Source organism: Coregonus lavaretus (assembly GCF_964263955.1).
Source record: "Coregonus lavaretus genome assembly, chromosome: 4".
NCBI lineage: Eukaryota > Metazoa > Chordata > Actinopteri > Salmoniformes > Salmonidae > Coregonus > Coregonus lavaretus.
Genome location: NC_139991.1, coordinates 16,829,738 through 16,965,997, shown reverse-complemented (window position 1 = coordinate 16,965,997; position 136,260 = coordinate 16,829,738). Strand labels below are relative to the sequence as shown.

The 136,260-nt window shown below is 44.5% G+C and overlaps 1 protein-coding gene across 2 annotated transcripts; it reads left to right on the top strand.

Annotated features, from left to right (window-relative positions):
* The first annotated feature begins 14,663 nt into the window (after window positions 1–14,663).
* Window positions 14,664–93,472, top strand: LOC311127278 (coiled-coil domain-containing protein 102A-like). 2 transcript variants are annotated; one of them, XM_084159085.1, is made up of 9 exons: window positions 14,664–14,799; window positions 53,793–54,531; window positions 56,670–56,887; window positions 57,720–57,828; window positions 59,957–60,073; window positions 60,867–61,076; window positions 85,157–85,327; window positions 86,507–86,610; window positions 93,207–93,472. In XM_084159085.1, exons 2-9 carry the CDS (start codon window positions 53,884–53,886, stop codon window positions 93,334–93,336), a joined length of 1,707 nt encoding a protein of 568 aa, XP_084015211.1. In that variant the 5' UTR covers window positions 14,664–14,799; window positions 53,793–53,883; the 3' UTR covers window positions 93,337–93,472. The 2 variants fall into 2 exon arrangements, with proteins under 2 accessions (XP_084015211.1, XP_084015212.1); XM_084159086.1 differs by lacking the exons at window positions 85,157–85,327; window positions 86,507–86,610; window positions 93,207–93,472 and adding an exon at window positions 61,673–61,821.
* The last annotated feature ends 42,788 nt before the right edge of the window (window positions 93,473–136,260 follow it).

Below are 136,260 nucleotides of genomic sequence, written 5' to 3'. Positions count from 1 at the left end.
CCGTCTTGAATGTCGAATCCATCCTTGCACAGCTGCGGCGTCGACTTGGTCACAGGCGTCCTCCATGGCCTGAATGAGGGGTACCTGAGCCTGAGGCTGGAGATCGTAAACCTTCCACCGCCATGCAGAGAAAAACTATTCGATAGGGTTTAGAAACAGAGAGTATGGTGGAAGGTATAGTACTGTCAACTGTGGATGGTGTTGAAACCAGTTCTGGACCAAAGCAGAGCGGTGGAATGACACATTGTCCCAGATGACAGTATATTGCATCTGGTGCATTTCATTACCTGCTGTGACGATGTGGTGCAATCGGTCCAAAAATGTGAGAATGTGAGGTGTGTTGTAAGGGCCCATTTTGGCATGACGGAGGAGAACCCCATGCTGTGAAATGGCAGCGCAAAGGGTGATGTTACCCCCACGTTGTCCTGGGACATTGATTATAGCCCTGTGGCCAATGATATTTCTGCCTCTCCTTCTTGCTTTTGTGCGGTTGAACCCTGCCTCATCAATATATATGAATTAATGCAGGATTTCCTCAGCATCCATCTGCAAAACTCTCTGAAATACAGTGAAAGACAAGATTGTGTAGTTCAGGATAGGTCTAGTATACAGTCAATGTAAAAAAGTCATGTGTGCAGTATGCAACATCACAGTGCTAAAGTGAACAATACAAACCTCCACATACTCATGCCGCAGCCGTTTGACCCTCTCTGAATTCCGCTCAAAAGGCACTCGATAAAGTTGTTTCATTTGAACCTGATGTCTTTTCAGGATGCGTGCCAGTGTTGACTGAGAGACCTGATGGACATTATTGAAAATGGCATGGTCACCGATAATGTTGGCTTGTAGTTCTTTAAGCCTGATAGCATTATTGGCCAAAACCATGTTTATTATCTCTCTCTCTTGTTCTTGCGTGAATATGGGCCCCCTTCCTCCTTGTCGTTCCCGACCCTCAATCCTATGTAGAGAATAATACATGTAACTTACTGTACAATGTCACAGGAAGGGGTATCACAAGTGCTGATATGGTGCATACAATAAGCGGCTGATTACTGTAACTGTAGACAGATCTTCTTTTACCTGTTTTCCTGTCAAAAAGTCCTTATGACAGATGCCACTGTATATCTGCTAAGATTTGGCTGAACTCTCAGTCTAGCCTCCCTCAGCGTCAATCCGTGGTTCACAACATGGTCCACTAGTGTTGCACGAATGTCATTTGATAAGTTTGGTCCTCTTCTTCTTTGTGCACGTTCTCCGCCTGCTTCAGGTCTTCCTCGACCTCTGGCTCGGCCTCTGCCTCTTCCTCTACCTCCTTCTCCTCCTCTGTGTACTCCTCCTCTCACCCTCACTCTTCTTCTGACTCCTTCCATTTTGGTTGAAGGCAGGTGAACCTACCTGCTGCATTTTTATAGTGCTTAAACCTGATTGGTGTGTCTACAATTTAGCAATCATGGGTTTGTGCACCTGATGGCTGTGTTTACAGTTTTTCTCAGTCGCTTTGGTGCATTTCTTAGATCAAAAGTGCAATTCTTGATACTACTTGTACAAATTCCAAATCATCTAGTCACTTGTGCACATCATTAAAGCAATTTCTTATTCCTTTGAACAAATTGCAATTGCTTTTGTACATATTGCAATTGATAATGTACAAGTGTCAGCTTTTTTCCACATTTTCAATTGCTCATGTCATGTTGATCAAAATATAGTAGATGGTTCTCTGTTGAATAGTCTTACCCCTCAAAACATCAAGGCATTAGTTCCTTGCATAAGCCATTACATGCAAAATTGTTGAACTATTTGTCATAAACTGTCAAGCATAGTTTTACACATTTCTATTAGACCTTTTGTACAAAAACGTAAATTGCTGAATCGTGCAGGTGAAATTAACCCTCACTCATGAAGGAATGTAAAGTGTTAGTTCAACCAACAATCAACCAGTTGTCTAAATTGCTCAAAGGTGCATCTCATGAAGAATCAATTGGCAAGCATATATAGACAGACCACAACACAGAGTTGCAATTTTCCAATAATGGATGGACCAGGAAACGAACAGGGTCAACAGCCAAGAGGAGGAAGAAGAGGAGCAAGGATGCGTGGTGGAAGGCAAAACAGAGGAAGAGGCAGAAGAGGACATAGGCGCATATCTGATGACATAAGGGCCACTATTGTAGACCATGTTGTCAATCATGGCCTTACAATGGCTGAGGCGGGTCGAAGGGTGCAGCCGAATATTGGGAGATCAACCGTGTCCTCAATAGTACAAACGTTTCGAAGAGAGAACAGGTATGTCCACCAATGTACAGTGCACTGTTACTGTATATAAGCAGTATACTGTATACTTCCTACAATGCTTCATATTACAGTAGTCCACTTGTATTTCACAGCATACAGAAATATACTCTATACAGATACATACTGCACCTTACATGCACCCACCTGTATGTTTTACAGTAAAATGTGTGTTCGCATAGTTTTTGTCTATGTGAAAGTGTGCGATGCATCACTGCATTTTTCCACACATAGGACTGCAAGATTACCTCAAACCGGTGGCAGAGGACGCCTTTTCACACCTCAACAGGAGGAGGCTATTTGCACCATGGTCCGAGCAAACAATGCCATGAGACTCAGGGAAATACAAAGGACCATTATAGAAGACAACGATGTCTTTGAAAACATCCATACGGTTAGCATCTCAACCATCGACAGGGTGCTGCATAGAAACCAGATGAGTATGAAACAGCTGTACCGTGTACCATTCCAAAGGAATGAGGACAGATTTAAGGAGCTACGGTACCAGTATGTACAGGTAAAACATATATCTATGTAACTACTTTACAGCAACATTTTATAGTGTTACATAGTACAGTAAGCATAAACTGCACACATTTCCATTGCTGTGGAAGGAACATGCAATATATGTACATTTTATGTCACTCTTCCTTACCAAAACAAATTCAACTGTGTGTTCTGGGATATAGCGTATAATGGAGTTGGAATCAAGTGAACCCTCTCACAACTTTGTATACGTGGATGAGGCTGGCTTCAACCTGACCAAATGCAGAAGGCGGGGTCGGAATATCATCGGTCACAGAGCTACTGTGGATTTGCCAGGCCAACGGGGAGGAAATATCACCATGTGTGCTGCTATTTCGGAGCATGGTGTCCTAACCCATATCCCCCTTTTAGGGCCATACAACACCCAGCATCTACTCAACTTTTTAGAGACTCTCTACAGGGCTCTCATCCCTGATGATGAGAGGGGTCTGTTTAGAGAGGATTTGCCAAAGTATGTGGTCATTTGTGATAATGTGAGTTTCCATCGATCAAACATCATAAGGCAATGGTTTGTGACCCACCCGAGGATGCTCATAGAATTCCTCCCACCTTATTCACCATTCCTTAACCCAATTGAGGAGTTCTTTTCAGCATGGAGGTGGAAGGTGTACGATCGTCAGCCACACACACAGATGACCCTGCTGGCTGCAATGGATGCAGCATGTGAGGACACCACAGTAGACGCCTGCAGAGGATGGATAAGGCATTCCAAAAGATTCTTTCCACGTTGCATTGGAAGGGAAAATATCCGGTGTGATGTGGATGAGAATATGTGGGCTGACAGACAGGAACGTCTGGATGTGTAGAGACAGCACTAGAACAGTGCTGTGGGCAAAGTTGTGCCTTAGGGGTGGTTTCCTGTGTTTCTTTCTAATTTAGTTTTTTTTCCTTTGTGCCCCTTGGGTTGTCCAGTCTCTTTCAATCAATAACCCACATACAGTAATATGTAAATAGTACTGTTGAAATTGATATATGCCATAGAAGTGCAGCCTTGTGCATTTTCAATACAGTAACTGTCATCCAAACTGTAGCCTAAGTTTACATCAGGTAATACTGTCAAAGTACACAGTTCCATTGACAACATGCCTAAACATTTTGACAACCTTGTTCGTGAACAATGACTCAATGACTTAACATTCTGATGACACTGACATGATCATTGGCATGAATATTTACTTTTGAGAGATGTACTAAGGATTTTTAGTGACTGACTAGCTTTAGAAACATATCTATTGTATATTGCAGTTTGTACAAATTGTTCTGAGAAATGCACTTATTATTTTGCACATGTTAGGGATGATGTGAAAAATGCACCAAAGCGACTGAGAAAAACTGTAATATGTTTGGCATCTCTGAGTTTACATGCCCTCAATGTCACCACAGCCCCAATCATGACTACACATGTATGTATTGTAGTTGTTATTCCAGGGTGGGGAACATTGAGACTGGCTGCCTGCCAATGAGGTGCCAGCAGACTTCTTAAAACCACCACCTGTATCCCTACTCCCACGCCTGTTTTGTCTAGCGCCTACTACCCACGGTGATAGAATCTGGGGGAAATCCAGGTGGTTGCCTCAAAGGAGAGATAATATCTGTTTAAGTGAGAGGCTCCACACACTTAAAGCTCATATTGTAGTGTTTCCCAGACTGTAGCCTATGTACTGATGATTGGGTGCTGTTTGTATAGTTCCTGGCAGGTGGAGTTAATCTAACAGTCAAATGCTGATAAGAATCTCCTATTTTAGATAGAATGCAAACACCTCCCCCCTAGTCTACATGACCTGTGTGTAATTTATGATATGTGTCTGGTATGATATAACATTTGAATAAAGAAAGACAATCCTAAATTCTGCTCCAACATGCTCCCAAGCACCGGTTTAAGAGTGTGGAATGTGCATATCACCCACACAATTTTCAATAATAGGTAATTTGATGTTTTCAGTGGGTAGCTTACATTTTTAAAAATCTCCCATTCTTCCTCCCCTGTTATCTTGTTTAAAAAGCAGAATAACAAATGTTCTTCCCCCCTCCCCACCATCTCCTGTTGAGACTTTCCTGTCCTGAGGCGATAGCTAGCATGTAATTTTCCCTGTCTCCCTATCCGTCCTCTCTCCATCCTCTGGATATCCCCTATCTTGCTCTTACTCTCTCTCTCTCTCTCTCTCTCTCTCTCTCTCTCTCTCTCTCTCTCTCTCTCTCTCTCTCTCTCTCTCTCTCTCTCTCTCTCTCTCTCTCTCTCTCTCTCTCTCTCTCTCTCTCTCTCTCTCTCTCTCTCTCTCTCTCTCTCTCTCTCTCTCTCTCTCTCTCTCTCTCTCTCTCTGTCTCCATCCATTCCTCTCTATCTCTCTCTCTCTCTATCCCCCCTCTCTCTTTCTCTATGTCTTTCCCCTTTCCCTAGGTTCGTCTGTGTCTGCCCACAGAGGGAAGTAACATTGCAGGTGACTGACTGTCTGGTGTGGTTTGCCTCATGTTGTGTGGTCAGTAGCATCTCTCACAATACAACCCACAGTAGACAGATGGCAGGGGTTTGGCTTGGGCTGACAAAGACTTCCACAGATGGACCTTGTCCCCTGCATTATTAAAACAATTTTAACTGAACATAGGGACTCACTAGGACACTGAACGACCCTGCGATTACGTAAGGTCCTCATCTGCTGTGTCCTGTCACCAAGGTGATGAGTGTGTGCCCAGGGACCAGCTGGTCAGCGTTGCTCCTCCCCTGCAGTCAGTCAGCCACTGAGCTGCCTCATTACAACCATTACCATATAGATAGAGCTTGTTTAGCCATTGAATGACTGTATCACTTATACTAGAGTACTGTATCATAAAAAACCAAATGTCACAAAATAGTCATATTGATAGTATTTTACTTTGGTCCTTATGATAAAGGAGTAATACATCCCAATGCTATGGTTTATGGCTACTGAGTAGTGTGTATATTTCAGAACCATCAGACCCGGGGAAGTTGTAAGAACGTGTGGAGACCAGCTCTGTTGCTAGTAAGAGAGTAAAGTGTACTGTACATGATTACAGAGTAAACATGCAAAGGTTTCCATTGTATCACTCCATACTTACTCACTCACTCATTTCCTCATCTTTCCCAGCTGCCTCTAGGTTATATGAAAAACATAAAATTCTGTGCTTAACTGATCAATTATCTGCTGTTAATTTCCCTGGCCTTACTTGATAAGGATCCTGACACCCCTTACAAAAAAACGTGTGAAATAAACGTGGTTTTCGTGTGAAGTTTCACGTTAATTTTTCATGTGTTTTTCGTCATGTGAAAAATAAATTCTCCACGTGATTTTTTTTCACACATGTATTTTTCTAATGATTATTTTTGACCATTTCCAACTACTTCTGGTGTCCCATCCAGGGACGACCCTGCTTAACTTCAGAGGCAAACCAGCAGTGGGATGCAGGGTGCTATGTTACTGGAATGAACGTGCCAGAACTTACACCTGGACAAAAGGCAGCGAAAGCAAAGGCAAGGGTAACATAACCAAAGATAGGAAAGCGGAAAGGGCTTTATTAAATTGCTTTTTCATAAAAAAAGCATTTTCTTTCTTTTTTGCATCCAAAATAAATTTGCTCTGGCATTTAAAAATGATTTACTTGCAATATTTTTTTCTTGCTATCAATACTTTTGGGTTTATCTTTATTTCTTTCAATATCATTATTTTTGTTTGCGATTCTAAGAATTTTGTTCTCGACTTCTGAAGTTCTGCTTGATATTAATGGCACAACATTTACTCAATCACTAGACGATTGCACCACTATTACTCTATTAATGGTGTTTAAAAAGACAATCCTTAATTGAAACATTAAGACAGTTTTGGTAAAAAGCTGAGGGATGGGGCTGGAGAAATACAACCACTCTCAAATCCATAGACAACGATATGGATGCAAGGACTAACCATCCATGATATCAAAATTATAGTATTGTGGAAAATCTCACTTTCACATGTGGAATTGCAAGTTTACAATCAGATGTTAAAATACAATTTGCAGTTTCATATGTGAAAAACTTTTCATATGTGAAAAAAGTTAACATGTGATTGATTGATTTTCACATGTGGAGTTGTTTTACATGTGAAATGGCAAATGTGATTTTCACATGTGCAACTATATCCTGGACTTCCTGACGGGCCGCCCCCTGGTGGGGAGAGTATCCAACAACACATCTGCCACGCTGACCCTCAACACGGGGGCCCCTCAGGGGTGCGTGCTTAGTCCTCTCCTGTACTCCCTGTTCACCCACGACTCTAACACCATCATTAAGTTTGCTGATGACACGATGGTGGTAGGCCTGATCACCGATGACAATGAGACAGCCTATAGGGAGAAGATACGTGACCTGGCAGTGTGGTGGCAGGGCAACAACCTCTTCCTCAACGTCAGCAAGACAAAGGAGCTGAAAACGGAGGGCCAGAGGGCTAAGCACACCCCCATTCAGGAAACGGAGGGCCGAGCACGCCCCCATTCACATAAACGGGGCTGTAGTGGAGTGGGTCGAGTGCTTCAAGTTCCTCGGTGTCCACATCACTAAGGATCTATCATGGTACACACACCAACACAGTCAGCTTAGCGGTTACAGCATTGGACCAGTAACTGAAAGGTCACTGGTTCGAATACCTGAGCTGACAAGGTGAAAATCTGTTGATGTGCCCTTGAGCAAGGCACTTAACCCTAACTTTCTCCAGGGTGCCATACTTCTATGGCTGACCCTGTAAAACAACACATTTCACTGCACGTATCTGGTGTATGTGACAATAAAAACCTCATTTTTTCAGGAAGCTGAAAAGATTGGCATGGGCCTTCTGAGTTCTACAGCTGCACCATTGAGAGCATCTTGACTGGCTGCATCACCTCTTGGTATGCCAACTGCTTGGCAGCCGACCGCAAGGTGCTACAGAGGGTAGTGCGTACAGCCCAGTACATTACTGGGGCCGAGCTCCCTGCCATCCAGGACCTCTATACCAGGCGGTGTCAGAGGAAGGCCCTAAAAATGGTCATAGACTCCAGCCACCCAAGTTATAGACTGTTTAGCGGTACCGATACACCAAGTCTGCAACCAACAGGACCCTGAACAGCTTCTACCCCCAAGCCATATGACTGCTAAATAGTTTGTTAAGTTGTTAACCAAATAGCTACTCAGACAATCTGCATTGACCCTTTTTTGACTCATCACATACGCTGCTGCTACTGTTGATTATCTATCCTGTTGCCTAGTCACTTTATTCCTAGTTATATGTACATACTGTATCTTCCTCAATTACCTCGTACCCCTGCACTTCGACTCGGTACTGGTACCCTGTGTATATAGCAAAGTTATTGTTACTCATTGTGTATTTATTATTACTTTTATTATTACATGTTATTACTTTTCTGTTATTTCTCTATTTTCTTTCTTTCTGCATTGTTGGGAAGGGCCCGTAAGTAAGCATTTCACTGTTAGTCTACACCTGTTGTTTACATGTGACGAATAACATTTTATTTTATTTGATAAAGATGTGATTTGAGGTGAAAATATGTTATTCTCCTCACGTGAAAAATGTAATGCATGTGAAAATATTGTTTCACATGTAAAATTTAAGCTCAACATGTGAAAACAGATATTTCAAATTTGAAAATGCAAATGTGACGTGTTTTTTTGTAAGGGACGTCTGTTTTACAGGAAGTCACATGGGGAAGAGGGGGATGGGGAGGCAGAATAATTTATCAAAATGTAAAGTCTTTGTGCCTTAATAAAAAGAGATGATATCTGACTCAGCTGTGATTTCATCTTTTTTTGGTCAATGTGTATCACCTCTGACATCCTCCCCTTGCATCCCCTCAGCATTTCCTCCCAATCATATCGGTGTGATCAGGCGTGTATCTGACTTTGATTATTTCTGTTCTCATATGATAGTGAAAAGGGTAAAGAATAGAAATGTGTTTAAGTCATCCTTAACAGTCAGATCAAAATGTATGTTTCAAGTTGAATATGTAATGGGAGTATTGTTCCTCATTACATATGCATCATTGTGACTCAGATGTTACTGTTTATCCCTCATCATACTAGGTAGGGGCGCTGAGCCATTTCATGGTTTTCTAATGTGAACACAGCACCATTGAGAATGTTTCAGTTCCAGATATGGCGTATTCTTGGCAGGTTTTCATACTTTCATACTTTATAGACTTTGAAAGATATTGCCTCAGATTAACCTCCAGCCCTAGAAACAGGATTGTGGTGTCGACTGTATGTCTGTCTACACAGTGAATGAAGCAATTGCACTGAGGCTACACTGAACTTTCTAAAAGAGAAAAGTGGATATATAGCGCCAGCTTTGGTCAAAATTTATATTGCATGCAATTAAGTAGGAAAAGCACAGAGGTCAAGATTCCATATAACACTTGTCTACTGTTATTTGATTTACATGTTTATATAGTCCCCCTCTGCAGTGTGTTTGTATGTAAAGCACAGCTGACAGATGTGGTGTCCAGTGATGCAGAGGAAGAGAGCAAAATCCCAGGTCCCACAGGATGGGAAAGAGTTAATTGTGCAGAAAGTGATTATCTTATTCTCAGCAAAACCATATTCCTCCAGTTTCTCACATAGCAAACATGGCCTACATAAGAGAGCTCAGTCTCTCTGCACATTCACCATCCTCTTTGACATTAAAGCTGAGAGAGAGAGTAAGAGAGAGAGATTTCAAACAGATTTTTCCCTGCAAGACAGAAGAAAGAGGGATGGTGTGGAAAATGGGAGAACAGAGTAATTGTTGTGAAAGCATGTGCACTCTGATACACTGACTCACAGTCAGATACTCTATAATGTGATGCTGCTTCACAAATATGAATTGTACCTGTGGTTCTGCAGGTATGTTGTAGATGTAAAGGTCATGACTACAGTGACTGGATGGGGATCGCCATAATATCCACAGAGCCTGATCCAAATCACTAGTCAGGAAAATGTATGATGCAATGATGTTTCCTGCACGAGAATGAGAAATAAATTATACGCCAATACTGACACACACACACACACACAGACACACACACACACACACACACACACACACACACACACACACACACACACACACACACACACACACACACACACACACACACTTTCCTGTGCTTTGCTTGTGCTCCCAGACATTCTCTCAGCTTCAGTGTTTTTCAAAGCCAATGTATTCGTCTTCACTTCTTCTATCTGTCTTTTCGTGTTTCCCACAAAATCTCTATATAAAGTTATCTCTTATCTGGTTATGCTATGATTGGTGCACTTCAACCATACAAATTGGACAGACAAATAAGTGACTTACTTTTTATTTTTTTCTCCCCAATTTCATCGCTGCAACTCACCAACGGGCTCGGGAGAGGCAAAGGTCAAGTCATGCATCCTCCGAAAAATGACCCGCCAAACCGCGCTGCCCTATTGGACTCCCGGTGATGGCCAGTTGTGACACAGCCTGGGATCAAACCCAGGTCTGTGGTCACACCTCAAGCTCTGCGATGCAGTGCCTTAGACCACTGCGCCACTGTGACTTCCATTTTTATGCCCCAATTCTGCAATACTGGTATAAAGTGAACTTGTGTAGCACTGGATGGGGAGCAGAATCTAAGTTTGTTAGCTAGCCCTGGAAAGTCCCTGTGCTCTGCTGTAGATCTGTGTGTATTATTGTGTGGTCTCTGTGAATCCTTGTTGAAGTGTACACCACCATCACGCTGATCCTAACAACTCAGAGGCTTGGCTTCTCTCTACGAGCTCTACTTTGAGATGCCCCCTCTACTTACTCTCTCTCACTCTCTCTCTATCTGCACCCTCTCTCTCCTTCTCTCCTCCGCCTGTCCCTCCTCCTCTTCTTGGATGCCTCCCTGCTGTGGCTGGGCAGAGCTTCAGTGAAAGCTTCCTGGCTTTGAAAACAACTCCAGGACTCCACAATGTGACATAGCATTAATATGTTTTATTTGGAAACGACCTGTGCATGACTTTTTGCATTGACTTATGTGTGCTTATTTGTGTGTGTGTACTCTATGTATGTTTGAGTAAGTAGGAGTGTGGGTGGAATATTCCCTCATATATACTTCTGTGGTTTGTATGACTTCTCATGAACCAGATATGCAGAATACATGCTGATCTTTCAACACAGCGAGCCCCAGACACTAGCTGCTAGACTGGGGAAGAACAGGAGGGGAACCCCCTGGCCCCATCTACCCTTCCCTCCCTCTCTGCCTAGCCCCATCCTTCTCCACACTGTATAAACTAGGCCTGTGAAGATGTGCTCAACTGAAAGTACATTTGTATTACACGCATTTTCCCAAACATCTGAGAGGGCTGCTGGCTGTGCCGCGGTAGGCAGGGGAGAACAAGAAATACTATTTATTCCTTTCTTGCTGTTCACAGGGTATACTAGGATCTCTGCCTGAAGAATCCCCTGCTTGAGTTCTGTGGATGGTCTCCCATCCCTGGTTCAAAGCTGATGACTGAATAAGAAGTGACAGTGCCGTTGTATGTCCTGTTATGTTTTACATGTAAATAAATAATGCACATACTTCCTGTACAGTCCAGCTGAGACTTGCAAAAATGAAAATCAGCCAGGCAAACAAAACATAGGTCAATTGAGTAGCAACGCAAACCAGTAGTAATAATGGGTTAGAAAAAGGAAGGACTCCCCCTTTCATAATTTCTATCAGTGTTTTACTATCAGAGCTTTGAACAATATGTTTCGCCTTGCCCATACCATCTCAAATTCAAATCCTCAGTCCCCCGGCACCCGGCACCCAGACCACAGTTATGCGAGTCTCCTGGCTGTGTGGAGACTGAGAGGAAACCCCAAGGGGAATGACCTCTTATTAGCTATACCAGTCATCCTGTAAGAGAGGCGTGCAGTCAGAGCGCCCCCCTGCAGGGCACATGTCATTCTGTCTTTGGCCTCCATATTGTTGCACATGTCTCTGAAGCATTCTTTGCCACCCCCTCTTCCCCCACAGGGTGAAGAAAAGCTGCAATTGTTATAACAGATAACAGTTAGACAGGATTATACATAACACAATGAAATCATTGATATGAAGGGATGTGCCTCTTTCCGTCACTCACCTTCTCACCTCCACCTCGTCCTTGACCTCCAACCTCAGGTACGCCCAATACCACACCTTATGGGTAGAGTCAGGAGTTTTTCCTGACCACTTGACCCAACCAGGAATACCTATAGGCACTAGTTAGTTAAAATTTCAAAATGTAGTTATAGCTAAACCCCATACCAAAACTATTACACTAATATTATATTATAGTGCAATAGAGGCGAGTATCCTCTTTGCCCCTACTCATGGAATAGATTTCTGCGAAACATTAAAAGCTCCTCTTATGAATACAATATTTTTCTGGCAGGGGTTTCATAGTCTCTCCTCAGTCCCTCTGGTTTTGTTTACCCCCTCTCTGGCTCCCTGGCTGTCTCCCTGGGAGGGGGTGCAGACTGCACCACACTGATGGACAGGCTCCCACAGACGATAATAGGCTAGGGAGAGAGAGTTACTTTGGCACCAGGCCCTCTCTCTGTACTGCAGAGTTTGTGCACAGAGTAATCCACGCCTGCCATCATCAATCAGCTGAAGCATTATTTGTGGATCTAGCACCCTGCTAAGTGTTATAGTCTCAATGGATACACCCCATTTTGTTGTAATTTAGATCTAACAGTTTGGTGGAGATATACACTGCTCAAAAAAATTAAGGGAACACTAAAATAACACATCCTAGATCTGAATGAATGAAATAATCTTATTAAATACTTTTTTCTTTACATAGTTGAATGTGCTGACAACAAAATCACACAAAAATTATCAATGGAAATCAAATTTATCAACGCATGGAGGTCTGGATTTGGAGTCACCCTCAAAATTAAAGTGGAAAACCACACTACAGGCTGATCCAACTTTGATGTAATGTCCTTAAAACAAGTCAAAATGAGGCTCAGTAGTGTGTGTGGCCTCCACGTGCCTGTATGACCTCCCTACAACGCCTGGGCATGCTCCTGATGAGGTGGCGGATGGTCTCCTGAGGGATCTCCTCCCAGACCTGGACTAAAGCATCCGCCAACTCCTGGACAGTCTGTGGTGCAACGTGGCGTTGGTGGATGGAGCGAGACATGATGTCCCAGATGTGCTCAATTGGATTCAGGTCTGGGGAACGGGCGGGCCAGTCCATAGCATCAATGCCTTCCTCTTGCAGGAACTGCTGACACACTCCAGCCACATGAGGTCTAGCATTGTCTTGCATTAGGAGGAACCCAGGGCCAACCGCACCAGCATATGGTCTCACAAGGGGTCTGAGGATCTCATCTCGGTACCTAATGGCAGTCAGGCTACCTCTGGTGAGCACATGGAGGGCTGTGCGGCCCCCCAAAGAAATGCCACCCCACACCATGACTGACCCACCGCCAAACCGGTCATGCTGGAGGATGTTGCAGGCAGCAGAACGTTCTCCACGGCGTCTCCAGACTCTGTCACGTCTGTCACATGTGCTCAGTGTGAACCTGCTTTCATCTGTGAAGAGCACAGGGCGCCAGTGGCGAATTTGCCAATCTTGGTGTTCTCTGGCAAATGCCAAAGTCCTGCACGGTGTTGGGCTGTAAGCACAACCCCCACCTGTGAATGTCGGGCCCTCATACCACCCTCATGGAGTCTGTTTCTTACCGTTTGAGCAGACACATGCACATTTGTGGCCTGCTGGAGGTCATTTTCCAGGGCTCTGGCAGTGCTCCTCCTGCTCCTCCTTGCACAAAGGCGGAGGTAGCAGTCCTGCTGCTGGGTTGTTGCCCTCCTACGGCCTCCTCCACGTCTCCTGATGTACTGGCCTGTCTCCTGGTAGCGCCTCCATGCTCTGGACACTACGCTGACAGACACAGCAAACCTTCTTGCCACAGCTCGCATTGATGTGCCATCCTGGATGAGCTGCACTACCTGAGCCACTTGTGTGGGTTGTAGACTCCGTCTCATGCTACCACTAGAGTGAAAGCACCGCCATCATTCAAAAGTGACCAAAACATCAGCCAGGAAGCATAGGAACTGAGAAGTGGTCTGTGGTCACCACCTGCAAAACCAGTCCTTTATTGGGGGTGTCTTGCTAATTGCCTATAATTTCCACCTGTTGTCTATTCCATTTGCACAACAGCATGTGGAATTTATTGTCAATCAGTGTTGCTTCATAAGTGGACAGTTTGATTTCACAGAAGTGTGATTGACTTGGAGTTACATTGTGTTGTTTAAGTGTTCCCTTTATTTTTTTGAGCAGTGTATGTTCAATCCATTGAGAAAGTGTATAATGTGTAGAAATGATAGCATCAGTTTATGTGTTTGCCACAAATGTTCTGGAGAACGGAGATCACATACATAATTTATCAAAGGAAGATGTATGAGTTTCAACAATGCAGCTGATGTAATGTACTGAAAAACCAATTACTGGTGAGAAAGCACACACACCATAGCGGTATCTAGGTTACACTCTCTGAGGTTGTAGCCTACAAAAGAGAGAAAGCTTGGGTCCTCTTCCTTAAAATGTTGAGAGAAAAACACTTTTAATCTACATTGTTTTCTTTGATATGTAATAGACATTTGGAATTCAGTAAAAAGAGTTACAGTTACTTACACTGGCTGTTTATTTAACCATGGATATGATTTTATAATCAAGGCTATTCTTCCCATACTTCCATACTACAAGGGATTGGCCTTTTCAACAATTTCTCAAACTGTCAGTAGGCTGGATGGAAGGTTTCAAAGCGCCGTCTTTGGTGCCGCCCTCATCTCCAAGTCCCACCCTTTTTCGCTTCCCCGCTCCGCTAGCCACACCTCCAATTCCCAAGGAAAAATTCCTTTAGGAAAAATGACGGGAAGACTATCGAAGAGAGAATAGCGACTGCTACTCAACAAATATCGCATCAAGTGGCATTTAGAGTAAACTGGAATTGTGCGATTATAAAGGTATGTGCATATATGTATTTTAGTCTGCAGTGGACAGCTAGTTTCACTTGAAAGCCACAGCTTGCTTGCAACACTGGGGTGTCAAATGACAGACAACACGGCAGAATCCATGCAGGAAAGCCCAGTCTGATCCCTTTCTGTCCTTGTGTGTGCATGGAGATTATTCAATATTCGTGAATAAATATAATACAGACGTTTGTCTGTATGTTGACTAACTTGACAATGTTGAAACATTGTTGCTTGATTTTACTACAGAATTACCACACCATGAAGTTGATATAATGGAATTATTTTTTCTTCACTCCACCTAGCTTGCTAGTAGTGTTGTAGCTGTCAGGAGTTAATTATTCTCTGTTTGAGTTGACCGACATTTCCCCTGTGAAATGGCATTGCTTATGAACTGCAATGGCGCACTTATAACTCGTTTATAACGAGGCGCGTGTGTTACAATCTCACAACAAAGTGCGAAGTTCACAAGTTTGATTGATACTGTACCTCTTATTGAAGAAACAATCATGTTACACTACAGTATTTGCTACGACAATTTTAGAGGACTGTTGAAGGAGACCGTTGAATGACACCGAATAACATAGGTTAGTGGATGACATATTTTTTACATTCAGTGGCATCATTCTTGGGGAATCCATCTGCTGAAAGTATTGTGCCATCATTGTTGTCACAGCACTAGCTCTACTGTGTTAAAATCAGCATGGAAGTTAGTTAGTTCTACAGGACTGGAAATCTCTGCATGATCTTTTTCTAAATACACATTTTTTTGTATAGGCCTACTTTATTGGAAATTCCATTGTTACATGGCTTGCATGCAACCTTTCCCTTCGTTTGAACGTTTCTTGTTTGTAATGAATGGGTGTTTCCCAGAAGATGATGCCAGCTCTATAGCCTATTATTCTGTAAAATCTTATTTTAGGGTACTGCATTACATGGTTTTTGTTGTTATATTTTCCATAATATTGTAAAAGTGACATTGAATCAATGGGACATGCTTATTATGGTTTATGCTCAAGTTAACCCTATTCCACTCTCTATCTCCTTGTATCACTCTTCCTCTCTCTTTCATCCAGCTCAGCTGTCGTTCCCTCATCTCCTTTCCCCTTCCCAAACATACTGATTGGTTCTGATTGAATAGACATAGCCTTCAGGTTTTAAAAAAACATAACATATTTTTTCCTCCAGGCTGGGTCTGGGCCATCTGCCTTTACACCCAGCTTTAAAAAAAAACACCCCTGGTCTTCCACTTCAAAACCGTGTTAATGTGTGGTCAGAAAAGTTTCACTAAGCCCAGGTCACTCTCACATTTTCCACATTTGTAATAGCAACTCCAAGGCCACAGCAAATATTCTTCCACGATAAATCCCACCATTCTAAATTATAATGGGAGGTTCCTCTTGGTTATTCACTGTCATCTTTGAATATTGGTTTCCGTTTAAAAAATAGTTACAATAGAGAGCAGTTAAATCAAATCTTGTGGAAAAGTGAAAATTGATTTATAGGACAGCCGGCCCTATAACTCTCAACATGTTCCCCTTTCTCCTCCAAAAAAAAATGTCTCTCCTCCTCGCCTTTATTCCGCTTCTTTTCTCAATGCTCCTGTCCTGACTAACCAGGCTTGGGGCTGAGTGAGGCATGCTCACTGAAACCCTGGCCACGCTGGCTATAGTCCACTCCTGTGATGTCCCTGTTTAGCCTGCTGTAGTCTGCCTACCTACTGGATGACTGTTGATGAAGATGACAAGAATGAGGATGATGGGGATGAGTCCAACTGATCTTTTCTTTACAACCTTACTCCCCAAATTCAGGCACATAACCCCCTGAATGAATGTCCAAACACTAACTGGGCTTGCTTTGGTAAGCTTCTTAATGGCTACCTGATGCATGGGTCAGCTAAACAGACAGACCCAAATACTGAGATAATTCACATCTCTAATAGACTTCTTCTCACAAACGCACACACACACACATACAGATGGACAACGCCACCGTGTGTGGTTGTCATGGCAACACCACATTTTTAGGATGGCACAGACCCATCTGCTTGCGTGCCACATGCAGCAGACTGTGTGTCTGTGAACTGACATTCTGAATCTGTCTGTGTGTGTGTAATAACAATAATACTACACAGGATTGATGTACCGCCTTTCTAAAAACCCAAAGACTCTACGCTACATGTAGAGTAGACTATGCCTTTGGCTTTGAAAATACTTCTCCTTTGTCTTACTTCCTGTGTGGAATATCAACATCCTCCAATACCTCTCCACCCCTCTCAACACTTACATAAACAATGTCAGAATATAACAATGGCGCATAGAGTACTGGTGGTTTAAGTGTAGCACAGCTACTCTTTTAGTGAATGTCCAGGATAAATACTGGAGGCTATACTGTGTTTATTTTGGTGCAATCAAGAGCAATTGGTATGTAGTCTGCATGCCAAATTGACAGTGTACCTACAATCATCCTCGCTAAATGCATTCCATTCCTCCACACCAAGCTCTTTACCCTCTCATAGTGTTTGCTCTCCCCTCAAACCCCCTTCTCCATTCCCCTTGCTCTCTCTCTCTCTCTCTCTCTCTCTCTCTCTCTCTCTCTCTCTCTCTCTCTCTCTCTCTCTCTCTCTCTCTCTCTCTCTCTCTCTCTCTCTCTCTCTCTCTCTCTCTCTCTCTCTCTCTCTCTCTCTCTCTCTCTCTTCCCCCCTCTACCCTCTCCCTCTCTAATCCAGTTATTTGACTGACATAAATATTGTTATTTATTCCTGACTGGAAGACATGTCCAGAAGAAAAACAAGTGAAGAATCAGAGCTGACATCAGTAGACCTCTGTGGCACTGGGTACAATAAGTAATGACCGTTAATACATGTTTAAGGAGCCATTTCCTCTATCAGCTCTGCGCTGGTAAGTTCATGGTCAGGGACAGAGACCCTATGACAGATTGATGTCTAGAAGCTCCTATTGCAGTGCTGTCTCAGCCCCATGACCATGCTTCAATTATTGTCAAATCATCAGTCATAGGATGGGTATACAGTCTGTGGCTTAGCTTAATGACTGATCCAGAAGCACACGTGTGTGATCATTCTACAGTGGTCCCTGCAGCGTACGCTCAAACTGGTGTGATTAGAACGGTTATTTAGAACTTCCAGTTTCGATTGACGCAACAGTCATTTTTTCCCCCAATTTTTTGTTGTTGCATGAACATAGTTCTTATAACATTATATCCTGAATGTGACCAGTTTATTTTTGGATGCAATGTTCAGACATTCACAGAAGTAGTGACATCATAACACAATCATCCAAACCGTAAAATGTGGGCTACATTAGTCCTAGCGCTAACTGAGGAAAGATTGATCTAACACAAGCGGTCATATTTAGCTAACTCTCGGCTGACAGAAACCATAATATGAATTAGCTAATAATAATTACTATTTACAATTCATCACACCACGGATGAGCTCACAATTGATCAAAATAATTGAGTAAAAAACTCTCTATAAATCTAAAGTAATCCGACGATGGGTAGTTTGTGCGCGCCGCCATATTTGTTTTTTCGCGCCAACCAAAGATAAGAAGAGGAGACTAGATGAGTTTGGTCTGTTTTCAGTATGCATGTTGAAGGGGGTGTGTCATCTACCATCATTCACCATCAGCCAGTTTTAGTTTGCTTGTTGGTGTCCTAATCGCTCAATTGAATTATCAGCCTTCTGCAGAGCTCACTTGTGACACACCACTGTGATGGTTGATATGGCTGACATCCAGAGGTCTGCATACTGTTCAGTATGGCACAGTCACACAAATGTTGATCTTATCTTGTATGTAGAGGACCATGTTTCCAAAACCAGCATCCATTACTATTTTACTTGATATCTTGAGACAGTTAGGGTTGGTTTGCGTAATTTGTTGTTGGCTGTCCAGTCAGTCCAGTCTGTCCTAGCAGGCCAAACCTGGGAGAACGGAGAGAAGAAAATACTCGTTATCAATGATGAGATGATCTAGGAGGAATTTGCTGGCCTTTGCATAGTAATATATTTGTCCTATTTCACACATGTACAAGTGTGTATTGTACGCATGTGTGAATTAGGAATGTGTTTTTTGCGTATCCCAAATCCCCCTAAGACACCCTCGGATACTGCATATTTCACTGGAACAAAGTGGAAGAATGACCTTGCTTGCCATGAATATGGCCTCAGGGGCACATGGCTCCTTTGAACGTTTTGATGACATAACGCCAGCTGTTACAGAGAGTAGTGGATTGTTGCAATGGCTACCCTTGCTAATATTGCTCCTTTCTGAGTTTAAGCATTAAAAAGAATAGAGCATCACATCAGTTTAGAAATAGCTCTGATTCAGTGGCTATTGATGTGAATTCAATACTGTCTGCAAGTCTTTCCATGTGAATGTGACAGAATATCTAACTTTAGCTTTATATAAGACAATGTAATTACTGTTTGGCAGTAATGTTACATTTGAGCAAGGCATGGAATGCCTTTGGTCTTGTCTGTCAATGGGGCATCACTATCGGGCAATCTTGCTGTGGTTGCAGTCGTTAAAGCAACTTTCTGTTTAATTCTAGAGTGTGTGTTGTGAGAGAGTGACTTTAACGTTGTTTTCAGAGATTGTTATGTTGTTGTCCAGAGACCACAGGAAGGAGATGTGGGTGGAGCAGACAGCAGAGTTGGGGAGTTGACTGACCACCACTGACAAACCCCCTCTTCCCTTCCCTCTCCTTCCAACCTGGAAACAAGTTTGGCTGCCCTCTCTCCAGGGAGTGACCGTAAGTCACCCTGTAGCCTTTTGGGTGGGACAAACAGACTGACATCATTGGACGGTCTGTGCTTCTCTAAGCAGTCTGCCAGATGCACTAGAAGCAGCTTCTAGTGGCTTTAGGTTGAGAGGGACTGTGGCATGCTATGTGCTTCATTATTAGAGAAAGAGGCCCCTATTTACGTCCACAGAGCGCAGACATCAGCCCTGGTTTGTTCCGTCAGTGGAACGAATGGTGAGGAGGACCAGGCCTCGGCTACATTAAAGAACCTAGGTCTGCTCTCCCTAATGTAATGCAGCCCAGATTCCATTGGGCGCTGTGTATTTATGAGTGTGTTTGGTGTGTATTAAAGACACAAGTGTGTCATGCAAACCAAATGTAGGTACATGTCTGTTATAGGCTAATAAAAGCACTGAAGTAAAACAAGTCATAGGCAATCTGTGTTTCTGGATAATTTATTGAAATGTAATTTCCTTTCTTTAACTTTTCATTGGTGGAGGCCAAGACTGCCATCAGCCTTGACCAGACAAAATTTGGCGCCGATGTAGCCAAAAATGATTGATATAATATGAGCTCATAAATGCTGGTATGCCTTCTTTTATTGTCGCCCTGTTTCCTCTGTGTGTGTTGATGAGAAGACCATGAGAGGGATTTATTTTGGGCTGGCGTCAGTTCTGCCTTTCATAGTGATGTGAGGGAGGACTATATTCCTATAGGTGCAATCACATGAAGGTCTCTGAAGCCTCCTCAGATTGCTGTGCAGTGGATTGGTTGATCTCAAAGCCAGTTACACAGAAATACCCACAGGTAGTCTGACGACACTGATTGAATGGGCTTTGTTGTGATGTGGGGGACTGCCAACACATCCCACCACCAACTGGGACAACATGTGAGTTATCATTTAAAGTGTCAGACAATAGCGTTGGTCAGCCTCTGTTAAGCTTCCTGGAGGTATTCTGTTTCCCTGTTTTGGCAGTTGGCGTCACAGTAAAACCTTTCCTTCTGGGAGAGCCTATCATAATGTCTGATCCGGTAGTTTCTCTCCGTCCGCCCATGTGCAGACAGATGTAGAGAGCTTTAATGCTCAATTACTTCTGCCTTACAGCCGCCACCACTTACCGTTGATGCCCGGCTAATGGGGGTGGGCCCCCTGTCAGGAAAAGACCCTCTATTTGATGAAAAGTAAGAACAAGTAACACTTCAAAAATCTCTGCACAGTTGCTATGCACAGCGCCAGCCATCTCTACCTATCCATCTGTCTGACAGAAAGCTGTGATACATGCCTAAATAAATTACAGTCAGATCAATAGAGGGAAGGTGCCTTCATCCATACTCTACAGCACAGCCTGTATCTTTTTACTGCAATTTAACACCTACTACTAACTGGACTGAGGATCTGTCCCCACCCCAGTGTTAGTGATTGACTTATTTTACCCCACCCCACTGTGTTATAGCACTAGTGTGGACTCGATCCTGTGGTGAGGGATTGGGCTTATTGCGCTTAGCGGCAAAACGTAGCCAGGAGCCTGCTTGATGTTACAGCCACAGTATTTACCACCCCATTTAATTTTTTCCTTACTCCTTGACACTTGCCTCTAGTTAAACGAGCTAACTGAGAGTATCTCTCTCTCTCTCTCTCTCTCTCACTCTCTCTTGCTCTCCCTAACACCTGTCTGCCTAAACAATTTATTGACTTAACCTTTAAGTTGTGTGTAAATAATGGCTTTTTAGAGGCAGCTTATACAGTCATCCACTTGGCTGATGTGTTCATGAGTGAAGAAACACTGAGACCCATCCTGGGAGGTAAAGTCATCCCATGACTAATAATATTGTCTGCTTCATACAGTGAGTTGGGGCTTTTATCCAATCATTCATAACAGCATGTGAGGTGGTACATTTCCAATTTAATTTAACCGTGCAAGCTGAAATTGGGTTATAACAAATAATTCCTGATTGTGCTGGCATGTTTATCGATACTGTTTTAATGGAAAGTAAATGCTGTTTTGGGGACAGGAATGATTAATGGAAGGGGAGCTGAGAGGCAGGGGGACAGATGGGAGGGTGTGGTGGACTGGTGGTGTTTTCCTCTGATTGAAACAGCAGGACTCCTCACTGAGCTGACAGGCCCTGCAGAGAGGAGCAGCTCTACTGAGGAGGAGAGGAGAAGCAGGATTCACTCTGTCACTCAGAATCTGGTCTAACCACTGTAGCCCCAGCAGAGAGTGTCACGCCCTGACCTATAGAACTCTTGTTTGTTGAGTCAGGGTGTGGAAATCTATGTTGTATATTCTATGTTTATGTTCTAGTTATTCTATTTCTATGTCTGGCCGGGTATGATTCCCAATCAGAGGCAGCTGTCGCTCATTGTCTATGATTGGGGATCATACTTAGGTAGCCCATTGCCTACTGTATATGGTGGGATCTTGTTCCTGTTAGGCTGGTATGTGTATAGCCCTTTGGACTTCACATTACGTTGTTTCTTGTTTTGTTGAATGTTTATTTAGTTAATAAACATGTGCGCTTTTCACGCTGCACCTTGGTCCGACCCGTCTCTCAACGTTCGTGACAGAAGATCCCACCAAACGAGGACCAAGCAGCGTGGCCAGGAGCAGACCTCCTGGACATGGGAGGAGATCCTGGATGGTAAGGGATCTTGGACATGGTAGGAGATCCAGGCTGGGATGGATCGCCGTCCTTGCGAACAGACAGAGGAAGCCCGGGTAGGAGAGGAGCAACGGCGACACCGCCGGCGCCGGCCGAGGAGGAAGCCCGAGAGGCAGACCCAATAAAAACATTTGGCGGGGCTAAAGGGGTGGTCGGGGATCGAGAGAGAAGAGCCCCGACCACTGCACCCGGTGGGGTTCCAGTTGGAGTCCCTACGACCATGGGAACAGGAATGGGAACAGTTTTACACTGAGTAGTCGGAGGATGACGATGAGTTTCTGTTCCCTAACTCGTGGGGGCTCCCGGAGGAGTCCTCACTGGAGGAGGATTGGGCGCGGAGAGTAAAGGACTGGTACAGTCGTAGCCAGTCCGGGTTCCCAGTCCGGGACGCCTCGTGCCTGCTCCTCGCACCAAGTCAGTGGTGCGTGCTCCCAGTCCGGTAAGGTCTGTGCCTGCTTCTCGCACCAAGCCAGTGGTGCGTGCTCCCAGTCTGGTAAGGTCCGTGCCTGCTCCTCGCACCAAGCCAGTGGTGCGTGCTCCCAGTCCGGTAAGGTCCGTACCTACTCCCCGCACCAAACCAGTGGTGCGTGTCGCTAGCCTGGTACGGCCCGTACCTGCTCCCCGCACCAAACCAGTGGTGTGTGTCTCCAGTCCGGCCCGGCCCGTTCCTGCTCCTCGCACCAGACCTGTGGTGCATGTCTCCAGCCCGGCCCGTTCCTGCTCCTCGCACCAGACCAGTGGTGCGTGTCCCCAGTCCGGCCCGGCCCGTTCCTGCTCCTCGCACCAGACCTGTGGTGCATGTCCCCAGTCCGGCCCGGCCCGTTCCTGCTCCTCGCACCAGACCTGTGGTGCGTGTCTCCAGTCCGGCCCGTTCCTGCTCCTCGCACCAGACCAGTGGTGCGTGTCCCCAGTCCGGCCCGGCCCGTTCCTGCTCCTCGCACCAGACCTGTGGTGCGTGTCCCCAGTCTGGCCCGGCCCGTTCCTGCTCCTCGCACCAGACCTGTGGTGCGTGTCTCCAGTCCGGCCCGGCCCGTTCCTGCTCCTCGCACCAGACCAGTGGTGCGTGTCCCTAGTCCGGCCCGGCCCGTTCCACCGGTGCCTGGTCCAGCACCGGTCAGCTGCTCCACTCCGGAGCCAGAGCAGTTCGCTCCACCGGTGCCCAGTCTAGCTCCGGTCAGCGGCTCCACTCCGGAGCCAGAGCAATCCGCTCCACCGGTGCCAGTCCAGCTCCGGTCAGCGGCTCCATTCCGGAGTCAGAGCATTCCGCTCCACCGGGGTCCAGTCCAGCGCCGGTCAGCGGCTCCACTCCTGGACTTCACGTTACGTTGTTTCTTGTTTTGTTGAATGTTTATTTAGTTAATAAACATGTACGCTTTTCACGCTGCACCTTGGTCCGACCCGTCTCTCAACGTTCGTGACAGAGAGGGAGGAGGAGGATGGGGAAGATAGTGGTAAGAATAGAGGAGAGGTACGAGTGGAAAAGGAGAGGGAATGAGGGGATGGTAGAAGAGGGGAGAAACTGACTAAACTGAGGGATAGTGGATATATTGGGGTGTTTCCTAGCCCTCCTGACAACATTTATTTGAACCTACCGTGACGGGTGTCTTCTCCCTACACCCCCAGCTTCGTTCAAACGTACACTTCCTAATCCTGCTGGGTCATTGCAGTGCATGTAGGAGATGCCTGTAAGGGGGGTTAAGTCGTCTCATCCCCCGGCCCACAGGATAGGTCTGAGCCTTGTGTCACTCTGCTCCAACAAGGAAACAACCTAACTATGGACCAGATGGCCATCTTTATGTGTGTTTCTGTTGGAGTTTGTATGGGTGATAAGCCCCTCCCTCTCTACCCCCTAATCCCAGACAGTTTGACCCCCCTAATGGGGAGAGATAAATTGGGGTTTGTACTGTGGCATAACCAGCCAGGTCAGTATTCGACATCCATCCATGTCTGAGGACGTCAGGAAATGATGTGGAAACTGCCACTAGGTGCAACAGTGAGCGCCGTTACCTTCAAGTACGTTTCAGTTTTGCTCGGGTGTTGTGGACAGGAATGGCAGATGGGCATAAGCAAAGGACCCTCTGATTCCAAATGTTCCAAGTTTGAATCCAGCAATATAATTTTATTTTTAACCTATCCCAAACCGTAACCCTTACCTTAACTATTCCGAGTTAATGCCTCTTAGCCCAAAGGGTGCAAGTTCGAATTCAGTGATAGAAAGTTGTTTTTGAGATTTTTGTTTTAAGCATATCCCAAACCTTAACCCTTACCTTAACCATTCAGAGTTAATGGCTAACCTTTGGGATAGGCTTAAAACAGAAATTCAGAGTTAATGCCTAAAGATTATGCGGAAATTTCCCATCAAAATGAATCAATTTGTTTCACGCTTTGAAGTTCATATCCTGCAGTCAGATTTGTTCTACTCTTGGCTTAGGAGGTTGAAAGATATATTCTCTCACCAAGCTGCAGAGAGCAGGCAGTGAAACAGGCAGTCAAACAGTATCTCTTCAGCCCTCCATCACTCCCTGGCCTGCCTGGGCTCTGGGCTGGCTGCTGAATAAATGATGGCTATTTGATACTGCACCACACTGTGATGCAGAGCTGCTCTGGACTCTGGACACTCAGCAATACACAGGTAGAGACAACTCTGAGGTAGCAAGGTCACTATGCTGAACACAGCACATCATTGCAACAACACAGGCGAAAGGTAGCCTAGCGGTTAGAGCGTTGGGCCAGTAACTGAAAGGTTGCTTCTTCAAATCCCGAGCCCCCAAGGTAAAAAATATATCGATGTGCCCTGGAGCAAGACACTTAACCCTACTTCCTCCAGGTTTTGGCTGGCCGTGACCCCACTCTTAGGGGGAGTTGGGATATGCAAAAAACACATTTCCAATGTGCATAATACACATGTATGAAATAGGACAAATATACAGTTGAAGTCGGAAGTTTACATACACCTTAGCCAAATACATTTAAATTCAGTTTTTCACAATTCCTGACATTTAATCCTAGTAAAAATTCACTGTCTTAGGTCAGTTAGGATCACCACTTTATTTTAAGAATGTGAAATGTCAGAATAATAGTAGAGCGAATGATTTATTTCAGCTTTTGTGGGTCAGAAGTTTACATACACTCAATTAGTATTTGGTAGCATTGCCTTTAAATTGTTTAACTTGGGTCAAACGTTTCGGGTAGCCTTCCACAAGCTTCCCACAATAAGTTGGTTGAATTTTGGCCCATTCCTCCTGACAGAGCTGGTGTAACTGAATCAGGTTTGTAGGCCTCCTTGCTCGCACATGCTTTTTCAGTTCTGCCCACACATTTTCTATAGGATTGAGGTCAGGGCTTTGTGATGGCCACTCCAATACCTTGACTTTGTTGTCCTTAAGCCATTTTGCCACAACTTTGGAAGTATGCTTGGGGTCATTGTCCATTTGGAAGACCCATTTGCAACCAAGCTTTAACTTCCTGACTGATGTCTTGAGATGTTGCTTCAATATATCCACATAATTTTCCTTCCTCATGATGCCATCTATTTTGTGAAGTGCACCAGTCCCTACTGCAGCAAAGCACCCCCACAGCATGATGCTGCCACCGCCGTGCTTCACGGTTGGGATGGTGTTCTTCGGCTTGCAAGCTGCCCCCTTTTTCCTCCAAACATAACGATGGTCATTATGGCCAAACAGTTCTATTTTTGTTTCATCAGACCAGAGGACATTTCTCCAAAAAGTACAATCTTTGTCCCAATGTGCGGTTGCAAATCGTAGTCTGGCGGTTTTGGAGCAGTGGCTTCTTCCTTGCTGAATGGCCTTTCAGGTTATGTCGATATAGGACTCATTTTACTGTGGATATAGATACTTTTGTACCTGTTTCCTCCAGCATCTTCACAAGGTCCTTTGCTGTTGTTCTGGGATTGATTTGCACTTTTCGCACCAAAGTACGTTCATCTTTAGGAGACAGAACACGTCTCCTTCCTGAGCGGTATGACGGCTGCGTGGTCCCATGGTGTTTATACTTGCGTACTATTGTTTGTACAGATGAACGTGGTACCTTCAGGCGTTTGGAAATTGCTCCCAAGGATGAACCAGACTTGTGGAGGTCTACAATTTTCTTCCTGAGGTCTTGGCTGATTTCTTTTGATTTTCCCATGATGTGAAACAAAGAGGCACTGGGTTTGAAGTTAGGCCTTGAAATACATCCACAGGTACACCTCCAATTGACTCAAATGATGTCAATTAGCCTATCAGAAGCTTCTAAAGCCATGACATCATTTTATGGAATTTTCCAAGCTGTTTAAAGGCACAGTCAACTTAGTATATGTAATCTTCTGACCCACTGGAATTGTGATACAGTCAATTATAAGTGAAATAATCTGTCTGTAAACAATAGTTGGAAAAATTACTTGTGTCATGCACAAAGTAGATGTCCTAACCGACTTGCCAAAACTATAGTTTGTTAACAAGACATTTGTGGAGTGGTTGAAAAACGAGTTTTAATGACTCCAACCTAAGTGTATGTAAACTTCCGACTTCAACTGTATGTCCAAATTATTATTATTTTGTTATTACATATCAGTGAAGCCTCTAAAATATGTCCAATTTGTTTCAATATGTGTGTCGTATTGTGTGCATTTGTTTATGCATACATGTATAGGTGTGTGGTAACCAATTCTCTAAACGAGTAGCCAATATGAATTGAATATAATGGATTGTATTCATATAGTAATTTTAAGGTGTCCAAAGCCCATTGCAATGCAATTACATCTCACCTCATCCACTACTGCTAACCCATTTCCAAGTCTGGAAAAAATCCCACACACTTTCCTCTGACTGCAGTTGTACTGTTTTAGTTAGACCTACTTTATATCCTGCTGTGAATTTAGCTGGAATTCTGCTCCTGTTCAGCTCTACTGCCTTTTGCTCTTTGATCACATCAATGAGACTTTTAATGTGGGCGACTGTCATAGGGGCTCATGTTAGTAGTTACAGGAACCTCTGTCTGTGAGTCATTATTTGGTATTTGTTTATTTGTGGATTCATGTATTTGCATGTGTAATGAGTGTTGGTTTGTGTTTGAAAAAAAAAAAAAAAAAGTATATTAAACCAGGGCTCAGAGTGTACTAACCAATTTTGTGTCTGGATGTGAATGACATATTCTCAATTGCTATGTCTGTCATTTGTTCATCGATTGCCATGGCACCACCACAGCTAGCACTAAAAATAAAGAATGGCTAGCTAGTCTATCGCGCTCTAGCGACTCCTTGTGGCGGGCCGGGCGCCTGCAAGCTGACTTTGGTCGCCAGCTGGACAGTGTTTCCTCCGACACATTGGTGCGGCTGGCTTCCGGGTTAAGCGAGCAGTGTGTCGAGAAGCAGTGCGGCTTGGCAGGGTCGTGTTTCGGAGGACGCATGGCTCTCGACCTTCGCCTCTCCCGAGTCCGTAGCGGAGTTGCAGCGATGGGACAAGACTGTAACTACCAATTGGATATCACGAAAAAGGGATAAAAGTACAACAACAACAACATTTCTTCCAAATGACCTCCCTCCACTAATATTTGTGCGTCGGTATTTCATATAGCTTTGTGATTCTGCTTTTATTCATTTTGTATGGCTGTCCAGTATACATTTTCTCTCCTTCAGAGCTTGTCCCTGAATGTGGTGTGAGTAAAGCATCTTTATTTTTTTTATATATTTTTTTTAATTGGGGGGGGATGGATCAGCTTAATATTGCAGATAGATTGTATCTTCTATCAATGTAATTGTCTGCATCACTTCCAATCCCCCATGTTTTTTATATATATACTCCCCTTTATTACTTTTCAACCCCGCCATCCTTTCCCTACTTGGAGTAAATTAGTGAACAACAATGCCCAGGCCTCTACTTCCGGTCTATACTTACTATCTACACCTTATGGACACAGTTAATTTTACAATAATTATATTATATATATATATATATATATATATATATATATATATATATTTTTTTTTTGCTCCTGAACTTCTTCTACTCTCAACCTCTCCGATCATTTTCATGATGTCCATCCGGTTTGCTTCTATATGCCATATCTTTCTAACTGTGCTCTTTCCCTAAAGCTCCCAACATACAACCTATATACTTATTATGGACACAGTATGCTTACATTATTAGCTATCTTTGTTATTATTTGTTGTTATTTGTTATTAGTCCCATCCTTCAACTCTATTCAATACCTCCCATCTATCTCTTAACACCATCCATATAGGATTTCTATTTGCCATATATATTTCAACCGTACTGTGATGTTTTACAAAAGTTCTGAACCTTTCTATTCTCATTGCTTCTACAGATTGTGAATTAAAAATAAACATTTTTGCTAAAAGTATTATTATATTATTGACCGATTGACTATGACTTTTCAGATCCCCCAGTAATGCTATCTGCAAGGTTAGCTCCAGGTAAATATTGCAATCCTTTAGCCATTCCTGGACCTGTGTCCAAAAACAAGCTACAAATGGACAGAACCAAAACAAATGATCTAATGATTCTGTCTCTTCACAGCAAAATCTGCAGAGCTGTGAAGATTGTATCCCCCATATAAATAACATTCTATTGGTAGCAAGAATTGTATATAATAATTTAAATTGAAAGATTCTAATTTTTGAATCCGGTGTCGTTTTGCGTGTCAGTTCATAAACACTATGCCACTATGTAAAGCATCTTTGTGGGGGCTGAGGTTCTGGTTATGTTTGAGGGAAAATGTTAAAAGAACATATCACACTTCCACCCCATCAGTTTAGCGATGGGGTTAGAATGTCAACATCGATTTCCAAATCTGCTGTCATCTTCTGCAATAACAGGGTGGAGAGAACTGTGAGGGCGTGGTTTATTGAGCGCACGTATGTGTGCGTGCCTGCATGTGCGTACGTGTCTGGTGTGTGTGTGTGATGCATGACGTGTATTGTTGCAAGCATATGTGTGGGTCTAAGTTTTTATGCATGAGGACAGGATGTTAGTGAGTCATGGTTCAGGAATGCAGTGTATTATACATGGTAGATCCAGATCCCACTGCAGCCACTACACCTACACTCTTAGAAAAAAAGGTTCCAAAAGGGTTCTTCGGTTGTCCCCATAGGTGAAACCTTTTTGGTTCCAGGTAGAACCCTTTTGGGTTCCATGTAGAACAACCCTCTGTGGAAAGTGTTCTACCTGGAACCAAAAGGGTTCTATCTGGAACCAAAAGGGGTTCTTCAAAGGGTTATTCTATGGGGACAGCCGAATAACCCTTCTAGGTTCTAGATCTTTTCTAAGAATGTAGGCCCACAGGGAACACAACTCTTCCTATTGTGCATAGTCAGACAGAGGGAAACAAGAATGAACTGTGTGGGTTTGGATGAGTCAGGCCCCATGGCATAGATGACGAGATACACATTGAGTTAGAGGTGTAACCATAGAAACAAGCTTCAGAAATGTTCTGTTCGGGTAAAGAAGACAAGACAGTTTTTTACTCTGTGTGACTAGGGTTTCCATTGGTGATGGACATTGCATATTAGACCAGGGCTCAGAGTGTACTAACCAATTTTGTGTCTTGATGTGAAGTACAGATTCTCATTTGCTATGTCTGTCATTATTTGTTCATCGATTGCCATGGCACCACCACAGCTAGCACTAGAAATAGGGAATGGCTAGCTAGTCTAAGATGTCTTTACCCTAGATTAAATCAGATCAAGCGTTAACGGATGTTTTGGCGGTGTCGGAAGTGGAACTGCATTGGTGCTTTCAAATCAGTAGGCAGCTGCTCTTGCATCATTGTCACCCGCCCCACTCGTGTTACAGCAGCGGTTCCCAAACTAGGGGTTGCGACCCCATATGGGGTCGCCTGGTATGAAAATGGGGTCGCGGTGGAATTTCAAAAATCCTGAAAAGAAATATACAGTACCAGTCAAAAGTTTGGACACACCTACTCATTCAAGGGTTTTTCTTTATTTTTTACTATTTTCTACATTGTAGAATAATAGTGAAGACATCAAAACGATGAAAGAACACATATGGAATCATGTAGTAACCAAAAAAGTGTTAAACAAATCAAAATATATTTGAGATTTGAGATTCTTCAAAGTAGCCACCCTTTGCCTTGATGACAGCTTTTCACACTCTTGGAATTCTCTCAATCAGCTTCACCTGGAATGCTTTTCCAACAGTCTTGAAGGAGTTCCCACATATGCTGAGCACTCGTTGGCTGCTTTTCCTTCACTCTGCGGTCCAACTCATCCCAAACCATCTCAATTGGGTTGAGGTTGGGTGATTGTGGAGACCAGGTCATCTGATGCAGCACTCCATCACTCTCCTTCTTGGTCAAATAGCCCTTACCCTTACACAGCCTGGAGGTGTGTTGGGTCATTGTCCTGTTGAAAAACAAAAAATGATAGTCCCACTAAGCGCAATCCAGATGGGATGGCGTATCGCTGCAGAATGCTGTGGTAGCCGTGCTGGTTAAGTGCAAAAGGACCCCCACACCAGAACACCTCCTCCTCCATGCTTTGCGGTGGGAACCACACATGCGGAGATCATCCGTTCAGCTACTCTGCGTCTCACAAAGACACGGCGGTTGGAACCAAAAATCTCAAATTTGGACTCATCAGAACAAAGAACAGATTTCCAGGTTTCTTTGCAGCAATTTTACCATGAAGGCCTGATTCACACAGTGCCCTCTGAACAGTTGATGTTGAGATGTGTCTGTTACTTGAACTCTGGGAAGCATTTATTTGGGCTGCAATCTGAGGTGCAGTTAACTCTAATGAACTTATCCTCTGCAGCAGAGGTAACGCTGGGTCTTCCTTTCCTGTGGCGGTCCTCATGAGAGCCAGTTTCATCATAGCGCTTGATGGGTTTTGCAACTGCACTTGAAGAAACTTTCAATTTTCCGGATTGACTGACCTTCATGTCTTAAAGTAATGATGGACTGTTGTTTCTCTTTGCTTATTTGAGCTTTTCTTGCCATAATATGGACTTGGTCTTTTACCAGAAAATAAATAGGGCTATCTTCTGTATACCACCCATACCTTGTCACAACACAACTGATTGGCTCAAATGCATTAAGAAGGAAAGACATTCCACAAATTAACTTTTAACAAGGCACACCTTTTAATTGAAATGCATTCCAGGTGACTACCTCATGAAGCTGGTTAAGAGAATGCCAAGAGTGTGCAAAGCTGTCATCAAGGAAAAGGGTGGCTATATTTTGATTTGTTTAACACTTTTTTGGTTACTACATGATTCCATATGTGTTATTTCATAGTTTTGATGTCTTCACTATTATTCTACAATGTATAAAATAAAATAAAGAATAACCCTGGAATGACTAGGTGTGTCCAAACTTTTGAGTGGTACTGTATATACAAACAAATAATTATTTATAATATTGTCTTTGTATCTCAAAATCATTGTAATGTGGTTAACCTTAAAAATCTCTAAATGAAAATTATTCAAATCTAAAAGATAAAATTCAACCAGAAAGCTCCCTTAGATCATTGGAAAAGGCGGCACTGAGGAAACTCTGACTGAATGACTGAATTAGCTGTGAGGGCCGAGATCCTCATTGTATGATACACAGAGAGCAACTGGCGGCAAAAGAGCTGAGCACAGAACTCTGAGATATACTGCAGCAGGTAACTTTGATTGTAAACTACATCAAACCACATCCACTGCGCGCACACCTGTTCACAAACCTATGGGCGATATGGGATCAGAGCATGACAATGTTCTATTTTACACTAAGGCTTGGTGGGGGAGTGTTGGAAAGATTTTTTGAGTTTTCGTTCCTAACTCAAAGGGAATACCCTGCCGTCTCCCTCTGAGCATTAATGCCACATTCAAAACAACTGGGAATTCGAAACTGGGAACTCGCAAATCTCAGTGCGTTCAAGACAACTGGGAACTCTGAAGAAAATGAGCTCTGACTGGGAAAATTTGTTTTGAACAGTCATCTAACTCGAAATTCCAACTCGGGAACTCAGGCCTCTTTCTAGAGCTCTGACTTTCCGACCTGAAGATCACTGACGTCATGATTTGAGCTCGTATTTTTCAGAGTTCAAAGTGGTCTTGAATGCATCATAAAACTCACGGTACCCTTCGCCAGCTCATACACTATATATACAAAAGTATGTGGACACCCCTTCGAATTAATGGATTAATGGACAGGTGTATAAAATCGAGCACACAGCCATGCAATCACCGTAGACAAACATTGGCAGTAGAATGGCCTTACTGAAGAGCTCAGTAACTTTCAACGTGGCACCGTCATAGGATGCCACCTTTCCAACAAGTTAGTTTGTCACATTTCTGCCCTGCTAAAGCTGCCCCGGTCAACTGTAAGTGCTGTTATTGTGAAATGGAAATGACTAGGAGCAACAACGGCTTAGCCGCGAAGTGGAGGACACACAAGCTCACAGAACGGGACTGCCGAGTGCTGTCCTCAGTTGCAACACTCACTACCGTGTTCCAAACTGCCTCTGGAAGCAACGTTAGCACAATAACTGTTCTTAGGCTTGTGTGCAGCCGCACACAAGCCTAAGATCACCATGCGCAATGCCAAGCGTCGGCGAGGAGGAATAATGGTCTGGGGCTGTTTTTCATGGTTCGAACTAGGCCCCTTAGTTCCAGTGAAGGGAAATCTTAACGCTACAGCAAACAATGACTTTCTAGACGATTCTGTGCTTCCAACTTTGTGGCAACAGTTTGGGGAAGGCCCTTTCCTGTTTCAGCATGACAATGCCCCCTTGCACAAAGCGAGGTCCATACAGAACTTGACTGGCCTGCACAGAGCCCTGACCTCAACCCCATCGAACACCTTTGGGATGAATTAGAATGCCGACTGCGAGCCAGGCCTAATCGCCCAACATCAGTGCCCGACCTCACTAATGCTCTTGTGGCAGAATGGTAGCAAGTCCCCGCAACAATAATCCAACATCGAGTGGAAAGCCTTCCCAGAAGAGTGGAGGCTGTTATATCAGCAAAGGGGGGACCAGCTCCATATTAATGCCAAGGATTTTGGAATGAGATGTTCGACAAGCAGGTGTCCACATACTTTTGGTCATGTAGTGTATCTGTGTGAAGCTGGATTCATTGCTCTCGTCGGCAAAAAAACAAATATCGATCCAAGTTGGATGTAACAGCAGGGATGAGGTGCGCACTGTCGACCACGCCCCCTGACTTTGAGAAGCTCCGACGCGATATGCATTAAAGCACACCCATCTCATTAGTGGTGGTGAGATAAGATACATTATGTCAGACTAACTTGTAATTGACTGTCATAGCCCCACATTAAAAGTATGTGATGGTGAGTTGAGAAGACAATCAGAAATACTGTTGGAATGTTTTTCAGTTGACTGCCATAGCCCCAAATAAATAAGTTAACAATGGCTGTTAATTACATAATTTCTTTCACATGGTTGGGGCCGCGAGAATTTTCAGATATCAAAATGGGGTAGTGGGACAAAAAAGTTTGGGAACCCCTACATTAGAAGTTCAGAAAGAGAAATTGTAGGCTATATAGAAATAATTAGGCTCAAATTGAAAAATCATTCAACAAAATAATAAGGATTTCTATCATCCTAATGGAGGTGTAGATTACATCTCACATTCCAGTGTTCAAACTTGTAAACAAGGCTGCATGGGATTTCTCTTAATGCTACTCCGTGCAGCCAATGGCATTGTCTGCTTTAGGTTTAATGCCAGGAGCCACTTGTGGATTTGACAGCTCTAACACAGTTCTACCTCCGACACCGTCAAAACAACCGGTATGTGGATGTTGGCTAAAACAGATCTCATTGAATCGAGCCTTTTGTCTTTGGTAGTTGGAGTTGGCGAGCCTCTGACCCTACCCCTGTTTGCTGTTCCTTGCTGCCTGGCAGGCAGAGTAGGCTGTCCTGTTATAACTCACTGCTGACCTTTAACCCCTGTCTGATCTTTATCACAGCTGTGAGGCTCCCTTCCTTCTGAGGATGATAACTGAGATTTAACAAGTTATGAATCAGCAAAACCCATCCCACCATTCCGGTTCCGCCGCACAAGCAGTTGAAAATCCTCAATGGACATTCCTTTGACGAGTCATAGGGGGGAAGTCCTAATTTTGCTGATTTATGTTTGATGAAAATGCATTGCGTGCAGGTCTCTAGTTACAAATCTTTTTTTCCTGAAGCACTCTACTTCGTATGAGTTGAAAATGTATTTTCTCAGACCGTTTGATGTTTGGAAAATCTCACGCTGGCTTGGTTTCAAAGCTTTAAATTGAATCCATAGTTAGCTAAACTTTAAATTGAATCCATTGTCCAAATTGAATAGTTAGCCTATGCTTGACCTCAGGTCTCTCTCCTCCCCCATGCTTGCTTCTGAATGGTCAGTTTCAAATGATTTTTTACATGAATGTCTGTTGGTTTATAGTCCTATAGACCAGGTGCTCTGGCTAAGCAAACTGCTAATGAAGGGCTCCCAAATCGACCAGTCCCAAAACCAGAGTGTACGGTCACAGTGAGACACACATTCCCTCCCATCTGACTCATGCGGGAAGTGTTTACAGGCCCAGCCCTCTATAGGGTCTCAGAGAAAGGTTTGTGGTCAAACCAACCTCACAGAGCTATGCTTGCTCTAGCACAAATTGTATTTATTTATACTCCAACTCTCTGAAACTCCTCTGATTAAATCCACTCTGACCACATTCCCACAAACCCCTGCTTTTAACATAAAACCGCTCTCAGTATTCCAGACCTGATATAAATGTTTTCCAGTTATGGTATTTTTTTTAAACGTAGCCTTGACTGAAAATGTATTAATCTCTAATAGATAAGAACCCCTCACTTTGGGGAGGGATTGTAACGTGTGTTTATAGGGCGGAAAGTTTTATGGCCCAGTTTGCAGCGATAAAGAGGCTATTGGCTGGACTGGGAGTCACCACACGGCTACAACACTCAGCAGCCATGATGGCTGGCTGACAGCAAGAAGGGTGATGGGGGTTGTATGTACACAGTTAAAGAGAAGGGGGAAGAGAGGGGGTGTATTTTGACATTCTTTCTAATGTATTCTAACGTGTGTTTGTCATTCTGCTAGCTTTGGTGTTGATTTTGGTGTGGGTTGTATTTGAGTGATTTAGGTGTGTTTGAGCCACAGCTCAGCCCAGCTGTCTGGGTCAGAGGACATGCTCCTGTCAAAGAATGGCGCTGTTTTATGGGCCTACGGTCGGGGGCGGAGAGGGAGAGAGAGGCCAGGATGGGGATTTAGTATAGTGGGAGAGGGCAAGAGAAAAAAAGAGTTGGAGAGAGTAAAGACAGAGCAAAAACAGACAGAGCAAAAACGGTAGAGAAGAGAGTGTGGGGAAGAGAAGAATCAGAATGAGTATGAGGAAGAGCACCTGTGGGACAGAGAGACCTGTTAGTGGTTGTAGAAATGTTTTTGTTTTGAGCCATCTGTTGCATGAGGACATCAAATGTCAGTAATCTCAGCTATAGAGACAGGAAGGAAGAGGATCATAGAACAGACGGTTTGAGGTAAGAGTGGCTGCTGCTACATTGATTCCTGTAAAATGACTTTGAGTACCATTCCTGCAGATCTAGCAGTGCTTTCACTCTCTCATCATCATCTCTCTTAGAAAAAAGGGTTCCAGAAGGGTTCTTCGGTTGTCCCTAGGGATGTGTCGATGAAATTTTGTCAGCCGGTGATTGTCAAGCAAATAACTGCCGGTCTCACGGTAATTGACCGTTAATTAACATAAGCACATTTAGCATCTCCTGGCTTCCACGCATAGCCTACAAGCAACTGTTGCAGACCTTTGGAACATCTACATTTTAAAAAGTATAATAAATCCATGTAATATAGCCTACACCATCACAATAAATCTATTATTTATTTTAGACAGGTCTAAAGAAACATGATATGAAGAAAATGTAGTCTATTTCAGAAGAACAGAATAGCATCTTCTGAGTTGTCCTTATGTTAGGCCCTGATCTGGCTATGCCAATTGACTGTGGGCTACACTAGTTAATTTAGCAGACAAGATTTGCTTAGAATTCCGTGGCATTGTTTTATATTATTTTATAGTATGAAGAATAAAATTGAACATAGCTGAATAAAATAGAAAGGATATTTTCTCCAAATGATTTGAGGGAGTGCGCACATGCGGCCATTCTGTGTTGAGCGGTTAACAAAGAAACAGGTACTCCTATATGCTTAATTTAGAGTTATTTATGTAACTTTAGTTGTGATACAAATGTTGGGCTATATGTTTTGATTTTTAATACAATTCTAAGGCTGCATGATGTGACTGTAATGATGATTTGAAAGAAGTCGCATGAAAGGCGTGAGCTCTGCTTTTTTTTTTGGCTGTTGTGCCCTTGGGCTGAATATAATAATTATAATTCCCTTCTCCCGGCTGCATGACGAAGCACTTCTCACTCACATGGCTCTCCGTCACGTGATCGGGTCTTTCTCACAGGCTACAAGTGAAGACAGACAAATCGGGGACGCAACTGTGCACGTCCTGATCCAATTCCGAGGCGCATATTGAAGATATTGGAAGAACTGTCCACATTTGCTTTTCGTCAGCCAACAAGATGAGTAGGCCTAACGAACAGCAAAAGCACTAGCCTATGTCAATCTACTATCCCCCATAGTACAAAAGTTGACCTATTCTATTCTGTGCGAGAAATAAATATTCCAAACATAGTCTGGGACAGTTGTGGGATGCGATAGATCCCAAATTAATGCAACCACTAGCATCAAAAACCTATTTTAAGCAATGAGCCTGATGGAACAGATGAGAACGTTTAGCTTAAAATGTTAATAAACTATTAGGCTATTTCTTCACATTATAAGCGCAGCAATGCGCACACGGCAGTAGGCTATAAGCGCGAATGTTCCATTAGCAGGAAAACACCATTCTCAAAAGTGACCACAAATCGATTATGCATGTAATGCTGTTGTAAAGCGAATTAATGTGCTTCATTTTAAGAAGTTATTTGGCCACTTTAGTTGTGATACAAACCTTATCAAAACATATAGGCCTATGGGCTAGGCTACATGAGGTATGCGACTATGGTTTGATAAGTCGCAAGATAAAGCATGCACTGTTTCTTGCCTTCAGCTGGGCATCAGTCACAAGTGATAATATATTATTCACAAGTGATAAGCTAATATTGCCACCCATCAGACTATTCTTGATTTAATCTTGTCTATACATATACTAAATAATGGTTTATTTTTATGCCAGCCAGGTAGGCTATACTCCTGTTGTAAATCAAATAAAATTGTATTGCTCACATACACATATTTAGCAGATGTTATTGCGGGTGTAGTGAAATGCTTGTGTTTCTAGCTCCAACAGTGCAGTAGTATCTAACAATTCACAACAACACACACAATACACACAAATCTAAAAGTAGAAGAATGGAATTAAGAAATAAATAAATATTAGGATGAGCAATGAGTGGCATAGACTAAAATACAGTAGAATAGAACACAGTATATACATATGAGATGAGTAAAGCAAAAATATGTAAACATTATTAAAGTGGCTAGTGTTTCATTATTAAAGTGGCCAGTGATTCCAAGTCTATGTATATAGGGCAGCAGCCTCTAAGGTGCAGGATTACATAACCGGGTGGAAGCCCGGTTACGCTAATGTTCAGAGAAGCAATTTGCTTAATATTAGGAAAGTTGAGAGATAAATATAGTAGGCCTAGCCTATAGAAAACTGATGGGATCCTCCTCTTTTTAATAGAGGCCATCACTCTGTTTTCTCACGCAATTGCATAGCCTATAGAAATGTTGCGCAACATGAGCTCATGGGCACTCATTAAGTGTTTGATTTGATTTTTGATTACATTTGCATTGATGTCAGAGTGATTAGAGGTACAATAGATTGCTGAGTACCAGGCAGTTAGCGAGTTTGGTAGGCTACTAATGACCATCAGCAGCATCAGAACAAACAGGGATGCAAATATTTATTGTATAGACGGTTTAGCTGAGAACGTCATGAAAACGATGCACACGCTTTAATGGGGCAGAAGGCCGTGTGTTGTTGTTATTCTGGATGGCCTGATAGCTAGCAACGATGACAAGGAACTGCCATGTGGGCAATTGTAAGTGGCTCGTTTCAGTTAGTTTGATCTCGTTCTTGATACCATGTCTTTTGAGGTGTTTTGACTGTGCTAATATGGCAAGCTAGCTAACCAACAACTGTAACGATGTATTTGAGAGACAACAAGTACTCATTGTGCAACTTTATATATGTTTTCAATAAACAATGGAGACAAAATATAGTTAACATGTTGTCAACAATCTAAGCCAACCCTGTCTGTTTTGCTCCATAGCTCCTGGGTCTCCTTCATGGGTCACATGGTTGTGGCTATTTCCCCTCTGCTGCTGCCCAAACTTCCCTCAGAACAAAAGAGCCACAGAGCCGTGGCCCCTTGGTGGAAAACTTTTACAGCGTGTTTATTGGGATGCCAAACAAGCTTCATTTAGTTTCTGCAAAATAGAGAAAGTGTTGGGTCATTCAACTACACACACACCTTACACCCACATTTTGTACACACAAAATGATTTTCATAAGAGCCCATAGTGTCAGAACGGGTGGTGAAAAGAAGAGAACTTTGGCTCTGCACTCCAACCCAACACACATGTTACCACAAGCACTCACACGATGAGTCACACACTCATTCACACATTCTTCCATGGTGCACCCTCATACTTACACAGCCGTGACATCTCCTATTCCTTCCCCTGCTCTCCTTTCACCTACCCTCCCATCTCTCATCTGCCTCTCTCCTCTCTCTGGGTAGTGGGGCCGGTACTAAATCAGATGAGTGTGTCTGTGCCTGCAGGGTGGCCTGCAGGGTGGATGACAGCAGGGCAGGCTGACTCTGGGCTTTAAATAACCTGTATGTTTTTATATCCAGAGGGGAACCCCATCAATAGAGGCCTCTACTCTCCCATCTGCTGCCCTCTCAAAGGCCTGTTACACTCCCCCCATCTACAGCCCTGTCAAAGGCCTCCTCTCCTCCCTCCCTCTCTTCTCCGCCTCTCCCTCAGCTACTGCCTCACGTGGTCTGCTCTGCTCCCTCCCTCATTGTCTGACCGGAATGTCTCTCACTCACCTATTCCTTATCAAGGCTGTCACTTTTCCATCACTCGGATCTCAGTAACTACATGGTCTATCCAGACACTGAAGCTGTCCATTTCCTTCACAAGTCTCGCATACTAGGCTTCACGGTCTGTGAATATGAATACTGACAGTCCTACTTCTCTCCAGTTCTCTGTCTTTGTGTCTTTGCAAAATTCCATTACATAGCTCGAGGGAGTTAAGGCTATACAATTCACATCGTTATTCATGTAATATATTATCCTTCACATATGTCTCCCGTTACGCAGTACCAATTATTCATACTGTACAACATATTTAATATGCCAAGTTAACAGTGATCCATATGTCGTCATACAATCCATAGAAGCCATTTAATCAAGCACATAGGGTTCAGAATGTGAATTTTGCAATGACCCATCATACACATTATTTTGACCTTCAGTCTAAGCTTTTCTCTAAGCTTTCGTCTTTTATTGCTTTACCATTTCCTCACAGTTTTCCACCTCTCTTTTTCCTTGCAGTCCAGTGTGTCCTTGTAATGGTGCCAGATGTGACTGCTACGTTGGATAGCTGCTGTAACTCTGTTAAAGCGGTGATGCCAGGTGTCCACAGGCGCTATGTCCTGTACAGTGACAGGAGGAGAAAGTGTAGTGAGGAAAATTCAGGACAGGGAAATGGTCACCTGACCACTAACTCGAGCTCAGAATAACTCTGCCCTTCAGGAAGACAGCTCTAGTCGTAGGGAGGAGATAAAAACACGTGTACAGTGCCTTGCAAAAGTATTCACCCCCCATCTAGCCACTGGGATTTTTGCCCATTCTTCAAGGCAAAACTGCTCCAGCTCCTTCAAGTTGGATGGGTTCCACTGGTGTACAGCAATCTTTACGTCATACCACAGATTCTCAATTGGATTGAGGTCTGGGCTTTGACTAGGCCATTCCAAGACATTTAAATGTTTCCCCTTAAACCACTTAAGTGTTGCTTTAGCAGTATGCTTAGGGTCATTGTCCTGCTGGAAGGTGAACCTCCGTCCCAGTCTCAATTCTCTGGAAGACTGAAACAGGTTTCCCTCAAGAATTTCCCTGTATTAGCGCCATCCATCATTCCTTCAATTCTGACCAGTTTCCTAGTCCCTGCCGATGAAAAACATCCCCACAGCATGAGGGTTGGTGTTCTCGGGGTGATGAGAAGTGTTGGGTTTGCGCCAGACATAGCGTTTTCCTTGGTGGCCAAAAAGCTCAATTTTTGTCTCATCTGACCAGAGTACCTTCTTCTATATGTTTGGGGAGTCTAACACATGGCTTTTGGCGAATACCAAACGTGTTTGCTTATTTTTTTCTTTAAGCAATGGCTTTTTTTCTGGCCACCTTTCCGTAAAGCCCAGCTCTGTGGAGTGTACGGCTTAAAGTGGTCCTATAGACAGATACTCCAATCTCCGCTGTGGAGCTTTGCAGCTCCTTCAGGGTTATCTTTGGTCTCTTTGTTGCCTCTCTGATTAATGCCCTCCTTGCCTGGTCCGTGAGTTTTGGTGGGCGGCCCTCTCTTGGCAGGTTTGTTGTGGTGCCATATTCTTTCAATTTTTTAATAATGGATTAAATGGTGCTCCGTGGGATGTTCAAAGTTTCTGATATTTTTTTATAACCCAACCCTGATCTGTACTTCTCCACAACTTTGTCCCTGACCTGTTTGGAGAGCTCCTTGGTCTTCATGGTGCCGCTTGCTTGGTGGTTCCCCTTGCTTAGTGGTGTTGCAGACTCTGGGGCCTTTCAGAACAGGTGTATATATACTGAGATCATGTGACACTTAGATTGCACACAGGTGGACTTTATTTAAATAATTATGTGACTTCTGAAGGTAATTGGTTGCACCAGATCTTATTTAGGGGCTTCATACAGTGAGGGAAAAAAGTATTTGATCCCCTGCTGATTTTGTACTTTTCCCACTGACAAAGAAATTATCAGTCTATAATTTTAATGGTAGGTTTATTTGAACAGTGAGAGACAGAATAACAACAAAAAAACCCAGAAAAACGCATGTCAAAAATGTTATAAATTGATTTGCATTTTAATGAGGGAAATAAGTATTTGACCCCCTCTCAATCAGAAAGATTTCTGGCTCCCAGGTGTCTTTTATACAGGTAACGAGCTGAGATTAGGAGCACACTATTAAAGGGAGTGCTCCTAATCCAGTTTGTTACCTGTATAAAAGACACCTGTCCACAGAAGCAATCAATCAATCAGATTCCAAACTCTCCACCATGGCCAAGACCAAAGAGCTCTCCAAGGATGTCAGGGACAAGATTGTAGACCTACACAAGGCTGGAATGGGCTACAAGACCATCGCCAAGCAGCTTGGTGAGAAGGTGACAACAGTTGGTGCGATTATTCGCAAATGGAAGAAACACAAATGACCTGTCAATCTCCCTCGGCCTGGGGCTCCATGCAAGATCTCACCTCGTGGAGTTGCAATGATCAGGAGAACGGTGAGGAATCAGCCCAGAACTACACGGGAGGATCTTGTCAATGATCTCAAGGCAGCTGGGACCATAGTCACCAAGAAAACAATTGGTAACACACTACGCCGTGAAGGACTGAAATCCTGCAGCGCCCGCAAGGTCCCCCTGCTCAAGAAAGCACATATACAGGCCCGTCTGAAGTTTGCCAATGAACATCTGAATGATTCAGAGGAGAACTGGGTGAAAGTGTTGTGGTCAGATGAGACCAAAATGGAGCTCTTTGGCATCAACTCAACTCGCCGTGTTTGGAGGAGGAGGAATGCTGCCTATGACCCCAAGAACACCATCCCCACCGTCAAACATGCAGGTGGAAACATTATGCTTTGGGGGTGTTTTTCTGCTAAGGGGACAGTACAACTTCACCGCATCAAAGGGACGATGGACGGGGCCATGTACCGTCAAATCTTGGGTGAGAACCTCCTTCCCTCAGCCAGGGCATTGAAAATGGGTCGTGGATGGGTATTCCAGCATGACAATGACCCAAAACACACGGCCAAGGCAACAAAGGGGTGGCTCAAGAAGAAGCACATTAAGGTCCTGGAGTGGCCTAGCCAGTTTCCAGACCTTAATCCCATAGAACATCTGTGGAGGGAGCTGAAGGTTCGAGTTGCCAAACGTCAGCATCAAAACCTTAATGACTTGGAGAAGATCTGCAAAGAGGAGTGGGACAAAATCCCTCCTGAGATGTGTGCAAACCTGGTGGCCAACTACAAGAAACGTCTGACCTCTATGATTGCCAACAAGGGTTTTGCCACCAAGTACTAAGTCATGTTTTGCAGAGGGGTCAAATACTTATTTCCCTCATTAAAATACAAATCAACTTATAACATTTTTGACATGCATTTTTCTGGATTTTGTTGTTGTTATTCTGTCTCTCACTGTTCAAATAAACCTACCATTAAAATGACAGACTGATAATGTCTTTGTCAGAGGGCAAACGTACAACATCAGCAGGGGATCAAATACCTTTTTCCCTCACTGTAGCAAAGGGGGTGAATACATATGCGCGCACCACTTTTCCGTTATTTATTTTTGTTGAATTTTTTTCATTTCACTTCACCAATTTGTACTATTTTGTGTATGTCCATTACATGAAATCCAAATAAAAATCAATTTAAATTACAGGTTGTAATGCAACAAAATTGGAAAAACGACCAAGGGGGATGAATACTTTTGCAAGGCACTGTAAGTAAATGATTGAAAGGGACGGGAGAGATTACGGTTAACATACTGTATATTACGGTTAATATACTGGTCAATGGCGCCGGAGAAGATGGCTGCCGTTTTACAGCCCTCTAACCAATTGTACTATTATGTGTGTTTTTCCGCGTTATTTGTAATTTATTTTGTACATAATGTTTCTGCCATCGTCTCTTATAACCAAAAAGAGCTTCTGGATATCAGGACAGCGATTACTCACCTCGTTTTGGACTAAGATTTTTTCTTCAACGAGGTGGCCGCGAAGGATATCCTACAGACACCCGACAAGGCCCAAATCCCCGTCATTCGCATGAGGAAGAGACGGAGATATCGTGGACGTAGGTCGGGGTGCCTTGTAAGGATCCGACGGCGAGCGAGTAAACTGCCACTCCCATCAATCCTATTAGCCAATCTTCAATCATTTGAGAATAAATTGGATGACCTAAGATTACGGTTATCCTACCAACGGGATATAAAAAAATGTAATATCTTATGTTTCACCGAGTCGTGGCTGAACGACGACAAGGACAAAATACAGCTAGCGGGCTATACGCTACATCGGCAGAATAGAACGGCTGACTCCGGTAAGATAAGGGGTGGCGGTCTGTGTATATTTGTAAACAACAGCTGGTGCACAAAATCAAATACTAAGGAAGTCTCGAGGTTTTGCTCACCTGAGGTAGAGTATCTTATGATAAGCTGTAGACCACACTATTTACCAAGAGAGTTTTCATCTATATTTTTCATAGCTGTCTATTTACCACCACAAACCAATGCTGGCATTAAGATTGCACTGAATGAGCTGTATAAGGCCATAAGTCAACAGGAAAACGCTCATCCAGAGGCAGTGCTCCTAGTGGCCGGGGACTTTAATGCAGGGAAACTTAAATCCGTTCTACCTAATTTCTACCAGCATGTTAAATGTGCAACCAGAGGGAAAAAAACTCTAGACCACCTTTACTCCACACACAGAGACGCATACAAAGCTCTCCCTCGCCCTCCATTTGGCAAATCTGACCATAACTCTATCCTCCTGTTTCCTGCTTATAAGCAAAAACTAAAGCAGGAAGCACCAGTGACTCGGTTAATAAAAAAGTGGTCAGATGACGCAGATGCTAAGCTACAGGACTGTTTTGCTAGACTGGAACATGTTCCGGGATTCTTCAGATAGCATTGAGGAGTACACCACATCAGTCACTGGCTTCATCAATAAGTGCATCAATGATGTCGTCCCCACAGTGACCGTACGTACATACCCCAACCAGAAGCCATGGATTACAGGAAACATTCGCACTGAGCTAAAGGGTAGAGCTGCCGCTTTCAAGGAGCGGGACTCTAACCCGGACGCTTATAAGAAATCCCGCTATGCCCTCCGACGAACCATCAAACAGGCAAAGAGTCAATACAGGACTAATTCAACTATTGAATAATACTACACCGGCTCTGACGCTCGTCGGATGTGGCAGGGCTTGAAAACTATTACAGACTACAAAGGGAAGCACAGCCGCGAGCTGCCCAGTGACACAAGACTTCCAGACGAGCTAAACCACTTCTATGCTCGCTTCGAGGCAAGCAACACTGAAGCATGCATGAAAGCACCAGCTGTTCCGGATGACTATGTGATCACGCTCTCCGTAGCCGATGTGAGTAAGACTTTTAAGCAGGTCAACATTCACAAGGCCGCAGGGCCAGACGGATTACCAGGACGTGTACTCCGAGCATGTGCTGACCAACTGGCAAGTGTCTTCACTGACATTTTCAACATGTCCCTGACTGAGTCTGTAATACCAACATGTTTCAAGCAGACCACCATAGTCCCCGTGCCCAAGGACTCTAAGATAACCTGCCTAAATGACTACCGACCCGTAGCACTGACGTCTGTAGCCATGAAGTGCTTTGAAAAGCTGGTCATGGCTCACATCAACACCATTATCCCAGAAACCCTAGACCCACTCCAATTTGCATACCGCCCCAACAGATCCACAGATTATGCAATCTCTATTGCGCTCCACACTGCCCTTTCCCACCTGGACAAGAGGAACACCTACGTGAGAATGCTATTCATTGACTACAGCTCAGCATTCAACACCATAGTGCCCTCAAAGCTCATCACAAAGCTAAGGATCCTGGGACTAAACACCTCCCTTTGCAACTGGACCCTGGACTTCCTGACGGGCCGCCCCCAGGTGGTAAGGGTAGGTAACAACACATCTGCCACACTGATCCTCAACACGGGGGCCCCTCAGGGGTGCGTGCTCAGTCCCCTCCTGTACTCCCTGTTCACCCATGACTGCATGGCCAGGCACGACTCCAACACCATCATTAAGTTTGCAGACGACACAACAGTGGTAGGCCTGATCACCGACAACGATGAGACAGCCTATAGGGAGGAGGTCAGAGACCTGGCCGTGTGGTGCCAGGATAACAACCTCTCCCTCAACGTGACCAAGACAAAGGAGATGATTGTGGACTACAGGAAAAAAAAGAGGACTGAGCACGCCCCCATTCTCATCGACGGGGCTGTAGTGGAACAGGTTGAGAGCTTCAAGTTCCTTGGTGTCCACATCACCAACGAACTATCATGGTCCAAACACACCAAGACAGTCGTGAAGAGGGCACGACAAAGCCTATTCCCCTTCAGGAGACTGAAAAGATTTGGCATGGGTCCTCAGATCCTCAAAAAATTATACAGCTGCACCATCGAGAGCATCCTGACTGGTTGCATCACCGCCTGGTATGGCAACTGCTTGGCCTCCGACCGCAAGGCACAACAGAGGGTAGTGCGTACGGCCCAGTACATCACTGGGGCCAAGCTTCCTGCCATCCAGGACCTCTATACCAGGCGGTGTCAGAGGAAGGCCCTCAAAATTGTCAAAGACTCCAGCCACCCTAGTCATAGACTGTTCTCTCTGCTACCGCACGGCAAGCAGTACCGGAGTGCCAAGTCTAGGTCCAAAATACTTCTCAACAGCTTCTACCCCCAAGCCATAAGACTCCTGAACAGCTAATCATGGCTACCCGGACTATTTGCTCTGCCCCCCCACCCCATCTTTTTACGCTGCTGCTACTCTGTTAATTATTTATGCATAGTCACTTAACTCTACCTACATGTACATATTACTTCAACTACCTCAACTAGCCGGTGCCCCCGCACATTGACTCTGCACCGGTACCCCCCTGTATATAGAGCCTCCCTACTGTTATTTTATTTTACTTCTGCTCTTTTTTTCTCAACACTTTTTTGTTGTTTTATTCTACTTTTTTATTAAAAATAAATGCACTGTTGGTTAAGGGCTGTAAGTAAGCATTTCACTGTAATGTCTGCACCTGTTGTATTCGGCGCATGTGGCCAATACAATTTGATTTGATTTGATTTGATATCGAGTTAAAGACAACTCTGCTTCTCTTCATTCATTATTGCTCAGACTATGTCAGACGTGCTGGATGGATGACAACACTGCAAGATCAATGTAGCCTGAAGGCAGCTAGCTTCTCCCCCTCACATCCTTGGTTATTGTTAGCGACAGAGACAACGTGATGTAATCCCTGTAGGCGGTAGAGCAGAGCCCTATGGCCAGGCGCTGTGTCATTAGCATGATCAGCCCCAGTGTTAATTAGCTGGCTGCTGCTCTTTAGTCATTCATGTATTCAAGCTGCCTGCAGGGTGGCACTGCACATCACCTCCTATCGCTCCCTGGTGTCAACCTGAAGTGAAACTTTCAAGACAGCAGTTTTCCTGCAGATTACTATTCTCTCTCTGGGTTTACCTTTGGCTGACACGTAAATTATATGAACAGCTCATGGTTAAACCTTTCGTGTGATTCTCTTGATTCTTCTCCACAAGGGTGACTGACGGGATATCCTCTGAGGCGCAACTGATTGGATTTTTAAATGAAGGGCGTATGACACGTCTTCTAACAAATTAAACATGAATCACATCAGATTAGATGGATCAGAGGGAGACTGCAGGCAATTCTTGATCGCCATTAAATACATTATTCTTAAACTCTCTCTACTGAGACTCATTATCGGCAAGGTCGGTACATTCTGAGTGAACAATACATACACTATGGTGGAGTTGGGGTCCAGTGAAGGAAACACTATGTTGGGGTTCAATTATTTACACAGGGAGGTTCTGCTGCACCTCCTAAACACCCACTTCCACACGGTTAGCACCACAAAAACAGAATTAGTAATTATATTTCTATGGTTAGCACCATGCACCTGGCCCTCTACTCACTGCCTACCTCCAGTCTGAGGGAAGAGGTTGGGGAGGGAATCCATTCAACTCTCACATTGCTGTAATGAGTTAGAGCGGAAACCCAATAGTCTGTGGGCAGTCTCTCAAAAACACAAACTCACAGGCAGGGACAGAAGATGGGATTGTGTGTGTGTGTGTGTGTAAATTCATGTGTGTGTGTGGTGAGTTAGAAATACGTTTCTGATACATGTATGTCCCCTTGGGCCCCTGGAAGGTCATGGTTCTTTATTTGATGGCTGATTAGTGTTGAAACATCCCCTCTCTGTGCCAAGATGCGAGCTAACAGGATTAAAACAGCCAGCTTCTTCAGTCATCCCCACACCTCTGTCAGTTTCTATTCTATCACTTTCCCCAGTCACCGGCCCCCTCCACACACACGCACACACACACACACGCACACACACACACACACACACACACACACACACACACACACACACACACACACACACACACACACACACACACACACACACACACACACACACACACACACACACACACACACACACACACACACACACACACACACACACACACACACACACACAGTCTTGTATAAATAACCTTGTGGGGACACACATTTCAGTCCCATTCAAAATCCTATTTTCCCTAACCCCTAACTAACCCTAACCTTAACCCTAACCCTAACCTTAACCCCAAAACCCTAACACTAATAAAATGTCCCCAGTTGGTACAATTTTTTGTTTGTTTACTATTCTTGTGGGGACACATTAGTGTTGACCTTTATGTCCTCAGTGAAAGCGAGCTTTAATTTGCTGATATGTGCAGCAGTACCAGTCAGTCTCTGCAGTGCAGAAGGCCCCTCTCTCACCCTGGCTGTTACCATTGGACCCTGACTCTGAGATGACCCCGGCAGACTCCCATCTCTCTGCTGGTCAGCTGTCCACTGGCCCTCTCATTGTCCCCCCTCATCCTGCTGGGCGGAGACCCTATTAAGAGCACAGTCACAGCCAGGGCAGGTTGTTCTGGTCATTGATATGTAGAAGATGGAGACTGCTATGCCAGCTGTGTGATACTCAGATCCCATTCCTGTCCCCCCCTCTCCATTATTCAGGGCCCCAACAGGAAACAAGAAGCCCTAAAATCCATGGATTGTTGTTGTTTTACTGGAGTCTAGAATAGGGAGATTTTTTGGCGTGCCAAAGCAGTTAGGCTCTACAGGCTGTGAGAGTTTAATGAGGTATGACACTTTGTGTGCGGTATTTGGACAAGCTTCACTGAAAAAAGATTTATCAGACTGTTCATATGTTCGGCCTTCTTGTTTTTAAGTCTCTAGTACTTACGTTTTGCAAAATGCTTCCCTCTGCTGTTGCTGTTTGTTGAAGATTTAATATCATGAGACCAAGATGACCAAATCATGACCCATTTTCCTGATGGTGTTGGATTTAACGTTAGTGAGCCCAAAGTCACGGTCAATGATTTTCTCCATTGAATAACATGAGCTAGATTAAAATGGACCAGAAGTTCTCACTTCATCACTCCTACATATATTTGGTGAGACTATTGTTTGGTACTTTTTAGGTCACTTGATGTAGTGAAGTGAACTGTTTCCTCCTATGCTGATTTACTGTAAGTGTTTGCCCCAGATAGTCTTATCTTACCTACAGTAGCACCAATAACACATCTCAAAGCACTTAGAGAAAGTGATAGCATTCTGGGTTTACCATCTCAGATCTGCTCAAGTGGTTTTATGCACTTCTAAGCAAAGAGATGCAGAGACAAGCACTCAGGTTTGTTTGTATTGTGTCTTTTCAGATAAAAACGGATGAAGCAGTGACCAAAAAAAAAATGCTTTCCGCTTCACGAAGATGGAAGAAAGATATAAAAACAACACTTCCTCAGTCTGCGGTTGTAGACCCTAGGCTGCACAGCCTGTTTGACTTCCTTCCTACCTTTGGCAGTTTCAGGTGTAAAACCGCAAGGTGCCGTAGTGTAGCCAACTAGGACACATGCTCTTTCAGATATTGCACAATACAGCCTGTAACAACTAAAGCAGTTGTGCTTTTTATATAAAGATACTGTTTGTGTGTCTTGTTAAAAATAGGAAAGTGCATTGGCAATGTAGCAGCCATAGTGAATCATATTGTTCCATTCTCTCTTTCACTTGAATCCAGTTGTAAACAGAGAATGTTTCACATGTGAGTAGAACTTTCTGCCTGCATCCTCTAAATAGCACTGGCCGTTCTAACTATCTCGTTCTCAATTTCTGTCACTGTCTCTCCTCTATTTCTGATGACACTGTTTTCTCACAGCAACACTAGGCTGTGTGTAGTGACAGCACTGTGTCCTTGTATTCCCTAACCATTTTACCCCACATAGACACAAGTCTAGATGGAATAGAATTTGCATATAAATGTCATGGTTGTCTTACAGTAAAAATCAAATTAAACTTTATTTAAAGTGCATTTAAAATCGCAACACACTTTATAAGAAAACATATCTATTCATATTAGTTTCTGTTACTTTGAGTGGTGGTGCGTCTCTGTGGTAGGTTCCAGTGAAGGCTACTCTACTCTCTTTCTGCGTTTCATTTCTCAATATCCTGCAGCTATCGGCTGGATTCCACACATCCCACATGAGCTTAGATCCTCCAGCTGGAACCAGTTTCCAAAGGAAGTTCCCCAGAGAAATCGTCTTATTTATAGAGGCATTTAATTTTGGGATCGCTGACCCATGATACCACTGTCTTGGAACAGATTGTATTGAAATGCAAAAACTCAGCTCCAGCTTTTACTTTGTTCTTTCTTTTCTAGTTTTCAGTCTCTGTCCATCTCTTCTCTCCGTCTGGAGTCTTTTTGAAACTCGCTCCCTTTTGCACTCATTCTTTCACTCACCCGTTGCAGAGCCACATTGATTTGCCCCACTTTTTTCTCTTGGAGTTCATTGACAAGAGTTTTGTTTGTGCTTATTGTATCTGTCTGCAGTAGTCACTCAGTATTAGGATCACTTCCCGGTCCAATACCTTGTTCACCTCTTTGATGTTTCCCTACAAGACTCAGATCAGTGAAGGTGAACAAATACCCCCTGGAGCCATAAGAGGGAGACAACAGATAGTCCATTCAAACCAATGAGATAATTGATAGAACAGCAGCTGACCTTCTAGGTCATGGATTGGTCCGAAGAACAACTTGAACTTTTGATTGGCATGTTGACAAATGCTAGTCTGTCAAGTTGGCTTCGATATTGTTGAGATGGGTCTTTGATCATTATGTAGAGAGACGCAACAGCTTATCCCTTTATCTCAGCACCCATATACACACTGTGATTTTCACTGTGACACAAACACTCTTCACCCCTGGCCTCTGAAATGAGGTGACAGGAAAAGCCTGCTGTGTCTACAGATAGAGTACTGTAGCTGTGGTTTTGTCAACTGCGGTTCATGGAAATGTATGCAATTTTTCCTTCGTGTAACCACATGTAAGTGAAATGTCTGTCTGTCTGTTTGAAAAAACGTATTTTAGCAGACTGTTCAACCTTTTACACACATGGTAGACAGTTGCAAAATAGACGTAGGAGTTCTAGATCATTTTCTTTGCAATCCTGATCCCGAGGAGCAACTTAGTGCTTGATTGATTCATTGAAGCCATACAGTACTGTCCCCTCCATGTAGGTCTAAACCACTGTGGATGTACAGCGAAAACACCCAGGTGTCTTGTCCAGCTGCAGCCTTCAAAACCTCTGTCTCCCAGCCAGACACAGACCAAACATTTCCCTTCTTATAGCCTATCTCCTCTATACCCAAATGCAATCTCTTCCAGTCAACGTCTTTGGGTTTCTGCGGTCTTCTTTTGTCTCTCAGTTTCATTTCTTCTCTTACTTTCTCATTCTTCTCTCGTTCCTGCTCTCATTCTACCTTCCTGTCTGCGTCTGATGAGGTTCAGGTTACGTACTTAACGAGAACCATGTATCCCCCTGTTTTCCTTTCTCTCTCCCTCACTCTGCCCCTCTCTGCTTTCACTCTCTTTCTTTCGCTTTCTCGGTCTCCCTCTTGTATTACTAGCCCCGGTTCCTATGTGTCTTCACTTGATTCAGTTCAGATTACATCCACAGTTAGCTGATAGAAGAGTTGTGTCTCGTTTTCCACCTTATCTTCTGGGTCAGTCTCTTCACCTGTTCTCCTCTTTTTCCACATACCTATATATGTTCACTTTTTCTCTCCATAAAAGCGTTCCCTTTCCATGCGAGGGGACAACAGAAATGGTTTGTGATCCAGACGGAGCAGTGTGTGTGTTTCTGTGTATGTTGCTCATTGGCTGACATCCTGTCTGAAACATTCACAGGCGATCTCCCCCTGACAGTTGCTTGTTGTCACATATCCCTGACAGAGATGTCCTACAAAGGCGACAGGGCCCAAACCATCTCCCTCTCTGTCTCTGCCTCCCTTTTAGAGAGTACGAGACAAGACTCTCAGGGGATAGTGTTCAGTGCAGGTGAAAAGAAGTGGGAGGTTATCTCCTTACTCTACTGGGCTGCCTCAGCTGACTCAAATCACCATCTCTGAGCTTTAGCATGAGCCCTGGTGGGGAGTGACAGAGCGAGCTATTGACAGAGGTGGGTGCCTACTAGGGGGGCTAGGCAGGGAGTTCATATGGAGGGGACATTAAAATGGCATGGCATAGTGAGATGTTATAGATCGTCCCCCCCCCCCCGTAATCTTAATGAACATGAAATGGAGAATATGCATCACAAGGAGACTGCAGGCAGTGAAGGTGTTACATAGATACATAATACATATCTGACGGCACTGCTCCCGGTCTTTCATATCATCTCCTTTGTGTTTGAGATTCCTCAAGATATCCACTAGTACGGAGACCAAGCAGAGAACAGTCAGAGACAGAGATGGTATTTTAGACAAGATCTTTGAGCGAAAGCATGGTGTACGAGCGTTCCTCATAAATGTGTTACTCAAGGGAACTGGTGAGTTTGCTGCTCAGTGTTTGGGACTAATGTGTTGGTCTATTACTGCAGAATCATTGCTATGTTTATTCCACTAGTTGCATCTTTGTACGTTTGGTGTGCCACACACTAGTAGCCTACGGTGGGTGTATTTTTGTATTTAGTCTCTCTCATCAGCATATAGAACAGCTTTCCTTAAGCCAGAGAAAATAATTATGGCTCAGCCATGCAACTGATCCATTAAATGAGTCTCCCTCACACACGCTGTGTTATAGGCTTGGTGTGATTAAGTTGCAGTAAACCTGTCAGATACAGGCTCTGATGGTGATCAGGCGAGGGATTCTGCACTAGACTCCAGGCTCATCTCATGTTTTACACTCCAGAGAGTTTGTTTGGGGGGGTTGATTTGAGAATTCATATCCTTTTACACCAAAGTTTCCTGCCCTATCAGACTCTTCAGTCGCCTCACTTTCATACATAGATAAACCATGCTGTCGCTGCCTCTAGGGATCGGAAATTAGTGATCAGAATTTCAGTTTCTGCCCTTACAAGAAGCCAGCTCAAACGGTCTCATCTCAGCCCTCTCTCTCTTTCTCTCTCTCTCTCTCGCTCTCTCTTTTTCGCTCTCTCTCTCTCTTTTACACTATCCTCTCTCCCCCTCTCTTCTTTTTCTGTCTGTCATGTCTACCCTCACTGTCAGCAAATGCAAATTACCTCTTTATGTGTTTGGCAGGGGTCATGACCCTGCAAAAATGTGCAGTTCTATAGCTATTCTCATGCTATTCTACACATTTTGCAATTAGGCTGAGAATGTAACTTTTTTATAGCACATTTCCTGCTATTCTACACATTTTGCCATGAGGCTGAGAGACAATTTTGCAGTTTTACAGCTATTTTCCTGTAATTCTAAACATTTTTGCCATGGCTTATGACCTGTTCAAATGCTATCTGGGGGGGCCCCGCCTTGCGGGGACTGTGGGGGTGTGTGGTACACCAGTGATGACCTGTCTGTAGAGTATTTTCATTCTGTCTTTCTGCATACTTTCCTTTATGGTAACCAATTCATCGGTGTCTTGGGACTGCAAGTTGCCATGGTGTTAAGCCGGAGTCTGGACACGCTTGAGGTCAATGGGTTTACTGGGTTGCCATGGTGCTAGTTGAAGCTTCGTTTCTCATCATTGGCTGTTTGCAAATTACCATTGCAATTTTCTTCAAGCTGTACTGGCTCTAGATAATCTCTAACGTGTGACCATTCATCTGTAACCTCCTGTAACTGGCACCAGAACAGTATGAAGAGGATGGTCCATTGTATCTCACCTACTCAGATTGGCCCCAGATCACACCTAGCAGGAGAACATATTTCTGAACTTCACAGGGACACTGGACTTTATGTTACTCATTTATCGACCAGAATGTTTTGCTGTGGCAGTTGTGGTTAATGATCATAGGATAGGAGTAGACTAGAGCATGTAAAGAATTAAGACCCACTGTCAAAGGAAATTGTACTGGACTGTCCAACTAACCAGTGTCTCTGATTTGTGTTTGAATCTGCAGGTAGCCAACTGAGTAAAGACGACCATGCACTCCTGAGTGCACAGCATCGCTTGTGTTTCCTGCTTCTCCCTGGATCATCATCGGCTCTGTGATGAACCACACCCCTAGCCCCCACATGGCCGAGGCCGCTAAGTCCGGGGCGGGCCTGCTCTGTGGCCTGGGCCTGGGGCCGGACAGGGTCCGCTCTCCTGATAGCCTGACCCACACGCCCAGCCCCACGGGGGGCACCCCCAGCTCCAGCCCTCCCCTGCTGCTCTCTCCTGGCCTGGGCGAGTCTGGGGACTGGGAGAGCCGTGAGGAGCTGCGTCTGAGGGAGCTGGAGGAGGCCAGGGCGCGAGCTGCCCAGATGGAGAAGACCATGCGCTGGTGGTCGGACTGCACGGCCAACTGGAGGGAGAAGTGGAGCAAGGTGCGTTCCGAGAGGAACCGGGCACGGGACGAGGTGCGGCAGCTCCGCCAGAGGCTGGACGCCCTGACCAAGGAGCTAACAGGCGCACGGCGAGAGCGCCAGGAACTGGCCTCCGAGAACGAGACACTCAGACAGGAAGCACTGCGTCTCCGTGCTGACCAGGCCTCACCCTCCCACGCCCCCTCAGCACCACCCTCCTCCTCCACCCCATCCTCCTCCTCCTCACAGCCCCTTGTGGACAGCAATCAGGACAGGGTGGGCGAGGGGCCCGGGTCACCAGAACAGGAACCAGTGAGAGATGTAGACACCGAGAAACCTGACCGACAAAAGGTGGGAGAATGGTCACACACTCTAGAACCAAACAATATCAGTAAGAGACTATATAGTACTCTATAACCCAGAACAGTCAGAGAATAGTTTGCACAGATCTGAGCCAGGGGAAAGGTTGGTCGGAGGTCTTGGTAGAAGATCGAGCACCAGTCACTTATTTGGGCCAGCGTTTCATCTTGCTAATGAAGAGCTAGCAGCAGATATGGCTCAGAGCATAACCTCCAGCTGTGCCTTATTGAGGTCTTCCTACCTGAGCATTGTGCCTCAGTGGGAGCTCTGCTGGAGTGTAGCTTTTGTTCTTAAAATAGAATCCCCCCTGCACAACCCTATCTTCTACCAAGGGGGCACAGACTGGGTACTGCAGCATTGGAGCCCAGTCGTTGTTGAGAGTTGGACAAGATGAGGTTTCTGTTTTTAAGAAATGTGTATCTTGGCAAGGAGTGTTCAGCTGTATGCAGCTCAAGCAGCAGTGAATACAGATCAGTGTCATTAGCAATCTGACTTGACCTTCAGCCAACTCACACACAGGGGGGGCTGCTGTTTCCATGGAAACACTCTGACAGACACTTTCACACTCATCCAGAACAGGAGGTCCACTTCAGGCATGAAAGGTAATGGCAATAACCTTTCTCAGTTTCCCAGTCTGTAGCCAAAGGGAACACAGGAAATAAGTGAATAATGAGAAGACATACATCACAACCTGGAGGAGAATGTCCAGTGAGATTCTTCCTCAGTGGCTCACCATGGGCCAACACACACACAGAGCTCTTCCTAGGCAAGCAGCTGGCCATTGATAATAAATCACTGTTGGATAAACAGCAGCATGGAGCTGAGCTGGGCATTGTGGGGCTGCTCACATACAATCCCATTTCCTGCCCCTCCATTGTTCTCTCCCTCAGTCTTACACAGACACGCTGAGTGCTTCCACATGTGGCGGGCTGGGTGAGAGGAGCAGCGCTATCCACCCACCTCCACCTCATACATTAACCTCTAGGTCCCCCTGCTGGCCACCGCTGGGAACAGCCTGTGTTTTTCCTCCCATCTGTTGGTTGTGCTCTAGTGCTCAGCTCTCTCAGTAACAGGAAGTTGGCATCCGGAGCCCTGCGTGACTCCCAGAGACAACCCTTTGATACTTAATCCTAGCTGTGAGGAAGAGAAGGACGAGAATAACAAATATGTGTTGTTTAAAAAAAAAAGGCAGTTTTTGATTACTCCGTCAAACGTCCTGGGAATGTATTTTTTACAGACAGGAAATGGGGATAGGGGGTAATATGATAGCTGCTGTACCGGCGCTGTTGAGTTAGGGAAAAACCTGTCTCCCTGGTGGGGTTTAATTAAGAAAAGTTAATATTTGAGTCTAGGAGTCTGCTTCGCTCTCCAGCCTTCTCTCTTGGAGTGGAGCTGTGATGGCTGACGTCAGGGTGTCACGATCGTTGAACGGAGTAGACCAAGGCGCAGCGTGATGAGCAAACATATTTTATTATCTTTAGTGATAATAATAACAAAACAACAAACAATAACGACACGTGAAGTCCTAGGTTTAACACAACCAACACGGAACAAACCAAAAGGAACAAGATCCCACAACTACTGTGGGAAAACAGCCTGTTTAAATGTGGTTCCCAATCAGAGACAACCAGCCACAGCTGACACTCGTTGCCTCTGATTGAGAACCACACTGGCCAACATAGAAATAGAACACATAGAACTACAACACAGAACTAGAACACATAGAATCTACACACCCCGGCTCAACATATAGAGTCCCCAGAGCCAGGGTGTGACACAGGGTTTCAGAGTGGGGTGACTCCACTACATGGTTCATCTAATCAAATCAAATGTTATTTGTCACATGCTTCGTAAACAACAGGTGTATAACTAACAGTGAATGAAATATATCCCTCTTCCTCATTCCTCTCTCCTAACTGGTAATTCTCCCGGATTCTCCCTTCCACTTTCTATATCCTCTTTCTTTCTTTCTTTCTTTCTTTCTTTCTTTCTTTCTTTCTTTCTTTCTTTCTTTCTTTCTTTCTTTCTTTCTTTCTTTCTTTCTTTTTTTCTTTCTTTCTTTCTTTCTTTCTTTCTTTCTTTCTTTCTTTCTTTCTTTCTTTCTTTCTTTCTTTCTTTCTTTCTCCTAGGAGCTGGAGCTGTTGGAGTCAGTGCTGAGGTCCAAGGCGGAGGGTCCAGACTCGTGGGACGCCCGTAGTGCCAGCAGCCTGCGTTCTGCCCTGAGTCGCCAGGACCGCAGCCGGCTGCTCTGGGATGACATCACTGCCATGGAGGAGGACCCCGGCAAGATCAACGCCCTCCAGCTCCGCCTCGACGAATCACAGAAGGTCCTGCTCAAGGAACGCGAGTAAGGAGAGGGGATCGAGGGAGAAGGAGGGCAATATTTAGAGAGGTTGAGGAATATTTAATTATGTGAAGGTGCTTTCCTCAGATATATTATGGCTTGTATGGAATTGGAGCCATACGAGACACCTTTCACAATGCATCCATCCATCATATTTCATTATCAAATTAGCATTAATGTTGAGTGTATGGAAAGTGTAGACTAGTAACTGCTCTGTCTCTCTCTGTTCCACCCTGGCCGGGATGCCAGTCTTATAATTTACAAGCAGAGCCTCCTGTTTTGGCCTGAGCTCAGCTCTGGCACTGCTGCAGCTTCCCACTCCCGCCAACACTACCATCAGCCCCATTATCTTTTCCATTAGAATCATAACTGTTTTATGAGCTCTCTGGAGGCTGCTGATTTCGCTGGTGATTTGTCTGCATCTTCAGGTCCAACAATCTGGCAGAGCCCATCTGTCTATAAGACTGGTTTCTGTTGGGCTATTCTGCAACATTCTGGAACATTCATTCTGTCAGTGCCATAGGCACCCTGCTGACCTCAGAAGATATTCGCCCAGAATATCGAAGTCAGCTGTCACTTTTAGTTAACCATAACATCTATCCAACTCGGTTTTGATGGCATCATGGTTACATAGTATTTTGGGGACACAGGTTCTGTCAAGTCTCTTCCTTCAAAAACATATTCAATAGGCGTAGCTATTTTCCTGTATTAAATATTCAGAACTAATATTGTGTATGCTTTAGATTGTTCTCTGCAGGCTTGTGATCTATCTCTGTTGAATAGTCATTACCTATGTTGTTAGAGTAGTATTTAACCAACTATCTTCTCTCCCCAGGGATAAGCATGCACTCAGTAAGAGCATAGAAAAGCTGGAAACAGAGCTAAACCAATGGAAACTCAAATATGAGGAGCAGAACAAGACCAAGCAGGAAGCCATGAAACAGGTGAGATTGAGGGTCACCTTTACGTTCTAATCCCCCAACACCCGTCCAGGGGACATATACGTGCCCTCTGAGGCCACGCATCAAACGGGGTAAATGCATCAAACGTCAGCCCTTTCATCCTGGTGGTTTTAGAAGTGTTGTCATCATATTGGCCATGGGAATATGGCCATACCCCCCGTACCTACATCAATACAGCCTGGCAGACTGGCACACATCCACCTCACACAGACACACCTGCTGAGACAGCAGCTTCAAAGAGCCAGGGCCGCCGGCTCAGAGAGAGGGTCAAGGGGCCGGAGGATGGCATGAAGGTGAGCCACCCACTCTAAATACAGCCCTGCGGGATAGGCGTCAGCTGGTGGGTGAGGGGAGAAGGCACTGTCGGGGGGCCTGATGACCAGAAAGTCCCTTCCTGGCTGGCAGGGCAAACCAGCACCATGCACCGGAGCCATCAAACCCCAGGCCATCAAAGTGGAAGAGGGCAAGGCATAGCAACGGACCTTAAACCTCCTTTTAACCTTCACGAAGCCTGCTTCTGAAAGACACAACCCCCTGCCTCCTCCCTTGGCCCACCTCTCAGCCTTCTATCACGAACCCCCAGATCGGGCGCCAAACTGAAGGGCAGGCATACTGTACCAACTCCCAGAACCGGACACCAACTTTCAGAACCGGACACTATTGTTATTATTATTATATTATTATTATTATTATTATTATTATTATTAAACACCACATATAGAGATATATAAATATATACATAGACACAATAGTTTGGGACACTCTTCTAAGCAGACTCTTCAATGTCCTCTTTATTTATTAACGTTAATGTCCTTTTTGAGAGAAGAATAATGGTAACAAAAAAAATAAAGAAGAGAAATTCACGTTTTCTGTGTTGCTCGCCATCAGAGTCCGAAAAAGGAAACGGCCATCTCCTGCAGATAGTTCACTCTCGTAGTTCACCCCTTTTTTGCCAAACTGAACTTACCTTTTTGGACTGTAGCCCTGTAGATGAGGCACTTGACATGTCACTAAAAGAAAGCAAATCTGTATGCGTTGAAAAAAAATGAATTGCAGAGCGGCACCTTTTTGTTTTTTCCCCCCAACTTTGACATTTTTCGCAGGTAACCGTGGAATGGTAATATTGTTTTTAGTCACCATTGCCTATTTGCTCTATTAAAGGACTCAATTTTTAGGCCTCCTGTAGCTCAGTTGGTAGAGCATGGTGCTTGCAACGCCAGGGTTGTGGGTTCGATTCCCACGGGGGGCCAGTATGAAAAATGTATGTACTCACTAACTGTAAGTCACTCTGGATAAGAGCATCTGCTAAATGACTAAAATGTAAATGTATGTGTTTACAGGAGAAAGCCACTAGGAGGCACTCTGTGCTCAGAGCAGATAAGCTGTGCGTGTGTGTGTCGATGTCATTGGAAAACCATGAATGGACTGGCAGGGTAGTCAGTGATATCTCTACGGATATCATGAAGGGCAGAGAGGAGAGGAGAAGGTTGAGATGTGGCATGTGTGTAATATGTACCTGGACCACAGTGGGATTTCAGATGTTAAATGGAGAAACCACTGTAGCCTGCAGAGCTGAGTGAGAACATTATGTTGTATGGGAATTTATCATCCTTGAAGGTGGCTCAGTTTATAGGAGGAGAGGGAACTAACACTAAGACCACGGATGCCCATAGTCTAGTCTTACCAAGGAGCTTAACACCTGTAGTAGTTCCTGCTGTCTGGCTGTATCCATGTCGCTCACTCTCTCTCTCTCTCTCTCTCTCTCTTTCTTTCTTTCTTTCTTTCTCTCTCTCTCTCTCTCTCTCTCTCTCTCTCTCTCTCTCTCTCTCTCTCTCTCTCTCTCTCTCTCTCTCTCTTTTTCTCTCTCTCTCTCTCTTTCTTTCTCTCTCTCTCTCTCTCTCTCTCTCCCCTCTCTCTCTCTCTCTCTCTCTCTCTCTCTCTCTCTCTCTTTATTTCTTTCTCTCTCTCTCTCTCTCTCTCTCTCTCTCTCTCTCTCTCTCTCTCTCTCTCTCTCTCTCTCTCTATCTATCTATCTATCTATCTATCTATCTATCTATCTATCTATCTCTCTCGCTCTCGCTCTCGCTCTCGCTCTCGCTCTCTCTCTCAGCTGAACATGTTGAAGGAGGTACACCAGGATGAGTTGGGTCGTATGTCGGAGGACCTGGAGGATGAGCTGGGAGCACGCACCAGTATGGATAAGAAACTGGCCGAGCTACGTGCAGAGGTGAGGCTTAAACACACAGCCAGTGGGCCTTTAACCATCTATAATGGGTTGTAATGGACTGGACTTACATAGCTTTATAGATCTTTACACTTAATGGGAGTAATTCAGCCCATTCAACATCAATTAAACTCAATCAAGTTTACTCTCGTCTCTGACTCCATGTTACCCACTAGTCGACATGGTGGCATTGGGAGCTGGCTGGGTGGGCAGTGTGTCACTGACGTACTAAGTTGTCATTTTTGGAGAGTATATTTCACGCCTGTGGCTCATGGTGGAGCGGAATGAGTCCTCTCCTTTGAAGTGTTCTTTAGAGAGCCCTCGCGTGTCACATTGTCCCAGCGGCCCCTGGGGGCCCGACGCCAGCCCGCTGTCAGCCCCACGTGCCTCACGCCTCTCCTCTCTTTTCTCTCCCTCTCCTCTGTTCTTCCTTATTGCCCCAGCAGCAACATCCTCTCTGCTCTGTGCTGCTCAGATATCAGCTGTGGGAATACACCCTGTGCATGTTTAATGGCTCTGCTGTGGTGGCTGGCAGTCCGGGCTGAAGGAAAGGAGAGTATGATAAAATGCTAATGGTCCATCTCTTCACTTGTAGAGCATTTACAAAGGGCTTTACTGTCACGACCTGGACACTGGTGCTCTGACTGACTAACTGACTGCAGGGAGGCGTCTCTATATTCCTCTCTGGTACAGCGATTGGTTGTTTCAACTTTCCCTCTGACCTCGTCCTCTCCCTCTGATTTGACATTGTTTTCCCTCCTCTCCACCATCACTCCCTCCTCCCACTCCTCCTCAGATGGAGCGCCTGCAGGTGGAGAACGCTGCTGAGTGGGGCCGGCGGGAGCGTCTGGAGACCGAGAAGCTGGCCCTAGAGAGGGACAACAAGAAGCTGCGTGCGCAGACGGAGGACCTTGAAGAACAGCTGGCCCGTAAACGCCGGCAGGCGGCCAGTGCCCTGGACACTGACCTCAAGACCATCCAGACTGAGCTGTTTGAGAGGAATAAGGTGAGAGCAGAAAGCAGGAAACCCGCTCTGTGCACCACTGTCTCAAAGAATGTAAATTATGAAACGCTAACCTTGTACCTACAGTATGTTTGCCCTCTAGTTGCGAGCCTTTTCTTTGTTTTCTGAAATAAACGTTAGTCAAATACAACCACTTACTGTTTCCTTGTTGAGATTCAATTGGCACATGCGCATTTGCGCTGAGTTGCAATCTTAGAGCAACAGCAATGAGCAAACAGTCGGTGGTTGTAGTGTATTAACATTTATTTAATAAGTATGGATTTCAGCAAACAAAGAAAGGACAAACATAGGTACAAGGTAAGCGTTTCATAATTATTATTGACGTTGGGCAAATCGATGTAGTCGGAGTTGAATTCCACAAAGCCTGGTCTCAGCTCTACTCCGTTGGTGGAGTTCATCAGAAACTTCCTTCACAATGGAGTGGAGTTTAGTCAGCTGCATTTTATGTGGTGTGCAGTGGTGTAAAGTACTAGAGTAAAAATACTTTAAAGTACTACTTAAGTAGATTTTGGGAGTATCTGTACTTAACTTTTTATTTTTGGGACAACTTTTACTTTAACTCCACTACATTCCTAAAGAAAAGAACAGGAAAATGGTCCAATTCACACACTTATCAAGAGAACATCCTTGGTCATCCCTACTGCCTCTGATCTGGTGGACTCACTAAACACAAATACTTTGTTTGTAAATGATGTCTGAGTGTGTGACTGTGCCCCTGGCTATCCGTAAATAAAAAAAAAAAAAAAAAAATTTGTGCCATCTTGTTTCCTTAATATAAGGAATGTGAAATTATTTATACTTTTACTTTACTTTTGATACGTAAGTAGATTTTAGCAATTACATTTACTTTTGATACTTAAGTATATTTAAAACCAAAGACCTTTAGACTTTTACTCAAGTAGTATTTTACTGGGTGACTTTCACTTTTACTTGAGTCATTTTCTATTTAGGTAACTTTACTTTTACTCAAGTATGACACCACACTGTTGGTGTCTTACATGAATACCTGTGTAATACCTGTGCCCTTGGGATTCCTTTACTGCAGTATACACTTCTGGGGTCATGCATCTGGGGCTTTTCCACCTGAGGACACTGTAACTTGTGATGGGGATCTTTTTTTACATATCGTAATATTATACTGAACAAAAATGTAAACGCAACATGCAACAATTTCAAAGATTTTACTGAGTTATATATAAGGAAATCAGTCAATTTAAATAAATGCATTGGTCCCTGATCTATGGATTTCACATGACTGGGCAAGGGCGCAGTCATGGGTGGGCCTGGAAGGGCATAGATAGACCCACCCACTGGGGAGCCAGTCCCATCCCCTGGGGAGCCATGCCCAGCCAATCAGAATGAGTTTCTCCCCACAAAAGGGCCTCAGCACCCCCCTCCCCCCTCAGACGATCCCACTGGTGAAGAAGCCGGATGTGGAGGTCCTGGGCTGGCGTGGTTACACATGGTCTGCGGTTGTGAGGCCGGTTGGACGTACTGCCAAATTCTCTAAAACGACGTTGGAAGTGGCTTATGGTAGAGAAATTAACATTAAACAGTTTTGTCCCCCCTCAGGTTCTCTGGCAGGCTATTCCAGAGGCTGGGGGCATAATAACTAAAGGCTGTCTCTCCATGCCTCTAGGTCCTGGGCTCATGAAACATGGGACTAACACTTTACATGTTGCATTTATAATTGGGTTCAGTATATTTTGGGACAATATTTTATTGATATTTGTCTCCAAGTATCAATTTGTAAATAAAAAATTGCTACCCTAGGTAGCGTTAGCTGGCACCTACTACCATACCCCGGTCAAAGGCATTTAAATATTTTGTCTTGCCCATTCACCCTCTGCATGGCACACATACACAATCCATGTCTCAATTGTCTCAAGGCTTAAACATCCTTCTTTAACCTGTCTCCTCCCATTCATCTACACTGATTAAAGTGGATTTAACAGGTGACATCATTAAGGGATCATAGCTTTCACCTGGTTAGTCTATGTCACGGAAAGAGCAGGTGTTCCTAATGTTTTGTACACTCAGAACATCAAATCTCCTTTGCACATACGTATCATAAGGTCCCTGGCAATTCCTAGCCCTACCTGTAACTAGGACATTTACATTTGAGTCATTTAGCAGACACTCTTATCCCAAAATAGTTACAGGAGCAATGGCACATCAACACATTTTTAATTTAGTCGGCTCAGGGGTTCGAACCAGAGACCTTTCAGTTGCTGGCGCAATGCGCTTAACCTCTAGGCTATAGGATTAACACACATTAGGCCTTCCACACTGAGGGGTACTTATTTGCAAATAGTCTCACATGAACTGGGAGAGGAGGAGTGGGAAGGAAAGTGAATGTGGAGCAGACAGACAGATGGAGATGGAGGAACCTTGAAATCTTCAATTCAAATCTGTCCCCCATGCACAGTGCTACACTGCCACAGGACCCCATTATCCTGTGCTGTCCATAAATTCTGCCCATGTCATAGAGATTAAGGACCCTTATCCATCAAGAGCAGGTGGCCTGTTCCGACTGGGTAGTGTCCTTGTGCACTGGATGAAATGAATGCATTAGGCTGGCTAGGGCTCAGTGCACTGCATGGCATGCAGCCTCCCGCCAGTGCTAACACATTTCATTACATACTGTACAGCTCTGAATAATCTTTAGTCATTAGGTCTCTGCCTGGTTGTTAGACACATAGGAAATATGCCTCTCATCAGACACGTACAAAGCATGTGTTCATCAGACATGGTCTCTAGCTGTCTGCTGTGGAATGAGAGCGTCACACTCTGTGGCAACTTATCACAGGTAACAAATCAGGTCACCACTGAGAGAGAGAGGAGCAGAGAGAATAGAGGAGAATTGAGAATGTGTGTGCGTGTGAGAGAGAGTGTTTGTGTATCTCTAGTATACAGATTGGCCAGGCTGGAGACATTGAAACTGTGTGGCTGATGGATGTCCTTCTCTGTGTGTTGTTGAAGCAGGGTATCGATCGAGACGGGGGGAGAGAAACACACAGACGATTAAGACACTGTGGCGACACCGACAAAGAACAAAGTGTGATTGATACCAAAATCATATCCATCCTCATCTCAGACTTTCTGAGCAACTCACGGCCAGCTAGGAGATTGATGTCCTCTGTCGCAGTGCAATTCAGATGGCCTGAGGAGAGAGAGGGGGAATGGGACTGTGTTTGTGTGTGTGCCTGTGTGTTGTCATCCGTCTTGGTGTGTAGGCTACTGTGGGTTTGTTCCCCCTGTGTGTGTGTGTGTGCGTGCGTGCGTGTATTGGTTCCATTGGTCACATTGAAGACAAGTTGAACTGCAGCCTATTGATTAAGAAAGTAATGTGCAGAAAGAGAGGTAAAGAGAGGTTTGATACATGCATTTAATCAGACGCTGAGCTGGAGCCACAGTGCCGGTCACATCCTGTAGATCAGACCAGTGGTTTATCAGTGTGCTGTCTGACACACTACCCCTGTGCTCCCTACAGGCTATCTCTACTCTTCCTCCTCTCAGAGGCCTCGTACAAGGCCAAGCCTCAGGGGGATCTCTCCCTATGTGAGATAGCACTGTCTGTCTGTCTGTCTGTGTGAATGCAGTTTGGTATCAATATTTGGGACTGTGTGTGAACCTATCAGAAGTAGTAACTCTACAGTATCCTTTAAACTTGAATTGTCCTGGTTCTGTAGATTATCTTTGTTGAAGAAGTGGTTGTTGACTGTTTGTTGGTTGTTGTTGACATTCATCCATGCTGTTTCTTTGAGGTGAATCCCTTCTTGATAGTGCTGGTCTGTGACAATGGGCCGTCCCTCTAGCCAACTGTGGCCCAGCCAAGAAGTACCAACCTTTTACTATCGCCAGCATCCCCACTGAGATCTGGCTTACCCCACCGTCTCACCATCTGTGCACGTGTGAGTGTGTGTGTGTGCGTGCTTGTGCCTGCATGTGTGTGTGTCTGCGTTGCAGGCAGTTAATCATGAAGCTTCTGTAGATTATTAGCCCTCTGTCCCCCACATCACTCAGTCAAGACATATGCTGAAGGTGACAAGGAGAACTGCTCGGCTATATATTCGAATTTTATACACTGTGCTTCATCTTTTATGCTCGATGAATAAGATTAATCTCCCTATGTGCAGAGACAAGCCCCTGCCCTCACTGACACACATGCACACACACACACACACACACACACACACACACAAACATACATACAGTGTAAACTCACCTTGCATTCACATTACATACAAACCATAAAAGGACATACACTTACTCACACATTTCTCTAATTTCTCTGCCAGCACTGCTTTCTTCCACATTATGAAGCCCTAGTAAAATATGTGACACATGTTCAGATGCAAGTACAGAAATGATATTTAATAAAGAGCACAGCGGGATTCTACTTCAGCTTCATACACTGATCCAGACATCTGTGCGTAAACAAATCTTAGGTTAAAGATGAATGTAGAAGCACAGTTACAAGTACTGTGCAAAGCAGCAGTCTGGGAGACAGAACAGGCAGAGAGAGAGAGAGAGAGCGAGAAGGAGATCACCAGGTCAACCAGAGGAGGCTGGTGGGAGGAGCTATAGGAGGATGGGCTCATTGTAATGGCTGGAATGGAATAAATGGAATGGTACCAAACACATGGCAACATCGTGTTTGACTCTGTTCCATTAAGCCAATTCCAGCCATTAGTGTGAACCCGTCCTCCCATAGATCCTCCCACCAGCCTCGTCTGAGGTCAACCCTGTACAAGCTGCAGAATTCAAACATCAGCTATTAGAAACATCAAAGACAGAGTAAGGAGCTCAAGGTAACTCACTCACTCTGTTCTCTATCTCCCCCTCTCTCTCACTCTCTCTCCCTCGCTCTCTCTCTCTCGCTCTCTCTCTCTCTCTCTCTCTCGCTCTCCCTCTCTCTCTCTCTCGCCCCCTCTCTCCTTCCTCTCTCTCTCTCTCTCTCTCTCTCTCTCTCTCTCTCTCTCTCTCTCTCTCTCTCTCTCTCTCTCTCCCTCTCTTGCTCTCCTTTCTCTCTCTCTCCCTCTCTCGCTTCCTCTCTCTACAACCTTTCTCTCCCGCTCTACTCCCTCTGGATATGCCCACTGGAAAAACAAAGAGAGCTTTGTTTAATGAAAAGACTCCCAGTCTCTCACCAAGGACAGGAACCTTGGCCGTGAGGAGCCTCTCACCTCTCTGAGTGGGTTCGTGTCAGACCCAGCCAGTTAATAGGAATCCTTGTGTAACGGTGAATAGAACATCATGTTTGGTGAAAAAAGGGCTGTGGAGTTGACATTTTTCTGAGGCGTACTGTATTTCCTCTCTCTCTCTCCTTCTCTCTCTCTTTCTCTCTCTCTCTCAATTCATTTCAAAGGGCTTTATTGGCATGAGAAACATATGTTTACATTGCCAAAGCAAGTGAAATAGATAATAAATAAAAGATAAATAAAGAATAAAAAATGAACATTAAATATTAGGAAATGAGACATTTCAAAGGATATATTATGGCTATATACAGTCTCTCTCTCAATTCAATTTAAATTTAAGGGCTTTATTGGCATGGGAAACATATGTTTACATTGCCAAAGCAAGTGAAGATAGATAATAAACCAAAGTGAAATAAACAATATAAAAAAATGAACAGTAAACATTACACTCACAAAAGTTCCTAAATAATAAAGACATTTCAGATGTCATAGGATGTCAATATACAGTGTTATAATGATGTGCAAATAGTTAAAGTACAAAAGGGAAAAAATAAACATAAATATGGGTTGTATTTACAATGGTGTTTGTTCTTCACTGGTTGCCCTTTTCTTGTGGCAACAGGTCACAAATATTGCTGCTGTGATGGCACACTGTGGTATTTCACCCATTAGATATGGGAGTTTATCAAAATTGGGTTTGTTTTCGAATTCTTTGTGGGTCTGTGTAATCTGAGGGAAATATGTGTCTCTAATATGGTCATACATTTGGCAGGAGGTTAGGAAGTGCAGCTCAGTTTCCACCTCATTTTGTGGGCAGTGTGCACATAGCCTGTCTTCTCTTGAGAACCAGGTCTGCCTACGGCGGCCTTTCTCAATAGCAAGGCTATGCTCGCTGAGTCTGTACATAGTCAAAGCTTTCCTTAAATTTGGGTCAGTCACATTGGTCAGGTATTCTGCCACTGTGTACTCTCTGTTTAGAGCCAAATAGCATTCTAGTTTGCTCTGTTTTGTTCTTGATTCTTTCCAATGTGTCAAGTAATTATCTTTTAGTTTTCTCATGATTTGGTTGGGTCTAATTGTGTTGCTGTCCTGGGGCTCTGTGGGGTCTGTTTGTGTTGGTGAACAGAGCCCCAGGGCCAGCTTGCTTAGGGGACTCTTCTCCAGGTTCATCTCTCTGTAGGTGATGGCTTTGTTATGGTAGGTTTGGGAATAGCTTCCTTTTAGGTGGTTGTAGAATTAAACGTATCTTTTCTGGATTTTGATCATTAGCGGGAATCGGCCTAATTCTGCTCTGTATGCATTTTTTTGTGTTTTAATTTGTACACAGAGGATATTTTTGCAAAATTCTGCATGCAAAGTCTCAATTTGGTGTTTGTCCCATTTTGTGAATTATTGGTTGGTGAGCAGACCCCAGACCTCACAACCATAAAGGGCAATGGGTTCTATAACTGATTCAAGTATTTTTTGCCAGATCCTAATTGGTATGTTGAATTTTATGTTCCTTTTGATGGCATAGAAGGCCCTTCTTGCCTTGTCTCTCAGATCGTTCACAGCTTTGTGGAAGTTACCTGTAGCGCTGATGTTTAGGCCAAGCTGTGTATAGTTTTTTGTGAGCTCTAGGGCAACGGTGTCTAGATGCAATTTGTATTTGTGGTCCTGGCAACTGGACCTTTTTTGGAACATCATTATTTTTGTCTTACTGAGATTTACTCTCAGGGCCCAGGTCTGACAGAATCTGTGCAGAAGATCTAGGTGCTGCTGTAGGCCCTCCTTGGTTGGGGACAGAAGCACCAGATCGTCAGCAAACAGTAGACATTTGACTTCAGATTCTAGTAGGGTGAGGCCAGGTGCTGCAGACTGTTCTAGTGCCCTCGCCAATTCGTTGATATATATGTTGAAGAGGGTGGAGCTTAAGCTGCATCCCTGTCTCACCCCACATCCCTGTGGAAAGAAAAGTGTGTGTTTTTTGCCAATTTTAACTGCACACTTGTTTGTGTACATGGATTTTATAATGTCGTATGTTTTCCCCCCAACACCACTTTCCATCAATTTGTATAGTAGACCCTCATGCCAAATTGAGTCAAACGCTTTTTTGAAATCAACAAAGCATGAGAAGACTTTGCCTTTGTTTTGGTTTGTTTCTTTGTCAATTAGGGGGGAATACGTGGTCTGTCGTAAGTTCATTTGGTAAGAAGCCAATTTGACATTTGCTCAGTACATTGTTTTCACTGAGGAAATGTACGAGTCTGCTGTTAAGGATAATGCAGATGATTTTCCCAAGGTTGCTGTTGATGCATATCCCACGGTAGTTATTGTGGTGGAATGTGTCTCCACTTTTGTGGATTGGGGTGATCAGTCATTGGTTCCAAATATTGGGGAAGATGCCAGAGCTAAGGATGATGTTAAAGAGGTTAAGTATTGCCAATTGGAATTTGTGGTCTGTATATTTTATCATGTAATTTAGGATACCATCAACACCACAGGCCTTTTTGGGTTGGAGGTTTTGTATTTTGTCCTGTAGTTCATTCAATGTAATTGTGACCGACCGGCTCAATTTGGTCTTATGTAGCAAAATTTTAAATTGTGTTTTTTACATTGGATAAAAGTAGAGACTCAGAGCTAGAAAATGGTATATCATACACCACAGTTGAGGAACAATGGCAAAGTAATTCTGCTTTGAAAGTTGATAAACTTGTAACCTCACTTTTGAGAAAATGGCTCTTGAAAGTTTTGGTACATACTGGAGAGGTCTTCTTTGTCTACACACTATTCAGCATCGTTCACACCCTTTTAAGCTTTAGCCCCACCCATCTCTTTAAGGATTCACATGTGAGGCTATGTACTAAACAACCAAAGATTTCAAGACTAAAGACTGGTTTATACTACGGATGTGTTTAATCTGGAGTGCCAGAGTGTGCTCTGGGAGTTCGTAAACTCAGAGCTTTGTGAGATTGGCCGTTCGTAAATTCAGAGCGTTTCGCTCTCGGAGCGTTCAGAGTGCACACTGGACGCTCTGGCCGAAAAGTAGGGTTGATCCGAGCGTTCTGACCTTAACAACAGCAGTCAAGCACCCAAGCTAACTGGCTAACGTTGGCTATCTTGCTAGGTACTACAGACACAAATGAGAGAACAGCTCACTCTGATCATTTTACTCGCCCTAGCAGAGCTGGTTAGGCTGTTTTTTTGTTATCAAGAGCATTGGTGACTGCAACTGTGCTGCTGGCAACAATTTAATTATGTAATGCCTCAGTGTGTAGCGGTAGGACGGAGTCAGGCGCAGAACACAGAACTAGTCAACGACGTACTTTACTTGTCAAAAGTAAATAAACATATTTTCCACGCAGGGAAGAAAATACAGACTCACATGTCAATGACAACAAAACAATGAACAATCACGCACAACACCAAGAGGGAACCAGGGTAAAATAGGGAAACAAATTATCATAATTGGAACCAGGTGTGTGCAATATAGACAAAACAAGTAGAACACAGAAACATAGATCGGTGGCAGCTAGTACTCCGGTGACGACGAACAACAAAGCCTGCCCGAGCAAGGAGAAGGAGCAGCATTGGCTGAATTCGTGACAGTACCCCCCCCCCCCCCCCCCCCCTTGACGACATCGGCCTCGGGGACGGCCAGGAGGACGCGGAGCAGGGCGAGTCGGATGACGACGGTGGCAATCGCTCAACAGGAAGGGATCGAGGATGTCCCTCCTAGGAACCCAGCACCGTTCCTCCTGACCGTTCCCCTCCCACTCCACGAGATACTGCAGGCCCCCCACCCGACGCCTCTAATCCAGGATGGAACGGACCGAGTACGCCGGTGCCCCCTCGATGTCCAGTGGGGGCGGAGGGACCTCCCGCACCTCAGACTCCTGGAGCGGACCAGCTACCACCGGCCTGAGGAGAGACACATGGAACGAGGGGTTAATACGGTAATCAGGAGGGAGCTGTAACCTATAACAAACCTTGTTCAATCTCCTCAGGACTTTAAATGGCCCCACAAACCGCCGACCCAGCTTCCGGCAGGGCAGGCGAAGGGGCAGGTTTCGGGTCGAGAGCCAGACACGTCCCCCGGTGCATATACCGGGGCCTCACTGCGGTGGCGGTCGGCGCTCGCCTTCTGTCGCCTGATAGCCCGTTGCAGGCATACATGGGCAGCGTTCCAGGTTTCCTCAGAGCGCCGAAACCATTCATCCACCGCAGGTGCCTCGATCTGGCTCTGATGCCATGGTGCCAGGACCGGCTGATAACCTAGTACACACTGAAATGGAGACAGGTTAGTGGAGGAGTGGCAGAGGGAGTTTTGGGCCATCTCTGCCCAGGGGATGTAAACCGACCAATCCCCCGGCCGGTCCTGGCAATAGGACCTCAGAAACCTACCCACATCCTGGTTTACTCTCTCCACCTGCCTCATTACTCTCAGGCTGATCGAGACCCCCAGATGGTCCATGAACGCCCTCCAGACCCTTGATGTGAACTGGGCACCCCGATCAGACACTATATCCTCAGGTACCCCGTAGTGCCGGAAGACGTGAGTAAACAGGGCCTCCGCAGTCTGTAGGGCCGTAGGGAGACTGGGCAAAGGAATGAGATGGCAGGACTTAAAAAACCGATCCAACAACGACTAAGATCGTGGTATTCCCTTGTGACGGGGGGAGGTCTGTAACGAAATCCACCGATAGGTGTGACCACGGCCGTTGTGGAACGGGTATGGGTTGTAATTTCCCTCTGGGCAGGTGTCTAGGTGCCTTGCACTGGGCGCACACCGAGCAGGAGGAAACATAAACCCTCACGTTCTTAGCTAAAGTAGGCCACCAGTACTTTCCACTAAGACTGCGCACTGTCCGACCGATGCCAGGATGACCAGAAGAGGGTGATGTATGAGCCCAATAGATCAATCGATCGCGAACATCAGACGGAACGTACACACGACCCACTGGACACCGGGGGGGAGTGGGCTCCGTGCGTAACGCCCGCTCAATGTCCGCGTCAACCTCCCATACCACTGGTGCCACCAGACAAGAAGCCGGAAGTATGGGAGTGGGCTCCCTGGACCGCTCCTCTGTGTCATACAGCAGGGACATAGCGTCTGCCTTAGCATTCTGGGAACCTGGTCTGTACAAGAGGGTGAAAACAAAACGTGTGAAAAACATGGCCCACCTTGCCTGGCGAGTGTTCAGTCTCCTCGCCGCCCGGATGTACTCCAGATTGCGGTGGTCAGTCCAAATGAGGAAAGGGTGTTTTGCCCCCTCAAGTCAATGTCTCTACGCCTTCAGAGCCTTAACAACAGCAAACAGCTCCCGGTCCCCCACATCATAGTTACGCTCCGCCGGACTGAGCTTCTTCGAAAAGAAAGCACAGGGGCGGAGCTTTGGTGGCGTACCCGAGCGCTGAGACAGTACAGATCCTATCCCAGCCTCGGACGCGTCCACCTCGACTATGAATGCCAAGGAGGGATCGGATGAGCCAGCACTGGAGCCGAGGTGAACAGAGCCTTCAGGTGACCAAAAGCCCTGTCCGCCTCAGCTGACCACTGCAGGCGCACCGGTCTCCCCTTCAGCAAGGAGGTAATGGGAGCCTCTACCTAACCAAAGCCCCGGATAAACCTCCGGTAGTAGTTGGCAAACCCTAAGAATCGCTGCACTTCCTTAACCGTGGTTGGAGTCGGCCAATTACGCACGGCTGAAATGCGGTCATTTTCCATCTCCACCCCTGACGCGGACAGGCGGTAGCCTAAGAAGGAGACGGACTGTTGAAAGAACTGCCATTTCTCAGCCTTGATGTACAGGTCATGTTCCAACAGTCGACCAAGCACCTTGCGCACCAGGGACACATACACGGCTCGTGTAGCAGAGTATATGAGAATATCATCTATATACACCACTACACTCTGTCCATGCAGGTCCCTGAAAATCTAATCGACAAAGGATTGGAAGACTGAGGGAGCATTCATCAACCCGTACGGCATGACGAGGTACTCATAGTGCCCAGAGGTGGTACTAAATGCCGTCTTCCACTCACGGCATTTAGTACGCGCTCCTGAGATCCAATTTGGTGAAGAAGTGCACCCCGTGCAATGACTCCGTCATACTAGTAATGAGAGGTAGTGGATAACTGTACTTCACCGTTATCTGATTGAGACCTCGATAGTCAATGCACGGGCGTAAACCTCCATCCTTCTTCTTCACAAAAAAGAAACTCGAGGAGGCAGGGGAAGTGGAAGGCCGAATGTATCCCTGTCCCAGAGATTCGGAGACATATGTTTCCATAGCCGCCGTCTCTTCCTGTGACAGAGGATACACATGACTCCGAGGAAGTGCAGCGCCCTCCCGGAGATTTATCGCACAATCCCCCTGTCGATGGGGTGGTAAGAGAGCCAAATCGGCATATTCGGGAGGAATGTGCATAGTGGAGACCTGGTTTGGACTCTCCACCATAGTTGCACCTACGGAAACACCTACACACCTCCCCGAGCACTGACGGGACCATCCCTTGAGAGCCCTCTGTTGCCACGAAATATTGGGGTCATGAGAGGCTAACCAGGGAAGCCCCAACACCACGGGAAACGCAGGAGAATCGATCAGGAAGAGACTAATTCTCTCCTCATGACCCTCCTGCGTTTTCATCCAGAGTGGAGCTGTGACCTCCCTAATCAGGCATGACCCTAAAGGGCGACTATCTAAGGCATGTATAGGGAAGGGCACATCAACAGGCACAATAGGGATCCCTAATCTATGTGCAAATAGACGGTCCATAAAATGTCCAGCTGCGCCTGAATCTACGAGCGCCTTATGCTGGGAATGCGGGGAAAACTCAGGAAATTCTATGTGAACACACATGTGCTCAACAGGGAGCTCTGGGTGAGTCGGGTGCCTACTCACCTGGGATGGTCCACCAGTGCCCTGCCTGCTGCCTCGACTCCCTGAGGACCCTTTCCAGCACCGACCAGCAGTGTGTCCTCTGCGGCCACAGTTGGTGCAGGAAACAGCCCCTCTTCCGGTCACCCTTAGATCAGCACCTCCGAGCTCCATCGGTGTAGGGTTGGAGGAATGGACTGGACGGACCATGATCCAGACGTCCGCGGGTGGCCAACAGGTTATCCAGTCGTATCGATAAATCCACCAGCTGGTCCAGGTTAAGGGTGGTGTCCCTGCAGGCCAGCTCCCGACGAACGTCCTCCTGTAGGCTGCATCGGTAATGGTCGATCAGGGCCCTCTCATTCCATCCCGCGCTGGCTGCCAATGTCCTGAAGTCCAGTGCGAAGTCCTGTGCGCTCCTCTTCCCCTGTCTGAGGTGGAACAACCGTTCCCCCGCCGCTCTCCCCTCCGGTGGATGATCAAATACCGCCCGGAAACGGCGGGTGAAATCTTCATAGCGCACCGATGCCGCGTCTATTCCTCCCCACTCAGCATTGGCCCACTCGAGCGCTTTCCCCGACAGACAGGAGATGAGGGTGGACACGCTCTCGTATCCCCAGGGAGCCGGCTGGATGGTTGCCAGGTAGAGCTCCACCTGGAGCAGAAACCCCTGGCACCCAGCAGCTGTTCCATCATATGCCCTCGGGAGCGAGAGCCGAATCCCACTGGATCCAGGTGGTGAAGGGGTGGACAGCGGTGTGGGGTGAATAGTAGTGGAAGGAGGTGTAGAAAACTCCCATCGCTCCATAGTCTGTACCACTCGATCCATGCCTGTGCCAAGAGTCTGTAGCATGGTCGAGTGCTGCTGGATGCATTCCTCCACTGATCCTGGAGGAATGGATGTACCTGCTGACTCCATATGGGTGCGTGATTCTGTCATGCGTCAGTGTGTAGCGGTAGGACGCAGTCAGGCGCAGGACACAGAACTAGTCAACGACGTACTTTACTTGTCAAAAGTAAATAAACATATCTTCCACGTGGGGAAGAAAATACAGACTCACATGTCAATGACAACAAAACAACGAACAGTCACGCACAACACCAAGAGGGAACCAGAGGGTAAAATAGGGAAACAAATTATCGTAATTGGAACCAGGTTTGTGCAATATAGACAAAACAAGTAGAACACAGAAACATAGATCGGTGGCAGCTAGTACTCCGGTGACGACGAATGCCGAAGCCTGCCCGAGCAAGGAGGAGGAGCAGCCTTGGCTGAATTCGTGACAAATTATGTTTTTTTTGCCAACGTTTACTGACACCGGCCATATTCAATGGGTGTTGAACATTCGTAAATTTGTCAGTTATTCTGCACTCTAGCACACTCTAGCATGCTCTGAAATCGGAGTAGATAGCCATAGCGAATTTACCAGCTACGTCTAGCGACAGTTGTCACAGTTACATCATAAACAATGAAATAGTTCTTTGCATAGTGGAGTCTTTTGTTTAGACATGTAGCTAGCTAGCTAAACAATGAACCATAATCCCAACTCATAACGTTACTACCCTGCATGAATCTGCAGGTAGCTAACCAACCAGGTTCAATGTTAGCTAACTAACATTAGGCTATAACTAGAAATGCAAATGGCTCTGAGTTACAAAAAATATTACTACACAGATCATACACGTAACGTTAGCTCGCTAGTTAGCTAACAGTACACTTTAACTTGAAATGAAAACAACTTTCTGACTAAATTAGAAACGTGTAATATCTGAAAATGTAGCTAGCTAGACTCTCTTACCCGTATACATGGATGGACGCTTATCCCTCTCTGTCAAGGATGCCATGGTTGCTCTTAGTTTGAAGATGTAATCCGGAGCCTTCTGTGTGTTCTCTTTTCGACTCCGTCTGCATATTTGCAATCAAATGCCAGAGTTTTCTCAATCTCCTTAGCTATCATACTCTAATTCCACTGATTTTAAAACTCGGTCCTCCAGAAAGTGGAGAGCAACACTTATGCAGTTCTACTACGTGATATCATTAAAAAATAGCAGCGTTAGAAAGGATTACCTACACATACTGACCAGCTCATATTATAGACAGAAGCGTGCTACATGGCAGACCAATCCAAACTCATCTCTCGGCATGTCCAGCACACTCATTATCTCAACCAATCATGGCTAGCGGGAAGGTTGCTGTCTTTTTCCATGGCTAAACCAACTAGGCTCGTAATTTAACAATTGTATTCGTATTTACAGATGGCATACAAGTTTGTTATTAAGGCACATGAATGTTCACATGTTCCAGAAGGCATTTCTGCCCAAAAATGGCGCTCCTGTGAAGTAGTGATGCGCAACATACGCCTAGTTTCCTGAAACAAGTCACAATTGGAGAATCCAGTGGGTTCTGGTAGTCTTTAATAGTTGATTCTAAGATTTGTATTTGATCATGTATATGTTTTTGCTGTTTGTTCTTTGTTATAGAGCCAAAAAGATTGGAGAGGTGGTTTATTAATACATCTCCATTTTGGATAGATAACTCTTCGTGTTGTTGTTTGTTTAGTGTTTTCCAATTTTCCCAGAGCTGATTTCTGACATGCTGTTCCTTCTTTTTCCGTAGTGCATTTCTGTATTGTTTTAGTGATTCACCATAGTGAAGGCTCAGGTTTTCTGGGTCTCTTATGTTTTTGGTTGGATAGTTTTCTCAAATTCTTTCTTAGGTTTTTGCATTCTTCATCAAACCATTTGTCATTGTTTTTAATTCTCTTAGGTTTTCTGCTTGACATTTTTAGATTTGATAGGGAAGCTGAGAGGTCAAATATACTGTTTAGGTTTTCTACTGCCAAGTTTACACCTTCACTATTACAGTGAAACGTTTTGTCCAGGAAGTTGTCTAAAAGGGATTGAATTTGTTGTTGCCTAATTGTTTTTTGGTAGGTTTCCACACTACTTTCCTTCCATCTATAGCATTTCTTAATATTATTCAGTTCCTTTGGCTTTGATGCCTCATGATTGAGTATTGCTCTGTTCAAGTAGACTGTGATTTTGCTGTGATCTGATAAGGGTGTCAGTGGGCTGACTGTGAACGCTCTGAGAGACTCTGGGTTGAGGTCACTGATAAAGTAGTCTACAGTACTACTGCCAAGAGATGAGCTATAGGTGTACCTACCGTAGGAGTCCCCTCGAAGCCTACCATTGACTATGTACATACCCAGCGTGCGACAGAGCTGCAGGCGTACTGCAGCAGTCTCTCTCTCTCTCTCTCTCTCTCTCTCTCTCTCTCTCTCTCTCTCTCTCTCTCTCTCTCTCTCTCTCTCTCTCTCTCTCTCTCTCTCTCTCTCTCTCTCTCTCTCTCTCTCTCTCTCTCTCTCTCTCTCTCTCTCTCTATGTCTCTCCCTCTCTCTCTGTCTCTCTCTCTCTCTCTCTCTTTATCTTTCTCAACACAAGTAAACCCACCCAAACCTCTCCACCCTCCCTCCCTCCATTCAATGCAGCTGCAGCCTATAGGGACAATACATCAACCCCCTCACCCCCTCCTGAAACAGCTGCCCCTGCTCTACCCTACAGATGTCACCCCCCAGCCCCCTCCCATCTCCAGGAATAAAACCTGACCGCTCACCAATCACACTGATTAATGACCCCATACACACTGCTCATCTGCTCTGCCTGAATAATGGACTGACTCTCTCATATTGTTGGTGCTGGTTAACAGGTTACATTAGTTAGTTAGCTTCATTATCATCACAAGTCTGTTGCATGGGTTTGAAATGTGTGTGTTTCATTGAGGGTGATACGCTTAATATGTATGTGTTTGTGTTGCGGTGTTTGCGTTTGTGTGTGTGTGTACCTGTACCCACATCCATTGTTTTGTTGTTGTTCTGTGCGTGCATGTGCGTGTGTATGTAAATGAGTTCTCCTGGCGTGTGGTTATAACATCTGGGGTTAGTTAGTGTGAAATTGTTTGTCTTGTTCCTCAGATTCAGGGCTCCTGTTTCAGTACTTTTCCATTTGGACCTGCTGTGCTTTCCGTGAGGGAGTCTTCTATTTCATATCTCCATCTCTCTCACCGCCTCACCCTCCCCTTCCTCTCTCTCCTCCTCCCTCTAATACTTAATTCATGCTTATTGTTAATCCATAGCATGCACAACCTTGCATGACAAGTGCGTCTGTGAACATGCTGTGACAGAGAGGAAGAACATGCTACAGCATACAGGATGTAACCTTTGTGTGTGTCTCCAGTGTGTCAGAGCAGAACCAGTGGACATCATTCAGTGTGATGCAGCTCTCCCTGAAGTCCATTCAGCCTAAACAGGCCTATTAGTTGCAGGTAGGCCATGTGGCCTGTGCTCAGTGTAAATGACTCCATTACTGCTTGCCTGGATGGCTTATTTATGAGCCTGGGAGCTAATGCAGCAGTTCACAGGCAGAACAGAGACCAACGTCATTAAGGCTGAGAGAGAGAGCAGGAGTGGCACTGAGTCCGACAAGGGACACAGAGCAGGTACAGGAAAGAGAGCGAAGGGGGGTGGGGGGGGTGGGGGCGGAGGTGTTTGTCTGTGTATGTGTTGCTGTGTGTGTGAAGGGCAAAAAATAACTGCTGTACTATAAATGTGAGCAGGAGAAGCAGAGAGGGAAACATGGAGGAAGGCATTTGACTGATACCATGCAGAAACTGAGGTAATTTGAGGGAACATGCTTTTCAGGCTGGAGGACTGAGATAAACGTGTCTGTGTGTGACAGAGAGAGAGAGAGAGCAAAAGAGAGAGAAAGGGGAAAATCTGCCCTGATGTGTGCTCTGACAGGACAGACCTACCTTCCTTCCCTCTCCCCAAGGAGCGGCTTTTTAACCTGACATTTATTCTCAGCTATGAGGAGAGAGGGGGAGGAGAGGAGGAGGAGGAGGATGAGAGAGGTACATTACAGGGCGAGGGAAAGGGAGGAGGGGAACAGGACTAGAGGGAAAGGAGAGGTAAAATGAAGGTTAGAGGAAAGGGGTATGTGTTTATATGGAAGGTGGCAATCATAGTGGTATGGATGTGGAAGAGAACAGAGCAGAGCAGTAGTATTGTAGAGGAGTAAAAGCTTTGAGGATGGTGAGGAGGAGCACCAGTATTGAAGAGAGAAGCAGGAGAGAAAAGGAGGATAGGCCAAGGAGTGGGCGGCTGGGGCAGGTGTTGTAGGGCTGGGACGTGGCCAGGGTAATGAGTTTGCTCCGTTGCCAGGTGCATGGGGAGATTAACTCCAGTAGTTGCAGGTGGTGACCCCAAGGCCATGCACCTGCTCCCTCAGTTACTGCAGTTGGGCTCTGCTATCCTACACAGGGGAAACCCGGGTCAGGGCCAGGTCTACTTGGGAGTTGTGTGTGTGTCTATTATCGCCTTAGGGAGTCTCTACATCCTAGGCAGAGGGAGAGCTTTCGCTATATTATGACTAAGTGTTTGCTTTGAAAATATTACAGATATTTAATTATGGATATTGCAGGCTGCGAACTGAATTGTAGACTGTGATAGGTATGGTCCAGGGCAAACTGGTTTAGGCTGTCTAGCCTTTAAGACTGTATTCATCCAGCCCAGTTGGATCCATCTGTAGAATGGCAGGTATAGACAGTACCCATGTCCAATGTTCAGTTGCCAAACATTGTCGACCGTTCCAAAATGTTGTGTCTTGCTGAACACACCCCAGGGAACTGTGTGAGCAGGCAGGCTGTCTGGCGGAGGTGTAGACGGGAGGGTAGGTGTTCCCTCTGGCAGCTCTTTGGTTCCTCTAGGGGGCCACAGTGAATCCCACACCTAGAGGAACCAAAGAGCTGCCAGAGGGAACACCTACCCTCCCGTCTACACCTCCGCCAGACAGCCTGCCTGCTCACACAGTTCCCTGGGGTGTGTACACCTGACTGTGGAACCAGTACACCTGACTGTGGAACCATTACCACCCCAGTGCCCCCAGTTTCCCATTGATTGATCTCTCTCTCACTATCTTCTCTCTCCCTCCCGCTCTCCCATATCCATAGACTTGATCTAATCCTGACCAATCGTACTGGAGCATTGCAATAGGCTCCACTCCCTCAGGCAGCCTCATAATCAACCCAATTCCACTATCCAGTGTGTGTGTGTATGTGGATTGGGAGGGTGTGCAGTATGTGGGTCTAAATGAATACTATATGACATTTTATGAAACTAGTAGTGGGGGAGGGGAAAGGGGAGTGTGTAAGCCAGATTTCTGAACCATCATTTATGTGTGTGTGTCTGTGTCTGTGTGTGTGTGTGTGCGTGTGTGTGTACTGTATGTGTGTATGTGGATTGGGTGGGTGTGCAGAATGTGGGTCTAAATGAATATTATATTACATTTTATGAAACTAGTAGTGGGGGAGGGGAAAGTGGAGTGATTTGTGAACAATAATTGATGTACGTGTGTGTGTAGGCCTATGTGCTGTCTATCTCTGTCTTTAGCTATGCATCTGTGTGTGTGTGTGTGTGTGTGCATGTATGCATGACCACAGTATGTGTGGGTCTCAATATGTATGAAAATATGATAATGGTAGAGGAGGAGGGGAAAAGGGAGTGGGTGAAAGAGATAATGTGTGAATAATGTGTGTGTGCTTATAGCTTTCTACTCTTTCTCCATCTTGGCTGTTCACTATGTGTTTGGCATTCTGTGTGTGGTGTCTTCATGTTAATTTAAGTGTGTGTGGTCACTTTGACTAGTGTGTGTAGTGTATTTTGTGTAGTGTGTGTGTAGTGTATTTTGTGTAGTGTGTGTAGTGTATTTATTGTGTGTGTGTGGCGTGTCTCTTTGTTTCAGTGCAGTGGAGCAGATGTTATGGCAGATTTCAGGGTCTTGGAGCCAGTCAAGGAGAAACATTTAACAGCTAGCCTTGCGTGACACCCCTCTATATCTAGCTCCCTCCAACCAATCTACCCCTCTTTATTTATGCACTGATTGGCTATGGGGCTGGGGTGTCTTACTGTTCATGTGTGCTTCTGTCAAGCTTGGTATGAAAAATCTGTAAAGGTGTTTTCTACATGGGTCATTGCATGGCTCGTCATCTGTGTGTTACATTTTATGTGCTTCTTGGACAGAATCCTTCCAGTGTGTGTGTGCATGGGCTTGTCACACACTCCCAGCAGTGTGTCTGTGAATCGGTTCGAGTGCGAAATCTCCATCTCTCACCTCACCTTCAGTGAGTACCTTCATCATCATAGATCATTCGTCAGTCTGCCTCATGTTTTATGTAGACTCAGCTCTTAGCCGGTGACTCTCTTCTCTCTTTATTGAAGCACTCCTTCACAGAGGACACTCAGACCCACATTAAAGCTGAATGAAACTTTCAATCCAAAAGTAGAGAATGCTGTCTGATTCTGTTGCATCTCACTGACTTCCAAGTTCCAAACTCTGAAGTGGTTCTTTGTCAGATAATGTGATACAGTGATGTCATGCGTTTCTGAGTGCACTCTCTTTTTCTTCTCTTGGATATCGCACTGTCGTCTTTTCTTCCCCACTTTTCTCTTTCTCATGTCGCTTTTTCTTTCTGAAAATTCCCTTTGTTCTTAATCTTCACCTCTGTCATGTTTATTCATGCTCACAACCCCTCCCTTACCCCTCTCCCTCTTTTTCCATCTCTCCATCCATCCCCCCTCTCATTTCCCCCGTGTCTCCCTCTCTTCCTTTGTCTGAACTAGGCACTTGATGAGGGCATTCTCCCTGTCTGTATCTCTATGTATATAGTATCAATCCAGACCTTACGACCCCTCCACTTAACCCCTATCACATCTCATATCAATCAACCAAACAATCATCCGCTTAATGAGGTCATATATGACTGGGGATTTCCTGCTCAAAGTACACCACCTACTGCTAATGTTGTCACTGTACCACCACTACTACGCACAGGCCTGATCCTTTTAGTTTGATCAAAGATACAATGATGATTGTTTTATTATTATTTAGGCTACAGTACACAAAATGCAATTTTGTGGATCAGGGTTTGTGGTTACATTGTTCATTTTGAAGTTTTTCAAAACCTTGATATTGTATTGTAAATCATCTGCCCGTTTACAGTGCCTCCTCCACTATCACAACACACACACAGTCTCCGGGCCAGATAGTGCTGTTCTACATGCTGTACAATAGTAATCAATTTACATTTCAAGTTGCTTTATTGGCATGAGATAAGAATGTACATACACTATTGCTAAAATGTACTTTGGAAATGGAATGATTCATTAACAATATTAACATCCTAAAAAAATGATCAAGATTGTCAACGCAGCGACAATCAGTAAAAAAAAAAATCAAGGATGGGGTTGTATTAGAAATGAAAATCAGTAAGAAAAAAGTAAATAAAGATACAATGGAAAATAGCGAGTCATCCTCGAGTCATGCAATGGTAGTCATGCTCCAGGGTTAACTGTATTTCTATACTGGGACTCCCAGACGGGGCTGTAGAAGTAGACCGTGTCCTCCATTGCTGTGACCTTTAAAACAAAGAGTCAAGCATCAAGGAACATGTCTCTCCAGGTGGTCTGGGGATTCAAGGGATTTTTACAGGAGTGAGTGTGTTTGTGCTTGTGTGTGTATCCCCTCATCCAGTCTAGTCTTGGCAGTACTGGGAGCTGTGGGAGCCACATCATGCATGTGTTTTCACACAGTCTGGACACTTGATTATCGCATTGAATTATTAATGAACCACGTGCTCTCTCTAATCTCGCTCGTTCTCTCTCTCTCTCTCTCTCTCTCTCTCTCTCTCTCTCTCTCTCTCTCTCTCTCTCTCTCGTTCTCTCTCTTCTCCTGTACACAGTGCTTCACCCTCTCTCTGTTGTCACTCTAACTTGGCTGTGTGTATTTAAAGTGTCTATGTGTGTGAGCTAGTGTACATGTCAGGTGGCAGTCACTGTGGGAGCCATAGCCAGCCTGACAGAACACATGAAAGCCACAGAAACACATCAATAATTCACCTTTAATGAAGGACTCAAACGGCCCGCTGAGACCAATGGGGTGGCAATGGATGTATTTCCCCTGTTGTGCGTCCATGGCCTCCCTGAATATTCCTCCCTTCTTCCACTTCTCTGGTTCTATCTAGTGACATAGGCTAGTGAAGAAGATGATTTGTCAGTTACAGTATGGTTAGAGAGTAGGGCTGACCCCATTTAGTCGACTGGTCGATTGTTTGGTCGATAGGCTGTTGGTCGACTGAGATTTCTATAGTCGAGCAGTAGCAAAAAAAGACCCTGTCTGATTTTTCCACAACTAGTCCAATTCATTCCACACATCTGACTTCCCCTTTACCTCCTGAGAAACCAAACATTGCATCCATTTTGCTGTCACATGTGTTCAGAGTTTGTTATAACCAATTTATTAATATGATTATGATATGCTATAGTTCAGGCCCTATTGGTCACGTGCATGCGATGCATACATGTGTCACGTAAAGAGAGCAAGGGTTGAGGGAATAGCTTTGTGTAGCTCAGTTGGTAGAGCATTGCGTTTGCAGCTCCAGGGTTGTGGGTTCGATTCCCACGGGGGGCCAGTATTAAAAAAAAATGTATGCACTCACTAAACTGTAAGTCGCTCTGGATAAGAGCATCTGTAAAAATAAATTGGGTTTTTCCTAAACAAATTAGGGATTTCGGTAACATAACTTTTCAGTCAGAAATGCCTGTAATTATGTTGCAGCTTCAGCAACACGGACAGTGCAATAAAGACTGTTGATGTTCTGGGGTGGATAATGCAGCAGGCAGGAGAGACACAACGGGTGCTAGTCACAAAGTCACTCGCTGTCTTTTTTTTAAAACACAGCACAGCAAGTCTGAGCCAGGCCCGGCACAATCAAATCAATTGCGGTCGGACTCCCTCTAGGCATCTGTGTGTCTTAATTATTTCATCAAACAGTGCTCGTAAAGCATCAGACAAACTCAGTGCATATAGTTGATTTGATTAAAACACATAGGATGTGTATATATATGAAAAAATACACGTTTAGAAATTTTGACCAATCCATTGGTCGAAAGAACCAACAACTCTCGGTCGACCAAGATTATTTTTTGTCTGGGACAGCCCTATTAGAGAGGTTTTGAATATGATAGTGATGACTTGTGTTTATGAATGTGTCGGTGGTAGATTGACATTTTGATTTAAAGGTGTCAATGATTCTTAGGAAAGAATACGTTTGAGAAAGCTATTTTCTGACTTGGCCCTACATCGATTGGGCATACGGTAGTAGGCATATCACACTGCCAGTGGCGGACTGAGGCATTGGTTACACAGTTTATCACCTTAACTGCAAACTTCAACTTCCTCCCTTTGTTGTTGTGTTTTTTTGAAGCAGTGTTTTTTCCCTTCCTGTTAAGTGGAGGGCTGGAGCACTGAATTGATACCATGGTCCGTCTGTTTCAATAGGACAGCTCATCTAGCCAGGGCTGCTCGAGTGCTTCGCTATGCAGCTAGGGAATACCAACGCCCTCCCTACCCCTTCCTCCCTCCCTCTCTCCCTTCCTCCCTTCCTCCCTCCCTCCCTTCCTTCCTTCCTTCCTTCCTTCCTTCCTTCCTTCCTTCCTTCCTTCCTTCCTTCCTTCCTTCCTTCCTTCCTTCCTTCCTTCCTTCCTTCCTTCCTTCCTTCCTTCCTCTCCTTCCTTCCTTCCTTCCTTCCTTCCTTCCTTCCTTCCTTCCTTCCTCCCTCACTCTCTCCCCTCTGTTCCTTCCTTCCTCCTTCCCTCCCTCCCTCCCTTCCTCCTTCCCTCTCTCCGTCCATTTCTTGTCCTTCTCCCTCACTCCTGTTTGATTTCTCTGGCCTTATAAAACAGTAGTACATGCTGTTCTGCCCTGATCATACAGGAGAATCCTCAGGAGAACTCAACTGATGTTAATGATGACAGTGATGATTAAGTCAAGATTGCACTCTGACTGTTCAATGCAAAGCAGAGAAATGAGAGACATGCTCAACTCATCTGAGATCTGTGAACATGGTTTTCTTTGTGGTTGTCTTTTCTTTTTCAAGTTTCAAGTTTTATTAGTCTTATTACATTTACATTTTAGTCATTTAGCAGACGCTCTTATCCAGAGCGACTTACAGGAGCAATTAGGGTTAAGTGCCTTGCTCAAGGCTTATGTGCGGGATACACGTGGTATACACGTTATTACTTGCAGGTTTCTTTTCGACAATGCAACAACAATAAGAAATAATAAAAGATAAGAATACGAACATAAAGTAAATGGCTCAGTAGAATAGAATAAACATTTTAGCATACCGGTAAATATAAAACAGGAAGGTACAATTTATTGTCCAATATTTACACGTGTTTTGGGGAAGGGGGGATTGGGCAACAAGTGTTTAAACTGTCCAGTATTTAGCAATCATAATAAGAGTCTGGTAGCAGCAGTTGTGATGTGTGTGTAGCATGAATGTATATGTGTGTGTGTGTGTGTGTGTGTGTGTGTGTGTGTGTGTGTGTGTAGATCTGTGTGGATGTGTGCATGAGTGAGTGCATCTGTGCTAAGGTGTGAAGAGTCAGTGCAGGTGGTCAGTCCAGGTGGACAGTCCAGTTCAAGTGTTTCAAGGTTTTCTTTATGTTTTATTGGTGTTCTTTATTCTCGCTGTATTGGTAATGGTTTGTAAGTGTTCAGCTCGGCACAAGCTTTTCCTGGCACAGTATGTTTACTTTCAATGGGAATCTGTACTTCTCTATTGTGTGAATGTGTTAAAAGCGCTCCTGAAGAAGCACTTCCATTATTGATCAGATCTTCAATGCTCTAACGAACAGTAGCAGTGATGTCTAGCAGAACAAAGACCAGAGAAACTCACTCAACTCACAAGGAATCTCCTGGAAGATCTGCTACTAGGGAATATACTCTAATTTCACCCAACGGCATCCGACGCTCATCCAACACCCATCCGTCATGCTTGAAACTGAAATTCACATATAAGCGACGGTACTTAACTGGCCCGAGGTCCGATTTAAATCCAGACTAGCTGACTGACCCTGACCCTTCCCCTTCTGCTCCTCAGGAGTTGGCAGACATGCGCCACATCCACGCCAAGGTGAAGAAGCAGTACCAGGACAAGATGGCCGAGCTGGCCCACGCCAACCGGCGGGTGGAGCAGCACGAGACAGAGGTGAAGAAACTGAGGCTGAGGGTGGAGGAGCTGAAGAAAGAACTGGGTCAGGCGGAGGACGAGGTGAGCACCAACAAACACACATTAATTTATACATGGATACACATACAGTTCCTTCTGTAACTATTGGGAGAGTGAAGCATTTCTTTCTTCTTTTGGCTCTATACTTCAAAATGTTGGAGTTTAAATCAAACAATCACTTGGGACAAATTCACTTATGTGTATTAAAGTAGTAAAAAGTGAAGTATTTAGTCCCATATGTATAGCACGCAATGAATACACTTCTACATGAATGTGGATGCTACCATGATGACGGATAATCCTGAATGAAGTGAGTGAGAAAGTTATAGACACACAAATATCACACGTCCTCCCAAAACAATGCTGTCTTGGGGGTGTGAGATTTGTGCGTCTGTAACTTTCTCACTCGTCATTATTTGAGATTCATTCAGGATTATCTGTAATCATGGTAGCATCCAAATTAATTTAGAAGTATTTAGAAACATTATATTCTTATGCACAATCAAAGTGACTCCAAAATGACACAATACATTATTTACCATTAATTTCTATTGGCACAAAATAATCTAAAACAACCAAAACAAACATTTGTAGTGTCACAAGCTTGATTGTGTGCTATGAATATGGGACAAAATACTTAACTTTTTGCTACTTTAATACACATATAAGTGAATTTGTTCCAATACTTTTGCTCCCCTAAAATGAGGGCACTATGTACAAAAAGTGCTGTAATTTCTAAGCGATTCACCCTCAAATTAAAGCTGACAGTCTGCACTTTAACTTCATTGTCATTGTTTGATTTCAAATCCAAGCTTTTGGAGTATAGAGCCAAAATAATAAAAAATGCTTCACTGTCCCAACAATTATGGGGGGCACTGTAGATACAGCAGACACTGTGCACATACTGTACACACTGTCAGTAAGTGCTTGTCAATGTTGGGTATTTAGGATTTTGATTGAATACTGATTCTGGGTTTTGAAGTCTGGTGTGACTGATTTGCAATGATCGATTTCGCTCTCTCACGTTCTCCTCCCCCCCCTTCCTCCCTCCATCTATCCATCCAACCCTCCCACCCGTGACCTCCCTCCCTCCCTCCGTCCCACCCTCTATCTCTCTCTCTCTCGCTCTCTCTCTATCTCTTTCTCTCCCCTCCCTCCCTCCCTCCCTCCCTCCCTCCCTCCCTCCCTCCCTCTCTACCACTCCCCCTCCCTCCCTCCCAGCTGGATGAGGCCCATAACCAGACCAGGAAGCTACAGCGGTCTCTGGATGAGCAGGTGGAACAGTCAGAGAACCTCCAGGTCCAACTGGAACATCTGCAGTCCCGGTACGACTGATTCTGACACACGCGCGCACTCACGCACACACACACTTATCATATGCTCTCTCACACACACACACACACACACACGCACAAATACACACAGACATATGTAATGCTTTCTTGGATCCCTCTCACACTCCCTCTCCCCTTGGTTCTTTAAAGGGATAGTGTGACATTTTGGCAATAAAGCCCCTTTTCTACTCACAAAGAGTCAGATGAACTAGCATGCTAGCTGTTCCTATAGACTTCCAGTGATTGCGCAAACGCTAGTTAGCAATGCCTCCAGAAATGACCTACACCTTCCTTCAAACTGCATGCAGAGACATAAAATGGTATCCATGAGTTAATCTGACTCTGGGGAAGTAGAAAAACGTAATTGCCAAAATGTCGCACTATCCCTTTAACCAGGGGAATAGTTCCCACCACGTCCCAGCTTGTCTGTCTGAGATATAAATAGTAATAGTGGTCTTCCAGCTCCAGCCCAGTCTATGATCATAAAGCTAATGTCTAAATCAATACATCAGACCAGGCCAGGTGATCCGGGAAAACCTCTGTTGCATTCTCGGACTGCCAGTATTGTGTGTGTGTGTGTGTGTGTAGCTTGTTAAAAGTCCATCCTTCACATCGATTTATCAATCAATTCTCTGTGGATCGTCTAATCCTGTGCACACACGCTCAATGCCACACACACACGCACACATACAAACATACTCCACATAGCCCATACACACATGACCTTTGGCCCCCAGGTTTGTTAACAGGCCTAGGGTCAGGGGTGAGATGCAGATTGCGGGGCGCTGAAGCGTGTGGCTATAATGGCCTGGGAGAAATGGAGAGGGAGATAAGAGATGAACACAACAGAGAGACATACAGACAGACAGACAGACACAGCTAGCCACCATGAGAAAGGTCTCTAGCAATGGGGGACGTTATTGTAACGCTGTTGCCATGGTGCTGTCAGAACGTTGTTAAAACTGAAAGGTCCTGATCCGGAGGTGTGGTGATGTATGTGAGGCATCTTTACACCAGGATCTGGCCTTTAGGCTTTGTGATACAGTGCCGCCAATCTGTCACACTGGACATAAACAACTAGCCACTTCTATGTCTGAGGGGTAGGCCTATTCTACAAAGCAGAATCAATGAGTTAGCCAGCTAACTTGCTGGCTAATTCATTGATCCTACTTTGTAGTAGTATACCCCTCTGGTCTGAAGACTGGCAGCTTAATGGTCCACAAAAACTTTTCAGGAAAATGTGTGCATGTGATGGGAATGCATGTGCATGTGGTAAGAAGGAGTGTTTTTCTTTCTGTGTGTTGTGTTATTTTTCGTGGACCGGCAGGACATTCAGATCTCTAAATACTCGGCTCTCTGAAGGCAATTTGAAAGTGGATCAAATAAAGCATGTTCTTTTCTATTGATTTCCCTTCACTGTAGCAGGCTTGTCTGTTTAGCGCAATCAGGGGGCCAATTCAGACTTCAAATGTGATGCAGGTTGTAGAGCACCAACGTTATTAGCACAACCCTCTGGCTGAACAGTGAGAGGCTTAACACGCACAGCCCCAATTTAGAGCTGTGGAGGTTGACAGCACATTGTGTGTGCTGCCATTTCAAGCTCTCCTCCTCCCAGGTTGTGTGTTTTCTGAGGAGCCGCGTTAGTGGGCTTAACATGATCTGAGAGGTAGATTATATAACAGAAGAGATGGAGTAGGAGAGGAGCAATAGAAAAGAGAGGGAAAGCGAGGGAGAAAAAAACATTGGTTTCATCTATAGATTTAAGATGAAAGCATTTTATTGACATTTTAGATCTTTCTAACCTCAATTTCTCGCTCCTTTCACTCTAACATATAGCCTTCATACTGTATATTCCCACGGAGTGTGTCACATTGCTATTTGATATTGTATCAGCTGTGAACAGACAGAAATAACACATTAGCAGTTTAGCAAGGCTGTTGGCTTTATAGATTAGATTGTTTTGCATTCATGCATTAGTTGCAGAGGGTTTGTTGTCGACAATGTTGTGGAAAGCAATTGGGCCTGAGTTTGATACATTAATTATAGTAGCAGCATGAAAATACAGACTACCCACTGGGCACAGATGTAATTTAATCGTCTAGTTTTGATTTAATTTCAGTTGTGTTGTCAACTAACGTGAATTCAACATGAAACCAACAAAACATTTCATGTCATTGGATTTAGGTTCAAAGTTGTGTTACAAATCCCATTACATTATTTTGTTGAAATGACATGGAAACATTGTTGATTCAACCAGCTTTTGCCCAGTGGGTATCATTTCTCTATCTCCCCCCCTCTCTCTCTCTCTCTCTCTCTCTCTCTCTCTCTCTCTCTCTCTCTCTCTCTCTCTCTCTCTCTCTCTCTCTCTCTCTCTCTCTCTCTCTCTCTCTCTCTCTCTCTCTCTCTGTTTCTCTCTCTCTCTCTCTCTCTCTCTCTCTCTCTCTCTCTCTCTCTCTCTCTCTCTCTCTCTCTCTCTCTCTCTCTCTCTCTCTCTCTCTCTCTCTCTCTCTCTCTCTCTCTCTCTCTCTCCCTCCCTCCCCCACTTCTCCTCCAGATGTACTCTCTCACCTTAACATGGCCTTGCTAAGTGTTTGGGCAATGGAAAAGCTTTTAGTCGTTTAGTGGGTGACTGTGGTCAAAACACTATTATGTGTAATTTAGCGCCATTAAAATGATCTCTTTTCCTGTCAGTGAGTCCCCCAGTAGACTAACGTGGCCTGGGGAACAGAGAGGGTCAATCCAGGCCTCTGGCACCATCATACTAGCCTGATTCCACATCTGTTGGTGTTGTCATGCTAACTCCTGTATATTGTAAATGGTCAATGACCATAGACATTGACAGGACAGCACAAACAGATCTGGAACCAGGCTAGCATTACACCACAGAGTATGAGAACAGAGAGCAGTAACACAGATACTGCTTCTTGGAAATACTTAACATAGTAGATTCTGCACTTGCCAGGATTTAGTTTTCCCTGTAGTAGACATACCGTAGAGGCTGACTCTCTCTACCTGGATGAATAATCTAATTTGACAGAGAGTGATCCCTGGCTGTGTGGGAGGCTGTGTTCTTTCTCTTTCTAAACTGAGGCTCAGTTCACCCTGGAGCCATTCTAGCCATGCGTCATCACAATACACACAGCAGCGCTCACTAGTGCAGGTCCACTGCGAACAGGCCTGCCAATGTATCCCGGAAATGTCTAGAAATAGTTCAACTCTCACATCATAATAACATGAGTGGTTGTGTAGTTTTAATAAGGATGTTGTTTGTCAGGGCTGAGGTGAGGGGGTGTTTCCTTTCCTGGTTGAGCTGTAGCTCAGACCAGGGTCATCCATAATTGAGGAAGGAGTGGATTCATTATGTGAGGCTGTGTTGGGTCTTTGATGTGCAGAGTGAAGGTGTTGAAGCCTGCAGGTGATGGATCAAAGATGGCCCCGCAGAGCCACCGTGTCACATTAGTGTCACTTTGTCTCCCAAAGGGACGGTGCATGGGGCACAGCTCAACACTTACACTGAACACACACTGAACACTCATACTGAACACACACTGAAAGCTCACTAAACACACACTAAACACACTCTGAACACACACTGAACACTCACTGAACACACACTGAACACACACTGAACACACACTGACCACACACACTGACCACCCACACTGAACAAACACTGAACACTCACAATGAACACACACAGAACTCACACTGATCTTACACTGAACACACACTGAACGCTCACTAAACACACACTGAACACACACACTAAACACACTGAACTCATGCTGAACACACTGAACCTCACACTGAATGCTCACTAAACACACACTAAACACACACTGAACATTCACACTGAACGCTCACTAAACACACACTGAACGCTCACTAAACGCTCACTAAACACTCACTGAACACTCACTGAACACATACTAAACACACACTGAATACTCACACTGAACACATTGAACAAACACTGAACACTCACACTGAACACACACTGAACGTTCACTGAACACACACTGAACTCACACTGAACACTCACTGAATACACACTGAACACACACTGAACACTCACTGAATACACACTGAACACACACTGAACACACTCACTCCTCTATTGCTGGTGTTGTTGCACACTTGAATAATGTCGCCGACTTTCAAGCGTGTAGAAGTTTAGAACGTTTACCTTTATTTATTTGTAATCACAAGACAGGGCACATCAGCCATGCTGCCATTATCACCACTAGGTCTCCTTCTGCTGATGGTCAATAGTCTCTCTATCACAAATATGTACATTCTCATTCTCTTAAAGGATATAAACTTGTACAAAACAATTTCACATTATAAAACAGTGAAGAAGTGATACTATGGACACATTCACATTTCCACTCATATTCTAGGTTACAGGTGGCTAATTTCATATCTCACTATGATGCACAACCTTGCCAGTTGGCTAGCTAGGCACTTGGTTAGTATACAACACAGTAGGTGTATTTCTCTGTATCTGGAGAACTTTAACACAAGCATCACTTATTTCCCTGATACCCTTACTTGTTTATACATTTACTTAACATGTGTAATAACACTTTTATGCACTTAAGGACATCTTTGCTCACCTAAAATCACAAAACATACACGGCACATTAGACATGCTGCCTGTATCATCACTAGGTCTCCTTCTACTGATGGTCAATCATCTAAGAGCCATAAGACCTCTGAGATCTCTTAGCTGGCCTAACAGTGCCTGACATTGAGCGGGGGGGGGGGGGGGGGGGGGGTCTATTTCTTATGCCTAATATTACTATGGGTCCCACAGTATCATTACTGACTGATTAGCGCCCCCAGCACGCATTGCTTTCTCATGAACCTGGACAGCTAATAGTTTAAATCTCACTATCTGTACTTTTCCAGCCAGCTCACTCACCCTCACATATTCCCTGCTCTCCAGTATGAATCAGTTAATGAGTCAGTCAGTCAGTCCCAGGCAGGCAGTGGTGGCTGGCCCAGGGTTGTTAGCTATCGTAGGTTCATAAGTGCTGCTGCTGTCTAGACTCTAGTTGATCAGCAGTGTAACTGCACGGCCTGGGGTCTGGGCTGGTCTGGGGTCTGTGGGCTTGGCTGTGCTCCTCCTCTCACCTCTAATGAATCCTCTATTTACCTGGACAGCCGGCCCGTTTACCCAGACCAGCCTCAGACGCCTGGCATTGTCTTAAACACAAGTTTCCTGAAGGTTAAGCTGTTGTGTCCTAATAAAGCGTGACAGTAGATAGACGGAGCCTGCTGCGACACAGAGGAAGGAAGGAGCTGGAGAAAGTAAAAGAGAGAGAAGGAGGGAGCTGGAGAAGGTAAAGAGAGAGAAGGAGGGAGCTGGAGAAGGTAAAGAGAGAGAAGGAGGGAGCTGGAGAAGGTAAAGATAGAGAAGGAGGGAGCTGGAGAAGGTAAAGATAGAGAAGGAGGGAGCTGGAGAAGGTAAAGAGAGAGAAGGAGGGAGCTGGAGAAGGTAAAGAGAGAGAAGGAGGGAGCTGGAGAAGGTAAAGATAGAGAAGGAGGGAGCTGGAGATGGTAAAGAGAGAGAAGGAGGGAGCTGGAGAAGGTAAAGATAGAGAAGGAGGGAGCTGGAGAAGGTAAAGAGAGAGAAGGAGGGAGCTGGAGAAGGTAAAGAGAGAGAAGGAGGGAGCTGGAGAAGGTAAAGAGAGAGGAGGGAGCTGGAGAAGGTAAAGAGAGAGAAGGAGGGAGCTGGAGAAGGTAAAGAGAGAGAAGGAGGTAAAGAGAGAGCGAAACAGACAGGAAAGATAGAGCGTGTTGGTTTAAGGAATTAACTGCGTATGCTTTTCTCTTGTGCCTGTTTGTCTTTGTCATTATGGCGCAGACCGAGCCTACTGCAAACACGCAGGTATGATTTTGGGCCCAAGATCAATTTGGCAAACGGCTCGCTGATAAATAATTTAAGCTTTTCTCTGAGCCTCAGAGGGATTCATTACTGCTAGGCCTGATGGGAACCTTCTGCTGAATTTCAAAAAATGTACCTCGGTTGTAGAGAGCAGACCTCCCCCTTCTCTCTCTCTCTCTCTCTCTCTCTCTCTCTCTCTCTCTCTCTCTCTCTCTCTCTCTCTCTCTCTCTCTCTCTCTCTCACTCCCCCCCTCTCCCTCTCTCCCTCTCACTTCCTCTCCCCCCGCTCTCCCTGTGTAGAGATAATGTTAGTATTTGACTGTTGTCCAGGTAGTATGATCACCAGTATAGCAGCTGTGGCCCAGTAACTGGTCGTTGTTGGCTAACTGAGTGTTACCTGGCAACGGAAGCAGCTCCGTTGCGCTGGGCTTTTAGGCAATGGTGAATTATGCATTGTTTGTTTAGCCAATGCAGAGTCCTGAAATATGCCTTTGTTTACTCAGTCACTGTTAAGATCTCCACGGCGATTTTCTGCAAGAGCTTTACCTTAGTTGTTGAGGGAATAATCAGACTTTTACAGGAAAAACTGAATTTTGACAGCACTGGGCCTTTAAGTGCCAGTTGTGAAAAATTGAGATCAAAACCTGAAGTAGCCTTCTCACTCAAGTCCACTCACTCATCCTCTCCTCTGTTCTAGACTGAGGCGGCAGAAGAACCCGGGCCTGTTTGGGAAGATGAGGTCAGCTCGGTTCAGCCCAGAGAACCCAGATGGACCGCCCAGCGACCCAGACGAAGAGGAGGAGGAGCTACAGATCCAGATCCCATGAACAAAGGAAGGACACACAGACATCCATCTGATGGATAGACAGATGGACAGACAGACTCTGACTTAGGGCTCTTCATTTCACACCGTGTGTGTCCCATAGACAGACAGACTGATAGTTGGACAGATGTGATCTTGACACCCACTCATCTCCATTGACATGCCCCATCCTGTTAGAGACAAACACTGGCACATGGTTGCCATGGGCAAGGTTGTCATGGACACCTGTCGTTACCTGTACCTGTGAACTACAGAGCAACCAGCAGGGGTCAAGAGAGAGCCCTCACTACACTACAACTGACAGCACACTACACTACCACACTACAGTACAACCCACAGTGCACTACAGTTACAAGCCACTACAGCCAGAGCCTACAGCCCTCTAGTCCTCAACACCTCAATCATCACCACTATCACTCCCATATCTACAACACCCTCAGTGATGAAACACTCTCTCAATCACACTGCCACCCATCCTCAGTCTAAAGCTCATGCCTCCTCTTTCACCCTTCCTTCTCTTTCTCTTTGCATCCTGAGTTACTTCACCCAGCGAATGTTGTACAGTATCCTTCCTGATGTATAAAAACACTCAAGATAGCGGCGTTGACATAGCTGTGATGTTCCAGCAGTGTTCCGGTAATGTTATGTAATGCGTTGGAATTGTATCAGTAGCTGTACATACAGTTCAGGACGGTAAGGGTGTTTAGCCCTCAGGTCACTGTGCTATGGGTGTGTGCTTGGAGCCTGGCACCTGGGATCATCGTTAGTTCATCAGTATTTTGGGCTCAGCCTCAGACAGCTAAACTCTCCCAGTATGGGGGACAGGTAGTATTCTTGGGAGAGACTGGGACTGGATAGAAAGGGACATAAAGGGCCCTCCACCTCTATGTCCCCTTGTCCCATTGTCCCCTCACCATAACCACTAAGAGACAAGGTGCTTATGTAGGGGATGGATCCATTAGACCTACAGTATTAACTTCTCGACATAGTGGGTTGTTCATTCTGAAAGAAAAGTTTGTGGTCAATACACACATCCTTAAAAAACGTAGATGCTGGGCTGATGAAGTATATACTAGAAAAGAACAGAAAGGCCTGCGCACTGCACTGTTTTGATCCAAAAGGGTCTTCGTCAGGTCAAGATCTTTGTGGATTGAAACGTTGTCTATAAATGTCGTAATTGGCAGCATATTCGGTGTGCAGGCCTTTCTGTTCTGTTCATTCTGAAAGCAATAAGACATCGGCTATCACTCCCACTTACTCATCTGCTACTATGGGGACCAAGGTATTTTTAACGATCATGATTTGCAAATTATTTATGTTGTTGTTTTTGATAATTGATCTGTAAACCACAGTGTTTTTGTATTTAGCTCTATAAATGTTAAGTGTACATTATAGACCTGGCTTTGTTTGTCTCTTTTCATGAGCATTGTGTGTATGTGTAAGACTGTGTAATATCTTGATAGAGGGTCATCTGAACATCAGAGCCATCATGAACTCAACCTGCATGGAGTGGGTAAGCAGAGTTTACATTTGAATGTCTATTATGCCATTAAAGAAGCTTAGTATTACCTTCAGGCCAAGGTGGAGGTGAATCATGAAATGAAAGACAGACAGATGTGTTTCCCTCAAAAACAAGACACATCTAACTCAGGACGTAATATCTTCACATCTCAGGGTAAAAGAGAAACTCCATTGATGTTGTTTAGGTCCTCGTGTCAGTTCATTGGGAATCTGCTCAACAGACACAGTATTGTCCAGCCTGCTGCAGTGACGTTTCCTATAGCTCCATCAGTCTTATGACGTCTAGAGGTCTGGGTCTAATGGATCTCCTCTCCCAGCCCTCTGTCAGCAGGATAGTATCACACAGGAAGCTTCCCAAACAGGAGATGTTCTTCCCTCCCATGGTCTTGTCTGTGTTCTCCCACATTAAACTTTAAAGCCAGTTTTATCTTCTTCCTTCCCTCTGCCTCTAGGTTATGAATGATGATGCAGCACAGTCACAGTGGTAGGTTTACCAGGCTTGGTAATGTAATCCCTCTCTTCAGAGACCAAAACAAGTCACCAGTGCTTCAGGAGAGTTAGACTCTATCATCTGCTTTACACAGTCAACTCTACTCCACCACACTCAGACAACGTGTTGCTACTGTATGACAGTGCAACATGGCGCACATTTTGTGTAATTGTTATATTTGTGCCAGTGGATTGAATTGAATTGGCTCTTGTACTGTAACATAAAGTGACATTCACCCAAACTCTGTAATGAGTCATAGGATTGTACACTGAGTGTACAAACCATTAAGAACACCTGCTCTTTCCATGACATAGACTGACCAGGTGAATCAAGATGAATGCTATGATCCCTTATTGATGTCACCTGTTAAATCAACTTCAAACAGTGATGAAGGGGAGGAGACAGTTTAAAGAATGATTTTTAAGCCTTGAGACAATTGAGACATGGATTGTGTATGTGTGCCATTCAGGTGAATGGGCAAGACAAAATATATAAGTGCCTTTGAATAGGGTATGGTAGTAGGTGCCAGGCGCATCGGTTTGAGTGTGTCAAGAACGGCAACACTGCTGGGTTTTTCACGCTGAACAGTTTTCTGTGTGTATCAAGAATGGTCCACTACCCGAAGAATATCCAGCCAACTTGACACAACTGTGGGAAGCATTGGAGTCAACATGGGCCAGCATCCCTGTGGAATGCTTTTGACACCTTGTAGAGGCCATGCCCCAACGAATTGAGGCTGTTCTGAGGGCAAAAGGGGGTGCAACTCAATATTAGGAAGCTGTTCCTAATGTTTTGTACACTCAGTGTATATTCACCTCTTCCTCAGACCTGTATGGTTGACACTGAGGTATTGGTCATGAGGTTGAGTGCGGATATGGCTGGAAATCTCTGACAGCGCAGACCTCTTGTTCTCTCCTCTCTGACCTTTTCACTCTGTCCTCTCTTCTCTTTCCTCTTCTCTCTGTCTCTTTCTCTCCGCCCTCTTCTCTCTGTCCTCTCCTCTCTGTCCTCTCCTCTCTGTCCTCTCTCATGTGACCAAGGCTCTGGGATGGTTCTCTGATGTCTAGTGTACTGAAGATAATTAATGATAGCTTATTAAGCCCAGTGTGTAAGGACAAAGAGAGAGATAGAAGCAAACAGACTGAAAAGGATGAGAAAGAGAAGGGGAGAGTTCTGCCTAAGAGCTTTGATCAGACCATTGGAATTTGTCTGGGAAAATTCCAAGCTTCAGACTATTCATCAATACCAACCATTTACAGGTTGGGTGTTGTGTCAGTTAGTGAGCAGAACAGAGATCTTTTTTGCTTCTGTCTAATTCTATGCCCAGTCTATGTTGTATACGTTTGTGTGGTCAAATTCACGCGAGTGTAATTGTATGGGTTTGAGTCTGTGTGTTGTGTTCTATCTCTAAGCACACTGTCTGGGACTGTGTGTCTGGGGCTGTGTGAAGTTCATGCTGCATCAGGTTCCGTTCAGGCCCATTGGTTGCTGGGTCATTACTGAGGAGGCCCCAGTCACTCAGTCCCTGCGTCAGTCAGAGTCCCAGCTCTGCTATTCTCTGCTCTGCTCCACTCTGCTGTGTGGCTTCACTCCCAGTCAGAGACCATTAGCATGAACGACAGCAGGAAGAGGACCCAGATTACACCACAGAGAGAAACAACTCTTCTCTTTTCTCCTCTGTCCCTCTCTCTTTGTTGAAGTCTCCTCTCTTTCTCTGCCCTCGTTGCACCATGCCTACTTGAGTGTTACCAAAGCTGACGCTGGAGTTTTGTCTTTCCAGTTCAACTGAAGCAAGACATGCACTTGCTTTTTCAGAGGCTTTAACGGCACGCACTAATAATTCAGTATTCTGCTTTACTGTATGGCTTGTACTGTAAGAATACTTTAAGAAATAATGTAGGCCTATAGAAATGTAATTATAATCCCTATATGTATTCTATAGGAATCTATATTTGTACTGTACATGTGCACTATCTGTCTCTCTCTCTCTCTCTCTTTCCTACACATTCACTCACGCTTGGGTGAATCTCTCCACTGGCTCTCTAGTGTTCAGTGGAAACTTTAATGAGATTGACACAGACCAATGGTAACTCTGCCTGACTTTCAGCTCTGAGCCAACAATACTAGGCTATGGTGTGGTTTGGCTCTCTTCTGGCAGACATGATAGTAATTATAGTGTGTGATATGAACCCCCTCAGACAGGAAAGCTTAATGAATATTTTATACTACTCTGATTAAGGTCCATGTAGGTTGAAGGACTAAATCACAGATCAGCCTCAAATCCCATTTCCTCCTTTTGATGGAGCCTGGAAGGCTATTTGTTGCATTAGTCCCTATGTGTGTATATGTGTAGCAAGTATGTGCCAGTGTGCATGAAGAATGAAAGAGAGTGAGTGCATGCATGCATTCGCATGTGTGGGTGTGCACGTGCGTGTTTATGTCAAATGGAAACTGTACAGAATGTGGCTGTTGATATGCTGCATTTCTATTCAGAGAGAGGCCACACTGTTCCCTCCACTGGGATGACTGGCATGGTACCACACCATTGTGGGTCGCTCTGACTGCATCTGTCTCTGGGACTCACTCTACTCACCCTTCTCTCTTCTCTCACACTGTCTTTGTTCAGCAGACACTCTCAACACCACCGCCACAGGAGAAAAAGTACAAAATGTACAGTGCAGTGGGATAGACTGACATGGCACTGTGCCCTGACTATGTTTGATTGTTCATCACAATGTGATGCTTATAAACTGATACCAGGCTGTATGTCTAGAGAGTGTTCATAGTGGGGATGTTCTTTATAGCTTCAAGTAGATCTCTGATTCTCAGTCTTCAGGCCAATCACCCAACCAATGTATCCACCCACTGTTTCTCCTCCTACCTACCCACTGCTGCCTGCTACTAATGCCCATCTGGTTTTAGATGAACCCTTCTACTCCCACACCAGTCCCTGGTCTGCTCCCAACTGTAAAATATCACTCAGTAATGTTTGAGTGCACCACTGTATTCCTCCTATTGACATGCTGTTCACTTCAATTGGTTGCACCAAAACTTCATTGAATATTGAGTTGAAAAACAATATGGAATCTCTTCTTCCTCGCGTCTATTCTCACCTCAGTCCAATATACACTGAGTATACAAAACATTAAGAACACCTGCTCTTTCCATGACATAGACTAACCAGGTGAACCCAGCTGAAAGCTCTGATCCCTTATTGATGTCACTTGTTAAATCCACTTCAATCAATGTAGATAAAGGGGAGGAGACATGTTAAAGACGGATTTTTAAGCCTTGAGGCAATTGAGAAATGGATTGTGTATGTGGAACATTCAGTTGGTGAATGGGCAAGACAAAACATTTTAAGTGCCTTTGAACGGGGTATGGTAGTAGGTGCCAGGCACACCAGTTTGTGTCAAGAACTGCAACGTTGCTGGGTTTTTCATGCTCAACAGGTCCACCACCCAAATGGTCCACCCTCCAAATGGTCCAAACTGTGGGAAGCATTGGAGTCAACATGGGCCAGCATCCCTGTGGAACGCTTTCGACACCTTGTAGAGTCCATGCCCAAACGAATTGAGGCTGTTCTGAGGGAGGAGGTGCAACTCAATATTTGGAAGGTGTTCCAAATGTTTGGTATACTCAGTGTACATTATACACACGTAACAAACTATGGAATGGTATATTGACAGATAGGCATATCCACATAGTTTCACATACAACACACCCACGCACACAATCTGCTAACAACAGGTAATGAAATGTGCGCTCTCAGCTCGCTCCCATGGGTGTTTGTCAGTGGAAGAGGAAAGTAATAACTGTGTGGGGTGAGCATGGATTCTACAATCATGTACTGTCATGTACAATCATGTACTGTACTGTTGAGTTTTTCCACATTTTGTTGTGTTACAACCTGAATTGAAAATGAATTAAATAGCTATTTTTTTGTCACTTGCCTACACATAATACCCCATAATGTCAAAGTGGGATTTTCGAAATTTTTACAAATTAATTACAAATGAAAAGCTGAAAGGTGTTGAGTCAATAAATATTCAACCCCTTTGGTATGGCAAGCCTAAATAAGTCCAGGAGTAAATATTTGTTTAACAAGTCACAATAATAGTGTTTAACATTATTTGTAAATGACTATCTCATCTCTGTACCCCACACATACAATTATCTGTAAGGTCCCTCAGTTGAGCAGTGAATTTCAAACACAGATTCAATCACAAAGACCATGGAGGTTTTCCAATGGCTCGCAAAGAAGGGCACCTATTGGTAGATGGGTAAAAAAACCAAAAAAAAGAAGACGTTGAATATCCCTTTGAGCATGGTGAAGTTATTAATTACATTTTGGATGGTGTATCAATACACACAGTCACTACAAAGATACAGGCGTCCTTCCTAACTCATTTGCTGGAGAGGAAGGAAACCACTCAGGGATTTCACAATGAGGTTAATGGTGATTTTAAAACATTTACAGAGTTTAATGGCTGTGATAGGAGAAAACTGAGGATGGATCAACAAATTACAGTTACTCCACAATACTAACCTAATTAACAGAGTGAAAAGAAGGAAGCCTGTACAGAATACAAAATATTCCAAAACATACATCCTGTTTGCAACAAGGCATTAAAGTAATACTGCAAAAAATGTGGCAAGCAATGAACTTTTTGTCCTGAATTGTGATGAGGTGGTGTTGAAGGAGTCAGGCGCAGGAGGGTAAATCACAGAATAACAGGCTTTAATCCGCAAAATACAGGTTTACGCAGAAATGCGTCAAACACACTCCAGGGCACAAAACAGGTGCACTGGAAAATACAAGGCACACGGGAAATACTCCCGTCGATACAAAATACACAAGCTTCACTAACCTCCACAATAAACAATCACCCACACAGACAAGGAAGCAGAGGGAACACTTATACAATGACTAATGAGGGATAAGGACCAGGTGTGTGATATTGAAGACAAGACAAATGGAGTGATGATAAATGGATCGGCAGTAACTAGTAAGCCGGTGACGCCGAACGCCGAAACCTGCCCGAACAAGGAGGGGAGGCAGCCTCGGCGGAAGTCGTGACATGAATACAAAGTGTTATGTTTTGGACAAATCCAATACAACTCATTACGGAGTACCACTCTCCATATTTTCAAGCATAATGGTGGCTGCATCATGTTATGGGTATGCTTGTAATCATTAAGGACTGGGGAGTTTTCAGAAAAAAAAGAAAAAAAAACGTTCTTCCACTTTGGCATTACAGAGTATTTTGTGTAGATCCCACTTTGTAAGACGACAAAATGTTGAAAAAGTCAAGGGGTGTGAAACCATTCTGAAGGCACTGTATGTGTGTGTACGTCTAGGTGTGTAAGTGTTCCATTTCTGGGAGTGTTCAGCAGACACAATTATGTGACAGAGGACTTGTTAATATAATATCATTTCATATCACTTTTCATTTTCTCTCTGCCTCTTTGTCCCTCTCTCTCTCTCTCTCTCTCTCTCTCTCTCTCTCTCTCTCTCTCTCTCTCTCTCTCTCTCTCTCTCTCGTTGTCTTGGTGTTTCACAGTAGACCTGCGTATTCTGTACAGTGTGTATTGCCCCCCTCTCCACAGACCTGTACTGTGTTGCGTTGCCGAACTGTCAGTGTTTGTAGCCCAGACCATAGTTCATTATGTTCATTTAGTCCATTGTGTAATCTCTCAGCCTTTCTCATTATAAAGCTAATGGGTTTGAGGCAGGAAAGGAGCAGATTAAATTGATCTGAGCATAATTATGCTTGGGGACCAGCAGATATTCACTTTAATCTCTGGATGTGTGAGAGCACATGCCTTTGTCTGTCTGAGGATGTGTGTCTGTGTGTGAAGGACATTATGTGTGGCAGGTGTACAGTATAGTATGTACATTTTGTAATTATGCTCCAAGCCATGTGCACAAGCATTCATATTTGACCGTTTTTATTTTTCCCTTGCTGTGTGAGGATGTTTGACTTTCAATGTTTAAATAGCCTGTGTCATTCACTTTTGCTGCACAACTAGCAACTGGCCTACATGCTCCATTATTATGTCCTTTACATGTTCATTTCATACCTCTTCTACTTCACTGTTTTATTAGGTTTTTAACAGGTCGTTACATGTGAATCACAGGTGTGGGACTAGCAGCCAGCCCACTACATCACAGCACTGCTACAGCCACGTTCTGATGGGGTGATGAAATCACAGCTGGAGCTATACTTCTCTAGGTGACATCCGGATGACCACTGGTCGGGGCACACACACACAAACGCACACACGCACTCACACACACAATGCAGTACTTTGACTCTTGTAGGGCTGATACTTGCCATTGAGACTGTGAGACTGACAGGTGAGATCAACATGCTGTATTTATCCTCAACACACATTGTTGGAGTTGGCTGGTGGCCAGAAGTTCATTTCATAACTTGGATGTGATTGAATGGTAATTTGTAATTTAGACATTGTCAACAGGGCAGCTGTTTCTCCTGGATTTGATGAATAATGAAACTGAGAGTTTGGACTTTTTTAATGTGTATTTTTTAATCTATTTCCCCACTTGCTAGAGACTCACACACCCACACAAATGGTAATTTGGCTGTGTGAAAGAGATGGAGCTAATCCAGAGTTCAGGCCTATTAAAAATATTGCCTTTACTGGCTGATGAAGTATGGCAGATGTTGTAAAATGAGAGAGTTGGACACTGGTGTAGATGCCTGTGAGATCTGCCTGTGCATCTGTGAGAGAATATATTTGACATCTCACATACTGTTGAGAACAGGGAGATAGTTAGGGTAAAACAGTATAAGGATTAGTTGGGGTGATCATTTTGAACAGGATTGTATCACTACTTGCAAGCTGTGATGATGCTGTTCAGAATGTGTTCTCATCACAAGACTACAGTAAGTGCAAAGGCATAGAGAAAACATTAATTGAGAGTTCTTCAATTCTAATAAAACCGGGACAGTCTGGTGAGTTTAGATATGTAATTTCTTATTCCATTTTGTGAGAGATCTGTCCCCACAGAATGAGGAGGCAGCTAAGAAACAGTGACAGGACAATCAGTTGGGATTTCGAAAGAAAGAAACAAGAAAAAAGTCCTCACTTTGCTGTCAGAGTGAAAAAAGAGTGTGCTGGATTCCAGAATGGAACAGACAGCAAATAGAGGAAAAATAGAAAAACACTCCATCCCTTTCATAAAAAAATGTTACTTTGCCTCTAATGTGCTTGTCGTACATCAAAGTCCCGCTGCTTTTTTCTCGTCATGTTCTTGGCTTTCCTTCCAAGCATCACAAAGCTCTGTCTCAGCACAGACATATCCGACAGAAAGACATTCCATCTGGGATTTCTCACAGAGCAGATTTAATTTCTCCTCTTTTTTGTTTTCTATCAGATACACTGTGTCACATGGCCCTCATGCCATGTATTGTATATCCCAACGACTACTCCCCCAAAATATGAATGATTAAAACACTCTTGAAATTAATAGCTCTATTTTCTGCTGAAGTACTGAGTACTTGGCACTTTACTAATACTAGTAGTAGTGGTATCAACGATTTTTTAAATATTTTTGGTAGAATCTGTAACCTTGTCAACTGTCAGAACAATTTGATAAATGTGTGGTGCTGATACATTATGGTTGACAGGAAACTGTGTACAGTACCACTTCTGTATAGTTTCAGGGCTCAACCTGTCTTTAGACCGACTGGCGCTGTGTTCCTTACCTCTAGGTAAGAGACACAAATCAATTGTGCTTGCTCTGAGTCGCATAGTATTTTTGTCAACAAGCGGCTATTTTGTGTTAAAAAAACAGACCTTCTGGTCTACAGTTTTCTCTGTTAAAAAGAAAAAGTAGAAGCTGAGTCTCCTGTATCCACAAAGCATCTCAGAGTACGAGTGCTGATCTAGGATCTGTCCGTACAATCCTATTCATTATGATCTCCAAGTCAAAACTGATGCTAGATCCCCACTCCAACTCCGAGTTGCTTTGTACGGACACTACCTTAGGTCTGTCTCATTGGTTTATAGCACTAAGCCCAGCGCTGAAGGAGAGGTACTTATGGTGGCTACATTCACTTGATTAAGATTTGCAGACTTCCACTACACTCTTAAAAAAAGTGGTGCTACCATGAACCATAAAGGGTTCTTCAATTGTCACCCTAGGAGAACCCTCTGAAAATAACTATATTTGGTTCCAAGTAGTAACCCTTTCACTAATACAATGTTCTATGTGGAACCCTTTCACCACAAAAAGGTTATACGTATAACCTTTTTCACCACCAAAGGGTTCTACCTAGAACCAAAAAGGGTTATCCTATGGGGACAAAGACTGTACTTGAAACAATACTTGAAAATACTTGCAATACTAAGTCCTTTTTTATGGTGACCCAGTTTGGCCACACCTAGAGCTGTGTTAGGAGGATTAAGGGGCACAAAGCCTTTCTCCCTCCTGCCCGCCTGCCCCTCTGGCTCTCCTCTCCCCTGGGACACTAGCGGGCAGACTGGCTACACTACCGAGAGTCACGTGACGACACAGAGCATGTGAGAGGAGAGCGCTCAGCTGCTTTTTGTTCTCCCTGAGAGAGAAGAAGAAGACAGAGTGTCTGGTCTCAGTGACAGTAATTACAGGTCCTGTCACCTGACTCCATTCTACCCCTCTATTACTCCCCATGTCACTGTGCTCACAGACAGAGCAGAGACAACACAGGCTGTCATAGTGTACACCCAGCACCCCCCTCCTCACCCCTCCACCCTCCTCTCCTCCTATTGATTGAGAGTTCAGAAGCAATGTGTTGTAATGGAGTTGATGTGAGTTCAGTTTCCACTGAACAAAGGTGCCGGTACAGTGTAACCACAACTTCCACTGTGACACTGAGGGCTGTCGAAGGGCCTGTCAAGGTTCAGGTTAGATGACTTATTGTGTCTCACTGTCTAAGTGGCTTACAAACAGGTTGCTGTGTCCAGACTGTCTGGGTGTACTACGGCCTGGTGTTCTTTTTCCTCCACACCAAGAGAGCAGGTAAGGTTCAGACGGCATGCTCTGTTTGAGTTCAGTGATAGACACGTACAGTCCAATCTCCACCATTTGTTGGGTAGTGGTGTGTGTTTCATGATGTAAGGAGCTGACTGTTCTTGTCTCTTGTCTACTCTTCATCTTCTTATTCCTCCTCCTCTCCGTTCAGTTGTGTGCACAGAGTCAAATAATAGCGTGACCCAGTGTTGTGTTGAGCGATTCTACAGAGGACAGATCAACTTTATTATCCCACCAGGGGGAAATTCATTTGGTCATGTGCTTAAAAATACAGTACATAAAACATAAAAACACAGAATAATACACAATAAAATTCATTTGAAAGTGCAATAGCCTACATATTTACAGTGAAAGTGCAATATGCTGTACACTTAAGGAACCAATAGACTATCCATTGCAGTGGCGACCCGTCAGTCAGGGCATTTTTAGCAAAAATTTACAATAATTTTTTTTGGGGGGCTTGCCTGTTTTTCATGGTATTTTGGCATTAATACGTGTCACATATCAGTTTGCAAACAATGTACAAATAAAAAATAAAAAATTGACTTAATAAAGTCTCCTTCCAAATCTCGTCTTGTTGACTCGAGGCTATGTTCAAGGTAAAGTACTGAATGTGCAGGAACCCATTGTTTGGGTAATGTTACTGATGATATTCTTGTGACTTTGTGGAATGGCAGGTGATGTGTGCCAAGAAGTGACAGATGCGTTTGTTATCTCTCAATTGGGAAATACTAGTTGCTAGGAGATTAAATGAAATGTTAGAGCTGTGGAAGAGGTAGATAGAACCAGGGTTGTATTTGAGAGAGCCAAATTCTGCATAAAACAAAGGATGAGAATGTGTCTTATAGGAGTGCTTAACAGGAGACGTCTTTGAGCTGGAAGGCACAAGTATATTCTCCATCTGAGCTTGAAGAATTTATGCTGTTTTGCCATCTGTTATGTGAAATACACAGTTTGGATTTGAATAACTTCACTTTTATTGCCCCTGATGCATGTAAAATAGCATTTGTTTCTGTGCTTACTCTTAATTTGCACATTTAATGGCCTGCCGAATGGGAACGCCATGCTAATGAAGCCGTGCCATTCTGTCTGTCTCTCCACCGCAGGAGTGTATATCACAGCAGGGGTGATTTCCCTCTGTTTTATGTCATTATATGTTCATACAATTTGCATCATGATACTAATTTCCCTGTTCGCCACCTCCTCTTTTACTTGCTTGTTTTGGTAGTTAATCGTGTGCGTGGATGTGTGTGTGTGTGCACGCCTGTGTGTGTGTGTGTGTGCATGCGTACATGCATACTCTTTGTTTACAGGTATGACATGCAGATAACATCATCAGTTCTGGAGTATCAGGAGTATTTTCTGTTTCTGCAACTGATCTGCAGACTCCACTCCTATATGAGTAAGCCTGTCTCTTAGGACAGTGGTTCCCAAACTGTGGGTCGGGAACCACTTGTGGGTCTCGGCAGGGGTCCAGGTGGGTCGCTGGATGCATTTTCTTGTGCATTGCAAAAAATGAAATATTATTATCATTTATATATATTTTTTATATATTTTTGGGGGGGGATGAAAAGACGCTTCCAGTGTAAACTTAGACGACTAAAACCAAATAGAAAGTATGTAAAAAAGATAATGGTCCTATATATATATTTTTATAATAGCCTATAATCTCTGAGAATTTACAATCAACAAGATAAAAGGTAGACTATCAGGATCCCATTGATTTTGTTAGAACGTTTGAGCATAATAACACAGCATTAGCCATGTCAAAATGCCAAGAATTGGCAGAAATTAGCTTTAAACAGCAATATTTTCTCTTCTTCCTTGGTCTGTGTTTGTTTTTTCACTGCTCAACCCTTATGCTGGGTCACGAAGGTAAATGTTGTTAAATGTGACTGGGGAGATTCTAAAAAGGCAGCTGTAAACAGAGGAAGAGAGCAGACAGTAAGAGAGGGATGGATGGAAGGATGGATGGAGGGAAAAAGACAGGGGAAGAATGCTCATCTGGAAATCAAGCCAATAATTTTTCAGCCCAAGGGCCTCCAATAGGCTCAGGGTCCAGAGGGCTCAGCAGGCCACAACATCACTCAATATTTCAGAAGTGGGTCTAGGGGAACAGTGGGGGTGTGGACCCTAGGGTTCATATAGGCCATATGACCTACTCTCCCTACACAATGTATGTCAGAATGGTAACACTGAACCTCACTCTTTTCTCTCTCCTCATTATATCTCCATCACACTCCCACCCCCTAGCTCTCCAGCCTCCAGCCCCAGGCCTAGGCTCCTCCACACTGTGTCCACTTTCCTCCCTCCCCCTCTCTCACTCTCTCTCTCTCCCTCTCTCTCTCTCTCTCTCTCTCTCTCTTGCTCTCTCTCTTGCTCTCTCTCTTGCTCTCTCTCTTGCTTAGGAAGAATAGTATGCAGATTTAGCCCACTCACACTATAGGCTGGGGGAAAATGGGTTAGGCTGTTTCATTTGCCCATGCCAGTGCCCTTCATGCATATACATACATGCATAAATATATAAGAGATCTCAGCGCTCATCCATGGAGGAATTCAACTCTTAGCCTTGATGTCATGTTCCAAGGACAGGGAGGCAGGAGACTCAATGTCCTGTTGGGACCTACTGTACAAGCAGGCTTTACTGTATACTTCAAGGCCTCTCTGGCTTAAGGCAAATTGGATCTGGTTCATATACATGGCTCTTGATCATAAGGCTAAGGTCATGTCCATTTATAATTGTGATTTAACAGGAAACTCTGAAATGACAGATGGAGTGACTGAACTCCCCTTTCTGTGTAAACGTTAAAATACACTGATTGTACAAAACATTGGGAACACCTGCTCTTTCCATGACAGACTGTCAAGTGAATCAAGGTGAAAGCTATGATCCCTTATTGATGTCACCTGTTAAATCCACTTCAATCAGTGTAGATGAAGGAGTAGACAGGTTAAATAAGGATTTTTAAGCCTTGAGTCAATTGAGACACGGATTGTGTATGTGTGCCATTCAGAGGGTGAATGGGCAAGACAAAAGATGTAAGTGCCTTTGAACAGGTTTTGGTAGTATGTGTCAGGCGCATCGGGTTGAGTGTGTCAAGAACTGCAACGCTGCTGGGTTTTTCACGCTTAACAGTTTCCCATGTGTATCAATAATAGTCCACCACCCAAAGGACATCCAGCCAACTTGACACAACTGTGGGAAACATTGGAGTCAACATGGGCCAGCATCTCTGTGGAACGCTTTCGACACCTTGTAGTCCATGCCCCAACGAATTGAGGCTGTTCTGAGGGCAAAAGGGGGTGCAACTCAATATTAGCCCATACGGACAGATCACTAATGGCAGGTCAAATGGTGCTGGGTGTCTACTTCCCTAGCTCCTGTCCCCTTCCACAGTGTGGTTGTGTGCTGGTAGCCTCGTCAAGAACCAGGCTACCCTAAAAGGGAAGATCATGGAAAAATACTAAATAGGGGTGGGAACCCGGTGTAAATCAGCGACGCCTCGCAACACGTCAAACCAATCAAATGCCCTGCTTGGGCAGAGCTCCAACAGTGCTCACTAGATTAGTGTCGTAGGTGCAACAGTTGGTGAGGATGGCCGGGAAATCGTCGATTAAAACTCCATCAAAATATCTTGATGTACATTATATCGATTTTGTGTATAGAGCATACTTCTGGCAAAACATAATTCTGTTTTTCCTCCAGGTTTTCTTACATTTTCTGCAATGTTGCAAAATAGTATACGGAACAACTCTCTGCAAAATGTGTCCATCCCGGTCTGAAAACAGTGATGAACATAACACGTAGCACCAACGGGCATGTGGCGGGAGGGTTCTTGAAATGTAACATCCAATCAAAATCTTGCTGCTGGGACACAGTGGACCATTCAAAACGTTTTTGCAATACAACATTCTCCAGACCTTCAAGGGTGGCGTGACAGCGACATGATTTTGGAGGTATGGTAATGTGAGACTAGTGTTCTAGTAAATGTCCCCCTAATCTCTGCAGTCTCCAGGGGTCTCTTTATTCTGGTACTGAAATAGAGGGATGTTCCAAATGGTCCCTGTGCACATAACCATTGAGTTGCCCATTATTGACCTCAGAACATATTAGATGAGGGCCCTACACCATTTCTAGATACTGAGTACCACGCCATGCCATCTAGTGTTGATTCAAGGACTCAAGGAGTGGGCTATGTAGTGTGTTAATGGTGTGCATGCTGGTGCAGATTGTACATGCATGGAGGATCCAACAGCACAGTAGCATTGACACACAGGAACAGTTCAGTACCAAGCCACATGAGTCACATCTAACATCCGTCTGACAATATCTCCCACTCTCATCACCTCTTTATCTTAGAGTCCAGCCCAAACACAGCCGGGCTGAAGATGGTGCTAGGAGTAGGATGAGATGTTTGGCCGGCCAGATCAGTGTTTCAGGGGAGGTTCTCAGGTCATGAATCAAGGCTGTAAGCGTTCTCACGGCCCCTCAAAACCGCTCTCTGAAAAAATCAATGAGTGATTAAATATATGTCTTCTGAAAGGCCAAAAGGTTTACAGGCGAGGAGATTTCTCCAAAATACAAATCCCTTTAAAAAAAGTATTGGACTGAGTAGAGAATCACAAAACAAAAAAGAAAGAAAGAAAGAAAGAAAGAAAGAAAGAAAGAAAGAAAGAAAGAAAGAAAGAAAGAAAGAAAGAAAGAAAGAAAGAAAGAAAGAAAGAAAGAAAGAAAGAAAGAAAGAAAGAAAGAAAGAAAGAAAGGAGACAGGCAGACAGACAGACAGAGACAGGCAGACAGAGACAGAGAGAGACAGAGACAGGCAGACAGAGACAGGCAGACAGAGACAGAGACAGAGACAGACAGGCAGAGACAGAGACAGAGACAGACAGGCAGACAGACAGACAGACAGACAGACAGACAGACAGAGACAGACAGAGACAAACAGAGACAGAGACAGAGACAGACAGACAGACAGACAGACAGACAGACAGACAGACAGACAGACAGACAGACAGGCAGGCAGGCACACAGAGACAGACACAGACAGACAGACAGACAGACAGACAGACAGACAGACAGACAGACAGACAGACAGACAGACAGACAGACAGACAGACAGACAGACAGACAGACAGACAGACTGGTTCAAATACATGGCTCTTGATCATAAAAGTATTGGACTGAGAGTAGAGAATCACAAAACAAAAAAGAAAGAAAGAAAGAAAGAAAGAAAGAAAGAAAGAAAGAAAGAAAGAAAGAAAGAAAGAAAGAAAGAAAGAAAGAAAGGAGACAGGCAGACAGACAGAGACAGAGACAGAGACAGACAGAAACAGAGACAGAGACAGAGACAGAAAGAGACAGAGACAGGCAGAGACAGAGACAGAGACAGAGACAGAGACAGAGACAGACAGGCAGACAGGCAGACAGACAGAGACAGACAGAGACAGACAGACAGACAGACAGACAGACAGACAGACAGACAGACAGACAGACAGACAGACAGACAAACAGACAGACAGACAGACAGACAGACAGACAGACAGACAGACAGACAGACAGACAGAAACTGAGACAGACAGACAGACAGACAGACAGACAGACAGACAGACAGACAGACAGACAGACAGACAGACAGACAGACAGACAGACAGACAGACAGACAGACAGACAGACAGACAGACAGAAACTGAGACAGACAGAGACAGACAGAGACAAACAGAGACAGATACAGACAGGCAGGCAGACAGAGACAGACAGAAAGACAGAAACGGAGACAGACAGACAGACAGAAACTGAGACAGAGTCAAACAGAGACAAACAGAGACAGAGACAGACAGGCAGGCAGGCAGGCAGGCAGGCAGGCAGGCAGACAGACAGAGACAGACAGACAGACAGACAGAAACTGAGACAGACAGACAGACAGACAGACAGACAGACAGACAGACAGACAGACAGACAGACAGACAGACAGAAACTGAGACAGACAGGCAGGCAGACAGAGACAGACAGACAGACAGACAGACAGAAACTGAGACAGACAGACAGACAGAAACTGAGACAGACAGAGACAGACAGAGACAGACAGAGACAAAAAGAGACAGAGACAGACGGGGTATAAAGTATAAGTGGGTACCTCCAGCCTGTAGTGTTGGCTGTACTGCTGTTGGTGGAGTGGACAGAGCAAAGCATTCCAGATCCCCAGCTAGTCCATTAGCCCTGGCTGCTATCGGGCTGCCAAGCGGTACGTCAAACGCACCGTTTTTTACGGAAATAAAAAGACAGACAGACAGACAGACAGACAGACAGACAGACAGACAGACAGGCAGAAACTGAGACAGAGACAAACAGAGACAAACAGAGACAGAGACAGACAGACAGGCAGGCAGGCAGGCAGGCAGGCAGGCAGGCAGACAGACAGAGACAGACAGACAGACAGACAGAAACTGAGACAGACAGACAGACAGACAGACAGACAGACAGACAGACAGACAGACAGACAGACAGACAGACAGACAGAAACTGAGACAGACAGGCAGGCAGACAGAGACAGACAGACAGACAGACAGGCAGGCAGACAGAGACAGACAGAAAGACAGAAACGGAGACAGACAGACAGACAGAAACTGAGACAGAGACAAACAGAGACAAACAGAGACAGAGACAGACAGACAGGCAGGCAGGCAGGCAGGCAGGCAGACAGACAGAGACAGACAGACAGACAGACAGAAACTGAGACAGACAGACAGACAGACAGACAGACAGACAGACAGAAACTGAGACAGACAGGCAGGCAGACAGAGACAGACAGACAGACAGACAGAAACTGAGACAGACAGACAGACAGACAGAAACTGAGACAGACAGAGACAGACAGAGACAGACGGGGTATAAAGTATAAGTGGGTACCTCCAGCCTGTAGTGTTGGCTGTACTGCTGTTTGTGGAGTGGACAGAGCAAAGCATTCCAGATCCCCAGCTAGTCCATTAGCCCTGGCTGCTATCGGGCTGCCAAGCGGTACGTCAAACGCACCGTTTTTTACGGAAATAAAAACATTACCACGGCACCCCGTCAGATAAAAATGCATTTTTAGTGCGCTTTGAGGCCGCTTACTCCCTGGCACTGTGCTGACAGGCTGGAGGAGGCGAGTGGACGGAGAGTGAAAGCCTCAAAGCAGTTATACACTGGGAAAGTCAAGACAATATAGACTTGCAGGAAAGGGAAATATAGCAGGAACGAAATGGAGAATGTAATATTAAAGATTGAATTGATGTTGTTGACAGTAGAACAGGTATCACTGTTTCCTCTGTTCTCTATGAACACCTCTGTCTACCGATGGACGGCACTTTCATGTCTCTGAAGACTTCCTGTGTGAAATGCTTACATATTTGCGGTCAGAAAGGTTGGGGAGTTTATTGATATTCGTTCCATGTTGCGGCGGAGCAGTGAGGCGTGTGCCACTTCCATTTAAGCCTGTGCCTATGTCACCCGTGCCCTCACTCACCCACACACACTGCCAGGCTGTACTCTTTCCATTTAGCCAAGGAAACTTCCTCCAGCGGGTTATGGAAGGGAAGACTGTGGTCACAAACGTGCTGATGAGCTAAAACAAATCTCCTGCACACAGAAAAAGGCAAACTTTTCTATTTTGTCAGTTTAAACTGACTCTTAGGTTAATACCACTGCAGCGTCCCACTTCTCTCCTTTTTCTTCCTCTCTCTCTCCTCTCTTTCTCTCTCCCACACACAGCCGTTGTCCATTAGTCCATAACTTTGTTAGCGTAGGTAATCATTCTTCTTTAATTCTGATGCCAACCCCCACTTCCATACATGCACTAGGAGATTGAGACAGAGATAGAGGTAGTGGGTCCAGTGAATTTCTTTTTGGATTTCATATGGCTGCTGCTGCTTGGATGGTTTACCTTTTCTCCCTGTCAGTCAGTGTGTAGCAGTAGTACACACACACACACACACACAATGTTTGTGGGAGATTGCCTTGTCTTCGGTGGCGAAGCCTGCAGGCTGTGGCAGGTTCCTGTGTATTCTACGATAGCGTTCACCCCTGATCATCCTCAAACCCCCTCTCTCTTTCTCTCCCTCCCTATTTCACTTCCCTTGTCTGTTTTCTTTTCCTCTCTCTGCCTGTCCTTCCTCTCCCTCCTGTCATCCTCTGTAATTTTTCTGTGGTGTCAGGCTCTCCAGCCATGGTCCTCCCCTGCCCCAGAGCCTGGACATTTGTGATCCCGCAGTCTGGTCTGTCATTTATCTGTTGTTTCTCTGAGTCATCTTCTCAAAGCACAACAACAACCACTACCAGACCTCCACTGTAGCATGAATTCGGTGTGCCTCTGAGCAGTGCACTGAAATGGCAATTATAACACACTTTTGTGTCTCTCCTAATCTCTTTTCGCTTCCTTCTTTTTCTCTCCCTCTGAAAACAGAACGCTTCTGCCATATGAAATGTGATGTATCGATCAAGGTGTTTGTTCCAGCGTTGGGAGAGGATTTGACGTTTTTCCTGGTTAAAGACTCAAACACACACTCCGGTACTATAGCATCTCGAAGGAGGAACAACTTGTTCTGTCACTGATAATGTGAAGTTTGTGGTCCTGTGTACTTTTCAGTTGGTAGAGCTTGGCACTTGCAATGTCAAGTAACGTGGGTTTGATTCCCGCTGGGGCCACTCATACGAAAAATGAATGCAGACATGTCTGTAAGTAGCTTTGGATAAAAGTGTCTGCTAAATGGCATATATTACTAATATATCTTTCTTAACACCTCTCTTCACTCTCATTCCACCAATCACTAATCAAACACCTGTCCTTTCTTCCTGTGACTATAATAAGAACAGACAATATATGTCAAAGAAAAGGTCTGTACCATCTTGCCTTCAACAAGTGCTGGAGTTAACTCACGCAATATGTCACTCTTTCTCTCTCACACCAGTATTCTCTCTCTTATTCTCCCTCCTCCTCTCCTCTCCCTCCCTGCCGTGTCCTTCCCCCCAGCCAGCCCAGCTCAGAGTGATCATTAACAGTGAGAAGAGAATAGTATGACCGCTGCAGAGTTGAGCCCATGAAATATTCAATGCCTCCTTCATGCTAAAACTCCCTCTAATCGAAAACTAGGAAACCAATCCCACCTCAGACCATTTCTGGGGCGCAGAGATGAAGCACACTACTTTATTCAATTTTTATTCTATGGTTGAGGAGGAAAGGAGGGATAGTTGATATCTCATGTCTTGCAGCATTTGAATGTTTACCAGCAGTGGCTGGTGAATATGCAGGCAGTGGCCAGTTGAGTCATTTAGTAGAATGGCATGTGACAGGGAGTTAAAAAATTGCAATGCACCACTTGCCAAAAATATATGGGATTTCATGGTCCCCCTTCCTTCCTATAAATCTCCATGTCAACCAAGAGGATTTCAGAGAGTAATCTGCTTACATACTGTACACCCAAACCAGCCTGAGGTAAGCTGAACATCACAGAGAACATTAAACCATATCGTTTTCAACCTCTGTGGCCTCTGTGTTTCTGAGCTTGGTGTCTGTTTTAATTTTGCTTTGTTGTGAGAAGGTCCATTCACACACTGCTGTGTGTACAGTATGTGTCAATGCAGTTCTTTGTGTGTGTGTGTATGTGTGTGTGTGTGTGTGTGTGTGCGTGCGTGTGTGTGTGTGCATAGTGTGTTATGTTATTCATCATGCTTCGTAAACAACAGGTGTGGACGAACAGTGAAATGCTTACATACGGGCCCTTCCCAACAATGCAGAGAGAAAGAAAATAGAGAAATAACAGGAAAGTAAAACACGTAATAATAAAAGTACTAATAGATACAGCGACATCAGTACAAGCTGTAATGGTGTCGCTGTCAGTCTGCGGTTGCCCCTGATGACTGTTTCCGTGGCCTCGGCGCTGGGTTTGTGTTTCGGTGTTTTGGGCCCTGTGGGACCTGTTAGCCAGCCCAAATAGCAGACTGATGTTTGGGAAGGGCAAAAAAGCTACTCCTGATTCAGATGAATCACTTCCCCTGTGCCTGGGGCACTGCCATTTGACACACACACACACACACACACACACACACACACACGCTCTTGCTGCCGACGACCAGACTTCCATATGTCACTGACTCTGCTTGTTAATCAGAACATCACTTCTCACCCCACATAAGAGATGAGAGAGAAGGGGGGAGAGAGAGGAGAAATGGAGGATGAACTATTGCACTCCCTGACTCCCACTCCTGACTAACAGGAGAAAGGGTTGGCCTGAATGATAGTAAGAAATAATGAATAACTGTCATATATCCTAGCACAGTAGTGAAGGTCAGAAGACGGGCAGTGGAACAGACCAGTGAAGATGTGAATGGTATCACAAAGTTATCCTTTCTCTGCTGAAAAGAGTAGGGAGGCAACACAGAACATCAAGATGGGTAGTAGTCAGTGATGCTGTTTTCAGAGAGGAAAAGAAGGGCGCAGAGCTAGAAGAGGCTTTAGGAGTGTCAAACAGGGACACAGCGGGGGTAAGAGGAGCAGAGAGGAGAGGAGGAGATATGCTTGGAGCAGGCTGTCATCTCAGGTAGAGAGGGTGACAAAGTGGAGCAGCTCTGTTTGGCTGTGGGGACGTCCAGCTGGGATAAAAAGTCCCTATCTTCTGCTCTTTCTTTAGCTATTTTGTTCTCTCTCGCTGTTTCTCCCCCCTCTCTCTCTCTCCCCCCTCTCTCTCTCTTTTTTTTGGGTGTGTATTGACCCCTCTCCATGTGTGTTGTTTCGGGGCGTAAGCTGATTTCTCAGATGTTTATCTGCTGTGTTGTGGTCACGGCCCTGATCTCAGATCAGACTGGGTCACTGACCCTCTTACTGTTATCACAGCTAATGATTGCTGGGACGCCTGCTGTGCTGTTGGCATGGCCTTTCTTATTCTCATAGAATCTATATAATAACACAAACATGATTGTTTTAGTGGGTTAGATTATGTTACCCGACCTGCTATAGCTTTTAGCATACCATATGATCACTTGTACACTTGACTGTTGTGCCCTTTTCATTTCAAAACTATGGATTAAACACTTTGCTGCAGGTTTAAACATGAAGATTGAACACACACTCCTCAGTTAGCCTCAGGGCAGCCTGGGATTAAAGGCGCCAGTGTGAGAATAGTTGTTGATAATTAAAATGACAATTACCCACAACCTGTTTTAGTGACAGGGGTATTATTCACAGCGTTATTGCTATCAACCAACCAGTTACCATTATTATAACGACATCTGCATGCACGGACTACACACACTGCTCAAAGCCAAAAACTATTAGGATGTGTGAATGTATCTCTGCATGATCGTTTTTCTAACTGTGCAGAATATCAGTTTGCTTTAAAGAGAGGTGAAGGGGGAGAGAGAGAGCGAGAGAAAGAGCGAGAGAGAGTCAGTGCCAGAAAGTTAATCTTGCTCTGCAGCCAAAAGCCCTTTAATTCATAATGCTGCAGGAGTTGCTTTCCTCCTCTCTGACATCCATCATGCCACACAGATAATAGATGTGGTTATTATAACAAAACAAGACTCTCATTGCTGATACAAGTTTACCAAAAAAGATAACGGCATTAAACAAAGGTAAGAAAAATACCTAATACTTTTTGGCGAGCAGGCTTCCATTTTGATCGTTTATGAAGTGACCTGACAAGTGCAATGGCAGCATTTACCGTCTGGCCAAGAGGAGGAACCAGACCATAAAGAAAACACGGCAGCGAGGCGAGCGAGATCAATTTTCTCACTATTGATCAGATCCCTACATTTGCAGCGATGCAGCTTCAGTGAGTGGATGATTTTGGGAAACTCCCTCTCGGCCACTCTCACAGAATTGTACACACCTTTTGCATAAATGCTAAGTTTACTCTACCTAGACAGGAAACTAAATGGTAATATCAATTCCAGTTAGTGTTTGTGAACCTAAAGCATGTTGCACAGTCCTTCACTAAACCGTGTACGTATTGTAGACTGATCATGACTGGCAATCACATTATGTGTTTTACAGTTAAGTAGTAAATGTCTTCATATAGTTAAGTTAATGGAGGATTGTGGAACTACTGATTTCACCTAGCCAGGATAGCGACAGGAGAATAATACATTTATTACAGAGCCGTGCCATAGGAATGCTTTCTTTATAGATTTTTATGGACGCGTCTACATCACTTATGCAACTATCTGTGTAGAGGAAAGAATTGTCATTTTTACCTCTTCCTCAGTAAATAAACTGTGTTTTATACTGCACACTGTCCGCAGTCACTGTTGTTAGGCACTAAAACACAGACATGAACATACCAGTATGTCCTGTTGTATATTTGAATCACACACACGTACATGCACACAGACACATGTCACTCTAAACACATGGAAACATGATCTAGCGCCCTCATTTCCTATGCTGAGAGTAGTCTGTGAAGATGAGGACTGTTGATAATGAAAGATGAGAGGAGCGAAAAGAAATGAGACGATGAGGGTAGTGAATCACGGATACCTCACATCGCACTTTGTTCTGTGTGTGTGTGTGTGTGTGTGTGTGTGGGCGTACATGTCTACTGCTTTTCTGGATGAGTGACTGTGGGGTCTGTTGATTTGTTTATCTATATCTATTTGCAATTCATTCACACCACTCTCACGGTCCACTGCACCTCCTGTCTGGCATTCTACAACATCTCTCTAACACGCAAGCTTACATACAACACGTACTGTACTACAAACTCTTCCAGGCTATTCATAGGACATATTGCCAATTTCATAGTCCTTCAACCCAGAAATGGGGACTTGCATCAGCAACTTGGACATGGACTCTACTGGATTGGTGCATGATGACATCAAATGTTCTGAAAGAAGTCATTGCCGAAACGATAATGTTCCCGTTATGAATGATTAATTTTTTGAATCTGCCATTCCGGGGTAGTTTAGTTCTTTCACATCAAGCTGCATTGGCATGGCAACATGATATGCAGCTCTGTCTCTGCACCAGAATGAGCTAAGGGAGGAGAGAGAGACCTGACAAGTCACTGATGACTTAACTGAAACTCACTTGATACTCATCCTATTGAGACTTGATTTGGACTTTGTTAAATGTGACTTATTGACAAGTCTCTCTCACCCAGACACCCACTCTTACAACATAGATCCAAAACCAACCACTTCTCCAATTCCGCATACCATCAACCACTTAAAACCCATGATTCAGTCTTCTACTCTGCCTACTTAGCAAGCCATCACCATGTTACTGGTGGCTCTGAAAACACAAATTACCAATGCAAGGCTGGCTTTAAACACTTGGTTGATGTTCTCTCTTGCTTCACTGCAGGTTGTTAATCAGTATTTCAAAAGGGGAGGAGGAGGAGGAGGAGAGATGGAGGAGGAGGGATGGCTTAAGGAATAACTGGGAGGAGTGGTGGTAAAGTAAAGACTTCTGGAGCATTGTCTCTCGTGGGAATGTTCTTCTCCAGAGGTAATTAACTGCTGTTGGTCTAAGGAGCCCAGGAGAGATACACACACAGCCAGATGGAGAGGGCGAGAGGGAGGGATGGGAAGAGGGACAGTTAAAGGAGGAGGAGGATGCAATGGTTGGTTGAGGGTGTGGGAGTAGGAATTGATCATGTGAACAAATATCAGATATACAATAGATACAGTGGGGAAAAAAAGTATTTAGTCAGCCACTATTTGTGCAAGTTCTCCCACTTAAAAAGATGAGAGAGGCCTGTAATTTTCATCATAGGTACACGTCAACTATGAAAGACAAATTGAGAAAAAAAAATCCATAAAATCACATTGTAGGATTTTTTATGAATTTATTTGCAAATTATGGTGGAAAATAAGTATTTGGTCACCTACAAACAAGCAAGATTTTTGGCTCTCACAGACCTGTAACTTCTTCTTTAAGAGGCTCCTCTGTCCTCCACTCGTTACCTGTATTAATGGCATCTGTTTGAACTTGTTATCAGTATAAAAGACACCTGTCCACAACCTCACACAGTCACACTCCAAACTCCACTATGGCCAAGACCAAAGAGCTGACAAAGGACACCAGAAACAAAATTGTAGACCTGCACCAGGCTGGGAAGACTGAATATGCAATAGGTAAGCAGCTTGGTTTGAAGAAATCAACTGTGGGAGCAATTATTAGGAAATGGAAGACATACAAGACCACTGATAATCTCCCTCGATCTGGGGCTCCACGCAAGATCTCACCCCGTAGGGTCAAAATGATCACAAGAACGGTGAGCAAAAATCCCAGAACCACACGGGGGGGACCTAGTGAATGACCTGCAGAGAGCTGGGACCAAAGTAACAAAGCCTACCATCAGTAACACACTACGCCGCCAGGGACTCAAATCCTGCAGTGCAAGACGTGTCCGCCTGCTTAAGCCAGTACATGTCCAGGCCCGTCTGAAGTTTGCTAGAGTGCATTTGGATGATCCAGAAGAGGATTGGGAGAATGTCATATGGTCAGATGAAACCAAAATATAACTTTTTGGTAAAAACTCAACTCGTCGTGTTTGGAGGACAAAGAATGCTGAGTTGCATCCAAAGAACACCATACCTACTGTGAAGTATGGGGGTGGAAACATCATGCTTTGGGGCTGTTTTTCTGCAAAGGTACCAGGACGACTGATCCGTGTAAAGGAAAGAATGAATGGGGCCATGTATCGTGAGATTTTGAGTGAAAACCTCCTTCCATCAGCAAGGGCATTGAAGATGAAACGTGGCTGGGTCTTTCAGCATGACAATGATCCCAAACACACCGCCCGGGCAACGAAGGAGTGGCTTCGTAAGAAGCATTTCAAGGTCCTGGAGTGGCCTAGCCAGTCTCCTGATCTCAACCCCATAGAAAATCTTTGGAGGGAGTTGAAAGTCTGTGTTGCCCAGCGACAGCCCCAAAACATCACTGCTCTAGAGGAGATCTGCATGGAGGAATGGGCCAAAATACCAGCAACAGTGTGTGAAAACCTTGTGAAGACTTACAGAAAACGTTTGACCTGTGTCATTGCCAACAAAGGGTATATAACAAAGTATTGAGAAACTTTTGTTATTGACCAAATACTTATTTTCCACCATAATTTGCAAATAAATTCATAAAAAATCCTACAATGTGATTTTCTGGAAAAAAAATTCTCATTTTGTCTGTCATAGTTGACGTGTACCTATGATGAAAATTACAGGCCTCTCTCATCTTTTTAAGTGGGAGAACTTGCACAATTGGTGGCTGACTAAATACTTTTTTTCCCAACTGTATCTTTTTAGACTAAATGAGTGCTACACTGTTGGAGTACACAGCATTAATATCCGACAGTGAGTCTGGAATCTATACTTTTCTCCATTACACTTACAAAACGTTATTCTATAGCCTACTGAAAAATGAAGGCAGGCCCTTTATGTAAACTGTAGCATTTAATATGACAATATGGAGGGCAAGGGACTGTTTGATTTATAGTTTCAAGGAGAGCCCACCTCCCAATCCTCCCCAATTCATGCTGGAATACTCCTGGACATAAAACATGTAGTAGGGGCATGAAACCGTCTCCGATTCATTGATCACAATAGAATAGAATACAATAGAGAATAATAAAGCTTTTGGATTATTTAAGTGTAATACAGTGTATTTGATCTGCACTGAAATCCAATATGTATTTTGGAGCATAGAGGTATAAAAGAGCAGATCTTGAACACCCACTCCAGACCCTGGCCCCCTCTGATCCTTTGCAGGAGTGGTGTGATTCTGAGAGAGAAATGAGAGGAAAGTTCCAGTGTTACACTCAGATGACATGACATTACCCTGCTGCTGTTGTAGGGCCTCGTGCTGAATGGGTGCTTTTGTTCACAACAGGAGATTAAATAAATAATTATTATGTGAAAATAGCCTTCCTAATGAGATAGCGGATTTTAATGAGGTCACAAATTGTCTGCCATTTTGGTTTATGGTCGTTATTATTGTAATTTTGTGTGTGCTTTCAAATTGCTTTTATTTTCCCCTTGGTAGAGTTGGACGTCGGAGGAAGAACACAGTGAATGACTACACACACACACACACACGCACACACGCACGCACGCACGCACACACACACACACACACACACACACACACACACACACACACACACACACACACACACACACACAGGGACATTGCAATATTAGCCGTGTGGTCTGTGGAGAGGGCACTGGGTGGGGTATTCTTTGATAGTGTAACAGACAGAAGGATTTGTACAATATATCTGGGGATGTGTTTATGTATTATTTTATACTCTACTCTGTCAAATAATCCAGACATTTGCCCCCGCACACCATACTGCCTAATCAAGGAGCAGCCTTCTCATATTCCATAACAAACGCATGCATGCAATAACCCTTCCCAAGCTGATAAGGTTCCCAGACACAGTGGAGAAAAAAATTAATGACATTGTGAGAAAAAATGAGATTTGCAGCCATGGTGTGCTTCTCTATAAAATCAGAACTATGTCTTCCTCTCTTTCTCTCCCTCCTCCCTCTCTCTCTCCCTCTGTGTGAAATAAACTGTTGTGTGTTTCACTGCCTGGCTGTAGCTTGGATGTTTAAATTAACATAAACATCACGCACAACCTCTATCGGGAAAATAGGGTCTTTAACCCCGTAGGGGATGGAGTTGGTGAAGGGGTTGGGGGGGGGGGGGGGGCGTGTGAATTGTGGAGCAGCGTGTCATATTTCTCCCAGACACTCAGCACTAGCTCTCAAATGCTGCCATATGGCCCCGATTAAACTCATTTATGAAAGTCCCCCCCACACTGGATGCTTAGTCTGCTGCTGTGTCTCCAAAGTGTTTGTCCTCTGCACTCAATTAGGAGAGCGTATGTGTGTATGCGTGCAAGTTGTCCTCTTTAAAGGTTACAAAGGGATACACATGTACTATTACCCTGAGGTTGTCTATGAGGTTGCTGTTGCTAATATAGATGAAAGGATGGGCCGTCCCACTCACTCTCTTCAAACAGAGCCTGAGCTGTCCTCTCTAGACCACTAGAAGGAGAATGCAGAACCGGCTGTGGGTCTGTCAGTATCAGACATAGCTGAAGGCTTCCTACAACAGACTGAGATGAAGAATAATGAACACAAACAGAAACTAAATAATGCTTCACATGAGGTACACATCAAGGCCCATTTTCAAGGCTGGGATAAAAAAGCTTTTTTGTCTGCATGTGCAAGTGTTTACATGTCCACATACAATATGATGGTGTAGGTCTGCATTCCATGAGTATGTGTACAACACTGCAGAAAACTGTGTGAGTATGTGTATAGCTTAACTATCTGTGGTTATGTGTACTATCGGCACTGTCTGTGTGCTGAATGTGTGTGTGTGTGTGTGTGTGTGTGTGCCTGTGCGCTGTATGTGTGTGTGTGTGTGTGTGTGTGTGTGTGTGTGTGTGTGTGTGTGTACGTTCCTGCCTGCCTGCATGCATGCTTGTGTGTGTGAGCAGACAGAGGCCTGTCAGTACATGCCCTGGTGTCTGTCTTCTGTCCCCAGTCAGCATTATCACAGACGCTTATCAACTCAGCGGCACCAGTCTCTCTCTGGACAGATTCCTCTCTGAACACCCCCTCATCCTCCATCCAACCCCTCCCCTCCCCTGCCACCGCCACCGCCACCATGCGATAGCACTCAAGGGGATCTTTAAAAGAATGTAAGCAGATACAGTGCCTTGCAAAAGCATTCATTTCCCTTGGCGCTTTTCCTATTTTGTTGCATTACAACCTGTAAATAACAGAAAAGTGGTGCATGCCTATGTATTCACCCCCTTTGCTATGAAGCCCCTAAATAAGATCTGGTGCAACCAATTACCTTCAGAAGTCACATAATTTGTTAAATAAAGTCCACCTGTGTGCAATCTAAGTGTCACATGATCTGTCACATGATCTCAGTATATATTCACCTGTTCTGAAAGGCCCCAGAGACTGCAACACCATTAAGAAAGGGGCACCACCAAGCAAGCCACACCATGAAGACCAAGGAGCTCTCCAAACAGGTCAGGGACAAAGTTGTGGAGAAGTACAGATCAGGGTTGGGTTATAAAAAAATATCTGAAACTTTTAACATCCCACGGAGCACCATTAAATCCATTATTAAAAAATGGAATGAATATGGCACCACAACAAACCTGCCAAGAGAGGGCTGCCCACCAAAACTCACGGACCAGGCAAGGAGGGCATTAATCAGAGAGGCAACAAAGAGACCAAAGATAACCCTGAAGGAGCTGCAAAGCTCCACAGTGGAGATTGGAGTATCTGTCCATAGGACCTCTTTAAGCCATACACTCCACAGAGCTGGGCTTTACCGAAGAGTGGCCAGAAAAAAGCCATTGCTTAAAGAAAAAAATAAGCAAACACGTTGGGTGTTCGCCAAAAGGCATGTGGGAGACTCCCCAAACATATGGAAGAAGGTACTCTGGTCAGATGACAAAAATTGAGCTTTTTGGAAAATGCTATGTCTGGCGCAAACCCAACACCTCTCATCACCCCGAGAACACCATCCCCACAGTGAAGCATGGTGGTGGCAGCATCATGCTGTGGAGATGTTTTTCATCGGCAGTGACTGGGAAACTGGTCAGAATTGAAGGAATGATGGATGGCACTAAATACAGGGAAATTGTTGAGGGAAACCTGTTTCAGTCTTCCAGAGATTTGAGACTGGGACGGAGGTTCACCTTCCAGCAGGACAATGACCCTAAGCATACTGCTAAAGCAACACTCAAGTGGTTTAAAGGGAAACATTTAAATGTCTTCGAGTGGTTTAAGGGGAAACATTTAAATGTCTTGGAATGGCTTAGTCAAAGCCCAGACCTCAATCCAATTGAGTATCTGTGGTATGACTTAAAGATTGCTGTACATCAGTGGAACCCATCCTACTTGAAGGAACTGGAGTAGTTTTGTCTTGAAGAATGGGCAAAAATCCCAGTGTATTAAAGTATTAACACAGATCACAAAAAAAAAGATTTTTCATCTTCAAAGTGGTAAATCAAATGATACAAACCCCCCCAAAATCTATTTTAATTCCAGGTTGTAAGGCAACAAAATAGGAAAAATGCCAAGGGGGGTGAATACTTTCGCAAGCCACTGTATGTGTTGTGGGAGAACAGATATGTTATAGTACACTGCATTGATGCTGCATGATGTCAACGTGTGTACTTTTTGGTATGACTAATGACTACATGTCTTTGTAATCTATCTCCTTCTGACTGAGAGGGGTGTGCCCTCTAATTATAATAGGGAGGTTGAAATTCTCCATTGTCAATCTCAATGCAAAGTATGTCAGGCTGAAAACAACAGACTTGGACTGTTTGACCAAGTAATGTTTCATGCATCTGTTTTTTTGTTGTTCTGGATGAACGAGCCCTGAGCTCTAATAGGCACAGTGTTGGCAGTTTGGCACAGACATATGCACATATACAGTACCAGTCAAAAGTTTGGACACACCAACTCGTTTAAGGGTTTTTCTTTATTTTTGCTATTTTCTACATTGTAGAATAATAGTGAAGACATAACCAAAAAAGTGTTAAACAAATCAAAATATATAGCCAGCCTTGATGATAGCTTTGCACACTCTTAGCATTCTCTCAACCAGATTCATGAGGTAGTTACCTGGAATGCATTTCAATGAACAGGTGTGCCCGTTAAAAGTTAATTTGTGGAATTTCTTTCCTTCTTAATGCGTTTGAGCCAATCAGTTGTGTTGTTATACAGAAGATAGCCCTATTTGGTAAAAGACCAAGTCCATATTATGGCAAGAACAGCTCAAATTAGCATGTACTTTAAGACATGAAGGTCAGTCAATCCGGAAAATGTCAGTGCAGTCGCAAAAACCATCAAGCGCTATGATGAAACTGGCTCTCATGAGGACCGGCACAGGAAAGTAAGACCCAGAGTTACCTCTGCTGCAGAGGATAAGTTCAATAGAGTTAACGGCACCTCAGATTTCAGCCCAAATAAATGCTTCACAGAGTTCAAGTAACAGACACATCTCAACATCAACTGTTCAGAGGACACTGCGTGAATCAGGCCTTCATGGTCGCATTGCTGCAAAGAAACCACTTCTAAAGGACACCAATAAGAAGAAGAGACTTGCTTGGGCCAGGAAACACGAGCAATGGACATTAGACCGGTGGAAATCTGTCGTTTGGTCTGATGAGTCCAAATTTGAGATTTTTGGTTCCAACCGCCGTGTCTTTGTGAGACGCAGAGTAGCTGAATGGATGATCTCCGCATATGTGGTTCCCACCGTGAAGCATGGAGGAGGAGGTGTGATGGTGTGGGGGTGCTTTGCTGGTGACACTGTCAGTGATTTAGCACATACACGTGTTTAGCAGATGTTATTGCGGGTGTAGCGAAATGCTTGTGCTTCTAGCTCCGACAGTGCAGTAATATCTATCAAGTAATATCTAACAATTTCACAACATATACCCAATACAGACAAATCTAGTAAGGAATGGAATTTAAGAATATATACATATATGGACAAGCAATGACAGAGCGGCATGGACTAAGATACAGTAGAATATTATAGAATAGAATACAGTATATACATATGAGATGAGTAGTGCAAGATATGTAAACATTATTAAAGTGACTAGTGTTCCATTTCTTAAAGTAGCCAGTGATTTCAATAGGCAGCAGCAGCCTCTAATATGCTAGTGATGGCTATTTAACAGTCTGATGGCCTTGAGATAGAAGCTGTTTTTCATTCTCAGTCCCAGCTTTGATGCACCTATACTGACCTCGCCTTCTGGATGATAACGGGGTGAACAGGCAGTGGCTCGGGTATTTGATGTCCTTCCTGTGACATCGGGTGCTGTAGGTGTCTTGGAGGGCAGGTAGTTCGCCCCCGGTAATGCGTTTGGCAGACCGCACCACCCTCTGGAGAGCCCTGCGGTTGCGGGCGGTGCAGTTGCCATACCAGGCGGTGATACAGCCCGACAGGATGCTCTCAATTGTGCATCTGTAAAAGTTTGTGAGGGTTTTACGTGCCAAGCCAAATTTCTTCAGCCTCCTGAGGTTGAAGAGGTTCTGTTGCGCCTTCTTCACCACACTGTCTGTGTGGGTGGACCATTTCAATTTGTCAGTGATGTGTACGCCAAGGAACTTGAAGCTTTCCACCTTCTCCACTGCGGTCCCGTCGATGTGGATAGGGGGATGCACCCTCTGCTGTTTCCTGAAGTCCACGATCATCTCTTTTGTTTTGTTGACGTTGAGTGAGAGGTTATTTTCCTGGCACCACACTCCCAGAGCCCTCACCTCCTCCCTGTAGGTGGTCTCGTCATTGTTGGTAATCAAGCCTACTACTGTCGTCTGCAAACTTGATGATTGAGTTGGAGGCGTACTTGGCCACGCAGTCATGGGTGAACAGGGAGTACAGGAGGGGGCTGAGCATGCACCCTTGTGGGGCCCCAGTGTTGAGGATCAGCGAAGTGGAGATGTTGTTTCCTACCTTCACCACCTGGGGGCAGCCCGTCAGGAAGTCCAGGACCCAGTTGCACAGGGTGGGGTTCAGACCCAGGGCCTCGAGCTTAATGATGAGCTTGGAGGGTACTATGGTGTTGAATGCTGAGCTATAGTCAATGAACAGCATTCTTACATACAGTTGAAGTCAGAAGTTTACATACACTTAGGATGGAGTCATTAAAACTCGTTTTTCAACCACTCCACAAATTTCTTGTTAACAAACTATAGTTTTGGCAAGTCGGTTAGGACATCTACTTTGTGCATGACACAAGTAATTTTTCCAACAATTGTTTACAGACAGATTATTTCACTTATAATTCACTGTATCACAATTCCAGTGGGTCAGAAGTTTACATACACTATGTTGACTGTGCCTTTAAACAGCTTGCAGAATTCCAGAAAATGATGTCATGGCTTTAGAAGCTTCTGAAAGGCTAATTGACATAATTTGAGTCAATTGGAGGTGTACCTGTGGATGTATTTCAAGGCCTACCTTCAAACTCAGTGCATCTTAGCTTGACATTATGGGAAAATCAAAAGAAATCAGCCAAGACCTCAAAAAAAAATGGTAGACCTCCACAAGTCTGGTTCATCCTTGGGAGCAATTTACAAACGCCTGAAGGTACCACGTTCATCTGTACAAACAATAGTACGCAAGTATAAACACCATGGGACCACGCAGCCGTCATACCGCTCAGGAATGAGACGTGTTCTGTCTCCTAGAGATTAACGTACTTTGGTGCGTAAAGTGCAAATCAATCCCAGAACAACAGCAAAGGACCTTGTGAAGATGCTGGAGGAAACAGGTACAATGGTATCTATATCCACAGTAAAACAAGTCCTATATCGACATAACCTGAAAGGCCACTCAGCAAGGAAGAAGCCACTGCTCCAAAACCGCCATAAAAAAGCCAGACTACGGTTTGTAACTGCACATGGGGACAAAGATCGTACTTTTTGAAGAAATGTCCTATGGTCTGATGAAACAAAAATATAACTGTTTGGCCATAATGACCATCATTATGTTTGGAGTAAAAAGGGGGTAACTTGCAAGCTGAAGAACACCATCCCAACCGTGAAGCACGGATGTGGCAGCATCATGCTGTGGGGGTGCTTTTCTGCAGGAGGGACTGGTGCACTTCACAAAATAGATGGCATCATGAAGGAAAATTATGTGGATATATTGAAGCAACATCTCAAGACAGCCTGCAGAGCTCTATCATACTATCCAGGTCTGTGCCCAAACAGTTTGAGCTTCTACTTCAAAAAATCCACCTTTCCAGAAATAAGTCTCTCACTGTTGCCGCTTGCTACAGACCCCACTCAGCCCCCAGCCCTGGACACCATATGTGAATTGATTGTCCCCCATCTATCCTCAGTGTTCGTACTGCTTGGAGACCTAAACTGGGATATGCTTCACACCCCGGCCGTCCTACAATCTAAACTAGATGCCCTCAATCTCACACAAATTATCAAGGAACCTACCAGGTACAACCCTAAATCTGTAAACATGGGCACCCTCATAGATATTATCCAGACTAATTTACCCTCTAAATACACCTCCGCTGTCTTCAACCAGGATCTCAGCGATCACTGCCTCATTGCCTGCGTCCGCAATGGGTCCGCGGTCAAACGACCACCCCTCATCACTGTCAAACGCTCCCTAAAGCACTTTAGCAAGCAGGCCTTTCTAATTGACTTGGCCCGGGTATCCTGGATGGATATTGACCTCATTCCGTCAGTAGAGGATGCCTGGTTGTTCTTTAAAAGTGCTTTCCTCTCCATCTTAAATAAGCATGCCCCAGTCAAAAAAATCAGAACTAGGAACAGATATAGCCCCTGGTTCACCCCAGACTTGACTGCCCTTGACCAGCACAAAAACATCCTGTGGCGTACTGCATTAGCATTGAACAGCCCCCGCGATATGCAACTTTTCAGGGAAGTCAGGAACCAATATACACAATCAGTTAGGAAAGCAAAGGCTAGCTTTTTCAAACAGAAATGTGCATCCTGTAGCACTAACTCCAAAAAGTTTTGGGACACTGTAAAGTCCATGGAGAATAAGAGCACCTCCTCCCAGCTGCCCACTGCACTGAGGCTAGGAAACACTGTCACCACCGATAAATCTACGATAATCGAGAATTTCAACAAGCATTTTGCTACGGCTGGCCATGCTTTCCACCTGGCTACCCCTACCCCCCCCCCCCCCTTCTCCTTCACACAAATTCAGACAGCTGATGTTCTGAAAGAGCTGCAAAATCTGGACCCCTACAAATCAGCTGGGCTAGACAATCTGGACCCTTTCTTTCTAAAATTAGCCGCCGAAATTGTCGCAACCCCTATTACTAGCCTGTTCAATCTCTCTTTCGTATCGTCTGAGATCCCCAGAGATTGGAAAGCTACCGCGGTCATCCCCCTCTTCAAAGGGGGTGACACTAGATTCAAACTGTTACAGACCTATATCCATCCTGCCCTGCCTTTCGAAAGTATTTGAAAGCCAAGTTAACAAACAGATCACCGACCATTTAGAATCCCACCGTACCTTCTCCGCTATGCAATCAGGTTTCCGAGCTGGTCATGGGTGCACCTCAGCCACGCTCAAGGTCCTAAACAATATTATAACCGCAATCGATAAAAGACAGTACTGTGCAGCTGTCTTCATCGACCTGGCCAAGGCTTTCGACTCTGTCAATCACCGCATTCTTATTGGCAGTCTAAATTGCCTTGGTTTCTCAAATGACTGCCTTGCCTGGTTCACCAACTACTTCTCAGATAGAGTTCAATGTGTCAAATCGGAGGGCCTGTTGTCTGGACCTCTGGCAGTCTCTATGGGGGTGCCACAGGGTTCAAATCTCGGGCCGACTCTATTCTCTGTGTATATCAATGATGTCGCTCTTGCTGCTGGTGACTCTCAGATCCACCTCTACGCAGACGACACCATTTTGTATACATCTGGCCCTTCATTGGACACTGTGTTAACAAACCTCCAAACGAGCTTCAATGCCATACAACACTCCTTCCGTAGCCTCCAACTGCTCTTAAACGCTAGTAAAACTAAATGCATGCTCTTCAATCGAACGCTGCTTGCACCCGCCCGCCCGACTAGAATCACTACTCTCGGCGGGTCTGACTTAGAATATGTGGACAACTACAAATACATAGGGGTCTGGTTAGACCGTAAACTCTCCTTCCAGACTCACCTTAAGCATCTCCAATCCAAAGTTAAATCTAGAATTGGCTTCCTATTTCGCAACAAAGCCTCCTTCACTCATGCTGCCAAACATGCCCTCGTAAAACTGACTATCCTACCGATCCTTGACTGGCGATGTCAATTACAAAATAGCCTCCAACACTCTACTCAGCAAATTGGATGTAGTCTATCACAGTGCCATCCGTTTTGTCACCAAAGCCCCATATACTACCCACCATTGTGACCTGTATGCTCTCCTTGGCTGGCCCTCACTACATATTCGTCGCCAAACCCACTGGCTCCAGGTCATCTATAAATCACTACTAGGCACATCCCCGCCTTATCTTAGCTCATTGGTCACCATAGCAACACCCACCCGTAGTATGCGCTCCAGTAGGTATATCTCACTGGTCATCCCCAAAGCCAACACCTCCTTTGACCGCCATTCCTTCCAGTTCTCTGCTGCCAATGACTGGAACGAACTGCAAAAATCTCTGAAGCTGGAGACTCTTATCTCCCTCACTAACTTTAAGCATCAGTTGTCAGAGCAGCTTACCGATCACTGCATGTCACGCCCTGGCCTTGAGAGGCCTGTTGTCTTTAGTTGGTTTGGTCAGGGCGTGAGTTTCTATATTATATATTCTATGTTTATGTTCTAGTTAGTCTTTTTCTATGTTGCAGTGCTAGGTTGTGTTTCTAGGTTTGGCCGGTGTGATTCCCAATCAGAGACAGCTGTCGCTCGTTGTCTCTGATTGGGGATCATACTTAAGTATCCCATTGCCTACTGTGTATTGTGGGATCTTGTTCCGTGTTAGGCTTGTATGTGTATAGCCCGAGGACTTCACGTTACGGTGTTTCTTGTTTTATTTATGTTTATTGAGTTAATAAACATGTACGCTTTTCACGCTGCACCTTGGTCTGACCCGTCTCTCAACGATCGTGACACTGCACCTGTACACAGCTCATCTGTAATTAGTCCACCCAACTACCTCATCCCCATATTGTTATTTATTTTGCTCATTTGCACCCCAGTATCTCTATTTGCACATCATCTTCTGCACATCTGTCACTCCAGTGTTAATACTAAATTGTAATTATTTTGCACTATGGCCTATTTTTTGCCTTACCTACATAACTTACTACATTTGCACACACTGTATATAGATTTTCTATTGTGTTTTTGACTGTACGTTTTGTTTATCCCATATGTAACTCTGTGTTGTTGTTTTTATCGCACTGCTTTGCTTTATCTTGGCCAGGTCACAGTTGTAAATGAGAACTTGTTCTCAACTGGCTTACCTGGTTAAATAAAGGTTAAAAAAAAAATATGGGTCTTCCAAATGGACAATGACCCCAAGCATACTTCCAAAGTTGTGGCAAATGGCTTAAGGACAAGTCAAGGTATTGGAGTGGCCATCACAAAGCCCTTACCTCAATCCTATAGAACATTCGTGGGAAGAACTGAAAAAACGTGTGCGAGCAAGGAGGCCTACAAACCTGACTCAGTTACACCAGCTCTGTCAGGAGGAATGGGCAAAGATTCACCCAACTTATTGTGGGAAGCTTGTGGAAGGCTACACGAAACATTTGACCCAAGTTAAACAATTTAAAGGCAATGCTACCAAATACTAATTGAGTGTGACCCACTGGGAATGTGATGAAATAAATAAAAGCTGAAATAAATCATTCTCTCTACTATTATTCTGACATTTCACATTCTTAAAATAAAGTGGTGATCCTAACTGACCTAAGACAGGGAATTTTTACTAGGATTAAATGTCAGCAATTGTGAAAAACTGAGTTTAAATGTATTTGGCTAAGGTGTATGTAAACTTCCGACTTCAACTGTAGGTATTCCTCTTGTCCAGATGGGATAGGGCAGTGTGCAGTGTGATGGCAATTGCATCGTCTGTGGATCTATTGGGGCAGTAAGCAAATTGAAGTGGGTCTAGGGTGACATGTAAAGTAGAGGTGATATGATCCTTGACTAGTCTCTCAAAGCACTTCATGATGACAGAGGTGAGTGCTACGGGGCGATAGTCATTTAGTTCAGTTACCTTTGCTTTCTTGGGTATTTATTTAGAATTCAAGGCACATTTAACCAGCATGGCTACCACAGCATTCTGCAGCGTTACGCCATCCCATCTGGTTTGCGCTTAGTGGGACTATCATTTGTTTTTCAACAGGACAATGTCCCAAAACACACCTCCAGGCTGTGTAAGGGCTATTTGACCAAGAAGGAGAGTGATGGAGTGCTACATCAGATGACCTGGCCTCCACAATCATCCGACCTCAACCTAATTGAGATGGTTTGGGATGAGTTGGACCGCAGAGTGAAGGAAAAGCAGCCAACAAGTGCTCAGCATATGTGGGAACTCCTTCAAGACTGTTGGAAAAGCTGGTTGAGAGAATGCCAAGAGTGTGCAAAGCTGTCATCAAGGCAAAGGGTGGCTACTTTGAAGAATCTAAAATCTAAAATATATTTTGATTTGTTTAACACTTTTTTGGTTACTACATGATTCCATATGTGTTATTTAATCGTTTTGATGTCTTCACTATTATTCTACAATGTAGAAAATAGCAAAAAATAAAGAAGAACCCTTGAATGAGTAGGTGTGTTCAAACCTTTGACTGGTACTGTATATAAAAAAAATTTTGTTCTATTGAAAACTTCCCAGACTACATTTATGCCTCTGAAAATCAATACAGAAGAGCCACTTAAAACTGTTGAGACACAACTCTAGTAAGAGAAACCACCATTATGTAAGACACTAAACGGGGGGAGACTAAGAGGAGGGATCCACAATGGGAAATTTGTTCAGTGAGACAAGAGGTCACCAGAGGACACCGTTCAGTGTGTTTGGGACAGGACAGGATGGGGACGGGGGGATGATTCCATCACCAGCAGCGAGGCCTGTTTCCTCTGAGCTCGTGAGACTCTGCTGCTCTGTTGCACATCACTTCCTGCGCCTCTCTGTTGTCAGGACGCACGCCAGACAGGAGGAAGAGAGGAGGGGTGGGGGATTGAAGTTTCCACTGTGTCATCACTGTTCTGTTCCGCTCTAACCCTGTATCCCTTAACCCCTATAAAAAGTAAGGAACCCCCTCCTCAAACTAACAAAACTATTTCTACCCCCCTCCTCCTCCTCCTATTTCCCCATATCTCTATACCTGTATTACAGGAACAGACCATCAACAGATAAACTGTGGCCTGATACAGTATGATGCATGAACAAACACAAGGGTTCAATTGCCTGCACCCCAAGCCTGGTTTCTTTGTTTAACTGTGTGTTCTAGTGAGTCAGATGTTTGTCTTTGACTGGAGAGGTATCATCTATATCTGTTTATCCTTACTGTCTGTAATGGATATGAATCACCACCATCTTCCTGTGTTTATCAGCACTCTGCTCCTCTCTCATTAGTCTCTGCCTATCTCTACTTTAATTCTGTCCATCCGACTGCAGCTGTTCAGCTCCAAACACCCCTGTTCAGTCTCCTGCAAGAGTAGAACACCCAGATCTGTGCAGCTTGACCTTCCTTAGCATGCATACAAGTATGTGAATCTCTATGGTTTGTTTGGGTATGTAGCCTACATGTAGCTTACCTGAAATATCCCTGCTTCCCACAAAGGACTGTACCCAGTGAAACAGCTCAGATATACCTGTCTTGATGACCTGCCAGTATACTATCATTATTTTGCATTTCTATGCTAATATTCTCACCTGATTCACCAAGAGATTGATTACCCTTCATAGTGACTGATGAGGATCTCCTCTGCTGGTATAGTGCAGTGTAGCATTGCCAGAAAACTCCCCATCAGCATGAGCATTTACAGTACAGTAGCAACACCAGCGAGCTGGTCATACAATAATCCATCACTACCGTCATAAGTGGTACAGCCCCCCTGGGTCTCCCCGGGTTGACCCCTTTAAAACTCTGGTAGTGCCCCGGTGAAGTGGGAGTTAAAGGCTGCCGGTCACCATTACACACTAGCGGCGGTCACACCCATATTGTCCTCTGTAATGATATTTGAGTAAGGATACAACGTGTGATTGATGATGATACAGGCAGCCTACATAGGCATACAGTCGTGGTCAAACGTTTTGAGAATGACACAAATATTAATTTTCACAAAGTCTGCTGCCTCAGTTTTGATGATGGCAATTTGCATATACTCCAGAATGTTATGAAGAGTGATCAGATGAATTGCAATTAATTGCAAAGTCCCTCTTTGCCATGAAAATGAACTTAATCCCAAAATAACATTTCCACTAAATTTCAGCCCTGCCACAAAAGGACCAGCTGACATCATGTCAGTGATTCTCTCGTTAACACAGGTGAGAGTGTTGACGAGGACAAGGCTGAAGATCACTCTGTCATGCTGATTGAGTTAGAATAACAGACTGGAAGCTTTAAAAGGAGGGTGGTGCTTGAAATCATTGTTCTTCCTCTGTTAACCATGGTTACCTGCAAGGAAACACGTGCCGTCATCATTGCTTTTCACAAAAAGGGCTTCACAGGCAAGGATATTGCTGCTAGTAAGATTGCACCTAAATCAACCATTTATCAGATCGTCAAGAACTTCAAGGAGAGAGGTTCAATTGTTGTGAAGAAGGCTTCAGGGCGCCCAAGAAAGTCCAGCAAGCACTAGGACAGTCTCCTAAAGTTGATTCAGCTGCGGGATCGGGGCACCCCAGTGCAGAGTTTGCTCAGGAATGGCAGCAGGCAGGTGTGAGTGAATCTGCACGCACAGTGAGGCGAAGACTTTTGGAGGATGGCCTGGTGTCAAGAAGGGCAGCGAGGAAGCCACTTCTCTCCAGGAAAAACATCAGGGACAGACTGATATTCTGCAAAAGGTACAGGGATTGGACTGCTGAGGACTGGGGTAAAGTCATTTTCTCTGATGAATCCCCTTTCCGATTGTTTGGGGCATCCGGAAAAAAGCTTGTCCGGAGAAGACAAGGTGAGCGCTACCATCAGTTCTGTGTCATGCCAACAGTAAAGCATCCTGACACCATTCATGTGTGGGGTTGCTTCTCAGCCAAGGGAGTGGACTCACTCACAATTTTGCCTAAGAACACAGCCATGAATAAAGAATGGTACCAACACATCCTCCGAGAGCAACTTCCCCCAACCATCCAAGAACAGTTTGGTGACGACCAATGCCTTTTCCAGCATGGTGGAGCACCTTGGCCATAAGGCAAAAGTGATAACTAAGTGGCTCGGGGAACAAAACATCGACATTTTGGGTCCATGGCCGGGAAACTCCCCAAACCTTAATCCCATTGAGAACTTGTGGTCAATCCTCAAGAGGCGGGTGGACAAACAAAACCCCACAAATTCTGACAAACTCCAAGCATTGATTATGCAAGAATGGGCTGCCATCAGTCAGGATGTGGCCCAGAAGTTAATTGACAGCATGCCAGGGTGGATTGCAGAGGTCTTCAAAAAGAAGGGTCAACACTGCAAATATTGACTATTTGCATAAACTTAACGTAATTGTCAATAAAAGCCTTTGACACTTATGGAATGCTTGTAATTATACTTCAGTATACCATAGTAACATCTGACAAAAATATCTAAAAACACTGAAGCAGCAAACTTTGTGAAGACCAATACTTGCGTCATTCTTAAAACTTTTGACCACGAATGTAAATAGAGGACTCTGGTGGTGATATAATTGGCGCGCAAAGTTATCATGCGTCATTTGCAAATACTCGAAAGAAACGGGTTTTCTGAGTCATCACATTCATTTTTTATATTCGGGTTTATCTCACCACTTAGTGACATCTGATATTCCGACTTAATATCATGCAAACTATATGACATATTTGTTCAACTACATTGGCACAGAGCACAGAGCACGAACTCGGTAGGCCTATATCAAAACACGCAGAGTAGGCTACATGTTCAATATTTGAAGATGCTTAAAATCTTTGCATTTTCGATAAAAATGTATTAATGTGGTAAAACGCTGCTCTCACTGTGAATGAGTACCCAATTGGATGAATAAATTATATATGCGCAGCTCTTGGAGATTTACGGTAGACGGGTGGCTAATGAAACGTGGCTGGCTGAATATGTGTCTATTTTGTTTGCAGCTCTGATCGGCTCCGTACAGCCCTATACAGTCATTGGTACAGCTCTGAGCAGCGCCAGCCGGACTAGACAGAAGAGACCGCCGCCAGTTCTCTGTGAAGAGCGAATCACCTCGGCGCGTTCGTCACTAATAAAACCACACAGCCAGAAGGTAGCCTATTCTCCGTCGATTCATGGAATTATTGTCAGGTGGCATAGATTGCATTTATTACCAATTCAGTTCGATAGCTGTGGCTGCTACCCATCCTGCCTGAAGGTCACAAGCAGAGCTGCTCAGCACCCTCTCCGCCCGCCGCGCCCGTTCAGCACTTCGTCATCCAGGTAAATGTTTTGGAGCGTTAAATCGATTAACATGGTGTACATTGTGTATATAACATGGTGTACATTATGTGTATATTGAGCAATTGTTTGAGGTGTTGCTTTTACCAAGTTGCATTGCTTGCAACATGAATGTTATTCTATTATTCTCTAATGCTATTTTGCTTAAAAGCCTACTGCGATTAGAAAGTATAGCCTATGTCAGCTTGTTTTAATTATGCGTATGGAAGGAATATATTTTGGAAAAGTATGCTTGTTATTGTAAATTAATTTGTAGTATATATATTTTTCCATTATGCACCTCCAATCGCCAATTGTAGGCTGCATAAAGCCAAAATACTTTAGCCTAGGCTACATGTAATAAGACTAACTGAATTGTCCTTTTAGCCTATTCAATATTATATTGCTATTTTTACTATTGGCTATATACATTTAAAGCATAAATAGTTGACGGGTATGGCTTTGGGCTGATGGGTTTATCTTCTCTACATCGGATAAGACCTATTGATTGAGAGTGGGCGATTGGCAGTAAGCAATGTAAAAAAAAATCGCGTGCCCGAGTTTTGTGTGTGCCTGCGCGTGTTTGTGGAGAGAGCGATAGAGATAAAGAGATATTTAACAGGAATATGGCAGGGAGGGGATAATATTTTACAAACATATAGGTGGATGTTTATATGAAATAATGAGGGGTATTGCATCAATATAATTAATATGTAATAGACCTAAATAAGTCAGATTTAATTAATGTAGCCTACATGTGAAATTAACAATGTTGAGGCC

Bases quoted from the DNA above. Each gene is read 5' to 3' on its own strand.
- LOC311127278 (XM_084159085.1), top strand. From the start codon at position 53,884: ATGAACCACACCCCTAGCCCCCACATGGCCGAGGCCGCTAAGTCCGGG. The intron at 56,888-57,719 runs GTAAGGAGAGGG...TTCTCTCCCCAG, and splicing joins GTCCTGCTCAAGGAACGCGA to GGATAAGCATGCACTCAGTA. The intron at 85,328-86,506 runs GTGAGCACCAAC...CCTCCCTCCCAG, and splicing joins TGGGTCAGGCGGAGGACGAG to CTGGATGAGGCCCATAACCA.